Source organism: Podarcis liolepis (assembly GCF_965112155.1).
Source record: "Podarcis liolepis genome assembly, chromosome: 11".
NCBI lineage: Eukaryota > Metazoa > Chordata > Lepidosauria > Squamata > Lacertidae > Podarcis > Podarcis liolepis.
Window position 1 is genome coordinate 7,686,531 of NC_139565.1, and position 121,896 is coordinate 7,808,426.

The 121,896-nt window shown below is 42.5% G+C and overlaps 2 protein-coding genes and 3 long non-coding RNA genes across 13 annotated transcripts; 3 read left to right on the forward strand and 2 right to left on the reverse strand.

The window, feature by feature from the left end:
- Positions 1-1,155: 1,155 nt before the first annotated feature.
- LOC310688539 lies at positions 1,156-6,750 on the forward strand. The gene is made up of 2 exons (XR_014517020.1): positions 1,156-4,729; positions 4,974-6,750. It is a non-coding gene; the product is annotated as an uncharacterized lncRNA (long non-coding RNA).
- Positions 6,751-9,555: 2,805 nt separating this feature from the next.
- Positions 9,556-47,691, reverse strand: AUH (AU RNA binding methylglutaconyl-CoA hydratase). Of its 3 annotated transcripts, XR_014516951.1 has the most exons (11): positions 47,346-47,652; positions 44,031-44,098; positions 43,861-43,948; positions 40,577-40,663; positions 29,930-30,022; positions 28,010-28,066; positions 20,261-20,448; positions 19,710-19,860; positions 17,074-17,124; positions 14,483-14,530; positions 9,556-13,014 (listed from the first exon to the last, which is right to left on the reverse strand). XR_014516951.1 is itself a non-coding variant. In XM_083465023.1 (10 exons), exons 1-10 carry the CDS (start codon positions 47,617-47,619, stop codon positions 12,937-12,939), a joined length of 1,032 nt encoding a protein of 343 aa, XP_083321149.1. In that variant the 5' UTR covers positions 47,620-47,691; the 3' UTR covers positions 9,556-12,936. The 3 variants fall into 3 exon arrangements, 2 of the variants coding, with proteins under 2 accessions (XP_083321149.1, XP_083321150.1); XM_083465023.1 differs by lacking the exon at positions 19,710-19,860 and having other exon boundaries at positions 47,346-47,691; XM_083465024.1 differs by lacking the exons at positions 19,710-19,860; positions 40,577-40,663 and having other exon boundaries at positions 47,346-47,643.
- Positions 47,692-47,726: 35 nt separating this feature from the next.
- Positions 47,727-89,174, forward strand: LOC310688499. Of its 4 annotated transcripts, XR_014516963.1 has the most exons (4): positions 47,727-47,863; positions 51,626-51,900; positions 59,420-59,499; positions 87,647-89,174. It is a non-coding gene; the product is annotated as an uncharacterized lncRNA (long non-coding RNA). The 4 variants fall into 4 exon arrangements; XR_014516964.1 differs by lacking the exon at positions 59,420-59,499 and having other exon boundaries at positions 47,730-47,863; XR_014516965.1 differs by lacking the exon at positions 51,626-51,900 and having other exon boundaries at positions 47,731-47,863; positions 59,340-59,499.
- NFIL3 (nuclear factor, interleukin 3 regulated) lies at positions 78,146-101,770 on the reverse strand. Of its 2 annotated transcripts, none has more exons than XM_083464959.1 (2): positions 101,210-101,770; positions 78,146-80,039 (listed from the first exon to the last, which is right to left on the reverse strand). In XM_083464959.1, the coding sequence occupies exon 2, from the start codon at positions 79,838-79,840 to the stop codon at positions 78,452-78,454; it is 1,389 nt and encodes a 462-aa protein (XP_083321085.1). In that variant the 5' UTR covers positions 79,841-80,039; positions 101,210-101,770; the 3' UTR covers positions 78,146-78,451. The 2 variants fall into 2 exon arrangements, with proteins under 2 accessions (XP_083321085.1, XP_083321086.1); XM_083464960.1 differs by lacking the exon at positions 101,210-101,770 and adding an exon at positions 100,522-100,680.
- Positions 101,142-111,974, forward strand: LOC310688505. 3 transcript variants are annotated; one of them, XR_014516978.1, is made up of 3 exons: positions 101,142-101,599; positions 103,501-103,598; positions 110,991-111,974. It is a non-coding gene; the product is annotated as an uncharacterized lncRNA (long non-coding RNA). The 3 variants fall into 3 exon arrangements; XR_014516980.1 differs by lacking the exon at positions 110,991-111,974 and adding an exon at positions 104,358-105,742 and having other exon boundaries at positions 101,534-101,599; XR_014516979.1 differs by lacking the exon at positions 103,501-103,598 and having other exon boundaries at positions 101,469-101,599.
- Positions 111,975-121,896: the final 9,922 nt, after the last annotated feature.

Consider the following 121,896-nt stretch of genomic DNA (forward strand, 5'->3'; position numbering starts at 1 on the left):
ACATTTAAAACACTTGATGTGCAATTTTCTTCACTAATCTCCCCTAACTACTGGCTGAATAGCTGTGGGAGGATGTTTAGAACCAGGGTAGGGGGGGCTCACTGACTGCAGGAACGGATGAGCCCCTATTTTGATGGGAGACTTTGAGGAGTTGGTACAATCAGACATGCAGTATAGAGCAGCATGCATTAAATCCACCCTCGTGTTTCTATTGCAGCCCCTCTGCACCATTCCTAGCCTAGGTCTAGCTGGAATTTGCCACATCTTTGATCCATGTAACCCAATATTCTGTACACTGACTGGCAGCAGCTGTCCAGGTTTTCTGGCAGAAGTCTCTTCCATCTTTACCCAGAAATACCAAGAATTGAAGTTGGGACTTTCTGCATGTGAAGCAGATGCTCTGCCACTCAGCTACTGCTTCACCCAATGGCAGTTCAACTGTACAATAATGAAGTATTAAATTGTGTTCTTATCTATGCATGTAATAAAACGTAAGAATGTCATCAAGCTGCAGTTAGTTTGGCCATAGACAGGTGGCACTGTGAGCTACAGCATGATGATGTGGTGGAAGGATAGCCCAGGCTTTGTTGGTTCCTCCATTTGCCTGCCCCTGTGCCCGGGATCCAGATAATTAGGTCAGATGGAAATGCTAGCCAACTTTCTCCTCGTTGGTCAGCTTTCTTTGTCACGAGTTATAATGAAGCATTGACCTGGAAGCATGAGCAGCACAGGAAGAAGTGATGGCCAACCAGCTGACCTGATAATCTGCCACCAGTACCACTTAAGGAGGCAAGTCAGCCCACATAAAATGGCAAAGGGGGCACATCCTTTGAGAGAGAGGTCGGCAACCTAAGGCCCATGGGCCAGAAGCAGCCCATGAGCTGCCCCCAAACTGAACCACACTGCACACTGTGCTAAACCGGTGCAGCGCAGCAACTCTCTTCCGCAGCTCCAGAAATCACTTCTGCACATGCCCAGATGCCAGAAATCGCATCTGCGCATGTCCGTGGCACCGAAAATTGCTTCTGTGCAGGCACGATTTTTGGTGTCTGGGATTTTCAGTGTCGTGCTGCGTCAGTCTGGCTCACGGAGGATCTCCATGGGAGTGATCCAGCCCATGCTCGGTAAGCCTTGCCGGCCCCTGCCTTAATATAACACATCCATTTAGGTACCTAATAGATAATCCACTGAATTTGTCATCAAACACTCTGAGAACTGTTCAATGCTTTTACCAAAACAGGCTGTAAAGGATTTTCAAAGGTCTACAATTTACTTTGCTTAGGCTTTCATAGCCGCATGCCTGAAAATCTGTTGCATCCATCTTCAAGATGTCGGTTTCAGGCCATTCAGACTTTGAAGTCTAATTCCTGTTGCTGCTCCTCGACATTAACCAGAGTGCTGACCTCATCAAGATGACAGAGAGCCTTTACAAGACAGATGGCAATTTGTTGACGCTTAACACTTAAAAATGGACTCCATTACAAAGGCACTTTATTTAAAGAAACTATCTAAAGAAAGAAAACACAAGTACTCATAGAAAACATAAATTGCTGACAGATTTGTTTTCAACTCAAGAAAGAAATGTGCTGACAGTGGGGTTTTGCAGAGTACAGTAACTTCCAACTTTTTTTTATTCTTTTAAATAATGAGACAAAAATAGTAACGAGGGGGTGTTTCGGGTTTTGTTTTCTAATTACCATCTGCTTCTACTCATAAAATCATGCTCAGAAGAATGGACTCCATACATTGAAGAGCAATAAAAGACTGATAAGTATCTTTCCTCACCAGTAAGTCGCAACGTTGTCAACTTCTATAGGTCATCCGAAAATATCAACTGCAAGGTCATTAAGATCTGAAATCCTGTTGAGTTTTGGAGTAAAGACTGAGAGGACTGACGTTTAATGACAATGGGACTGCTGCCTACAAGGAGACGTCCTTGATATCATTAAGGTCTACATTTTCCTCCATCTCTTATTGTATGCATGCTTTAGAAGCCCTAAATGGTGTTGCTTCCTGACAGGTTAGGAACTTACTATCATTAAGGACTGAGTCTGCATCCACATACTAATTCTTAAACCCACATTTCTTCGGAAGTCCAAAAGGGAGCTCCTACTGTTGCAGCCATCAACACTGCCTTTACTACCGAAATTTACTAACGAAAGCGGCATACAGGCAAAAAAGCCTTTGGGTCAAATCTACTGGAAATGTTTCTTGTTTGATCGCTACGGAAATGGATGGGCGCTTACACACAAACTTGTAGAAGACAGCACCCACCAACTGTACCCATTTCACGGGATAACTGGAAAACTAAAACTTGGCTTTCTTTTGCTTTCTGATTTATGCTCTCTTTGTAAATGTTTCCAATCAACTGTCCACATAATTCAGATTTGCGTTTGTGCTATACAGCAAACTCCAAAACATCTCAAAGCCCCTTTTGAGGAGGCAGTGATTCTGATGCTCGCTGCACAAACAAAAATGGGGAGCCAGTGTGTTGCACTGGTTTAGTGTGCTGGGCAAGGAAGACCCAGGATTGAATACCAACTCAACCATGAAGTTATTGGCAGTGACCTTTTGTCAGTCACTGTCTCTCGGCCCAACCTACATCCCAGGGTTGTTTTCAGGGTAAAATGAGGAGGGGGCAGGGAACAGTGTTCACCGCCTTGAGCTCCTCAGATGAAAGGTGGGATGTAACTAAACCATCAGTAGTCCATTTATCTCTTGATGGCTCTCAACTGCAAGTGGAATAATCTCTGAAGAAACGCATTGCACTTGACTTGAGAGAATGAAATGGGAGAGCCTATAAGCTTTGTGAAAGAACACTGAAAGGAACTTGGAGAACAGACATGACATGAAAGTTCTGAAAGCCTATGGAAAAATCTCAAATGCAAAATCCACTTCTTCTTTTTAACAATTATCATACAACAGGGGTGTTATTTCAATATGGATTCAATGGACAGAAAGAGAATTGTTGGATTATTGCAACAACACTGTGAACGTAAGAGACCTGCTGCATCGGGCTAAATATCCATTATATTAGAAGCACCCTCTTCCAATAACGCCCAGCCAGAAGCCCAGTAGTGATGTATGGAAGTGAGAGCTGGACCATCAAGAAGGCTGATCGCCGAAGGATTCATGCTTTTGAATTATGGTGCTGGAGGAGACTCTTGAGAGCCCCATGGACTGCAAAATCAAACCTATCCATTCTTAAGGAAATCAGCCCTGAGTGCTCACTGGAAGGATACATCCTGAAGCTGAGACTCCAATACTTTGGCCACCTCATGAGTAGAGAAGACTCCCTGGAGAAGACCCTGATGCTGGGAAAGATGGAGGGCACAAGGAGAAGGGGATGACAGAGGACAAGATGGTTGGATAGTGTTCTCAAAGCTACCAGCATTAGTTTGACCAAACTGCGGGAGGCAGTGGAAGACAGAAGTGCCTGGCATGCTCTGGTCCATGGGGTCACGAAGAGTCGGACACGACTAAACGACTAAACAACAACAACAGAAGCCCATAAGCGGTACCTGAGTGCAACACTACTCTCTTTGCTTGTGGTTCCCAACAGCCGGTAACTCAGTGTTGAGATTATGTAAAAGTTAAAAGTCTCCAGAGTCACATCCTGCGAGCCGACAACCGCAAAACCACAAAGGAATGAGCACACAAACTGCTCCTTCTCTCCTCTCCTTTTGTCCTGAAGACAAAATGTAATGAACCGGTTGCTAAAGAAACCTGATCAAATTGTGACACGCTGTTTTGAAACCCTGAGCGGAGTTCATCTGAAACCTCAACATAGCCAGTGGCCTCTTATCTGCATACTATTCCAGGAAGAAAGGCATGACATTTCGTCATCGCAGCTGAAAGCCTAGCTGGCTCCGCACGTAGATTCAAGGCAAATAAGGAGCACTGATACGATTGCGGTAACAGAATCTCCTTCCTTTCCACTCGCTGCCGTTACTACACTGGAATGGAGGAAAAGACATTGCTCAAGTTCCCGAGAACACACTCCAAGTCAATGTTTAGCTTTTTATTTGCTTTTGGCTGAGCTTATCCTGCAGAATGGAACACATGAGGTAATATGGTAACATTCCTAAACCGCCTCTTCCAGCAGAATATGGAGGTCAGATCCTGCAGCTCTTACTCAAGTCGTTTACCTTTTCACAAACGGCTGCACTAATTCCAATGGACAACCCACATGACTATGTATTACTCATTCTAGTGAGAGTTGCTGCAGCAGACCATTTTCCAGACCAGACAAACACAGGGCTGGAAAGTGTATAGAACAACCTCTTTTAGGTTAAAAGCAGTACTGTATGCTGAAGAGACGTGAAGGATGCCCATCGAATTGGGTGATCAGCTAAGAAGCATGTAGCTTCCTCCTCTGCTAATAGATTGTGCTAACCAACACAATCTAGATACAGTATTTTCCCAAGATTCAAACACTGTTATCTTCTATTTCCATGTTGCTATTATATGAAATTTGAAGCTACTTGCTCTGCAGTATAAAAATATTTTACATGAGACTTCAGTAGTGGTGCCAGAAGTATTTCTACTTCACAGAATCAAAGAGTTGGAAGGGACCCCAAGGCTCATTTAGTCCAACCGACTCTCAACACACGGTCCCCCATTCAAGTTGAAACCATACCAGAACCTGCTTAGCTTTGCAAATGCGCTGGCAATTTTATTGCTGCACCATTCAGGAACTGTACTCATATCAGAACCTGCAGAAAGTACAGTGGTACCTCGGGTTACATATGCTTCAGGTTACATACGCTTCAGGTTACAGAACAGCTAACCCAGAAATAGTACCTCAGGTTAAGAACTTTGCTTCAGGATGAGAACAGAAATCGTGCTCCGGTGGCACGGCGGCAGAAGGAGGCCCCATTAGCTAAAGTGGTGTTTCAGGTTAAGAACAGTTTCAGATTAAGAATGGACCTCCGGAACAAATTAAGTACATAATTAGAGGTACCACTGTATAGAAGCTTTTCTAATGGTATAGAAACTTTTCCGAAATCTGATTTTACACTATGGCATGTAAAGGGGGGGGGGGAGATTGTTCATTCCAACACAATTCTTTAGCAAATGTCAGCTGGTTTCTGGCAAAAGTTCAGCAAACTTACCATTTCCAATCAGGAATTATTTATTTAATGAATTAATCTTGCTCAGCTTATGATTGAGAACAACCAAATTGCTCTTTTTAAAAATCAGATACTTTTGAGCATGCAGGGTCTGTTCTTCAGTGTATTCAAAAGTTTTTGCTTTTCTTTCACATTATCAAGGGCCAGATCTAGTAACAAACACACAGCCTTTGACCACTTTTGACCAATGCTTGTACGTACTTGTCCCAATCTAAAAAGTGATTATTGACACTGAATATATATGAGCCACTTTTACTTCTAAGTTTGGCAGTAGAACAATAAAAATCTGACTTGTTGGAGAAAATTGATAACATTTGCAGAACCAATGAAATGCTGTTTTCAACATTATTTTTTTAAAGCATGTGTGTCACTTTGACCCCTAAAAATAAATCATCTTTGCTCTTTCCTGAAATGGGTTACCCTATTTTCACCTCTAAAGCTGAAAACAGTTTTTAATCACGTACACTACCAAGTGAAAAGTGTTTGGCTATTCCTGAAACATGAGTCTGAAGTTGTCTGAGCCTTCCATATTTATGTGAGTTATGTCACAAAGTTAATCATTTCCAGGATACAAACGTTCAAGCTAATGAAAAACTTCTTGTGCAAGCAGTTGTTAATCAGGAGCATAATATTGCATAATGCTTTCTAAAACGTGTTATGTGATCAGAGTACATGGCTGCATAATATATATATAAAAGTCTGTTGACCTTTCCCAAGACAGAACTGGAAACATGTGATGCGCTGCTCTTGCCAACTGTTGCTTATTGACAGTAATTAAGCTTGATGATATGAAGGAGAAACTTGTCTTCTTTTCAAGTCTTACAAAGGAGCTTTGAAGTTTTTACTTTCTGCCATAGTAAACATAAAACCGTGGCCAAGTTGGCTTGGCTGTATTGCTGTTGTCCATTAGGAATGTCTCCCATTAAAGCTGGAATCAAATATGCAGTTCAAGTGGTTCCTGGCATTTGTGTGAGAGAAAACACATGCATTTTTACAAGAGCGCTCGATGAGCCAAACGAGTATAAAGGTCAGAGGAACAAATGCCGCCAAAGGAATGCATGGGACATCAAATCTCAGCACATAACAATGGCATCTGAAGGTCTTGAGCAATAACGTGCGCGAGAAGCTCTTACTTAATCTCCTACCAGTATTACCGAAAAGAACATTTGCGAAACCTTTCAGACAAGCATGCTATAATTATAAGAAATATAAAGGCTCCCCCCCCCCCTTGCAGAAGACAATTCTGCACAAACACCTGAGGAGACATGGCCCAATTAGAAAGCAAAGAAAGCAATGTGTTTTTCCCCCCAAAACGTCAGTGAACAATCTCAAAACCAACACAGCAGTAGTTCGGCAGTTCTCAAACTCCCCCTTCTCCGCCGCACCACAGACCACTTGAAAATTGCTAAGGGTCTTCGCAGACCACTTAATGATTTTTCTGGCTGTTTTAACCACTGGAATGCACTGGGCTAGATGTCGTAAGATTTTAATTGTATTTTAATTGGTTATTTTATGTCTTATACATTGTATCTGATTGTGTCATAGTTTGAATTCCATAGAATTCGAGTTGTAATACAACAAGACACAAAAGAACAAAAGGAATAAAAAATGCAATTTTAAATCAATGTGAATACTCTTTAACTACAAATTCACAGACATGCCGTGGGCTACCTGCATAAAGCTAAGAAATATGCAGAAATCTGAATCATTGATTGATATACCTTTACGGCCTGTGACTATTGCCACAAGACTGTACCAGTTTGTTTTTATGAAGAGTTGAAATCAGGGGCACGGTCACCTAAACGCGTCCCATTGGAATGGATAGACACACACACTTATGATTAGACTGCAAACTGTATACATCAAGTACAGTGGTACCTCGCAAGACGAACGCCTCGCAAGACGGAAAACCCGCTAGACGAAAGGGTTTTCCGTTTTGGAGGCGCTTCGCAAGACGAATTTCCCTATGGGCTTGCTTCGCAAGACGACAGCCCATAGGGAAATATCCGGGACAGCGGGGAAGCGCAGCGCGTCTTCCCCTCTGTCCTCGGACCTCCTCCGAAGCTGGGCGGTGGGGCGGGAACGCCTCCTCCCGCCGCCGCCGGGCTTCGGAACGCTGCTCCGAAGCCGGGCGGCGGGGAGGGAACACCTGCCCCCGCCGCCGGGCTTCGGAACGCTGCTCCGAAGCCGGGCGGCGGGGCGGGAACACCTGCCCCCGCCGCCCGGCTTCGGAACGATGCTCCGAAGCCGGGCGGCGGGGACGGAACACCTGCCCCCGCCGCCCGGCTTCGGAACGATGCTCCGAAGCCGGGTGGCGGGGAGGGAACACCTTCTGAAGGCGGGCGGGGGCGAAAGTCTTTGTCCCCCCTGCCTGCCTTCCCAGGGGCTTTTAAATCGCCCCGGACAGCGGAGAAGTCCTCCGCTGTCCCGGGGCGATTTTAAAATGCCGCCCGCCAGCATTTTAAGATTGCCCGGACAGCGGAGAAGTCCTCCGCTGTCCCGGGTTTTTTTAAAATGCTGGGGGTGGGAAGAAAAGCCCTTGTCCCCCCCCCCCAGCCTTCAGAAGAGGTCCGGGGACAGACTGTCCCCGGACCTGGTCTGAAGGCGGTTTCCCTAGGAACGCATTAATTGATTTTCAATGCATTCCTATGGGAAACCGTGCATCGCAAGACGAAAAACTCGCAAGACGAAGAGACTTGCGGAACGAATTAATTTCGTCTTGCGAGGCACCACTGTATACACACACATATACCAGAATGCTAAGGCAGACTCAGCCCAATGAGCCTCCAAGCCAATATTAGTAAGTTAAAGTGTTTGGTCACAGAAAAGAGCAGAGATATACTGGGTGTAATGGAAACTTGGTGGAATGGAGACAACCAGTGGGACATTGTTCTCTCTGGACACAAACTCTAAAGGAAGGGCATATTAAGAGGTGGTGTTACTCTGTACATCAAAGAGAACATATAACTGAGGAGGTGATACTGGGCATGAGTAATTTACTACGGAGGAACTACTGTGGTCTCCTTGACCAAAAGGCTCAAGGTGATCTTGGAATGAGGAATCAATTAAATTGCAGCATCTCACAGCAATTCTGCAAAATATATACCAGGTACAATATTGGCCCCCAATATAAGCCACACCCACAAATTAGCTGCACCTTCAAAAGTCAAGGGGGGAACAGAAAAAAGGACAATACCTGAATATAAGCCACTCCCTTAAAATTGGGTTACAGGCTGCGGTTGGTAGAACTGTAACTCCAAGCCAATTTAAGCCTTTGATCTTGCAAGCCCACAAAAGTTACCGTACAACCGCCAAAACTGCAAATCGCTATTTAATTGCTACAATTCTGCAGGCACTCACACCCATAAATGGCAAATGAACAGTCTCGCACTCGCAAATCAGCAAGAAAACATTTTTTGTTCCGTTTTACCGTATGTCTGTTTCAGCAGGGATATCGTAAAAGCCACTTTTTGTAAGGTCATGAATTTAAGCCACACTTTTAACTTTTCACGGTTGGAATTTGGAAACAAAAGTGCGGCCCCCCCCCACATCTTCTTTTTGTCCTGTCTGGTGTGTTTGTGTGTCTGTTATCAAGTGTGAGTTTGTGATGTGTTGGGGTGAAGTATTATACACAGTCAAACCTCGGTTGTCGAACGTAATCCATTCTGGAAGACTTGTTTGGCTTCCGAAACGTTTGACAACCGAGGCGCAGCTTCTGATTGGTGGCAAAAGCTTCTTGCACTCAAGCGGAAGCCGTGTCGGACGTTCGGGTTCCATAAAGACATTAGAAAACCGGAGCATTTACTTCTGGGTTTTCAGCGTTCGGGAGCAGAAATGTACGATAACGGAGGTGTTTGGGACCCAAAGTTTGACTGTAATGATCTGAGAACATGTGAATATGTGCATTAAAGGGAATGGTTACAGGACTGTGACTTCATGTTGTAACTTGAAGAAACTTATAAACAGCAAAAAAGAAGAGTTAGTGGTTAACAACCCATGTGCAGCTTCTACTTGAGACTATTTATTTCAAAGGAGGATTTTAGAATGCACTATAAAATTATGTATTACAGGAATATTCACTTTGGACATGCCTGCTTTAAGGAGATGGCTTCAACTCAAAGAATCAGCTATAGGAGCACAACTCAAAGAATCAGCTATAGGAGTGGAATTGCCACTCTCCCCCACCCCATTTAACCTCCACCTCTGAAATTGTCTCAAGATCAGTGTCTGCAAATGTGCGAGAAGAGAATCAGTACCAAGTGCATTCTATTCATAGAACAGGATCACTGGATCTGAAGTACCATTTACAAACATGATTTTCATGCCAATAGGCTAATCACACCTATTACTCACGGTGAATGAGATACCAACATAAAGGGAGATATACACAAGTTATTACTGTCTGATGTGCAGAGCCAAAAAATGAGAAGACAGAAATAAAATTTAATAAATACAATGACCTGGAAACACTGAAATCCAGTAGGTGAATAAGAAAGCAGGTAACGTGTTCTTATGATGAGAAGCACGTCCTCCAATTTTAGAGTTTTATGAAAAAGGTTGCTAGAAATGCTACAAATAAAACAATATGAATGTGATTTGATAGAATTTCATTCCCTTTAATATAATATGAATTTTCTGTGTGGTTTTTCCTCTGAAATTAGTTTCAGTAAGTACTACAATCTTTTTATACTCAGCAATAATCAGAATTAACAAAGGCAACAAGCAAATACAAAGAAAGGACAGGAGGTAGTTAAATACCGGAAAAAGGTAATTTCCCCTGAGAAAAATAAATGTAATGGACAAATAATTTCCTTATATTAAAATCAATAATAATTAAAAACACAAGTGTTCTGACAATGCCCAAAAGTTTCACTTTATCTAGTCAATATTTTGACATCCTACCAGTAATCTTGATGAAATAAGCAGAGACATTCCACACAGAATTTATATTATTTCTGCATCAATTAGACAGGCTCAGTCCCACTTAAGTGAATGGACTTAAGTGTGCATAACTGAGTGCAGGATCATATTAAATTACAACTTGCACATTAAGAATAGCATTTCAAAAATTTTAGAGACAAAACAAAATAAGGAGCTTTGTTTAACTGTCAGGAATTGCTCCAGTTTTTACTTTAAAAACTATAACACATGAAATGATCTTCCTAGCAGATTCATCAGCCAGCAAAATGATAAACCCACTGCACCATATATAATCAATGTTCATATAGCTATATAGTTGAAGGTTAATTTTAATGAGCTCTTGCATTTCATATTGATCAGCTTTTACCACCATACAGCTAAAATGTAACCACATGCATGCCGTGTTACTTTAACAGCAGACAATGCCACATGATAAGTTTCTTTGAAATACTTGAAATAAGTCATATTAATAAATTAAATCTTATCCTAGAACGTAAGAATTACACAACGGGGGCAGTAGTAGTCTCACTCCAAAGGCTTAGCATTCAACTTTGGGTATTGGCCAAACAGTTTTAAACCAACGCTTGGAGGCAGTGGTTTAACTGATCTGGTTAAAAAGGATAAAACTGAATCCAGAGAAAGGTCTCTTTACTAGTGTTCTGAATAAGATTAGCAGCATAAAGTGCCCATGGGTTCTATTTCCCTCCTTGGGAAGCAGGTGTTACTCAGGAGCAGCTTTTATCGCCTTTATCTGCCTACGAAGGCTACACCCCTTCCTGTAGAGAGGGATTTTGACGCACCAATCTGTGCTTTCATAACCTTTAGAGCAGTCTACTGTAATGCACTTTATGCGTGGCTTGGATTGTCTTGTATGTTCATCTAGCACAAAACGCCACTAATGGCTCCTGTTGGATACAGGGTGGCAGGAACACAATTCATCCTATTCTACAGCAACTGCACTGGCTGTTAGCTTCCTGGCTGAATTCAAGCAGTGAGTTATTCCCCTTGAAATCCTCAATGCCCTGGGATGCATATTCTTTGAATACAAATTCTCCCCATGTTAACCCAGTTCCTATATACGGTCTCTAAGTCAGACCCTGCTCTAAATATGCGCCCCCCCCCATGCTCCCAAGATTAGGGAACAACTCATCTGAAGTGATATAGTTCTTACAGCTTTTCAGAGAGGACACAAAATTGACCTGCTCCAAAGAGATGTTGAGGAGGCATTTCTAGTTCTGTGCCTGCTGCTACTGAGTAACTTTTAAAAAGGATGTCATTAGCTGAGACTTTTTATTAGCAGCAGCAGCAGCAGAAGCATTGTTTACGAAGTGAGATACAAACAGTCCACGCTGAACCTGAAGTTCTAAATATATTTGAACTTAGGCATCTTCCTATTTAGGGTGCTAGGTGTTACATTATTATAAGACGGTCTTTAGCAGGTTTCTAATATATATTTGTAGATAAATGTTTCACCACCAGTTACTTTCAGATGCGGAGCCACTTTGGAAATAGCAGAGATCAAATATGGCAGCCCTTTCGTATTTGGACTTTTCCATGTCATGTGTGAGAATGCATATAGCGATGTTTCTGTGGGTTTTGATGACAAGGAATACATTTGTAAACATTAAATAGGGTTTAATGATATACATTTTTAAAGGAAACGTTTTGAATGAATATGCCATTCCTGTCCAATTCTCATATTTACCTAATAGTACGGGTCCTGATTATCTCAGGAAATGGGCCAACCTTCCCACCAGTTATCGGACATGAATAAGTTTAAAGATTAATGATTTGCAATGGGTCTATTCTGAGTAGGACTTAGTTGAACAGAAGCCCAAATGTAGAAATGATTTCTACAATGCTGCAAAAGAACTGCTTTTCACAATTTTCATTTCCCCCTTAGCTTATTTCATGTACAACATCAATTGAAATGTGCTTCCACATGACACTTAGCTATGGCCTTAAGCAAACCTTCTGGTGACAACTTTAGAGTAGACATGTTTACTATCAAGCTATAATGGTGGTTATGATTTTTGTGTTTGTATAAGACAGTCCTTACAAATATTTTAACATTATTCTATGAGGCTCTTTATTCTACATTGACAATACTCATGCATGTGCACTACTAGCCAAAAAGTAGCTCCAAGGTCCATTTGGCATCAGGTGTGAAAATACCACAATTCATGACCTATGTCGTGTTGCACTCAAATAGCTCTGAGAGGAAATCTAAGTTCAGTCTATTTTATTATTAAAATTGGATTAAAGCTGAACTTTAGCACAATGGCATTAATATAGCAAATCACCCTTTTACAACTATGCAACACCACAAAAAAGTTTCCAAATGGATTTCATATACCAACAGACTATATGAACAGCTGACCACCCAGTTGCTTTGCCTCATCAATTCAGCTAACTCTAATTTATACATTCAAGTAGAGAACAAGCATGGTATTTTTAGTCTAAAGAAAGTTTCATTTAGAAACTTTATGCAGTCCATTTCACATGTTTGGGTGTGCAGAATTTTATTTTTTTGTTTCAACGGCAGAAGACTTGTACATCTGATGTTCTCTTAAGCTTTGTCTGTATTAGGCATTCAATATATTTATCTGATAAGGAATGCAATTCAAATATATGGAATAAAGTGCTGTATAACTCAATGACCTCAAAAATACACACAGAAGTTTTGAGAAATTGTTAAGGGTAAATATGCATCTGAATACATTATAGATCAAAGTATGGGTGGTTAACATTTACTTTCCTGGTTGTGATATTCCAGGTTCTGAAGCAAAAAAACAACAAAACAACACAGCTGAAAAGTCTTTCCTGTAGTATGTGTATTTCATTTGTTTTTCTAAAGGCGTATGTTCTGTTGGTGTTGTTTTTTCTATTCTCCCTTGTAGCGAGGGGGTCTTTTTTCTTTAAAAGCAAGAAGACCTTCAATTCTGTCTTTTGTTGGAATAGTCTGCAATGAACAAAAATCATTCTCAGTGCCCACATTTAAAGTTAAGTCTCATTTTCACACACCTTCACCCTCTAGAGCTGTCAAGTTCAATTCATAATATGCATTCAGAAAGCTAAGGAAACCTGCAGCTGTTATAAATCAATCACAATTCTCTGTAGTCACTCTTTTGTTGATTTAAACCAGTGGAAGGGCTAGCACATTGAGAGCAGTTCCCAATATGCTCTTTCTACACTAAGATTATCTTGATGAAGGAACATGCAAACACTTATTTTGCCATAAGCGTGAAGGCTGAGAAATGGCTTCCTAAATCTGGTACCTGCTGCAAAGTTAAGAACTTTCATGACTGTGAAATTTTCCAGACTTGACAACAGAATGAGTTTACCTAAAAGAAGCTGATTTTGGCTCAACCCAGTAGAAGCAAAAGTTAGCCTCATTACTGAGCTCAGTTTAGGGGTAAATCTGCATGCATGGTAAAGGTGACAATGCCAGACTGCTATGGAATGAAAGAAGAACTCTGGCCAAGAAACTCCAGCTCATGACTGAAGCAAGCCTGAATATATATTCTAGGGGTGCGCTCTGGCCAAAAAAATTCAGATCTGTACCTGTCACTTTAGAATGCAGCCTAAGTCACTCTGTGCTCAGTCTATATTCCCAGTCGCTCTGTGCTCTGTCTGATTCAAGTCATATTTTACATATGAAGCACCTTCTTCATTGAGATAAAAGTTCTGTTTCCCACCATGGAGAGCAAAAAACAACTATGACATTTCCCCCTTCTGACAGATGTGGGTGGAATTTGCAGGCACTCCAGAATAGATTAAACCTGCCAAATGCATCAAATTTCATGGTGTGAGAGTAGGGCTCTTGTGCCTTTGACCAGAAAGAAATTCAACTATTTTAATCTTATTCTAGTACAGAATGTTTCACCTACATACACCCTGTCAGACAGCTTGTTACTTGTCTGTGACTCTTGTTTTATTTTTGGCCTCCACCCCACCTGCAAGAAAGAAGAAAAACCATGCAAATTTGGTGGATGCAGCAGAGGTCCAATCTAATTTCTAGGCCCAGAAAATCCTGGTGACCATGCTAGTTGGGGAAGTAGGGTGTCCAGCAACACTTGAGGTGCACCATGTTGCCCAACCCAGCTTTAGTAACTTATGGGAATATTTACCATTCATTTTAACAGGGAGACACTAAGTGTGTGATTCATCCATTCAGCATAATGCATAAACAATGTATCTATTATTCTCACAAAAATATTGAATGCTTGACGGGTATTTCCAGATCTGAATTAACAAACATTAGCACTATCAATGGTAAAAGTAAACTTTATATTAGGCCTAAGATAATGAAAATGCAAGTCACTGACTACTTACATTTAGAAATGGAGAAATACTTACAATCTTTGACACAGGTGGATTTTTTTTTCATTCTGGGGTTTTGTTTTTTTACACAAATTTGAGGTACATACCTGAGCATAACAAGCTTCCTCAATTGCTAAACCGGTTAGCAGGTCCACCTATGAAACCGATACATGAAATGTAGTAAAAAGATTTTTACACCATAATCACTGCTGGTGACATTAAAAAAAAACAAATTCTCAGAAAAAAGTAACAAAAGTAATTATCTTGAGAAACATTTCTGCAGTATCTTAGGTCCAAATTTCATGTTTACATACGAGTTTGCACATACCAGGCTTTGGCATATTTGATCATCATTGCAGGGTGATATTTTCCTTCAGCATTTTACTATGTTGAAATTGCACAAGTGGGTATGGAAAATTGGCTAATTTGAGTGGAAGCTAAACATTTGATCCTGTGTTCTGGTTATTTTTATGATCCTACATTATGTCTACTACATCCAATTTGGAGGTAAAATTGGTAAATTCAGTATTATTTTACAAAAACAGAAACTGTATTAGAAAAGCCCAGTGCCTGTCCAAGTCATGGCAAGAGCGCATGGAATCTCAGGCACCCACACAGGGTCTGTGTCCCTTTGGAGAATGGAAGACACAACAGAGACAGTCGCGCTTTAAGAAATACGGCTTTATCCACATATTTACACCTTCAGTCTGCATGGAGGGGGTCCAGATCTTACATGGACCAAAACATTGCAGGCAGTCCTTCCTTCTCCCTCGCCAAGATGGATCTTCCCCTTCTTCCCAATAGCCCCTTGCCCTCTGCCAGAGCAGTTAGCCTGATAACCTTTCAAATCTCCAGTCTCTGGTCACACCCTGTCTTGTAAAGGACTCACAATGGTTCTCTTAACAGCCCTAGTCTGACTAGGCTACCCAGGAATTCCTTTGCAGCTTATATTTTCTCTTCATATTACAAATAGTTCCAAATCCTAGCATTTATTAATTTTAGAATTTAGGGGGACACCCCCCCCCCCGTTCTATAAATAAGGTTACCAGGTGTCCCCGTTTCCCAGGGACAGTCCCCTGATTTACAGCTTTCTTAGCATTCACATGTACGTAACAATAAATGTCTACGTATTCATTGAAAGAAATCTGGTAACCTTAAAGGTAAAGGGACCCCTGACCATTAGGTCCAGTCGTGGCCGACTCTGGGGTTGCGGTGCTCATCTTGCTTTATTGGCCGAGGGAGCCGGCGTACAACTTCCAGGTCATGTGGCCAGCATGACTAAGCTGCTTCTGGTGAACCAGAGCAGTGCACGGAAACGCCGTTTACCTTCCCGCCGGAGCAGTACCTATTTATCTACTTGCACTTTGACGTGCTTTCAAACTACTAGGCTGGCAGGAGCAGGGACCGAGTAACGGGAGCTCACCCTGTTGCGGGGATTTGAACCGCCGACCTTCTGATTGGCAAGTCCTAGGCTCTGTGGTTTAACCCACAGTGCCACCCGCGTCCCTCTGGTAACCTTACTATAACAATATAATGAAAACCTGAGCCCAGCAGTCCAGTGTTTATGAACAGGTACCGCACAAAGGTAAGTGAAAGACAGTGAAATGTAATGCAGCAAGAAGCAGTCTCCATTTAGACCCAGGGATATTTAAAAAACAGTTTAGGAAATCAATTTGTGGGTTTTGGTTTCAAGAAAATCTTACAAATAACTGTGCTGAGCACATAAAAGTGTGTTTATGCACCGCAACATGATATCCCAAAAGACTTTGGAATAGAGTTCTTTTCATAGGTACCTTTATTTTAGATTTCTTGGTTCGTTTTACATATCATACATCCCTGCATATTTTACTATAACCATTCAAAATCAGTTTTCCACTTTTACAGCCATCAAAAATTATTTACTCTGTTGAATTTATCTTAGTGCTGCCAGCGTTTTCAGCTGTATAGTTATTTTCCATGTATTCAATAAATGTTTCCCAGTCTTCTTTAAATGTATGTCTTGCTCTCTTATTCTATATGTTAAGTCTGCAAGTTGTGCATATTCTGTCAACTTAAGTTGCCTATCCTCTTATTTGGGACCTCGCTCACTTTCCATTTGGGGGCTAACAAATGAGCCACAGTTGTTGCATACATAAATAACCTTTTCTGACACCCAGGAACTTCAGTCTGGGTTATCCCCAACAAAAAGGACTCTGGTTAAAACTGAAGGCTGAAGATAGCTGCATGTCAAAATTTGCTGCCAATCCCCAGGGTATGTGTGTGCAGGTCAGAATTAAAGTTGCTGCGAAGGTGGGCAGCGAGGAAGTGCCAAAACCTTCCATTCCAATGGACGTCAGAGACAATAAGCAACGCCCGCCAAAGAAAAATGATGGGAGAAGCAGTTTCAAAGGAAATGTTTGGCATACTTCCCTACCACTAATGCACTTGAAACAATTTCCCCACATCTGCTTTAACCAACATCAGATTGGGCTTCTGTCACATCTACTTTACCCAGTAATATAACTATAAGATTCCAGAGTTTGCTTTTTTCCTCTTTCATTCTGTGTCATGTCTATATTGCAAGCATGAGATCAGAGAACATCTTGCTTTTTATTTATCTGGAAGCTGTTCTGGAAGCCTTTTTTTTGCTGAAGAGCTGGGTAATATAAATGTTTTAAATAACGAAACTGAGATAGCAGGCACAAACATGTTCTCTTACCTCCATTCCTTGATTGATGGCCAGTTTTGCAACTCTCATTGCTACTGGTCCCTAAAATTAAAAATATATTCAATTTAAGTTTTCCACACACAAAGGAGGATTTGTAATAAAAGAAAAATAGCTTAATGGCTCACTTTAGCATTCTCAGAATCTGACAGTAGTATTGATTACTGTGAGAAGAGCCAGATTTTCACTACTCTGCTAGACGTTTGGGAAAACCCCAAAGAACACAAGCACATTTTGGGGTAAGTGTTTGGGACCTCATAATTTTGGCATCCTGAGCTCAACAGTTCTACGTACTGGTTGTGTCTGCTGTTCAAGGAAGTGCTTTTTTATATCTCATGCCAGAGGCACTGTATGAGGAAAATGAAACTAAATCCAAATATGATTTTCTGCCTGAAGGATAGTTTACACAAGCTCTTGAAAACATAAGAGCTGTAAGAACTGCTATCAAATATACCAATTTAACATTGCACAAACTCTTCCAATAGTGTTTCCACAACCATTATAACATATATAGCTTAACACTCCTTCAGTAGTATTTGAAAACTTGTCTAGAGGTTGGCAATGGGATGGGACTGCACTCTCTTTGAAAAATCAAGTTCAGTGGTACTTTTGTTCTCGAATTTAATCCGTTCCGGGAGTCCATTCGACTCCCTAAACGGTTCAAAAACCAAGGCGTGGCTTCTGATTGGCTGCAGGAGCTTCCTGCACTCAATCGGAAGCTTCAGAAGTCGCATCGGATGTTCGGCTTCTGAAAAACGTTCGCAAACCGGAACACTCAGTTCTGGATTTGTGGTGTTCCGGAGCCAATTTGTTCGAGAGCCAAGCCATTCGACTACCAAGGTACCACTGTACTCAGCTTCAGAGTTCTTCTGGACTCAGCACCATTGGTGGATGCTGGTGACTGCAAATGCCTTTTACTAGCTTGGGATATGACTCTAACTAGAAAAGGGGGAGGACTTTGCCTCAAATACTCATGCCCAGCTTACCTACAAACATGACTACTGTATTGAGCTTTATGTGGGGCTACCTTTAAATACACTTCCTTTGGTATGGAATGCAGCCAGCTGAAGGCTTTTCAAGGCAAAGTGTTTGGTTCATTGGTTACCTGTTCACTTTTGAGTCCAATTTTATGTATTGGCATTGTTGGTCAAATACCTGACTGGCACCTGATAACTTACCTGTCACCATTGCAAATTAGATCAGCAGGCACAAGAGACAGGACCTTTTGTATGGTGGCCCAGTATCTGTGTGATTCCTCCCAGAAGCTTTATGTTTGGCTCCTTCCCTATTTAAATGGACTCTGAAGGCTTTTCAATTTTGACATGTGTTTAGATAGGGCAGGAAGGTAAGTTGCTGCTGTTAAAGTGTTTAATTGGTTTAATCTGGATTGTTAAACTGGACTAGTGTGTATTTTATGCTGCTAGTTAAGCTCAAACACATACTGTTTTGTATTTGAATTGTTTTCATCATACAGCTTGTGAGTTCTGAGGCTATTTACTCTGAAAAGTGGCATAAATATCCTGAAATTTAAAAAAAGAAAGTGAAAGTTTATTTAGTTTTAAAACTAAACACTCTACCAGCTCATAAATTACAAGTGTATTAATCATTTCTGTTATCTTGTAACTATCTTTCTTATTCTGGTTACATTTAGTGCATAACATTCTATGAATCTCAAACGTCATTCTCACATAATTTCCCCCAATGTGTTCTTTACATACATGATCTGAGCTACTCTTTGATCAAGTGGGCATGTTCCATGCCGTAACCTCCTATTTTCAGTTACTTTCAGCATTCATAATACCTTAGCATGGTGCACTGCATGCCTTTTTAGATTGCACAAGTTTGCCGCGATAGCAAAGTTTCATTAAACACTATCAGACAGGAAGGAGCATAAAGCAAGCCACAGATTTGGAAAGTACTTCCTACAACCAGCATTAGCTGGACTCAAGTGTAACTGCTTGTCTCAGTGGGACAAAAGCTGTTAGATGGACTCATTACAGATCCAGGTTATTCTACAAATGCTTTTGAGTACACTGGTTGATTGATACAGTTGGACAAATACAGCAAACAATGGCTTGGTTTGCACATCATGGTAAGCCAAACTATGGTCTATCACAACACACAAACTTACAGGCTCCCAGGGAGAAGCTTACAGCCACTTTTGCTCGTCCAATTTTTACTTCCATGACATGCTGAGTGGTTTGGTTTAGCATGCTGTTTTTAACCTCAGCTTGTGGTTAAGCTCTCTCCTTGATAACCACAAGCTATAGATCAAAACAGGTTATGACCGTATTGGACAAACAGAAGAAACTGGAAAATGTCGGTATACTATCAAATGAACCCTTTACTTTGCTTTCAGCATTGGCAAAGCATTACTAAGGTGACGTAAAGAGCAACTACCATTATTTGAATTGTGAATGGGGTGTATCTGGTGGAAAACAACTGGTAGATATAGCAAAATTGATAATGCAGATGAATCCTTAAATGTGCTCTCTTGAGTCATGTGAATTATACTAGAATTTTCAACCACAATGCCATTCTGTACAGCAAGACCAGAAAGTAGCGAAATAGACAATTCATTATAAATATGTATAAAATACATTTTTTAAAGAATATGTAAAGCTACATACCTAAACACATTTACATGCATGCAAATCCCATCAGTTAATGGAATTTGCTTGTGTTTAGAATTTGAGCCTCCAATTACAAAGTGCCTGTTCAATACTTTTTGTTCATGCAGAGAATCTGTAGATTTTAGTTTGGAAAACTGAATAGGAAATTCTAGAGACAAAGAAATAACAAAAAATTGCCATAGTGAGAATTCTACTGACAGCCTCATAGAAACAAACATGGCTAGGCATGGATAACATGCATGGAAGGTTTAAACATAACAGTAATCTTTAAAATTTAGCCTTAAACTTTGTAAGAGTTACAACAAACAAAAATACATATGGATTTAAAACACAGGTATAATAATGGCAGAAGGAGGAAATGCTTAAGAAAGTTCTCAAGTAGTACCATGAGGAACTGATAAATCTGGGTTTCTATTTGTTTAATAATTATGGTATTTAATTATAGTTTGTAGCAATCACGTTTTTAGCTTTCCCCCAGTTCTTTTCTCCACTCCACTTCAATGAAAAGTAATTGCTCATTTAAACAACTCTCTCAATTTGGATTGTACCTGAGGTAAAAATTCTTTTGCCAGAGCTAACGCCTTTCTATAAGCAGCATCTCCTGCGTCATTCTGTTCCACGGCGTGACCGACTAATCCTATTGATTTTGCTTCTTCACCATCAACTACACGTGCAGAAAAGATAAGTTCTTTTGCCAAAGATACTCCAATTGTGCGTGGTAGCCTTTGTGTCCCTCCTGTGGTTTAGGAAAAGCAAGAGAGGAAGTGCAAACGTTGATTCTGCAGTAATTTAGCTTAACCAAGCATTGCCACTAACAAACATTTATACCCCACATCGGCCACTATAAGGGTTATCAGAATGGCGTACAATAATTAAAAGGAACCCAGCTACGCATTACACTTAACTGGCCAAACTTCATCTGTCCACTTAAACCAGCCAACAGGTACCTGCTCTCAGATTTCCAAAAATACTTAAAATATACAAAAATCTGTGAAACAGGCGCAGCTTGCAGTCTAGACTATTGTTACCTATACAGGAACAAGAAGCTGAAAATCATGTTGTTCTGTCAAAATGGTAAATGAGCCTTTATATTACTGGAAACAAAATATATTTGCAATGGAAGGAGGCCTCCCTAGAACGGTATGCATAATTCTTGAAATTTCCAAGGGGAGGAATTTTAAGTACAGAAATCATTGGTGATGTTGCAGGTCATTTGAACCTGGTTCAAAAGCAAACTTCACAGGTTCAGAAGACCTGCCTCATGGCCTGAGTACACACAGGATATGCTTGATCTCTTCAAGGATTCTGTCTATGCTCTCAGTCTGAACAAACGAAGAAGTATCCAACAAAATGGGCAAGATGCCTCTATGACACCAACCAAAAGCAAATCAGCATTCGAAGAGAAGCTCAAGCCAATGGAATCTTTAGCCACAAAATCGCCTAGCCTCATTCTTGAATCTCCCTATATGTGTGGAATGGCAATGCCCAGCTCTTCTATCAGGTCACAACTACCCAGCAACCAACATCCTAGCACAGATTTTTTTTTAAAGAAAGCAAACAAAATACAAAGACACTGATGTGGTACCAGAATAAATACCTATGGATTAATCCACCTATTCACTTTTAATACATTAAGCAGCTCTCTCATCAATAATTAAGAGAAACACAGAAGCTGGTATTTGGCCCAACAGATATAGGTGCAAATTCTAGTTATTATTAAGCAACAGGCCAGTAAGCCTTCTAAAGAGTCATATCAGCTTCAATCAAGCACAATCTGATAGTGTATCTGCTGCAGGATCTGCAGTGATAATGTACAAAAAGTGTGTACTTCCTGCCAACCGCAATCAGAAAAAGGAAGTTACACCCAGTATATAAAGTAACTACTTAGAATAGACAATCCATCAAGATATTGCAGATGAGTACTGTTAATTTTTTAATAGTGCGACATTACTGAATGGAATAGGAAGGCTATATTTCTTTAAAACAATGCTACTTTATTTTTAAACCTAAAAGTGCAAGTTTCCAATTGTGGCAAACATTTCGATTGCCCCAGCATGACAATTACGTTTCCACTAATTCTTAATCCACTAAATAGTCAATTAGGATAAGTCAGTATGGAAATAAAAGAAGCAGTGGACATTCAAATCCTCTGCACCATTGCCATTTAGAGGTTGGGGGATTATTACTGTTTAGCTCCATCTCAAGAAACAATGGAGGTGGAGAATAATCTTTTAACTGTAACTGACTCAGCAATTAGTCAAATATTTACTCCAACATCCCTCAACATTCTCACCATTTTAAACGTCTTTCCTTCCTCCCAGAACAGCGCAGGTTGGGGAAACAGGACCCAAAAACCCCATAATATTCACTTGTGGCTTGGAAACTGGCACCAAGCAGGCTGCAAACTCCTCTCTTCCTTTAATTCCTTTTTTTCCTGCAGAGCAGAAAGCACTTTTGCAGACTAGGACAGTCCCACATTCTTCCAGTTCCTGTAGCACCTCCATGGCAGTTCTCAGTTGGGAGTTCTGATGGACGCACTCCCAGCCCAGATTGTGGCAAATCCTTTAGTAAGGTTTGCAATCTTGCAGTCACTGTAGAGTTCGTACTGACACTGGAAAGTCCTAGAGTAGGCAGATTACAGATTTTTAGGGCAGGGTGGCTAACATGTGTCCCTCCAGCTGTTGCTGAACAACAATCCTATCACTCCTGAGTATTGGCCATGCTGGCTGCGGCGACAAGTGTTGTAATTCAGCAACAAATGGAAAGCCACTGGTTAACCACTCCCCAGCCACTCTGGTCTAAGGGAAGCCTTACGCTTTTGTGTATGTAGGAAGATACTGGCATCTGGGCACTCAACTCTTTCACAAGTCTGGGCTCCACCATGCTAATTTTCACCAAATACGTATATGAACAGTTTTTAAGCACCTCAAATTATTCTCCATGAAAATAAACCTAAATCTAACCCTGACCAGAAGTTAAGGCACATTAAGGAGAAAAGCACAGTAGGGCATACAACTAAAGACAGCTATTCAAAAATAAATCAAAAGTTAAAGCAGTACAGTGGTACCTCGGGTTACATATGCTTCAGGTTACAGACTCCACCAACCCAGAAATAGGGCTTCAGGTTAAGAACTTTGCTTCAAGATGAGAACAGAAATCGTGCTCCGGCGGCGCGGCAGCAGCAGGAGACCCCATTAGCTAAAGTGGTGCTTTAGGTTAAGAACAGTTTCAGGTTAAGTACGGACCTCTGGAACGAATTAAGTACTTAACCTGAGGTACCATTGTACAGGTTATAATTCAAGTAAAGAGTACAACTAAGAAATTCGTAGCTACGGAATAAACAACATATTGTATTTCTTCTACTCACAGTACCAGTATGTCATAGTTGCGATGCCCCCTAGCCTCAGCACCCAAAGCAGCGGAACCAGTATTGCTGCTCTAAATCCACCTCTGATACGTACCATGCTATTTAATACAATGAGTGGTGAGAAACTCAAGGCAATTCCACAAGGTAGGTTGTGTTTAATACAGGATTTTGTTCAATACAGTGGTGCCTCGCAAGACGAAATTAATCCGTTCCGCGAGTCTCTTCGTCTTGCGGTTTTTTCGTCTTGCGAAGCACGGCTATTAGCGGCTTAGCGGCTATTAACGGCTTAGCGGCTTTAAGAAAAAGGAAACAAACTCGCAAGAACTCGCAAGACGTTTTGTCTTGCAAAGCAAGCCCATAGGGAAATTCGTCTTGCGGAACGACTCAAAAAATGGAAAACTCTTTCGTCTTGCGCGTTTTTCGTCTTGCGAGGCATTCGTCTTGCGAGGTACCACTGTACAGTATTGTGTAATTTATGGCTTTCCAACCACTCTTAATACTGCATCTATACGTTTAAAAAAGCACCAAGAACACTTTCCCAAGATAAATATAGTGAGAGCATAAATCTTATGCACCACTAACAATAATTTTGCTCTAATCAAGCAGCTAGCTGCTTTTTATAAGCTGCCATAAGAATGATTCTTTCATAAGACTCAAATACCCTATGTAGAGTATACAAAGATGGAATATAATCAGCTAACAAGACGACTATTTCCAGACATGTAGCAATGATGGACTGCAATTAGTAACAGGCCAATGGTTAAATTATTTCTAGGGCACTTGGTGTTATGTTCATGAAATAAGAAGTGGCCTTGCTGCCAGTGCATCATTATTTCTATGACTGTGTGTTTTGACCACCAAATAAATCTCATAGTTTGGACCAGCGCCCCAAACCAGTGACCTACTTTCAATGGGGTGGGAAAAGAACGGAAAATCGTCCTATGAAAGTAGATTAGCTGAAAGTCTTCATGTAGCAGAATACTAGCATCCTGTAAGCAGCTGTTGAACCCCCCCCACACACACACACTCCCATTCAAAAGCAGGACTGGCGCATGCCCACTGCTGAAACAGCCATCCAGGGGCAGCAAGTGGCAGCACTGCTGGGTCAGATCCATGAGGGGCCTTTGAAGTTCCTGGGGGCACCAGGCTTGACTGACTAAAGCACACAGATCCCAAGGGGAGTGCTTACTTGCACACACACAAGCTTTCTATTCTGATTTTTCACTTAAAAAAAGCTATTTTATACTATTTTCACATTCCAATACATAGCCTCAAAAATCAATGATTCAAATTTTTACTTTTAGGGACAATAACATGTTTAAAATATTTTTCTATAATCCAATTTTGGAGTCAAACTAAACCCATTTTTTTAAAAAAAGCACAAAAATTGCTTTACTTTATTAAACTGAGAAAAAGTTTTAGAAAAATAATAATTAAGTCCACTGTTCTCAAGACGTCTGTGGGAATAGCATGGTGAATAATATGAACACAGGCATCTGTCCATAATGACAGATCTGCAAACATTAAGGAATAACATGTCATTTAAGAGATGCTGCTGATATAATTCAACCAGAAACAAGTCCGACTAGCTGGTCTTACTTTACTCAAGAAGTTAACATTTACTAGTATACAGATAAGCACACAGCAGTTTGAAAAATGTTTCACTTTACTTTTTACACACAAATGTGTACAAATAAACCCTTATTCAGAGGTCGGGGTTAATCTAACAAAAGCTTCATAATCAGGATGTCACAAATATTACCTTGGCTTGCCAGCAAGCCTCCAAATGTGGTTTCCACCAATTGCTTCCCATCACCCCCACCCCCGCCATCATCTGCCATGTCCATAGGCTTGGGTGGGGTTGGGGCTTGCTTTCATTTGGGAGGTAGAAAAGACTATAAATAGGAACAAATCATTATGTTTCTTACTCCCCCCCCCAAATCTCAGCAAATGCACATTAAGCGCCTGCCTTTCTCCCAAATCCTCCTGCTTGCACAGAGGCTAAATTCTTTCACATTTGGTTTAAGAGTAGTACATGAAGACTTCTGCTGTATCTTACCTACTCTAACCACAGTGCAAGCAAGAGTTTGGAAAAGGAAATACAGTGGTACCCCGCAAGACGAACGCCTCGCAAGACGGAAAACCCGCTAGACGAAAGGGTTTTCCGTTTTGGAGGCGCTTCGCAAAACAAATTTCCCTATGGGCTTGCTTTGCAAGACGACAGCCCATAGGGAAATCTCGGGGACAGCGGGGAAGCGCAGCGCGTCTTCCCCACTGTCCTCGGACCTCCTCCAAAGCCTGGCGGCGGGGCGGGGACACCTCCTCCCGCCGCCGCCGGGCTTTGGAAGGCTCCTCCGAAGCCGGGCGGCGGGGAGGGAACACCTTCTGAAGGCGGGCGGGGGGCGAAAATCTTTGCTCCCCCCTGCCTGCCTGTCCCGGAGGGCTTTTGAAGGCAGGGGGGGGAGCAAAGACTTTCGCCCCTGACCTCTTCTGAAGGCTGGCGGGGGGCAAAAGTCTTTGTCCCCCCTGCCTGCCTTCCCAGGGGCTTTTAAATCGCCCCGGACAGCGGAGAAGTCCTCCGCTGTCCCGGGGCGATTTTAAAATGCCGCCCGCCAGCATTTTAAGATCGCCCGGACAGCGGAGAAGTCCTCCGCTGTCCCGGGGTTTTTTAAAATGCTGGGGGTGGGAAGAAAAGCCCTTGTCCCCCCCCCCCCAGCCTTCAGAAGAGGTCCGGGGACAGACTGTCCCCGGACCTGGTCTGAAGGCGGTTTCCCTAGGAACGCATTAATTGATTTTCAATGCATTCCTATGGGAAACCGTGCATCGCAAGACGAAAAACTCGCAAGACGAAGAGACTTGCGGAACGAATTAATTTCGTCTTGCGAGGCACCACTGTACCGTATTTTTCGCTCTATAAGACGCACCAGACCACAAGACGCACCTAGTTTTTGGAGGAGGAAAACAAGAAAAAAAATATTCTGAATCTCAAAAGCCAGAACAGCAAGAGGGATTGCTGCGCAGTGAAAGCAGCAATCCCTCTTGCTGTTCTGGCTTCTGGGATAGCTGTGCAGCCTGCATTTGCTCCATAAGACGCACACACGTTTCCCCTTACTTTTCAGGAGGGAAAAAGTGAGTCTTATAGAGCAAAAAATACGGTATATACTGCCAGGTGTCCTTCTTGCCAGAAGGCCAGAGGCATTTACAGATTAACAGTCTCTCACTTACAAAGTACAACTCATATCTAAAAGCTTTTCTAGATAGTGTATTTAAAATATTTATATACCACTTTTCTATAAATATATATATACAAAGTGGTTTACAACTTCAGCGTATATTGACCCTAGTTCACACATACCAAGTGACAGATCAAAATACTATGCATTAGATTAGGCTTTGAAAACCAAGATTTTAATATTGTTCTCCAATATTCATATTGTGTCTCTGATGCATCATCTCTAGAAATATTTATCAAGCGAATTAAAAAGAGATTCATTTGAATTAAGTCTTATTTTAACTACTTCTTTAAAAAAAGGATGTACAAACCACAGTTCTCTGTAATTTACAGAAGCAGAACTAATCCACCTGTTTCTATTAAAAATGTGCATACTTAGTTTAATTACTTGGAAACCAGGGTGGCTGTTCAAACATCTGCTTTCTACACTATTAACAATTTCCCTGGAGGCTATTTATTTAAAAAGAAACATAAAATAATTATTACCTAATATTTTAAATTCAAACAAAACCAAATATTCAGCAGACTGGCAAAGCTGAGAAACAACATTTTATTGCAAAAATAAGCCCTTATATAAATCTCAGATTCTGATGCCTGAATCTACAGTTAGTTGGATCTTGCACAGAAATATGCAAACTTCAATTTGATAATACAGATTTTTGTTATTATCTGAAAATGAAAAATTAAGATCTCAAACTCTTCATCGGTCAGGTTGATAAATGTAAAATGCTACACACTTCAGTTGTAGTAGGGAGAAGAGAAATGTTTCCAAATTTTTCTACATACATATATATATATACACACACACACACACACAACAGAAGCACGCTCTCTCTCTCTCTCTCTTACATTTAGCCAATAAAACTAAACAGGATTATAACTGACTTAATGCTTCTTCAAACTGTAGTAAGATGACAATAGTCAGTGATTCTATAAAGCAGCTGGTACCACACCTTTAATATTGACAACAACTAGCCACCAGTAATGGACATCTATGCAGCCAAAGGGAATAATAATCAGAAAAACACAGAACCCTGATAAGTGCTTACATGCCCAGGATTCCACTGATCATCTCTCTCTAGTGAATTTCCATTCTTCACTTCAAAAACTAGTTCTCCTTCCCCCTAAAACTGATTTAAATATAAAGAATTTTCATCTACAACATCTTATGGGAGCAGGTGGCGCTGTGGTCTAAACCCCTGAGCCTCTGGGGCTTGCTAATTGGAAGGTTGGCGGTTCGAATCCAAGCAACAGGGATGTTAAAAAAATGTGTGATGAAAACTTAACCTATCCTGGGGCCGAACAGCACGTCCTAAGCATCACTCTCTGGAAATGACCATCTGAGTAGGACCCGGACCACCACAAAGCAGTGCCACCCAGCCCTAACTCAGGCAGCTGCTCCAGAAATATACCCTGGTTGTATCAAAAGCTGCTGAGAGGCAGAGGGAAATTAACAGGGACACATATTCCCTGTCTTTCTCCTAACATAGGTCATCCTATGAGGCGACCAGTTAGTTTCTGTGTAAAATATAAGCTGATTCTAAAACCTTGCTTAAACACCCCAGAGATAGTTTCGATGTGTTTCAAAGGATATTAAAAGAAATACATTTTAATTTTTAAAAGGTTTAATTTACCAACAAAACCAAAGACACATCTAACAACCGAAGCTTATTATATTACTATGAGAAGATTTCATACCTGCACCAGGAATAATAGCTAACTTCGTTTCAACAAGACCCATTTTTGCAGAAGTAGCTTAAAACAAACAAACAAATAAACAGACCAATGTTAGTTCTTATAAAATTTGCATGTGGCTTTAGAAAAAAGAAGCCTATATGAAATAAGCGGTTGATGCACTGAATCTGCTTTTTTTAAAAAAAAGTATTTAAAGAAGCATTTGTATATTTTTATGTATAAAAAATTACAGCGAAGGCACCTGCCTGATATCAATAGGCAGGAACTTCCTAATATGCATACATTACACCACGCTGAATAAATATGCTTGTAAGTTGGAACCGTCATGTGAAATACACCTTTTCTTTTCTTTTTAAACATCAGTGATGTTTCTGTGTGAAAGATGGAGGGCTGCAGAACCAACAGACAGGGTGTATTTTGTTCATTAGTCCAGGCTTCTTCAATACAATAACACAGAAAGAGTGCAATCCCATATATACGTACAACTACTCAGGATTGTTTGGACTAGAGGACAATATGTATAGCGAGCTAGAAGGCAGATCTGCTTGACAAGTGAACCAAGTGAAACACATATGACATGGGCAGGATGCAGAAGACTAGCTAACAGGACAGTAATAATCTCCATCATAAGAGAGAAGCATGGTTATGTATTTTGTATCCCATTCAGGATCTGTTAAGAGAAGAGTGTTTGCCATAATCTTTTGGCAGCCAGTGTGACATGTTAAAAGTAGGTTAACTTTAAATCCCCACCCAGCTGTAATGATGACTAGGTAGCCTTGAGCAACACATTGCTTCTCAACCTAATCTACTTTCACATTATAGTTGTGAGAAGCGGAGGGGAAGAAATCTCTTTAATAAATAAAAGTGTGTGTGAATAAAATGGGACAATCCCACTTATTTTGTGCTCCTTGAAGGAAGAGTCCAGGGATCCAGATGTGATTCTGGCAATTCTATTATTCTTGAATAGTATAAAGGGGCAGGATCAGTGATTATATTTTAAAAAGTCAAGGGATACGCCTTAATGATTATATTTGTAGTCTTCCCTAATCTGCAAGTTTAGAGCAGTTTATAGAACTGTCTAAGAACCAAGTATCTCTAATTGTTATTAAAGGACTTACAATCAGCTAATTATAAAAGGAAACAAAAGAAGGCAAAATAATGAAAGGAGTACAGGTAACTCACAACTTACACTTATTTAACATATGCACTTGCAGTTTTATGTGCGTTGCCAAAAAAGTATATATATTTTAATGATGAAAAAATGGTATGCCAGGGGGATGAATAAAGGGACCATTTTAAGCTGGTGAAGCAGGAACAGCTGGCAATGTTGGTGCTGTTTTCAGTGTTCTTTCTCCTCTCAAGAATTACAGGGAAACACTAAGAGCACTTTCAGCTTAATCTTGTGAATGCCTACTCAGAAACAAGCCCCAAGTAGTTCAATGGAACTTATTCCATGTACAGGACTGCAGTCTCATTGAATTTCCCCCAACAACTAAGTAATACGTGGCAATTCAGGTAGACAACTGCCTGGGAAAGGCTTTCCAGCCAGCATCTTATGCTGAAATGCTATAAACTCTTATATGGGAATTAGTCCAATTCAGTGGGACTTATTCCCATATAGACATATACAGGATTGCATCATTAAGCCTGCCCCCTTATCCTCTAACTAGCTTGTTACCTACAGTGCCAAAGTTACCAACCACAGTGAGCTTATCTACTCCAGATGCTCTCCAAAGAGTAAGAACCTAATCAAAGTGCAACCTTTACCAAAGCGAGAGAAAAACACTAAGCTTAAGAACTGTGTCATCTTAATGTTCAAAATTACATAAAATTCAGTATTGAAAAAACAAGCTCTCCTTGGTAACAATTAAACAAACCTCCTACAATATTGAGTGTTTACTGTAAAAAAAGAGAAAGCCTTACCTGCCACTCTTATGTCACAGGCTAAAGCTAATTCTAGGCCGCCACCTAATGCAATGCCATCTATTGCAGCAATAGTTGGTACTGGAAGGTTAGCTGAAAGGTAAAACAACAATTAACAAAACAAAGATATGGAATTATTTGCATAATGCACTTCATTCATCCCCCAAGGCAATTTTTTTGTAACACAAAGTTGATTCAGTGAAAAAATGTTTCTGTAGGCAAATTATGCAGCCTGTTTTTTCTATACAGTATCTCAATTGTAATCTAAACTCTGACCACAAAGACATTCAGAATGCTAACAGCAACGCAACACTGAATGGTAGGATGATTTCAGACTTCAAGGTAAGTGAACGTGCAGTATTCAGTTGACTCTGCTTTTCACCATAATAAGCAACAGCTGCAACTACAGAAGGATGATCAGTTTGTTTCCAGTCTGTGTCAGTTTCGCACATGTTCATTCATAAGTTCATCGCATCCCATTTCAGCATCAAACTGCCTTTGTTTAAAAACTACACAAAATTTGCATTATTTCATGATACACATCTTGATACTTTTTAAAGAAAAGAACTGTATCATAAAGTTTGGAGATATGTAAAAACCAAAGGAAAAAAATGTTCCAATCTGCCATATATCCAGGAAGAGTAAATCATGTCACCTCACTTCAAAATCCAGAACAAATAAAATCCTTGAGCATTCCTATGAAACAGTTGCTGGATCTGTTAATACACTGGTGAGGATGTAACTGAGAAGTTGCCTACTTGTAACATAGGAGAGGCTACATAGCCAAATCCCAAGGTTTGCAAAAATAGTTTGTTAATAATGGTCTCTTAATAATCGAAGCCAGCTGTGATGGGATGATGAGCTGCTTGTGCGTAAAATGCAAGTCCCTCAGAGTTTGATCAGGTTTTCAAACCTCTGCCTGTGACGGAGCCCCTCCGGCATGGCTGCGTCAATCGCTAGTAGAATCCGAAAGTGGTTGTTTTCGGAAACGTTTCCAACATAAGAGCTCTTTCACGGAAACACGTCTTCTGGACTCTCTGCGTGACAGTTTCCGGCGAGGAGTGGGTGTCCCTATAGGAGGTCCTGAAACCTCTCCACTGTTTTCGCTGGAAACGTCTCTGAGCCATCCCTCCGACTCACTTTCCCTGGAAGTTCCTGCTCGCCCCCTACTGGTTCCCTCTTCAGCTGCTACGTCTCTTTCAACCTCAGGGAGCCTTTGCACCTCCTGTCCTTCCGATGGCAGTTCCCTGACATCCACCTCCCCTCCAGGGCCCCCTTCACCCCCTCCCGTCTCCTCCCCTCCGGGCTGGGAGGAAGTAAAACCCCTGAAAGAACCTTCATCATCGTCCGAAGTTTCGAACACTTCCCTCCACCTGCTACTGTCCCTCGTCTCTCGATACTCCTCGTCATCGGAGTCTATTCCCTCTTCCAAATCCGACTCCGCGAATCCTTCCATTTCCTGTTCCTCGTCGGTGGTGCCAAAGTACTCCCTCCTAAACCTTTCTACCGGCTGTGGTTTCCTAGGGAATCTTCGGTGGAACGTTTCTGTTAAAACCTCGTCATTGACCTCCCCTGCAGTCACCCAGGTGTTTTCCGACTCCGGTTCCCCTTCCCACGCCACCAAATACTCTACCTGATTTCCCTTCCACCTGGAATAGAGAATTTCCGCTACATGGTTGCTGCGTTCCCTTTCTTCCAAGGCTGGCCCCCTGGCGTGCTCCCCTGCACGCCCCCCCCTGTATGGTGACAGTAACGACCTGTGGAACACTGGGTGCAATTTCATGTGGTTGGGTAACCGGAGTTTGAAAGCCACTGGGTTGACCTGCTGAATGACCTCGAAGGGTCCCAATCTTTTGGGCCTCAATTTCTTACAGCCCCCTTTGAACGGCAACCCTTGGGTTGACAGCCACACCTGATCGCCCACCCTTATGGTTTCACCTTCCCTCCTGTTCTTGTCTGCCTGCTTCTTATATTGTGCCTTGGCCCTTTCTAAGTTGAGCTGGAGCTGCTGATGGATCGCTTCCATCTCTTCTACAAAATGCTCGGCCGCTGGGACGCTCCATCTCTCCCCTCCCTCCCCTGGAAAAGCCCTGGGGTGACACCCGTAATTAGCCAAAAAGGGGCTCATCCCTGTGGACACATTCTCCGCATTATTGTAGGCAAATTCTGCCAGCGCCAACTTTTCGGCCCAATCGTTCTCTCTGTCATTGACATAACACCTCAGATATTGTTGGAGTATGCCATTTGCTCTTTCCGCCTGCCCGTTGGTTTCTGGGTGCCGGGCAGTCGAAAAATTGACTTCCACATGCAGCAAGCTCATGAGCTTCCTCCAGAACCTGGAAGTAAATTGTTTGCCGCGGTCTGAGATCACCCTCAAGGGGGCGCCGTGCAACCTAAAGATGTGTTCTACAAACAACTTCGCTGTTTCTTCCGCTGTGACTGCATGTGAGCATGCCACAAAGTGGCACATCTTAGTTAACAGGTCTACTACTACCATGATGGCTGTTTTCCCCTTGGATTTCGGCAGATCCGTCATAAAATCTATTGATACCGCTTCCCAAGGCCGTTCTGGTGTGGGTAATGGTTCTAATAACCCTGCCGGTGCCCTTCTTTCCCCTTTGGCTCGCTGACATTGGTCACACCCTCTTACATACTCCTTTACATCTTCCCTCACCTTGGGCCACCAAAATTCCCGGGTCACCAACCACATGGTCTTGTGTTGCCCAAAATGTCCCGCCGTGGGGCTATCGTGCAACTGCTTGAGTATTCTTCCCCTCAATTCACCTTCGGGTATATACAGTGCCCCTTTGTAATACAATGCCCCATTTCTTTCCTCAAAACCTCCGGGGCTCTCGCCCTCCCCCCTGAGACCTCTGAGCTTATCCTGGGCATATTCATCATTTTCCGTTTCCTGTACCAGTTCACGTTGCCCCACCATCACCGCCCCACACACCCAGCGGTCCTCAGGGATGACATGTCTCTCTTCGATTGCCCCCTCCCCCTCCAAATACTCTGGTTTGCGTGAGAGGGCATCCGCCCTGACGTTTTCTGGGCCTGGCACATAACAAATTTCAAAGTGGAATTTGGAAAATTCCTGGGCCCATCTGACTTGTCGTTGGTTGAGTACTCGAGCTGTTCTCCAATACTCTAAATTCTTGTGGTCGGTGCACACTTGCACCTTGTGTTGTGCCCCAATCAATAAATGTCTCCACCTCCGGAACGCTTCGTGGATGGCGAGTAGTTCCCTGTCATACACCGTGTAGTTCCTCTCGGATTTATTCAGCTTCCTCGAGAAGAAGGCACAAGGTCTCCACTCCAACGTACTCCTCCCGGGTTGAAGAAGTACTGCTCCGATAGCCCGGTCGGACGCATCGGTTTCCACTCTCATGGGTTTTCGTAAGTCCACATGCAGAAGTTGTTCTTCCGAGGCGAAAGCCCTTTTTAGTTCTTCAAATGCTCGCTCCGCCTCCGCCGTCCAAACAAATTTCTTCTTGCTGCTGAGGCAGTCGGTGATGGGCGCCGTCAAATGTGCAAAGTTCTTGATGAACTTCCTATAAAAGTTCCCAAACCCCAGGAATCTTTGCACATCCTTCTTGGTCTTCGGTGTCTTCCATTCCAGTACCGCTTGGACCTTGCCTGGGTCCATGGCCAATCCCTTGTCTGACAAGCGGTACCCCAGGAATTCCACCTCCTTGGTATGAAACTGGCACTTCTCCAGTTTCACCCACAGCTGGTTGGCTTGCAGCTTGCCCAACACTTCTCGAACGTCCTTCACGTGCTGCTCCTCATCCTCCGAATACACCAACACGTCGTCTAAAAAGGCCACACAATTCTTGTAGAGCAAAGGTCCCAGGACGTGGTTCATAAAAGCTTGAAAGCACGCCGAGCCTGCTTGTAGACCGAAGGGCATAACGAGGTATTCAAAGGCCCCCAAAGGGGTGAACATGGTGGTCTTCCATTCATCCCCCTTCCTTATGCGTATCAGATTGTACGCCCCCCGCAGGTCCAGCTTTGTAAAAATTTTCCCCTTCCTCACCCGGGTCAAAAGGTCATCAATTCGGGGCATCGGAAAAGCCAGGGGTTCCGACACGGCATTGAGGGCCCTAAAGTCCACAACCAATCTCGGCTTATCGGTGTTTTTTTTGTCCACAAAAAACACTGGGCTGCCCCCCACCGCTCGTGACTCTCTGATGAAACCTCGCTTCAGGTTCTTGTCAATGAACTCCCTCAACTCCTGCATCTCCCTGTCAGACATGGCGTACAGCTTGCCCACTGGGAGTTGAGCCCCAGGGAGTAGGTTGATTTGACAGTCAAAGGGTCTATGCGGCGGCAGCTTGTCTGCTTCCCTTTCGCTGAATACGTTGCTCAGATCTGCGTATTGTGGGGGCACTTTCCCTTTATCCATTACTTCCATCCCGGCTAGGGTGACGCCAGCTCCTCCCGGAACCTTCCCCTGCTTGCAGTGTTCTAGGCAATACGCTGACCCAAATGAGACCACCCTCTGATGCCAGCCCACTAGCGGGTCATGTAGCGCCAGCCAGCTCATCCCCAAAATGATGGGCGCTCCTCCCAAGGTGGCCACATTAAATGCTATTGGTTCAGTGTGCCTTGCCACCCTCATTATCATTGGGACAGTCTGTTGGCTAACTTCTCCTCCCAACAGCTCTCTGCCGTCAATCGTGGTCACCTGTAAGGGGTTACTTAAAGGGATGGTCTGTATCTGGTGCTCAGCTGCAAACTCCTTACTCATAAAATTACAGGAGCTGCCTGAATCCAAAAGCGCCTTGACCTGTAGTGGGTGTCCATTTTGCAGCTCTAGTGACACTTCTATCACTAAAGCAGGTCTGGGTGGTTCTGGCGTGGGCACTTTCACTGCTCTTTGGCCTGGCTGCTGTGCCCCAACGGTGGCAGCCAGGCGTTGGCTTTTACTTGCTCCTTGCTTTCTTCCTCCCTCTCCCCAACAGCTCCTGCCATCCCTTGCCATTCCTTTCTTTGTGGGCAGACTCTGGCAAAGTGCCCTGGCTGTTGGCAGAGATAACATTTCTTGGCGCTCTTTCCCTCCTTCTTCCGCCCTTCACTGGGATTTGAAACTGCGCGCGCCCGCGCTGTTCCAACTTCCATCGGCTCCGCCGGCGGGAAAGGTGGCTCTGGAATGTCTGGAATGCGCAGTTCCCTCCAACGTTCTCCTTTCCCTTCCCGCCTTTCCAAAGCCCTCGCTTCCTGGCGCGCTCCTATGGCCAGCGCTGATTTGGTCAGCTGATCCATAGACTCGGCCCTTGGCCCCCGGGACAATTCATCTTTAACGGCCGAAGAAAGCCCCTCTTCGAAAAGCATCTGGATGGGTTCCGCCGATAGGTCCCACCCCAATTTGTGAATCAACATAGTAAACTCAGTCCAGTACTCACGGACAGATCGACTCCCCTGTTTGCAAGCCATTAACTGCCTTCGCACCACTCCCTGCTCAATGTCGCTGGAAAACATCAGGTCCATGGCACGAAAAAACTTCCTCGTGTCCTTTAGGATCTCATTATTCACTGCCATCAGGGGTCGAACCCAATCCTTCGCCCCCCCTTCGAGATGGCCAATTACAAAAGCCACTCGCGATTCCTCGTCGGGGAAGTCATCATACTGCAGGTTGAGAGCGTATTGCATCTCAGTTCTAAAGGCATGATAGTTTCTGGGATCCCCCCCGAATTTCTGCACCAATCCTGGCACCTTTCTGGCGATCGAGGTGGTTTTCTCCTTTCCCTTTTCTGCATCCTGAGCCCTCCTCTCCTCAAGCCTCGCCGTTTGCATGGCAAGCTGGATCTCCAACGCCCTGTACCTTTCTTCCAGGCTTGGACCTCCTCCAGCTGCTCCTGCTCCTCCGGTTCCGGCTGGGTCGCTCATGATGCCGCTGCTTGCACAAGCTGGCTTTCAGGGACTTTCGGATTGCTGTGATGGGATGATGAGCTGCTTGTGCGTAAAATGCAAGTCCCTCAGAGTTTGATCAGGTTTTCAAACCTCTGCCTGTGACGGAGCCCCTCCGGCATGGCTGCGTCAATCGCTAGTAGAATCCGAAAGTGGTTGTTTTCGGAAACGTTTCCAACATAAGAGCTCTTTCACGGAAACACGTCTTCTGGACTCTCTGCGTGACAGTTTCCGGCGAGGAGTGGGTGTCCCTATAGGAGGTCCTGAAACCTCTCCACTGTTTTCGCTGGAAACGTCTCTGAGCCATCCCTCCGACTCACTTTCCCTGGAAGTTCCTGCTCGCCCCCTACTGGTTCCCTCTTCAGCTGCTACGTCTCTTTCAACCTCAGGGAGCCTTTGCACCTCCTGTCCTTCCGATGGCAGTTCCCTGACACCAGCTACTATTGATTTTATATTGTTACTGGAAAAACCATGACTTTGAGCTGAAAAGAATAACTTCCTTTGCGATTTAATTTCACAAAAACTTGGCTTTGCTCCTTTAGGTGGGGAAGATGACAAAACTTAGCTTGTTCAGTAAACTTACAATACATAATAATTTATTTTAAAAAGATAAATGAAATTTTATTTTAAATTAGAAGCAGCAGTAAATCAAAGTCGTGTCTGGAAAACAGCCCAATGTTCCATAACAGATTTCAATCTGTTAAGTATTTTACAGTGTTACTCCTCATTGATAGAAATATTTCACAAAAAGTAGTATATTCGCAATCCAATACTACTAACCTTATTTTTTAAGTTAGACACACACACACACACACACACACACACACACACAGACTATTAACAAAGGAATGTTTCTACAGTCACAGCTAGCTGCCTTTACACCTTCAACCACATCCTGTGTATCAGCAGGAGAGGTTAAAACTGAGCCAAATAATCAGGAAATTGAAATCTCAAACTGACACTATAGCAAATTTTGCCCTCTGGTTGGGCACAATCATTTAGAGCAGTGATGTCCAAACTTGGCCCTCCAGCTGTTTTGGGACTACAACTCCCATCATCCCTTCATGCGAGCGGCAGAGGTGGTGGCGGAGGGACCAGCGGCCCAAAAGGAGCCCTTTCGGGCTGCTCCTTCCTCCTCCACCTTTGCTGCTGTCGGTGGCAGTGGAACAAGCAGCCCAAAAACAGCCCTTTTGGGCTGCTTGTTCTTCCTCCGCTGCTGCTGCTGCCACCACCAGGTTTGTGGTGTGGTGAACTGGCTTATACTCAAGTCAATAGCTTTTTCCAGTTTTTTGTGCTAAAATTAGGTGCCTTGGTTTATATTCGGGTTAGCTTACACTCGTGTATATATGGTAATCTCCAGTATGTCCTTCTGTGTCCTTCCTATAGAGTTTATATCAAGAGATAAGTGTGTCCCACAGGTTTTCTCTATTTCACCAGTTTTCCATTAAACCCACTACATTAATGCCATTCTCTAAGACCAAGCATTTGCCTTGGCAGCTTCTAGAATTTTGATCTGTGCTGCTTTGGCCCGCTTGAATTGCTGTCCTGTGTCCCTGCACTTACAATGCCTAGTTCTCCACCATCCCCATTTATTTTTCATCATTTTTAACATCCCTAATATTTTAAGGTGTCAATAATTTTCCTTTAAAACCCACATCAAAGTTGATCATGGGTGCTGTTTTGACTTATTTATACTAACTGCGGGACTGATCTGAAGAATTATTTTTCCAGAGGTTCAAATAAGCAATGTTTCCTCACTGTATTTTGTAAACAGAATGATCTATTAATGTTCCGTTTTACCAAGTACTTTTAACATTAAGTGCAGACCTGCATCAGTAATGGAAATCTCACTGCAGAAAATGAAAGTGGACAATTAGTCTTGGTGTTCCTGTGCGGCAAAGAACGCATCTCTAATTTTAGAGTAAAAAGCAATACCAAAAATAGCAGGCTTTGATGTTTTCCCCCAGTCTCAGTGTCCAGGATCTATAGTTTCCAGCTTAGTACAAAATGCTTATTTTTATAGCAAAGTGATGTTTAGCAAAACACCAGTACTTTAACAAGAAATAAAATCAGTAGCAATGCAGGGAAAACACAACACAGCAAACAATTGTAAGATATTGATTGTTGGAAAATGCTTGGATCTTATGTATTCAAAGGCTGCATTCTGACAATCATATATTGACTTAACAAGCCTAGGTATGAATTAGCCTTCTTGCTATACACACAGCCCATTCTCCTTTCACACAAGTGAGTAGAACAAGCCAAGATGTTTTCTGGAGTTTTCCATTTTGTCTGAATTAGAAAACAATGTTAACAGCTTCAGATCAAGAATAGTAAATGATAGCTTGAAGTTGGCTTAATGTTCTGGTTTGTTCCAAAACAGGAAAGTATAGTTTATTGCTTGCTTGCTCCTCTATCAAGCAAAGAAGTTTACAGCCAAAAGCCTCGCTCCTATCTCCAGTTATTAAGCAGACATGGTTATCCAAACTCACCCAGTAACTTCCATCATTTATGAACAGTAGAATAGTGAATGCAGACTCAATTTTTTTAAAAAAGACATACGAAATCTAACAGCTTACTTTTAATAGCAATTAAACAACAAATACACAATCTAGAGAAGTGATGCATGGACAAGAATCAACTCTGTTGGAGAAAATACATCGTAAAAAGACAACATCTTACTGCAACATTTGAAGTATCTTTCCAACAGGAGTGGTATAATTTAGAGTACTAGTGACTAACAATTCTTCATCAAAACCCAAGCTTGTTAGTATACTTTTTAGTACAGTTTAAGGCATAAAGTATTATTATTATTAATTATTATTATTATTATTAAAATTTATATACCACCCTATAGCTGCAGTTCTCAGGGATGTTCACAATATAAAATTACAATATAAAAAGACAAAATACATAATCAAAAATAAACAGAAACTGCAAAAGAACCCCCCCAAAATACATAAAAACTATTTTTAAAAAAATAATAATTAAAAAACACAATTAAAAAGCAGTTTAAAAGAATGTATACTGTTACCAAGGTTTTCTGGTTTGCTGTCATTTTAAATACACTCCTTAACACCTCATCTTTTAAGCCTTGCTTTGTAAGCAACTGCAAAGCAAGTACTTATGCAGCAGAACAGAGGAAGTGAACAGTGAACTAGCTATCAAACAGGAGGTGAATTTACCTTTGTTACCTATGGGGCTGTAAGAACTCCAGAAATATGCTAATATATCTACACACAGTCAGCATAAGTATACGCTTTTGTATGGTCACAGAATAGTCCTGGTGAGAATACTGACAAGAAAGTATTGTCTCTTCAAGTAAGATAATCGCCAGTCAGTAGAATTAGTAAAGCTTTGTGACTACATCCAGAGTTTGCACACGAAACCCTGAAAGAAAGCCTAGGATGCTGACCCAGGATCTCTCTTCAGTTTTAAAAATGGAACCTGCCTATACTTTTCTACTATGACCTAATTATCTTTTGGTGGGAAACTCAAGAGTATCACAGATTATATTCTATTCCTTTGTCTCAGTCAGCCTTCCTTTTCTACCTACTCTATTTCATTCCCTTGTTTGTCCTCTGTATCTGTTATTTTCTCTGGTTTAGTTAGAAACCTAAAGGCAAGACATGGCCTTGTGTTTCCCTTTCAAGCCACATCTCCTTTTCAGCATTTAGAAATTAAACTGTAGTTTTGCAGGACACAACTTGCCTGTATAGCTCTCATCTGAATGTCTACTGACTTTGCATATGTGCCTCCTAATTCTCAATTGCTGTTACTTCAGGTGAAGTACCAAATTACATTATAAACTGGATCCTTTGTTTATTCTCTTAACCTTCTGTCCTACACCTCCCTGTGGCCCAAACACAGAATCATTTACATTTCGAATTTGCCCCTTAGCATCTAGCTCTCCCTCATCTAATGCCAGATTCTTAGCACTTTCCTTTCTCCTTATATGACAACAGTAGTTTTTCCTCTGTGTTTATATGCCTTCTTTCTTTTCTGCCTAACTAAACTTATAAGCTGTTCTTTCAGGCACCATCTTGTGTGTGGCTCTCGTCTGTATTTGTACTCACTTTGAATGTACTCACTGCTACATGCATATAGAGCAACCTCCCTATTACACACTGTAACTCTGGGTGCAAGATCTGAGGAAAAGCACTTCTAGAGGTGACATATGCATACGTACATGCAAGTGTGTGCGTGTGATTGGGCACATGTTAACAACACAACCTGTGAATGTGGGCATTCTATTTAGCATCTTACCCCAAAGAGCTAGAAGTCTTATTTCAGAAAAATACCTTATTACAGAAGTGCAAGAGATTCTGGAGCAATGGTTTCCCCAATACTGGACAATATTAGAACTTATCCAGATAGTGATGCATTCTCAATTGCTATTATTTCAAGAAGGTGAAATATTGAATTAGTTTTATACATTTCTTAATGTTTTAGAACTGTACACTCATAAAATAGGATTTAAAAGAAAAAAAGGTAGCATTTAATAATACATTAGTGGTGGTTTTATTAAGGTATACACTTTGAAGGAGTTTTGGGAGTCTGGGTTATTCCTAAAAGGAAAGACATCAAAGCTTTATGCATAAACCATTAACTCTCATATTATGATTTCATAATATCTGGACAGAGCATTTCATATAGCATAAAACCTTCAAACCCTGAGACTCGAAACAAACGATTAATAATATACTGTTATCTATGATCAATGAGATTTTCACTTACCCATTTCATTAATAGTTGCCCTTGCTTTTGAGACAAAAGAGCTTACTTCACTAGAGTGCATTTTGGCTCTTTCTTTAAGGTCAGCACCTGCAAAGGACATTGTCTGGTTACAGGCATATTCAGGTTTTATAGCAGCTCAAAGAAACCATAAATGGCATCATTTATACTTTCAGGAAAAGCAACTTGAGCATTTGCAGGAAAACCTACGTGTATGATTAGCTCCTGACAAGATCAGGGGGTCTTGACTCACCTCTTTATCAAACAGTGCATATTATGCATGAAAATATTTATATAAATAATTTACTGAGAACTTAACATACTTTAGGCACAGAGAGATAAAAGAAAGGAACTGATCTGACACACAAAGGCCTGGTACAGGCATAATAACCCCAATCCCCAAAACATGGCTAGGATTTTGAAAACACCTTGAGGTCTCCTTCTGCCAATCACACAACTCTCACAAGTCAAGTCACTCCTTCCTACGCTTTTGGGAGGTGATCATAATGCAGTGTGGCACCTGAACTAACACTAACCCAGATTAGCATCAAACCAATGAAGTTTGCAAGCAAGGAGATCGGGAAAGCTGTCAATGCTGGATCAAGAAAAAGAGATGCACTCCTGATCATTTAGAGAAGGCCTAAACAAAACTATCTACATGTAACACAATGACAAGGGATGCAAAACAATACCACACTGGCACTCAGCAAGTACAGTGGTGCCTCGCAAGACGAAAATAATCCGTTCCGCGAGTCTCTTCGTCTAGCGGTTTTTTCGTCTTGCGAAGCAACCCTATTCGCGGCTTAGCGGCTATTAAAGGCTTAGCGGCTAATAGGCTATTAGTGGCTTAGCGGCTTAGAAAAGGGGGGGGGGAGCGGGGAAAAATCGGAACACTCGCAAGACATTTTTGTCTTGCGAAGCAAGCCCATAGGAAAATTCGTCTTGCGAAGCAGCTCAAAAAAGGAAAACCCTTTCGTCTAGCGGGTTTTCCGTCTTGCGAGGCATTCGTCTTGCTGGGCACCACTGTACAACAATTAGAAGGTAATGCCATACACCCCTTAACTCAATTGCCATAACTCTTTTGTGAAGGCAGTTGTCAGGAGGAAGTATGGTGAGCTAAAACAGAGCGGGGTAATCTTGGCTCTGCAGTGGCTATCAAACTCCCAACTCTCTACAGCCAAAATGTTAAATCTCAGGATGGCCGGAGTCATAGTCTAACATCAGGAAAACCATAAAATCTCAACCCTGGACTAAAAGATTCCTTTTGGTTTCTATAAGGGTGAGTCATGGGCTGCCGCAGGGTGTCATGGAGAGAAGAATGAGTCATCAAAAAATAAACCAAGATTAGTACCAGGTGGATGGAACTCTTCATGTAGATACCACATAACCCTGAAAAACAACCTCTGACCACAGGGTTCCAAGCATTATGATATTGAGAGGGGTACATTTGCGGGCAACATATTTTTTTAATCTAAAATATAAATGGTAAAGAATAAGGCCATCCTAAAGTATAAATGAGATATGTGTCAAAGTTACAAAATTTATCCAAGCAACAAAACAGACTTTGTTTCAAATTTCATTTTTAAAAGTTTTCCCTCAGGAAGAGCACTCCCTAACAGCTGTTACAAGCTTCTGTACTTACAATTAGAAAAGGCTTACTGAAATGAACACCAGCTACTGAAGTATTTTTACCTAGTCTAAAAACAAACCACTTGTCCGCATAATGGGAAAAAACATTATGCTTTGTAGACCAAATGCACGTGTACGCATAATTAAGTGTGACTCAAATGTTTCATATAATCATCCCACTCACAGTACTGAAATAGCTAATACATATATTAAAAACCAAAGATGGCAAAAAATCTAATGATGCTTTTCTTCTGCCAAGAGAACATAAAAAGCATGTTTAACAAGTGAAAAATAAAAATAAAATGAAAGGCATGTGTCAGAACTTGAAAAAGTGGCTTTTATCATTTTTCAATAATACATCATATCTACATCAGGAACTTGCAGCAGGCAACATTTTTTAAAACAAATTTTAAAATTAAAATAAGCTAGCTATTTGTACCGTAGCAAACCATATGCCCCTTTCACCAAAGCAACAAAACTCAATCCATTTCTTATCTTACCAATCATCATTACTTCAGTGCTGGCTAATTAGCCTTCAACTAATTAGCTCAAATTAGCCCCCCTCCTATGACCTAAAACTGAGTATACAATGTAATGAAAGGCTTTTAATCAGATGAAAATGAAATTAAATAGAGTCTTAATACCTGATAGTCACTTATCTCCTCCCCACCTCAGTGCTACATGATTTTGTCCAATAGCCCTACAGCTATTAAATGATCTGGTGAGGTGTTGACTTTCTGTCCATTTTCAAACTTATTCAGCAACACCACAGCAAACAGATGCCCTTCACCTCCAGTAGATAACAAATGTCCCCAGATGAGCACCTGCACCCGTCTGACACAAAGTGCACTCTGCAAAATGAACCAACAACACAGCCACCATAGCACTGCCATTTATCAACAACCCACTTGGACACATGGCTTTATCCAAGCCTTCCAGCTTCAAAGAGCTACTAGTATACAATGTCATAGCAGCAACACAGAATACATATCTGAACACAGACTCTCAGCACACTTTCATAATGGCACAATGAACATGGTATTTATAAAGTAATAAAAGTATGCAATCATGTGTTCAGTTCACAATACTTTTCATATGAAACGTGCAACAGATTTATCAGTATAAACAACTATGAAAATTCTCTCCTATACAGTAACTGGCTAAACTGAAAATAGCACGAGATAGTGTTCAAGAGCATGCATGCATTCTGGTTTTGAATGCTTGATGTCAGGTACTGTGATGAATTTTCTGTATTTATCAATGCTATTGATCTTTAATAACTGTAAATTTTGACCATAAATAATACTCAATGGGAGCAAACTTGAAAATGTAGTTTATTTAGTATTAATCAATAGAGAAACTGATCAACTTAGCTTAGAATCATTGCAGACCAAATAATATGTGCTCTCAACACACTGCCAAACATACTCGACTATACAACAAACATATAGAAACATCCCCATCAAAAAAAATTCTAAGACCTTCTGTGTCACTGAAAATTATAGCACTTTATTTCTCTAAGGAGTACAGCAGATGTTATATAATTAAATAAAAATCCAAAAAGGCTGAATTTGCTAAAATAAATTTTGGAGTCTCAGTCATTTCTACTGATTTTGATTATGTATTTCCAAATGGATAATAAAATTAAACTTGCATACCAGCACAAAACACCCCAGGAACTTCACTTCGGAATATAACCGTCCGTACTTTTTTGTCACTTTTCAAAGCTTCCATAACTTTTGACATCTATAGAGAAAAGGTGTGCAAATTATCAACACTTATTTTCAACACTTCATGTTCATAGAAGACTAAATATTCATCCACTTACCATTTTTACAAGGTTTTTATTAAGTGCATTTTTTGCATGTGCTCTGTTTAGTCCAAGTACTACAATTCCTATATACAGGAAGAAAAAAATAACTGAAATCAGTAGTGCGCATAAGGTTTATCCCACATTTTTAAAAATGTACCTATGTTATCTACTAACAAAAAGCCAGCCTATTTAGTGTGAATAACTGTTATTTAGCATGAAACATTATTATCTCTCTAGTTGATCTATGTTAGTAATTGCTAGAATTAAAACAGATCCACTAAAACCCATTGATTTTATAGAGTCTACTATGAGTATGATTTTGGAAATTAGTGCACTAAAATATTTGAAAACACTCTTCTTAAACACCAACAATAGGGGTTTTTTTGAAAATTAGTTAACTACTAATTCTTTATCACTACAACAAAGCTACTGTGTACACTAACAACAGAGTTGATAATGTTAAGTCAACAGAAAGCAACAGGCACTGACCATATGGCAATACATTTGTCCATGTTATTTTTAAATGCAGAAACATTTCAAATAACCTGCCTAACCAAAAAGAATTACTGTTTTTAAGACACAGTAACATCCGGCAAATTTAAGGGGCAGTTTAAGGAGAGATTATAAATTTGGGCAGTAACAGAAAGAGCTCCTGGGTAGGAGTGGTTGGGTGATTACAGTGAGACTGCAAGCTGAAGTACGCTTACTAGAGAGTAAGTCTCATTGAACTCAGTGAACTTCTAATTAAACATGTTTAGGATCACACTGTTAATAGATAAGATTCAAGAGTTTTCCTTTTCCTCCCCTCCTCTCATGCATTTCTTTGGGCTTTCTAGATAAAAAAAACTATGGTTATATTAAACACATATTAGCCAAGCTACTGGGCTATGAATCTAAAAATGCATAAAAAACTATTCATCCATATAAAATTTCAGTATGTGAAGTTTTAGTTACAGAAGAATGTAATAAGCACTATTTCACTAACCCTAGGGGTTTTCCTAGGGACAAAGTCTACAAACTCCATCACTGCATTTTATGTGGTGGGTTTGCTGGGGTCACATAGATTTACTCCTATATATGCATTGTGTACTTGAGTCCTTTTATTCCATATGAATACAGAAGAACACTGTCCCAAACAACAGGATCAAAACTCCCCCACATTTCTGAATCAAACAACTATTCAACCAATACTGTGCCTACAATGTATGTTTTCCTCTAAGTAGCTAATACCACTGGACACAGCATGCATTAGAATTTAAACTCTCCTCTACATTATGTACTTTGGTTCCAATCCTCCCACCTACTTTTAGCAGAAGAAAAATGCATCAGGAATGGTCAAGCCTCTAAGAAGAAAGTCAAAAGGTATAGGAATGTTTAATCATGCCTTGAGTTCAGAATCCTCAACTGCCTCAGTCACTGCAGCAGTAAAAGTACTGAAGTGGCAGAAGACAGTACAATCAGGCTGTGGCACGTTCAAAGAACATCATTAGGAAATTGTGATTCTCACTAACTTTAATTTCCTTCCAGTTGTCCAAGGTGCTCAAGCCAGAACACATAATTGTGCATCCTCTTGACAACCCTGCGAGGTAGATTAGGCTGGGAGATACTGATTGGCTCAAAGCCACCGAGTGAACTTCAAGTGCAGTTAGGGAGGGAGCTGACTCCAATCTTTCAAATCCTCATTCAACAATCCATCCCATATTGGCTTGGAGAAGTGATAGCAGTTCCTCACCCTTTATTACGAGTTGTCCCACAAGTGGCCAGATTATGCTTTCAGATTTTAATACAGTATTGAATTGAAAATTTGAAGCACAAGCCTACTGATATTTACTCAGAATTAAATCCCATTGAGTTCAAGCTGCTTACTCCCAAGGTGTGCACCATATTACAGCTTTAATGTGCAAAATACAGAACTACTGTATTCTACAGAATTAGGTAAAAGGTAAAGGTAAAGGACCCCTGGATGGTTAAGTCCAGTCAAAGGCAACTATGGGGTTCCGGCACTCATCTCGCTTTCAGGCTGAGGGAACTGACGTTTGTCCACAGCTTTCCGGGCCATGTGGCCAGCATGACAAAACTGCTTCTGGCGCAATGGGACACCGTGATGCAAACCCGAGCGCATGGAAACGCCATTAACGTTCCCACTGCAGTAGTGCCTATTAATCTAAATGCACTCGTGTGCTTTCGAACTGCTAGGTTGACAGGACTGCCTAAAACAGTGTTTCCCAAACCTGGGTCTCCAGCTGTTTTTTTTGGACTACAATTCCCATCATCCCTGATCCTGATAATTAGGGATAGTTATATTCCAAAACAGCTGGAGACCCAGGTTTGGGAAACAGTGGTCTAGATCAGGCTTCCTCAACCTCGGCCCTCCAGATGTTTTTAGCCTACAACTCCCATGATCCCTAGCTAGCAGGACCAGTGGTCAGGGATGATGGGAACTGTAGTCTCAAAACATCTGGAGGGCTAAGGAAGCCTTGTCTAGATCTAGCAGCAGTGCAAATGAGAATCTAATGCTATCGCTGTGGGTTAAACCACAGAGCCTAGGACTTGCCAATCAGAAGGTTGGCAGTTCGAATCCCCGCAACAGGGTGAGCTCCCGTTGCTCAGTCCCTGCTCCTGCCAACCTAGCAGTTTGAAAGCACGTCTGAGTGCAAGTAGATAAATAGGTACCGCTGTAGCGGGAAGGTAAACGGTGTTTCTGCGCGCTGCTCTGGTTTGCCAGAAGCGGCTTATTCATGCTGGCCACATGACCCGGAAGCTGTACACCGGCTCCCTCGGCCAATAAAGTGAGATGAGCACCACAACCCCAGAGTCGGTCACGACTGGACCTAAGTCAGGGGTCCCTTCACCTTTACCTAATAGTGACTCCCAAAAGGTGCAATTAGCATCCTGAACTTCTATCCTGCCCTGGGCTCGTGTCTATGTGTGCGTGGGAACTAGATAACCAAGTGAAAATAAAATGAAATGAAATGAAACAAGCCCCTTCGAACACAACGACAGAACTCAGCATCCACTGGAACTCATTTGGGGGAATTGAGCTGCGCATGAGCAGTGGAGATGAACAAACACGCACGTCGCTGCCCCCGTCCTCCCCCCCCCCCCATTTAAAGGGCCAGCCGCCCCACGTCATCATCTCTAATTTGACAAGCCGGTTGGCGCGTCAGGAGGAATTTCCGCAGCGTGCGAACGGGCAGAGCTCAACGGAGCCCGAGGGAAAAAGAAGCGCCTCTGCGTTACGTTCACACACGCTTTCTTCCTTCCCTGGGCGTCAGAATTCCTTGACACGTGCCGACGAGGATCCAGCCCCTCCCCCCCCGTCATAGTCACCTTTGTGCTCGTCGTCCAAGTAGCGCACCCGCAGCTCCTCCTCGCCGCCCGCTTTCGCCTCAGAACTGTAGCCTCTCGCGGCCGAGGGCGGCAAGGCCGTGAATCCCCTCAGAGGCCGCGAGAGAGAGCAAGAAGAAGACGGCGAGGAGGAGGAAGCGGACGACGACGAGGAGAAGGAAGACGAAGCGGCGGTCGCCACCGCGGCCAGACCCGCTCGGCGACGCTGCAGGAGGCTGAGCGTCGCCGCCGCCGCCGCCGCCACAGTCGCCGCCATGTTGCCTTGTTTACAAGCGCGCGCCGGGCAGAGGCGGCGGCGGCGGCCTCTCCGGCCTTCCCATTGGTAGCGCGCTCGCCACGTGGCCTCCTCGCGGCGGCACGTGATTCCTCCCCCCTCCCCACCCGAGCGCGCGAAGTCGGAGCGTTCCGTCGTCGGTGCTCCGTTAACCGTCGTCTCCTCAGTGCTTCCCGCCAAGAAACGGCGACCTCAAGTTAGCCAGGGCTTAGGGGGCCTTCCTCAGGTAGCTTAATCGCGGGGTTGTTTGTTCGTTTTTATCCACCTCAGCCGACGCGGTGCGGTTTTGGTAGGACTCGCCCAAAGTCCTCCAAAGAAAAGCCCCCTTCCATGGTCACTTATTGGGGGATGGGGCGGGAATGGGGCCGCGGAAGGTGAGCCTCTGTTCCTGTCAGGATAGCTGCTGACTCCACATCCTTCCCCCAAACTGGAAGCGTAGGAACGAAGGTCCCATCGGCTCCAGTAACAACAACAATAATAATAATAACACCGCCGCCACCACCAATAATAATAATTTTATTATTTGTATGCTGCCCATCTGACTGGGTTTCTCCAGCAATAATAATAATAATAGGAGCCAAGGTCCCATCAGCTCTAACAACAACAATTTTATTACAGTGGTACTTCGGGTTAAGTACTTAATTCGTTCCGGAGGTCCATTCTGCTGCCGCGCCGCCGGAGCATGATTTCTGTTCTCATCCTGAAGCAAAGTTCTTAACCCAAGGTACTATTTCTGGGTTAGCAGAGTCTGTAACCTGAAGCGTATGTAACCTGAAGCGTATGTAACTCGAGGTACCACTGTACTTGTATGCTGCCCATCTGACTAGGTTACTAGGTTACCCCAGTCGTCACAACAACAACAACAATTTTATTACTTATATGCTGACTCCACATCCTTCCCCAAAACTAGAAGTGTAGGAGCCAAGGTCCCATCGGCTCGAATTATTATTATTATTAATAATAATAATTACTTGTATGCTGCCCATATGACTGGGTTGCCCCAGCCACTCTGGTGCGGCTCAACATAATATTTAAAAAAATAGGTCAGGGGGCCAGTCCCTGCAAAGTTGATGGGCATTACCATTCAAACGGTGTGTGCACACTGCATCATGGGGTTGATTGTGTGGGGCTGGGCTTACTTGCCCCCCCCCCATTTTATTCAAGTTGGCACCCCGACTGGAAGATATTCTTCCTAATCTCGGGCATAAAGAAGGAGGGCTTTGGGCATTCCTCAGGTAGCTTAATCAGTCATGGTTTTGTTTGTTTTCCCCACATCAACTGACGCAATACAGTTTTTGTATGACTCGCCCAAACTCCCCTTTTCCAGAAAAAAAACCCCTTCCGTGGTCAGTTAAGAAAAAATAAATACCGTATTTTTCGCACCATAGGACGCACTTTTCCTCCTCCAAAAATGAAGGGGAAATGTGTGTGCGTCCTATGGTGCGAATGCAGGCTTTCACTGAAGCCTGGACAGTGAGAGGGGCCGGTGCACACCGACCCCTCACGCTCTCCAGGCTTCGCACACCTCTCCGCAAGCAGCGGGAGCGCTCCCGCTGCTTGCGGAGACTTGCCTGCATGTTGAAGCCTGCACGCGCTGAGATCAGCGCGTCCAGGCTTCGCGGACCTCTCCGCAAGCAGCGGGAGCGCTCCCGCTGCTTGCGGAGAGCTGCCTGTTTGGGGGCTGGGGTCGGGGGATGCTCGAGCTTCCCCCGCCCCAGCCCCGCGCCTGGGAGGGAAATAATTTTTTCCCCTTTATTTCCCCCCCAAAAAACTGGGTGCACCCTATGTTCCGGTGCGCCCTATTGGGGATGTTGGAGGTGAGCCTCTCTTCCTGTCAGGATAGCTGCTGACTCCACATCCGTCCCCAAGCGTAGGAGCCAAGCTCCCATCGGTAATAATAATAATAATAATGATGATGATGTTATTACTTGTATGCTGCCCATCTGACTGGGTTGCCCCAGCCACTCTGGGCAGCTCCCAACAGAATATTAAAAAAATAGGTCAGGGGGCTGGTCCCCGCAAAGTTGATGCGCATTCAAATGGTGTATGCATGCTGCATCATATGATTGATTGTGTGGGGCTGGGCTTACCTGCCCCCCATACTTTATTCAAATTGGCACCCTGACTGGAAGATATTCTTCCTAATTTCATGCATAAAGAAGGAGGGCTTTGGGGCCTTCATCAGGTACCTTAATCAGTGGGGTTTGTTCAAGTCAGCAGGGTTTCTCAAACTGTGGTTCCTCTTCAGCTGTTTTGGGACTACAACTCCCCATCATCCCTGTCTAGCAGGGCCAGTAGTCAGGGATGATGGGAATTGTAGTCCTAAAGCAGCAAGTTTAGGAAACCCTAATGTACTACCATTTTGGCATGACTTGCCCAAACTTTCCCTTTTTGAAAAAACCCCTTCCATGGTAAAAAAAGAAGAAGAAAAAAGAGGGTGTGAGAGGTGAGCAGTAAAAGGTTTGGCCTCTTCCTGTCAGGATAGCACAGACTGACTCCATAACCTTCCCCCCAAACTGGAAAATATTCTTCCTAATCTCAGGCACAAGAAGGAGACTGATTATGATTTGTTTGGTCTGATGTATAGTTTGGTCTGCCCCCTCTTTTCTTCCCAACCCTATACTGCATATAACACCAATGTCTCACAACAAATGTAACTGAAGAACCTGAAGGGACAATGCATGTGCTTTTGAAAACAAGGAGGAAGTATTACTTTTTAAAAGAAGAAAAGGAGTGTGTGGCAGCCCCCAGTATTTAAAGAGCCCCCACCCCTATTACATCACTAGAACTAGAACATACAGTGGTACCTCGGCTTAAGTACTTAATTCGTTCTGGAGGTCCGTTCTTAACCTGAAACTGTTCTTAACCTGAAGCACCACTTTAGCTAATGGGGCCTCCCGCTGCCACCGCGCCGCAGGAGCCCAATTTCTGTTCTCATCCTGAAGCAAAGTTTTAGCCCGAGGTAATATTTCTGGGTTACCGGAGTCTGTAACCTGAAGCGTATGTAACCTGAAGCGTATGTAACCCGAGGTACCACTGTAAACCTATGAAACTAGAAAAGAGCAAAAATATCAATGTTTGGTCCAAATCTGCACCCTCCCTAAAGGAGACTGTATGGATGATTCACTAAATGATTGTAGGATGTGTACCTGAGCTTTTGGCCTCAAATTCTCTTTATCTTATATACTGCTTTATTACAAAAATGATGACTAGACTACTGATCCTAAACTGGATAGTTAGTTGCCCAACCACCCCTCCAGAACCCACTTCTCTCAACTGCCTCACATTCAAACTCCCTTTCAAATCCGCATCCAATCATCACTCACCACCAGAATTCTACACTCTCTTTCTCCCCCTCCCTCCTTAACATTCCCATAATAATTCTGATACTATTAGCTTAATAACCCTATTACATTCAATATTTTATACATGTTACTCCGTATAACCATACTGTTAGAAGCACTTGAGCTTCCCACTCTTGTTTCCTAGGAAATGGGGGTGAGCAAACTGCAGGTTCTCCATCCTTGTTTTAAAAACCAGATGTCTTCCCCCAAATGATCCTGGGAATTGTAGTTTGTTAGGGGTTCTGGGGATTGTAGGTCTATGAGAAGGAAGCCACAATGGCACGAATCATTTCGGGGGAAGTCGTGCTTTAAAGGTGCATTGGATGCTCTTTAGAACATAGCATCATAGAATTGTAGAATTGGAAGGTACCCCAAGGGTCATCTAGTCCAACCCCCTGCAATGAAGGAATCTCAACTAGATGACCCATGGCCAATGGTCATCCAAGTACTTCTTAAAAACCTCTAAGGAAGGAGAGTCACTGCTTCAGGCCCTAAGGCCCTCTGGAGCTGGAGAAAACAAGCTTGCTCCATGTGACAGCCCTTAGGCGTTAGTTATTGAAAGGGCTGCATGGTGTGGATCTCATATCAGTGTTATGTGAGTGTAAGCAACACATTTCTCTCTCCCCTTTCTCCACACTATGCAGAATTGCAATGGTAACCAGAAGGCTGGAGTTTGGAGCTCAACCAGGGCTGACTGTGGGCAGGATCCTTGCTTAGCCAGGGCTTTGAGTAGATGGCCCTTGGGATCCCTTCCAACTCTGCCATGCTATGATATCAACCAGCTAAAGGAACAAAAAGATGCTTCTGAAACATTTGGAAATCATAGGAACACTCTCCTCGCCAGTGGCTTCTAGCCAGAGCTTGCATCTTCCTTAGGAGAGAGGCAGTCCAGAACAAGGGGGAAAGGCTCAGAGTTCAGGTAGGTGGAAATGCCAATTGAGTGCCCTATACTATAGGAATGCTTCCTTCCTGTGTCTGCCACCGTCATGCGCCAGACTGGTGCTAGCATGGCTGGCCAGGTGCCTGCTGGTTCATCCATTTTCTTTGCAGGGAGGGAGCCTTTCCCCAGCATATACTTTGTTCTGGCAAATCCCTGGAAAGATGTGATAACGCTCAGGTACTGGGGCAGAGGGAAGGAAAGGGTCCTTGTGAAACACATTTGGGGAGTGTGTGGTTTCCAGCAAGTGCTTTTCAGAAGCATTGTTCTCTCCAACAGGGAAGGCTGAGCATAGCCATCACGGCTAGTTGCCTTTGATAGGTCTCTATGCAGTTGTCTAGCCCTCTTTGAAAGCCATCCCATCCAAGATGCTCTTGTGGTGCATCTGATTCTCCTATGCTTCCTTGCTCCTGCAAAGAGATGACTGTTGTGAGGTCCTTTGGTTGACATCTATCTGGGCTGGAAAATATTAAAGAATCAGAGGACTAGAGAGCTTCCCTTGAAGCACAACTGATCAAAGGCAGACAGATCTGTTAGCATCTTGATAAAGATGCTCAAATGTCTAAGGATGCTATCATACCCCACAAGCGTCTCAGAAAAGCTCCCAAGCTAATGGAGAAGAGAGCAGTTAAGTGGTCAGTGGGGCTCCAGGTTGCTCTTTCTGGATCCCACCACAGCCCTTCCAAGTTGCCAAAGAAATCAATGTCACAACAGTTTTTTCCTTGCACCTCCTCCCCATGATCCCTTCTCAGACATGCTGTGCCTGAACCAGCAGATCCCACCAAATCAAGTAATCGAGGACCCAGTCAGAAAAGGAGTGTGCACAGTCATACCAGAAATAAGCAAAATAACTAAACAGGTATGAGAAGTCACCCCAGAACTGGCCCTACTGAACACGTTCCAAGATAACAATGCCAATTCACACTAGAAAGAGCTCATAACCCACCGACAGCATACAATTGAATCTTCCTAACTTAACCCGACAACCCCCCTCAAACAAATACCACTGCAGCCAGCCAGAGATGATCAACCACACCCTAGGGCACCCCAACCTCTCTCCCCACCAAGGAAACATAACAAGCGAATACTGTAGAAAGAGAACTTCCCCAAGTGATTCTGACAGAAAAACCCCAAGCATACACTAAATAAAAGAAATTGAACTTTGCCACCCCAGTCCCTCTCTCCTGTCCCGTCCCCCCCCCCCCGCCGCCCTCTGAGCAGAGGACTGAGCCATGCATTGCAAAAATGTTGTTCTGTGTTTTGCTGTGTTGTGGCTCCAGTGAAACAATCGTTTCTTTTCTGTTGGTTGGACTGCTTTGTTCCTTGACAGAAAAAAGGTGGTTGGGATAAAAATAGTTTTTTGTTGTTTTTTGAAGGGAGAAAAACTGCATGAAACTAGATGCAAATGCTCCTCACATTTTAAAATTTTTGGGTGTGGGTTTAGCTCTTTTGGCAATGGATGTGTAGGTGTAAACAATGTATGAATTCAAAAAGTTATATCATGTATGAAGTCAGTCTTGTCTGGAAATCATACATGGGTCCTCTTGCATAGAAGCACTTTCCCTGACCATAGATGTGCAGAGGATAATTGATGTTTTTAGCAAGGCAACAATGACACTGTGCACATGTGTAATGGCACCCTTTCCTATGTAAGAAACAAAGTTGTGAATTTCCATGGGGCTGCCTACTACTTCAGCTTTATTTGCACTTTTCTTTGGTGTTGGAAAATGTTTAATTGCAGCTAAGCATGTGCAGTTTAAAATATCCATTGTTCATAATGTTACAGTATGACAGTATGCAAGTAAATTAATCCATAATGTATATAATTTACAGCACAATCCTATACACATCTTCTCAGAAGTAAGTCCTATTGGGCTCAATGCAGTTTACTCCCGAGTAAGTGGGATTACAGCTGTAACATATAAAGTATTCATACAACCAATTAATAAAACATATTTTTGTGTATACTGAATATTCTTGATAATACTGTACACACTGTGAATAATACATTTCTTTGTCAGAGAATAATCCCCCAGAAAAGCCTGCTGTATGTTGCTGTTTTTAGTGTCACATTGCAGTTTTCAAAATGCCCAGCAACTCCTCCTGTTGCACTGGCATTTCAAGTATGAGTCAGAAGATTTGGATGAAAGCAGAGTTTTCCATATACAGAACTCCTTCATTGTTCACTGTGGTTTATTTCATCCCACTCATTTAAAAGCCAGTATGGGGGGGGTCATTTTGTTGTAAATATTTTCTGAAGTCATAGAAATTAATTTTAAAACATTATTGAAACTGCCTGCATCTGATGAAAGAGGGTATTTATTACCCAGCAAGGAGACATTGAGTAGCTGTTAAGTCACAGGGCTACAGTCACGGGGAATGTTTTGCTGGTGAATTATATAGCTGTCATGCATCTACCAAAGGAAAGAGCCTGGTTTGTTGGCATCCATCTGTCTTGGGACACTCATATTCCAACTTCCGTTTACCTTTTTTACCACTCACTCTCTGTGTTAAGTTGAGATAGGAATTTATAAATATATTGGGTACTGAGCATTTGAACTCCTGCACAGCTGAGTGTCCTCAATTTGTGGATTAGGTGCTTATTGGAAGAGGAGGAATTTGGATTTGTTAGGCCCTTGGAATGTTTGGGGGCAAGCCAGACCTATACAAGAGGGCCAGGGTCTACCTGAACTTAGAATAAAAAAGGTGGCAGGAACACCTTATAACATGATTACAAAGGGAACATTGACAAGAGCTGAGGAATGTCTGGTTTGGAACATAACTTCCACAGAAGAAGGTGGAAAAGTTTTATGTTCATTCGGTTGGGAGACGGGTGAAATTTGGTATTGAGAATGTTGGGGCATGTGATAGCAATTGACAGTTAAAACACATGTGCCAAAGATATGTATAAGGTGTTTGTTCTCACTACAAACCTCTGTGCCAAGATAAGCAAGGTTTCTACAGCCCTGCATTATCCAGGGGATTAACCATGTTAGTCTGTTGCAACCAAAATTACAAAGCTTGGTTTTGAGGTGCTCTAAAGACGTAACAAATTATTACAGCATAAACCTTTGCGAATTTCAGTCCACTAATCAAATGCAAATGATAAAGTGGGCTGTAGTCCATGGAAGTTTGGGGGCTTTCTGTGTGCTACCTCTTGTAGAGATCCCAACAGTGGGATTTTTGCTCACTCACACATTCAGTGGACAGAATAGGGAGTCCCATACTGGCAGAGCAACAAGGGCACTGGGAGCCAATGGAGGTCCAGCACTACTGAGTGTTGGGACGCTTCCAGCCAATCCCAAAAAACCCTCAGCCCAGTGCAAAGGAGGTTTGGACCGCAGCCTAAAGAATGAAGCCATATCAAATAAACACAACAAACATAATCAGCTACATAATAATGACCCGCAGACTCAAGAATTTGTCATGTATTAGATCTGTTTTCCCTACAGCAAAAGGTTGTGATGCACAGGCTGTGGGGGTTTTTTATGTATCCCAGTGAAACATGCTACTAAGAGAGACATTTTGATGTGTTCAGTGAGGCATAGAATGAAGCACTAGTGCAGGTGGTACTAGTGATGATAAACAGTTGCACCAGAATCAAGAAAGACCAGGAGATTCCTATGAGAGGGGGACCTCACTTGTAATGGACTTTGGGAACAACAGAAGATGAGGAAGATGAGTGAGTGTGACCTGTTTTTCATAAGTGCAGCCCCTTCTCATTCCACCCACTGGTGCTTGGGGCCAGAGGCACTGTAATTCTGCCTTTCAATAAACACATGTTATGTTAATAGACATTGAAGAGTGAAAATGTGTAATAGCTAGAAATGCTTACCCTCTGAGTCATTGTGGTAGCTATTCAGATGGAGCCACTCATGCATATCTCACAATGTGTAAATTTGGTGCCTTTGTGAAACTGGTTTCTGGGTTCTTTTTTTCTTATTATCAGTGGACTCCAGGAGCTGTCTCTTGACTAGCAATGCTTATTAAAGTTCTCAGTATCATACCACCTACCTGGAGCTTTTATGTATTTGAATGTATTCATTTTTGTTTGCCAAGAAAGTATGAAATAACGCTGCAGTTTGCTTCTTTGTTGTGTTCAGTTATATTTTGTTACCCTGGGACTGACTTTCCCAATCCTGTTTTCAAGCTTTTTCAATGTCTTCTCCGGTTTTCTTTGTTTAAACAAGCCTATGACAGAAACATATTCCCTAATTGTTATCAATCATTCATAAACAAGCAGCACACATGGCATTCCCCCTTTGGCACTCTGCCTCTTTAGTGTATTTCAAAGGCATCTGTTTCCGCAAATTGTCTATTCCCTTTGTTTAGTGCAGCACTGAGTTTCTAAGACTAAATAACCCCATATGTTGATTGGAACATTTTCTTTTTCCTTTAAAGGTTTCTGCCTTTTAAAACTCTTCATCCCAAAAGCACAATTTTGGTAATAATTTCCTATCACTTTTATTCCCAGCTTACGGGTAAATGAAATGGATTTAAGTGTGTTAGTATCTTGGACCCAAGCACACTGCTTAGAAGCAAATTGCTTTGATTTAAATAGGATTGAAGTGTACACTGAGGACCACTCCTAGTATTAGGTAAATACTAGGCAGTCCCCTTAGGTGGCACATGCTGTGGGGTAGCATTCTCCTTTATTGGCGTTCCCTAAACTTACCTGCTGCCCTCATGTTGTGAAGGATACTATTCTATTTCTGGTGTTGAAGTAAAAATCAGTTGCCAGCCTACTTGGCTTCTGTTTGTGGAATTGTAGTATCTTTGGTTGTGTTGAATGCTGTAATTCTAGTTGCGCAACAGAGATCCACTTATGCAGTAGAACTCCACCCTTCTATTCTCTGCCCTACATCTTCCTGAACACCCTCATAATCGGCTCCAGAGGATTGATTGGAGGACCTCCTTCCAGAGCAGGTTTTGGGGCATGAGTGGAGCTCTGTGTATGCTGCTTGGATACAACACATAGTCTGTTGCCTCAGGTAGTAAAACATTGGCCAGGTCCTGTGTACCCTATATTGTGTTTGAGAATTCTTCTAAGAGAGATGATTGAATCAGTATGGATAATGGGTAGCAATGGGACTTGAGGCTGAAGGGCAGGTAATAAATAGCAACAACAATGAGAGCCAGAGGATGGGTAAGTGGGAAGATAGGAAGGAGCTGTTTTCATCAAATTGATATAACAATTCCCTTTTGACTAATATGAGCACAAGCAACACATCTTGCCACATAGGTTCTTTCAGAGTGTTAGCTCCTTGTGGAGGAAGAAAGAACCTCAGACAACACAGAAGACATGACTGCCCTGGTAGCTGAATTGAGAGAGGAGAATTCTGTCCTTTTATATCTCAGTCTTATAATAATATTATGAGATAATCAATTACAATTTATAAATATTGTTTGTTGGAAATAACTTTTTATAGGAATCAAATCAACCAAGGATTTTTCTGGTGTGTTAAACTGCAGCATGGCATAATTACATTTCTATTCTCCTGCTTTCTTTACATTGATTCAACAAGAGTAAGCAATTACTGAGTTCACAATGAGTGAATGGATTCTACTAGATGCCATGAACTTTAAGGTAATATTTACCAAATTGTTAAAGGGTTACTTTTTTCAACTGAAAACCAATTTTGGAGCTATTATTTGAGAACATACTATATTTTGCAGAAATGATTCTTAAGTGCAATGTAGTGGTATAATAATGGAAATGTATTTGCATTTTTATCATGTCATATAATGTTTGTATTTCCAAAGCTATAATAAGTATTAAGGGACATGCCACATTAGGGGTTATTTTGTCATTTTGCATGAAAAACATTGGTAGACTTACAAAACCTTGCAGAAAATTTCAGAATCACTCAAACAAAGATTTATAATTTGGCATAATATTTGGACTTTGATTATTTTATAATTTGGAGTGTTTTTAATGTGGCTTTTATTGGATTCTTAAATTGGAAAACTTTATAAATATTATTTTTTTAAAAAAGAGACCCACAATTTCAATATACACGTGAGAGAGACAGCATATGCCTGTTCAATCCCCTATACATCTGGAGTAAGTCTTAGCTTGGTTACTCCTTGATTGGAGTTTCCTTGATTGGACTTGGTTTTCCCTCCTTGAAAAGTGTATGAGCCAAAGGAGGAAGTTGTATGAGGAACACTTCCCACTTCCTGTTTCAGTTTTTTATACTCTTCAGCTTTATTTACTCTTCAAAGCTCAGATCAGCACCTGAGCTGCCAATCCTTTTCTCACTTCCCCTTTCAGCTCTATGTGCTATTCAAGGCTCAGATTGGCACTTCAGTAGCTGAAGAGAAAGAACAGCTAGTGAGTGGTAGTGAATCTGGGAAACCAGGAGATGGGGAAAGAAGACAGTGACTGGGTGAGGCAAAGAGGGGGTTAGGAGGGAGGGGGTGTTAGTAAGAGAGGGCACACGCATACACACAGATCAAATCCAATGAAATTGCATATTTTTATGGGTTCCCTCCTCCAAACCACCATCAAATCACTAGTCACATCTGTTTCTATTCCCTGAACCTTTAATCGCCAGTGCTTTGTGCTATCAGGTGCCATGCAAATGTCATAAATAAATCATTGAAATCTAAAGCTGTAATGAGAGATGTGGGATGTAAGATTGAGGGATTACAGTGGCCCAAATTAATTTATTCCCCCCCTAATTTATTTATTTATAAGGTGCACTTTTTAAAAAATAATAATAATAGTAAAGTGGTATATAACATATCAGAATAAAATCAGCAAATCAATTTCCCCAAACTCATCATTTAAAACATTAATACAGTGGTACCTTGGGTTAAGAACTTAATTCGTTCTGGAGGTCCATTCTTAACCTGAGGTACCACTTTAGCTAATGGGGCCTGCCACTGCGCCACTGTCGCACAATTTCTGTTCTCATCCTGAAGCAAAGTTCTTAACCCGAGGTACTATTTCTGGGTTAGCGGAGTCTGTAACCTGAAGCATCTGTAACCCAAGGTACCACTGTACTAATTGTATGATTACTTGAGGACACAGTAGAGGCATTTGAAGTAAGACTTTTTTGCTACCCTTATTGCCATATTGTAGGTGGGATTATGTGCTCTAACCAGGGCTCGGTTGGCCTCAGATCAAGGTTTATGCCACTGGTGCGCTCTCTCTCTCTCTCTCTCTCTCTCTCTCTCTCTCTCTCTCTCTCTCTCTCTGTCAATCAGTCCATCAATCAACTTATATACCACCCTATACCCAGAGGTCTCAGGGCAGTTTACAGAACAAAATCAGAATATAAAACCACAAAATATATAATCAAATTAAAAACAACAATCCAATAAAGCCCCCCCCCCAAAAAAACAACAACCCACATTTGAAAAGGGCATAGGCTCTAGCCGTCAAACATCCTGTTTTGTTACATGCAACTTCCTAGAATACCAGTATGCACTGCAGATTCCACAACACCAGAGCGGGTGCTCAGAAGCGATCATGCCACATCTCCCCATTCTACAGCAGGACGAGAAACTTGACAGGATCACCTGTTCTATCCACTGGAAAATCTCTTAAGAGCATTCAGGAATCCATCAGGATCTGTAAGTCTCCAACAGCAAATAATCTTAATAAACTCCACCCTTACAGAGGAGGATAGCTGTTGTGAGCTGAAACTTCACTGGGAAATTTACCTCTACCCTGCTTTTAAAAGGGGATATACCATTGCCCCACACATTCTTGCAATTGCGCCCATGGATTTAATACTTGGGGGCTGAAATTGCTGGTTTAGTGTACTTCCAATAAAAGATTGTGGGGTATACCCATTTAAACTCTGGTGCTTATGGGAAGTCTAGTGGCAGTATCCTATTTTCCCCCTGCAACTGATATTCATATTGCCTCTGATGCTGGGGAATATACAGGCAGTATCACTAGCAGCCATTGTCCTCCATGAATTGGTCTTTGTAAGAGCCCTTTTAAAACATTGATTCTTAGTGTTAGCATCATAGACAACTTGGAAGTAAATATTTACTTTTCACATAGCATCTGTTCCTGTGTCTCTATATACAGCTTGGATCCATAGTCCTTTGTCTGGAAGGTACAACTGGCAAGTTTGCAGCTAGCTGGGAGAAGGAAATTGTATCTGCTTTGGGAGAAATTAGATCCTGTGTTTTGTTGGTTCTGGCAGCAGTTGGCAAGTTAGATTTACACCACCAAACACCTTATTAAAGTTAATGAAGACTGTGAGCAATAAGAGTAGATTAATTGGTTTTCATATGAATTTTGTTGTAAACTTTCAGTGTGGCATATTATCCATGCACAGTGTTTATGCACCATTTTTGAGCAATTTCACTGTAATTTCCCCTTAAATGAAATCTGCAAAAGTGGTTAGACTCTGTACGATATGAACTATCCAACAATAGATAGTACGGGTAATGCATAAAAAAACATCCTGTGTATTTTTCTGGTCTAGAGAAAATGAGTCATAGGCATAATTGGTTGAGCAGGTCAGTATCAGCTACTGAACTGAACATTTTAAACGTGGCTTTAGAGTTATTTGCTCAGAGGATATTTTGGTAAATCCTGCTGTTCCTATGAATTAGCTTATTTATTCAGAAGAATTGAGTGTACCATACCCTGCTTTGCATATATTTCATTTAGGAATAGGGCCATTGCTGTTCAATATCCTATTTGATTCTGTTCCACTTTTCAGCCAGGAAACCTGCTTAGAAATAAAAATTGCCCCAATATGTGGAGTTGTCTGTGGCAGTCCTTTCTGATCTTTGACTGTCGATGTCAAACATTTCCAGGCTCTTATCTCCACTGGCAGTGGGAAGAGGGAGCTGCAGGTGTTATTCAGGGGCCAAGACCCTTGTATGAACAGTTACTGGGTATGAATTACAGCTCCTAATGTTTCAGTTGTAGGCACTTTTTCATTATTAACCTTTCTGTTTTGCCTGATGGAGAGTTCTGTCTCGAAAGCTTGCGTAACCCTACACAAGACAAAAGATACCTGAATTATTTTGTGTCTATACTTTGTAGATAATAATTTGCAATGCACGACAGAGGGAGGATGTGCTTCGTCCGCTGAAGCAACTGTGTTGGGCTAAAGACAGTGCTGGACCTGAAGTTGAGCAAACCTGAGTGCATCCAAATGTGTATACTTTGAGTGGTGAAGCCCCTGTGCGAATGCACTCAAAAAGTGCAATTTTCTCTCCAGGATCAAGAAGAACAGTTCTGTGTGATTAGGGCAGAAACCAGCTGTGTACTGTGTACTGTGCTAGGACGGGGTGGAGAGCCTTTTTCAGTCCGAAGACTGAATTCCCTTCTGGGGGTCACATGCCAGTGGTGGATGTGGCCAGAAGCAAAATTGGGTGGAGCAATGAATGTAAATTTTAGCTTTAGTAGCTAAAATTTTAGCTTTAATTTTAGTAGGCTGCTTTCTACATGCATTCACACAACCACTTCTCTGTCTTCCCACCAGGCAAGTGAGAGGCATTATCAGAGTTCACAGGCACATTTTAACCAGGCGAAGCATAGCCAAGAGGGGTTTGGTCTAGGGAGTATCCTGAGGGCCTGGCAGAGCCAGAAAGGTTTGGAGGGCCAGATTCTCCTCTCCAGAGCACTTGCAATGTACTGTACCGCGTTGTTGTTACTTCACTCTTCTGCCAAAGACCTTGGGATAGCACATGAGAAAAGGCCAGTGTCAAAATATAAGACTATGATATAATATGCAGTTGAAAACGTTGACATTAGGACCCATGGAGGGGATGGGGGGAAGTCTCGAGATTCAGAGAAATCTCTCTATATGGATATGTATTTGGTTTTGTTATAAATTTATATTTGTAAAATCAAATAAAAATGATAAAAGGCCAGCATGTTGGCACCACCAGGCAACTGCCAAGGCCGCACGCAGAAACAGAGGAGCCGTTGCAAACCCAGAAGACTCTTGGTCATAATTTCTTCTCCTCCCTGCTCTCTCTGTTCACCTTCCATTTGGAAGCACTGACAAGAATAAGTAGTAATAGTAAATAATAAATATTATTATTATTATTATTATTATTATTATTATTATTATTATTATTATTATTATTTAATTAATCTCCTTCCCTTCTGTCCCCAAAACAAGTTGATACAATGTGCCCTAAGGCCACCTTTGTGACCAAATCTTTATATTCCAGACTGGTCTCCACACATCTGGGTGTGTTTTTAAATAGAATTTATTTTGGAAAAATAAATAGAATTTATTTAAAAACCCAAAACAAATTAGGAACCAGAAAAACATCACTTTCAATAAACTTGTAAGCAGCATTTCAATAAATAAAAGGCAGAGCATCTGCCTCTAGCACTTAGGGAGGGGAGGTCAAGCCTGGTGACTTTAAAGCATTAGAGTCACTATCTAGCAAAAGCATTGAGAAGACAGAGTAACTCTGTTTATTCCACATCCGTTTTAAAAATATGGCAAGCCCACTTCTTTTTTTTTTTTAAGGATAGCTATATGCACTCTTGGGTTCAACCCCTGCTCAGCCATGAAGCTTACTGGGCATCTTAGTGTTTTTTGATCTAACCTGCCTCACAGGGTTGCTGTGAAACTAATATGGTATGATTCCCCATATGCTGACTTGAATACTTTGGTATAATTGTGGTGCTTACTGCTGTTGGCACTCCAATAGGCTTTGAACATGGAAAGGCTCCATCCAAGTTAACAGTCATGTTAGCTTCCGTCAGAACAGGATGAAACATGATAAGATGACTTTATATTTAAATCTAAGCCTGAAATCCTGAAACCATTTGCTCAAAGAAATACCATTGAGATCATTTAATTGTGTATTTGTCACAGTGCAACTGCTGGTGACTTAAGTCTTGTGGGCTTGTGGTTAGGTTAGCTGAATACTGGAGAAAATGTGTGCCTGCCCTCTTCCCCTAAACATTCCAATACTGTTAAAGAAGATGAGACTTAATTAGTTTTGTCCTCAAATTTCTATGATTCATACTGTGGAATTTCAACTATTTGTCTGAGACAGAATTCTTCTGAAAATAATGAGCTCAGAAAATTGCAAATGGTTTTTAGAAACAAGCATCTCAGTTTGCAGCTTGAGAAATTCACACATTATTAAGAAGCTGACTTGGTTGATCTTTTGGAAAAAAACCTTTTGTGATGCAGTTTGGCTTTCCACATCATAAATCACCTTTAAAGTACATTTATAAGCTCAGTTCTGTTTTATCTTCACATTTGAAAGACATCAAGCACCAAATCTCTCCTAAAGTTACCTGCATATCATATACAGAGAAACTAAGAAGAGCAGTGAATGTTTTCTAATGTGCAATGCAATAGAAATATTACCATACTTTTCCATGTATAATCATGGAACTTTGAAGTGTCAGGCATAGCCCTACTGGCTTTAGCCCAAACGTAGCAGAGTTTTCCTGCACAGCGAGGAAGCTAGTTGCGGCGGTAATGACTAGTCAGCTAGACTCAGAATAACTATTTACAGGATTTATTAAAAGGAAAAATAAAACCAGCAGAGTTTCTGCATATAAAACAAAGCAAAATAAATCCTCTCTTTCTCTCTCAAAACCATACACAGCACTTCTAACTCCTAACACACCTCACATCAAAACTGTGCTAGCAATCCTAGATAACAGAGTTGAGTGCTGCTCGTTAACCAATCAGAGTGAGTAGTTTCTAGGTCAAGCAGACCTGGGCTTTCTGCCAAGAGTAAATTGACACCAGCTTGAGTTAATTGGTGAAGCTAGAATCTGCAAGTTTCCCACGAGAACCAATTAACAGAAACTGAACACCCCCTCACAGATTCTGCTGAACAATTAACACCAAATACACCTATATAGGAGATTATTTTTCCAGCAAACCTAAACCCTTGCACATTCGCTTGTTCTTTATCTTTGCCAATGGTTTAGTTAACACATCTGCTACATTTTCTTCACTTGATACATAAGTACAGGTGATTACATTGTCTTGTACACAGCAACGTACATTTTGGTATTTTACAGAGATATGTTTGGAACGCGATTTGAAACCCTCTGTTTTACTTAAGGTTATACAAGCCTGATTATCAATGTAAACTTGTACTGGTTCTCCACAATTTACATTTAAATCTGCTAACAAATGCTTGAAATAAATCACCTCGTTGCACAATTCACTCAATGCGGCGTACTCTGATTCCGTTGATGACACACTTACAACGTCTTGCTTGCGTGACCGCCAGCTGATTAAAGCTCCACCGACCATTATGACTAGTCCTGTGACAGATTTTCTATCTGGCAAATTTCCCCAGTCACTATCACAGTAGCAACTCAACATTTCGTCCTCTGAAGAATTTAATTGTAACATATAGCCAATTGTCTGTTTGAGATATCTCAGAACTTGTTTTACCCCTTTCCAGGCATTTAGTGTGGGTTTTGAGACCAATCTACTTAATATGCCTACTGCATAGCTAATATCAGGTCTGGACCACTGTGCTAGATACAATAAACTTCCAATTACAGAGTGATATACATCAGGATGTTCAAATTCAGGACTCTCATCTATGTGAAGTGTTTTTATGAAACCTGGATCCATAGGCACCGCTGCCCCTTTGCAATCCTGCATCCTGTATGTAGTCAGTAGCTGTTTAACTTTGTTCTGCTGACTAATTAGGCAGCTGCCATCTTGGGCCCAGCACACTTCCAACCCTAGATATGTCCTAACCGGGCCTAAGTCTTTTGTACACCCACCTGCAGCCTACAATCTTTGCCCCCTCAGGCGCTGCCACTGGTGTAAAAACCTTATGCTCATTCAGAGAGGACATCTCTTCCTCCATTGCCTGTTTCCAGAGCTCCCTCCTCTTTTGGTAACTTTAACACTTCCTGAAAACTCTTGGGTTCTGCAATTACACTAAACACATTTGCAGTATCTGGAGAAAAACGCACCGGAGGCACTCCTTTGTTTTGTCTTTTAGATCTTCTGGGAGAAAATTTTTCTTCTGACCCACTTTCCTCCTCAGAACTACGACCTCTCTTTTGTTGCTTAGCAACTGGTCTCTGGCTAACTCCACTTTCTTGAGAGCTCTTATCTGAACTTTCCTCCCCCTCAGACTCTGATTCTCTGTGTCTACCTTCAGAGTCATGAAGCTCCTGGGAAGGTTCAAACCAAACCTCAGTATTGGCATGTAGTCTCTCCCAGCCACTATGTTCACAAAAACTGGCATTCCTGGAGATCACAATGCCATTTGTCCCTTCAGCAAAGCGGAAACCTTTTCCCAGCTCCTGGTAACCCACAAACACTAACTGTTTGGTCTTAGGATCTCCCTTCTTCCTCATTTGTTTCGGAATTAATACCCAGGCTTTTGATCCAAACACATGCAAATGGTCAATTTTGGGTTTTTTCTGAAACAATTTAAAGTACGGGGTTGTACCTATTGTTTGATGAAAGAGCCTATTTTGGAGATAACACGCGGTGAGCATGCTCTCCCCCCAATAAGACATGGGTAAATCAGCATCATCAAGCATGGCAAACATCATATCTTGTAAAGATCTGTTTTTTCGCTCTGCAACACCATTCTCCTCTGGGGAAAAAACGTTCGTTTTTCTATGCCCAATGCCACGCTTTTGTAACCAATCTCTAAAGGCATTTGACATAAATTCGCCACCTCTGTCCGTCTGAATCCTTTTGAGTTTAACAGACAGAAATCTTTCCACAGATGCCACCCAGCCTTTAAACTTAGTGAACACGTCACCCTTATTCTTCATGGGAAAAACCCAAGAATAACGCGTGGCGTCATCCACAATTGTTAGTGAAAAACGCGATCCACCCCTGCTTACAGCAAATGGACCAATTACATCCATGTGAACCAGCTGTAGCGGTGACTCACTAACTCTGTCACTTCTGGGGTAAGAGACTCTGTGGGTTTTAACCTTTTTACAAACATTACAATCAAGGTACTTGTTACAACTCTTTAAATTACCCCCATCAGCCAATTCAGACATTTTTAGTACACTTTTCCAGCAGGCATGCCCCATTTTCCTATGCAATGAGTGCACACAGTTGTCATGTATAGCTTTGTTATTCACTGCAGGCTGAGATTTACTGACTACTGCTGCAACTTGAGATCCTGCTTTAAGCCAAAACAAGCCTCCCTCTGACTTAGCAGTGCCTAAAATCTCACCAGCCTTCTTAATAATGCAACTGTCTCCTTCAAAATGCACTTTAAACCCAGCTTTTAGCAAACAATCTACAGACATCAGATTGCTCCTTAATGAAGGCACACAAAGTACATTTTGCAGGCATTCACGAAGACAAGGAACAAAAACTGCACCCCCCGAAATCACTTCGGAAGTACTTCCGTCTGCTAGAGCCACCTGGCTGCGCTGTGCTGAGTTCTTGGAAACAAACAATTCATCTGAATTTACGATGTGGCGAGACGCTCCAGAATCGACCACCCAGACCGCTTGTTTCTCATCAGCAATCTTGACCTCGCCGGTCACCAGCTGAGCCGACTGTTTTCGTTTGAAGAATTTCTTTTTACGCTGCTGCTGCTGCTGATCTCGTCTCTGCTCCTGCACCGGCAACTGAGACTTGACCAACTCCGGACATTGTCGTTTTAGATGCGCTGAAGACCCACATCGGAAACAACGCCTAACAGCAAACGCTGACTCCTCACCAGTACGCTGCTTTTGCTTCACCTCTGGCACGGCATGAGAACTCCTTCCAAACCGCCCACCTGTAGAAGCCTCTGCAGCCACCGACCTTTCTTGCCTCTTCTGCCATTCTTCAATCAAACGCCCAGTAACGTAACTGACTGATAAATCACGCTCCTGTATGCCTTCTAGAGACAAAACTAAATTATCCCAGCTTTCCGGGAGAGAACTCAAAATAATAGCCACCTTCTCCTGCTGGTCTAACGCACAGTCTCTTTCCTGTAGCGCAGAAAACTTTAACTGTAAACTGTGTAGGTGTTCCTGCATTGTAACCCCAGGCTGTAACATTGCCTTGTACAATGCCTTGCGAATGAACAGCTTGGAAACCGCTGTCTCACGCACATGGAGTTCTTTAAGTGCTTGCCACACACCTCTAGCTGTCTTGATTCCCCTCACATACGGCAACTGGGAATCTTCCAGCCCCAAGACAATTGTGGCCCTTGCTCTTTGGTCTTTATCGAGGTCTTCATCATCAGGCTTCGTAGGAAACTTACTCACCACTTGCCAGAGACGATCCCTCTGCAGCACTGCCTGCATGCGTTCTGACCACAGCAAGTAATTGGAGTCATTCAGACGCTCAAAAGCCATCTGAACTGGTTGTGAGGCCATCTTGAGAGCGATGTCCCTGGAACCCGGAACCAGCTACTCACGACCACCGAGAGAGAAAACAGGAACCACAGCACCCAGCACTCACACGCTGCAGCTGTTGTCCTTGTATCCGCTGCGTCACCAGCTCACCACGGTCAGGAACCAGCCAGAGTCCAACTGCTGCACCAACAGGAACAACAACTTCTGGAACTACTGGAACCAACGCCGTTGATGCTGACACCACCGCAACTCAGGCTGGCAGCACAATGCCCATAACCTCATGGAACTTTGAAGTGTCAGGCATAGCCCTACTGGCTTTAGCCCAAACGTAGCAGAGTTTTCCTGCACAGCGAGGAAGCTAGTTGCGGCGGTAATGACTAGTCAGCTAGACTCAGAATAACTATTTACAGGATTTATTAAAAGGAAAAATAAAACCAGCAGAGTTTCTGCATATAAAACAAAGCAAAATAAATCCTCTCTTTCTCTCTCAAAACCATACACAGCACTTCTAACTCCTAACACACCTCACATCAAAACTGTGCTAGCAATCCTAGATAACAGAGTTGAGTGCTGCTCGTTAACCAATCAGAGTGAGTAGTTTCTAGGTCAAGCAGACCTGGGCTTTCTGCCAAGAGTAAATTGACACCAGCTTGAGTTAATTGGTGAAGCTAGAATCTGCAAGTTTCCCACGAGAACCAATTAACAGAAACTGAACATATAAGACATGGGGTTTTTTACTCTAAAATTATGTTCAAAAACTTGCCTAGTCTTATACAATGATAGTGGACGGGTCGTCTTATACAATGGGGTGGACGGGTGATTGGCTGTAGCTGCAAGCAGGAGCTTTCAGCGACGATTGGTGACTGCTAGAAGGGCTGCTTTGGATTGGCTGCTGCTTCTCTAATTGGGTTGGTGATTGGCTTCTGCAGCAAACACTGCTGTTGATTGGCTGTCGCTGCCACAATTGGTGGCTGCTGTTTTAGAAACGTGCGCAATTGCCAGTGGACAGCTTTTCTCAGTTGGGTAAGAATTTTTTTGCTGGGGAAGGGTCTGTATGCGATTGGCTGTCGCTGTGGCAAGTGGGCAATTGTCTGCTATCAGCGTCTATGCTGCATGTGAGCGATTTTTGGCAATCCCCCCCCCCAAAGCTGTAAAACTCTGGCCAGTCCTTTCAAAAAAGCTCAACAACTCTGAGCCATCTCTCCCCCCCCCACCGCCATTTTCTTAAATTTGAGTCCCCCAAAACAGGGGGCATCTTATAGTTGGGGGAGTCTTATAGACGGAAAAGTATAGTAATTGATTCCAGAAAATGTGTTATCAAAGACAGAGGGTGGGAGTATGAACAACCATAGCATGGGTACAGATTTTGCTTGTAGCACCAAAGCTGTGGGGTGAGTGGGTATTCTGTTGCTTGTAATGAGTCCTAGTTCTTTGGAAATAGCAAAGGACCTCAAGCAAAAACACTGGCAAGCATTTAAAGGCTCAAGCCAAAGGATTCCAGATACCAGCTCAATGCATTTGGATGCATTTCCTGTTTCACGCTGCAGAATGGTACAGACATCATATATGCTCTGAAACCTTTCTTAGTTAATTTTCACATACCAGAAGACACGTCTAAAGTTCATTGCTAAACATTTCTTGCACGGGAAGGTTCCTGGCTCTCCGAAGGAAGCAGTGGTTTGCCTTTGATTAAAGAAACCATCATTTGATCCAGATGATTAAAATTGAGGTTTGAAGTCATCTGGTCTCTCAAGTTGATCATTCTTTGGCAAAGTGGTCTTCCACCATGGCTCACCGCAATAATAGCATTCCTACTTAATAGTACTGATGCAATTGGAATTCAACACATTCTTGCTGTTTCTTCAATTGTGTCAATGCTCTGTCTAAAAAGACAAGCTGGTTGATTCATGTTTAACTAAGGCTGAGGTTTCTCTCTCAGCCTAACCTACCTTTCACAGGGTTGTTGGGAGGATCAACTCAGTAGTATCACCAGAAAAAAATATTAGGCTAAACAAAGGGAAGCAAGCAAGCTTTGTTTCACGTGTTTCGTTTGTAAAAGAGAAAAGCATCCAAATGGTCTATTCTCTACTGCCAATTTTCTCTTAAGTAAATCCTATTGATGGTGATAGAATTAACTTTCAAGTAAAGTAAGCATGCTAAGGATTGCATCTTGATTTTAATTTCTAGTTTATCTTCTTCTTTGGCGATCACTCATATCTGAGTAAGATTATCTTCTATAAACATGTTTTAACAATGAGTCCGTAAGTGACTGTGGAGCCCAATTCTGGATCCACATGTTCTTTCACAGTGGGGACATTGGTTTCCGGGCAGGAGTTGATCACGGTGTGGATTTGCCAAGCATTCGTACCTCTTAGCACGTTTCTCCCTTGCGTCCTGAGTTCGAACTTCTTCAAAGTCCATGACACCTTTGGTAAAGGCTGTTCTGCAACTGGAGCGCTTGCAGGCCAGTTCTTCCCAGTTGTCAGTGTTTATACTGCCTTTTAAAAAATTTGCCATGAGACAGTCTTTAAACCTCTTTTGTTGACCACCAGCATTATGCTTTCCATTTTAAAGTTGGGAATAGAGTAGTTGCTTTGGAAGATGATAATCAGGCACCCGCACAACATGATAAGTCCAATAAAGTTGATGTTGAAGAATCATTGCTTCAATACTGGTGATCTTTGCTTCTTCCAGTACACTGGTATTAGTTTGCCTGTCTTCCCAAGTGATGTGTAAACAAGCATTTTGGTTTCCCTGCAAATGTCCCAGTCCTCATGTCTGTGTGAAACTTTTTTTTTTTTACTTTTAGAAAACATAGGGCTCTGTGCAGTGGGGGTTGGGCTACTTTCTAGGGGGCTATTGGGTCCCCCTTGGTGCCACTTATAAAAATGGGAGTTGTCATGTACAGTCCCCTGAATTTGAAAGCAAGATAAGAATGATGCAAATAAATAAAAATGTAAACTTTCTTAGTTAACATCTTGTTAATCTAACCTGCCTAAAACCTTACTGACTAGCAACTTTTGTCAAGTGGTACATGATTCCCCCCCTCCTTTAGTACTTCTAACAGATCTTCGAAAAATGTTGCCATTTGAAGATATGGAATATAGTAATAAAGTGCAATAAGTTTTGCCATTTAATAAGGAATAGAAACATACTTTGATTGTCCCTCAATATAGAATTAATAAAATAAAGGAAGATACAATTTATTTTGAATAATACTACAATCCCATCTGCAGGCTTCCGTTTCTGGTGAATAATGATATTATTACATATATATAAAACATGTAATAAGTGTTGGAAATGTAAAGAAAAAGAAGGAACATTTTATCATATGTGGTGGGATTGTAAGAAGGTGAAGGGCTTCTGGGAAATGATATATAATGAGGTGAAAAAGATGTTGAAATATACGTTTGTTAAGAAACGAGAGGCTTTTCTTCTAGGAATAGTAGGAAATGAAATAAATAGAATGGACTGTAAACTTTTCCAATATGCAGTAACAGCAGCGAGAATATTATTGGCCCAAAAATGGAAACAGGAACAACTGCCGATGCTCGAAGAATGGAGAATGAAACTGTTGGAGTATGCTGAACTGGACAAACTAACAGGAAAGATCAGATATATACGAGATCAAAAGTTCATTGAAGACTGGGGAAAATTTTCAGACTATCTGAAATGTGTATGTGATGAGCAAATAACGCTAGTGGGATTTCAAGAAGTTCTGTAAATGATAGAGGACTATTGTATTGATAAAAACTAAGTGAGTGAAGGTTTATAAAATGCAATATAAAATTAGGAAATGCGTATTTTAAAATTTGAATAATGGATGATTGTCAGAGAGGTTGAAGGAAGTCTAAAAGAGAAAATATGTGATAAATTTAGATTGGATACTATAAATGTATGTTGGAAAATTTAATAAAAAAATTTTAAAAAAAGAATAATGATATTATTAAAAAGAAAAGCTGAAACAAAATTAAACTTTTCAAAAGCCTAGGGTTTGTTTATGTCAAATGAGTATTTGTTAAGGGACCTGATTTTATTCACTAGAAAGGAAATTGCCACACATGAGATTTATTTGTCTCAAATCTAGCTTTCAGTCTCTTAAGGGGAACATCTGTGAAACATACGGGATAAGACTTGCTAAAAGATTGTGGGAACATGGACGTATGCTTCCTGTTGCAGAAAATTATTTATTGATTTAAATGCTTGTGCAACAGTTGGCAGGTGATCAAAAAATGTTACAACCTGATGTGTTGACAGCATTTGAAACACAAAGTCCATCTTCCACTGACATCTGCCATACAGACCAAAGGCTCCCCTCTCCCCCCAGTGCCTCCTCCTCCTCCTCCTACCTTGCGGTGTTGCATGTGTTTGTGGTTTCAGTTTGACAGGATCTATTCCAAATACTACACAGAATTCAGCAGTTTGCAATGGAAGCGTTTTGTGGGAATAAAAATAGCCATCTCTGGCCACTTTCCCTTGTGTAGTTTTTTCCCATGCCTTTCTGTTTACTTAACTTTCAACCCAATGTTGCAGTTAATCAGCTATGCTGAGAGAAATCCTTCTGATTTCATTACATTTTTGTTGCCATTTACCCCCCCCCCCCAGCTTAATGTTAGTTCCCATAACCTTTAAGTGCCAGAATTAGTCAAACATCAGAACAGAAGAATTCCCAGTGCACTAGTGGAAGTTAGGGAAATGTGCTCAGCTAAGGCTTAAAACAAACAACGGGATGATTTCAACAGCCAGTGTAATTTATTTTTTTTCTGGGACAGGGTGGGTGCTGGTAGAAATAACAGCTGGTGGACTTACAGAAGTACACTTTAAGATTTATATACTAGCTCAAACCACTATAAAACATACTGGGTCAAATTCTTAAAACTACATATAGACCAACACTGTGTATGTGTTCTTGTGTGAGATTTATATATAAATATATTTCCCCTTAGAGCAGCTCATCAGTTCTCAGGGGAACTGCATTTTCATTTGCATTCCCAGCATTCTCAACGTTCTTGCTACATCTGCATTTGTAATTTTGCCATTTTGCACGTTGAGCAAGAAAAAAATGGCTTGGATCACTTTTCATGATATAAATAAACCGGCAACCGAGTAGACCATAACATATCCAAGAAAAACATTTCCTCTTCCAACCTGTCCTCTTCCTTGCATGCCATGTGCTATTCTTCCCTTCTCCACCGCAAGTCATTGCCTGCCCACTCCTTAGTCACAAACATTTAACAACAGTTCCCACTTTGTCTTATTTCTCCCCCCTCCACCTTTTCTCTGTTAGTTGTCAGTTCATGCTTCAATATTAAACTTCCTGCTAAGATGCATCCATTCTTCAAACCCAGCCTTTCCCAGCTAAGTGCTCTAAAGATGTTTGTGGATTACTACCACCATTCCTGAGCACTGGACATGCTGGCTGAGGCTAGTGGGAATTGTAGTACAAAACATCAGAAAGATACTAGATTGGGGGAGGTTGCTTAAATCCATTACTTTGGTGTGTTTCAATTAAGGTATTTAATTAAGTTGAATTTAATTAAGTTTTATTGATAAGGTATGACAAGACTCCCTGTGCTTTCTTTTGAAGAACAGATTCTTTAACAGCCCAGTTTTTCCAGTTGCAGGTCCAAAATGCAGAAATATTTCTAAAAATCATCAGTGTTCAATGCAGGAGGTTTATATATTTGTATACTTTGTAGAGAGCAAAACATTTAAAGTGATAAAGAATAGCAGTGTGCAATATACATGGCACTAAATATGAATAAATCAAAGTCAGAAAGCATATGATGGGGAAAGTCTACCATTATAACAGACCTTCCAACTGTCCCTATTTTCCAGGGACAGTCTTGGATTTACAGAAGCCATCCCAGTTTCTGATTTGATCCCAGAATGTCCCACTTTTCCTTAGGACATCCCTATTTTCATCAGAAAAATGTTGGAGGGTATGGAGTTATCTGACGCCCGAGGCATCTGAAGGCACCCCCATCTGAAGACCCCCAAGCAATCTGAAGGCAGTCTTAAATGTTTATTTTTTTAAATGTTTTTATATGTTGGAAGCCACCCAGAGTGACTGGGCGGGGTATAAATAGTAATATAGTAGTAGTAGTAATAATAATAATATTTATACCCTGCCTATCTGACTGGGCGAGGTATTATTGAATAGGATGTCCCTATTTTCACCAGAGAAATGTTGGAGGGTATGTTATAACAATAATCTAGCTTAGTAGCTAGAACACTGCATCAAGTGTGATTAGCTTGATGCCTGTTCCCTCTTTCAAGCTGCGGAGAAATTACCTGAGGGCCAAGTAAGACCAACCATTGGTCCATCTATCTCAGACCCATCAACACTGATTGATACCATTTTTTTCAGGGTTCCATTTTCGGGTCAGGTTCTTTCCCTGCTCAACTTGGGAATACCAGAAATTGAATCTGAGACCTTCTGCGTGCAGCTTGTGCTCTACAGCTGAGCTATGGTTCGTCCCATAAATACCACTGGAAATTCAATTATTTTATCTGCATGTCGTTAAGTTTATACCGTCACAAGGCAGATTAAGTACACCATATAATAAAACGAGTGTTGAACATTTTGACACAAAGCTTCTGAGAATCCGTGGGTGGTTTGCCAGAAGATATGAGTAATGTATTTTGTAAAAGTTATAAGCTTAATGCCCTTTCATCATGTAATTCCTAGTGAGCTAATTTGCAACCAGGTGTAGCCTGCTTCTGGCATTGCTTCCACAGTACTTGGTTAGATTTTTGCAGTCTTTTCCAGGTGCCTTATCATCCGTAATAGATTTGTTCTTCTGCATTGAGAGGAGGATGTGCAGTATAGTATAATCCTCTGTATGTTTACTCAGAAGTAAATTCCACTGTCTTCAGGGGGGCTTCCTTCCCACTAAATGTGTTCAGGATTGAAGCCTTAATATGCTAGTAGCTTTTTGCCTCTAAGGATTCTAGAATGATACAGTGGTGCCTCGCAAGACCAAAAGAATCCGTTCTGTGATTCTCTTCATCTGGCGGTTTTTTCATCTTGCGAAGCAAGCTCATTGAAGGATTAGCGCTATTAGCGACTTTTAGCGGCTTATCTGCTGATCGGATCAGCTGATAAGCGGCTTAGAAAAAGGGGGGAGGGGAAAAAACCCAGCAGGAACTCGCAAGACATTGTCGTCTTGCGAAGCAAGCCCATAGGAAATTCGTTTTGCGAAGTACCTCCAAAACGGAAAACTCTTTTGTCTAGCGAGTTTTCCGTCTTGCGAGGCATTCGTCTTGTGGGGCACCACTGTATTCTAAATTCAATTCTTTACTGTATCTTCTTGTGACACACACAGCTTGTAAGAGAGATCCTCATGGTCATTAAGTCCAAACCTTCACACACAATTCCTTCCCAATCTATGGTAATTCCTTTATTTTTTATGTTATTCCTGTGCTGGAAAAGAGTTGAGTTCCCCTGTTCTCTTGCAATCATAGAGCCATTGATTTCAGAATTCTACACTGAATAAGGATTTCAGCACTTGGCCATGTATCAGTTCACCCTTGGACATGATGTTCTGTACCAGAACTTTCATGCTAGTTCACTTTTGCAATGAAAATTGTTTTCTCGTAATCATGTGGTTACCCAGCTCGTGTTGTGCAATGAGCTGTAAGAAGTATTTTTAAGACAATATGGTGGTAATAAAAGCCATATTTTAAACTTAGGGCTCCACTAATTTTACTGGCATTCATCTGGTAGTACTTCTTTTCTTTTTATTTTTTCCCCATTTCCAAATGCATTTTCATACATTACTATGAATAAGCTAAAGGAAACTCTGAAATTTTGAAACCATTTCAACGAAGAAAACATGGCTTACCTCAAAGTGTAAGTGATACACAAGTACCTAATCAAAATGTGGCTTTTGTCAATTCAGATACACAGGAACCTCCCCCCCCCCTCAATACTTGCCAACATAACCCCTGTGTTAAGTGGGGGGACAGTGTTATAGGCACCAGGATTTTTAAGAATCCAGGTATCCTGAGAATCTCATAATGCTCAGCAATCCTGACGGCCACCATTGTTGCTGCAGAAACTAATGAAGGCCAGAGCAGCAGTCTTTTCCACCAGAAATGTACCTAGTATGTTAAAGGGCAAGGAGCTAAACTAACTGAACTGAAACTGAAATTTAGAAAGGTTTGGGTTTGCCTTGTGATTAACCTAGAAATTCCAAACTAAAACTCTGTAAACTCACTTCTAAACTCTGGGTTCATCACTTACTGTTTTCTATTATGTTTTCAAGTTGGGCTTGTGGTCTTTTGAATCATCGTACCATATTTACATATACGTAGATGCGTGCTTCTCTGTTCCGCTGAATTTCCTGTTTGACTATTGTACCTTTGAGGACTGGGGGGTGAGTGCATGAACTGACTCCACTGAAATGCATTGCATATGAAGTGATATGTGGAAATATCAAAAGCTCTGTACGTGGCAGTACAATGTGAAATAGCCCTTGGTGCTAACTTTGATGGGATGTTAACAAATAAAAATGGGAGGGTCCATTCACGTTTGGTTTTCGAAAGACACTGAAATAGGCAGGTAATGATGAGACAGAATGGTATTAATAGATTTTTTTAAAGGGGGCCAGTGTGGCGTAATCGTTAGAGTGTTGCACTCGGACCTTATAGTTGCTTGCGCCTAATGGGAGCCCAGCATCCTCAGGAAAACCATAGCTTCCCCACCCCTAAGATAAAAGGAGATCCAAAACTTTCAGCAACCACTACTAACACATTCAGGACTTAGTTTATGAAACCCTGGAACTTATAAACCCTAGAAAGTGCAGTTCAAGGGATATCCGATGCACAGGTTATTAGTAGGGATTTATCGTATAAGTCACTATGTGGATATTAACCTGATCACATGAAAAAGCTATAGTCAGTCACCACAGATCGTGCCTATTTTTACATAACAGATGAAACCAAGGGGAAAGATGGCAGGTTTCTTATAGATTTGTTTTCCATTATCATAATGTCAGGTGAATTCGAAAATCCTTTTTGTTACAATAGGACATGTCAACGTTCTCTTAAGATGAAAGTGTACTTGAGGACCAGGGGAGAATCTACAGTATATTATTTAAGAAACAGAAAATCATCTAGGGAAAGGAAAAGATGGGTTCGGAAGACTGCAGTGGCTCTTAAAAGCCAGACTATCCCTGACTATTAAACAAAGCCACTAGAACATGAATTCTAATAAGCTCTGAAGAATGTGGCCCACGATACTGCAATTCATTTTGATGTCAAGTTCCTGTTGAAACAGGTTTGCAACAGACTGTATGACAAAGACCACAAGTCATTTTTGAGTGAATTAAATCCCTTGGTTGTAGAAAACAAACCTTTCTTACAACAAAATGGATTACTAGTATCTATATTTGGTAAGTGAAACAAAAATATTAACTGAGTTTTATTGGAGGCAGGAATAGATGTCTAAATGCAAAAGTGGGGTTAAAATACATACAAAGAGCAACATTATACTATATAGATAAGATGTCTTCTATAATCAAAGTGTTTTAATAAGCCACTAACAGCTACTGGAGACTGCAAAAAAAAATGTTCTTTGCAAAAAATATATATATCTAATACAAGAAATACCCAATTGATAACTGTGCTTGGCAGGTGAGGGCCTCCTACAGATAATATCTTACCAGGAGATCTTTTCCACACAGTGAAGGAATTGCGTCTTTAGTTTTGTGATACCCACCGGTTTGAATCCCCACAACGGGGTGAGCTCCCATTGTTCGGTCCCTGCTCCTGCCAACCTAGCAGTTTGAAAGCACATCAAAGTGCAAGTAGATAAATAGGTACCGCTCCAGCGGGAAGGTCAACGGCATTGTCTACGGCCATACTACCCTGAACACGCCCGATCTCGTCTGATCTCGGAAGCTAAGCAGGGTCAGGCCTGGTTAGTACTTGGATGGGAGACCGCCTGGGAATACCGGGTGCCGTAGGCTTCCTGCTTGGCAGGGGGTTGGACTCGATGGCCCTTGTGGTCTATTCCAACTCTATGATTCTATGATTCTATGAAATTCCCTGCCATCTCTGTTGTTGTTTTGGTGCCTACTCAAGACCTACCTCTTTCAACAAGCCTTTTAAGTTGAGATTTTTCCAAGTCCTCATCTGTATTGCAATTGTTTCTAAGATGTTTTCATTGTTTGCTGTTTGCTATGCCAGGCTTCTTTGGAATGGTGGGATACAAATTTAATAAAACACAAATAAAAATAAAACAAGTAAACCTATGATGACTAAGATATTTGCCTGCTAAAGGCTTCAGGTTTCAGCTTCTCATTTTCCTGGACTACAAGAGCATCTCTAAACTTCTTAGGTTGGAGAACATAGTTTGTTTCTTGTCGCACCGATTCTGTCAGACAGTTTTAGCACAATTCTGTTGCTGCTGACCGAGGTATATTGGCCTCGGCCCAGTATACCTGAAGGAGCGTCTCCACCCCCATCGTTCAGCCCAGACACTGAGGTCCAGCTCCGAGGGCCTTCTGGCAGTTCCTTCACTGCGAGAAGTGAAGTTACAGGGATCCAAGCAGAGGGCCTTCTTCGTGGTTGTGCCCACCTTGTGGAACACCTTCCCATCAGATGTCAAGGAAATAAACAACTATCTGACTTTTAGAAGAGATCTGAAGGCAGCCCTGTTTAGGGAAGTTTTTAATGTTTGATATTTTTTCGTGTTGTTAATATTCTGTTGGAAGCCATCCAGTCCCTATAGGAAAACCAGTATTATTCCACTGTCTCCCCATATCTGTGTGTCAGAAATGGCATTTAATTTTCAAAGACTTCCCAAGCAGCATAGGGGAGGATAGGGCTTTGCCACGGGCAGGGTGGGAGGGAAACACTCCTCTCTTATAACTAATACATACATCAAGACACCTATAACTAAGATAATGGAGATGGTTCTCAGGACATGTTAATGGAAATGGACCGACGACATACCAGTTCTGTGCTTGTCACCAATTGTTTATTGGAACTGGCAACTTTCACACTTTATAGTAACAGAACGACAGAAAAATAATGTTCACTATATACAGCCTTTGCACAGGCTACTTAACTATACACAAGGCATAGTGATCATGACAATTAGTCTTTATAGTCATCTGTGCACGAAAAGACACCATCAGACATCATGTGAACATTACAGTGAAATGACATCACAAGTCCAGTGAAAATTCAGCATAATACAAAACATATCAATCTACTGCAAATGACATCCTTTAAAACAATAAGCATTTATTCAGTAGTCATTTAGCCAGAGTCTGAAGCAGAGATGTGTTGTGTAGTTATAAGTCTTTTAAGTGAAGCAACCTCTGCGGACAGATTTGCTATGCCCTGCTTCAAATACAAGTTCTCTGTCTCGGACACTTTGTAGGAATTGTCTTTAATGTCAGCTGCTCCCGTTTTGCAGCCACTCTGATTTTTTTCAGTTAATTCCTTTTGATGGTGCCAGTGCTCTGGTTTCAGAGACCAGTCTTGAATATTAGTCACTTGGACAGAGAAAGGAGTGTGAGAAGTATGTACCAAATTTTGCACATTGTGCTTTTCGAGTTCAAAATGCCTTTTAGATGACATATCAATTGGTGATGTTAGTTTCTGGGTAGCATCATAGTCATTATCCAATGATTCCACTTTGATCTGCATGGCCTTAGCCTTAATTCTAAGCTTATGAGGCAGTGCAGAAGAGCTCACCTCTGGGACTTTAACTGTGGCATGATTGCTTTTAAGTTCAACAGGAGAGTGGATTGGGCCTTTAGGTACCTGCTGCTCATCTTCTCCATCTGATGACTTTCCAACAACACCGTCATCAGCCTCTGAAGTTCTTGGAGAATTACTAGAGGATCTGTTAACTTGCAACAGTGGAGGGGAATGTGAGTAGCCACTAAAGTTGCTCCCCATGAAATTTGGGTACATGGATGTTGTATAGGAGCCTCTTTCATCTCGTGAATCCCTTGCATAGTTTTCCAGTTCCATTGGCTCCTGCTTTATGAGCTGGAACTTATTTTCAGGATTTTTGCAATTATTTTGTATAGGGCTCACTTGAGCATGATCTACTGATGACACTTCAGACACATCGGATAAAGAGCTTTGTGGCGAGTGCTTAATGACAGATATACAACTGCTGCCCACCATTGGTGGTTCATGCTCATCAATGAAAGAGTTAATACTTGATTTGGCATTCTGATACTCCTGAAAATAAACAGCTGTTGAATTGCTGAGCTTCTGAACCTCTTGGGCATATGCAGAAGAGCTAATTAAACCAAACTTTAGCTTCAGTGAAAGTAACTCAGCTTTTAAAGTGGCATTTTCTTCTCCCAGTGCAATTAGTTTGTTCTCCAATACAAGGTCGTTTAGCCGCCGCTTTTCACGAGACCTTTTGGCAGCTTCATTATTTTTCCGCCGTTTTTCCCAATACATGGCATCTTTCTTTTCATCAGGAATGAATTCCCGCTTTCTCCGGCATGCTGAAGACTTGTTTTTTGCAATGCCTCCTTCACTGAGTAGCATTTCATCGCCAGTAGCTAGGTCATCAGATACATCTCCTAATGTAGAACTAAGTGCCATAATTTTGTCCACATTGCTACTTGTATCAGCGGGTGCCTGTTCTGTTTTAATGGACTGCATTTTTCTCAGCTGCATCAGAAGCAATTTTTAGTAGGTGTGCAAATAGTAACAGGATAAATTAATCTTCTAGGACTTCTTGAACCGTAACAACTGGATAAATACAGTAATTTTAAATCCATAAGCATTCTCCCATTTGTTCCATCATCTCAAGCATCATGTCGTCTTGGTAAAAATTGCTTCTGGGTAGGTTCAGCCTACAATCTTCGGAAAACACCTGTGGCATACAAAAGAATAATAATAATGATTAGTTTCTTGATTTTACAGTCTTTAAAATGTATGTGTGAATATTATTCAAAGTATCTTTTAGTTATTCATTCAGGAAAGAAAGCTCAAGTCATAAATCACTGAATGGCTTTACCATATTGGGCATATCTTAATAAACAGATAAACAGGTATATAGTACTTGCATACCTTAAAAGAATTAAGATAATGTTAATGGGAAATTATATAAGCTCTAACCACATTCACTTGTAGTGACTTATTACTATTAATTAATTATACATTTAATATCTTGTCTTTCTTCCTCTCCTTCCTTGGGGGTTTTTAAGCAGAGGTTGGGTGGCCATCTGTCATGGATGCTTTAGCTGGGATTCCTGCATTACAGGGGTGGACTAGATGACTCTTGGGTCCCTTCCAACTCTAAGATTCTATGATTCCACCTTGGTATACTTTCCCAGGCTATCTCCCACCCAGGCATTGATCAGACCTAGACCAACTTAGCTTCAGCAAGTAGATTTTTTTACTGCTGTGGAAAACACCTCATGCCATACCACAAACTGGAATGTGTAACTATGACTCACTTGAATTTAATCTGTATTGTTTACTCTTTCTCATTTTCCATCCAAAAGAATAGCGACATACGGATTACTGATACATAGGTCAGTATAGCCTAGCTATATTTTCCTTGCCTGACTTTCATATCACCTTTGGGCCAGAGGAGTGGTGGGATGGGACAGATTTTCACTCAGAAGCAGCTATAATTAACTCATAGAAGCCAGCTCTTTGTGCAATCTATGGGCCTAACAACATGTAACATCAATGACATGGTTAGCTATCATATTTTGGGTTGCTTAAAAATTAAAAACTCACAAGGTGTGGAGCAGCAATTGTTATCTGCAGCACCACAGTGCACGGGAAGGCAAGAGGAGGAAGGAATAGCTAAGACCACAGTAGCACCTCCAACCGTTGAGCATATAATTAATAGGCGAGACGTAAGGAAGACAAGGGACACAGGTGGCGCTGTGGGTTAAACCACAGAGCCTAGGACTTGCCGATCAGAAGGTCGGCGGTTCGAATCCCCGCAACGGGGTGAGCTCCTGTTGCCCGGTCCCTGCTCCTGCCAACCTAGCAGTTCAAAAGCATGTCAAAGTGCAAGTAGATAAATAGGTATCGCTCCGATGGGAAGGTAAACGGCGTTTCCATGCGCTGCTCTGGTTCGCCAGAAGCGGCTTAGTCATGCTGGCCACATGACCCGGAAGCTGTACGCCGGCTCCCTCGGCCAATAAAACAAGATGAGCGCCGCAACCCCAGAGTCAGTCACGACTGGACCTAATGGTCAGGGGGTCCCTTTACCTTTACCTTTACAGAAGACAGCATACTAATAATCACTATGAATTCCAGAAAATCCTTTCTGTTTTGCAGATTTTAGTAAGTCACTTTCCCTGCTATGCTCCCCTACTGTAATTCGTATGATTCTGAAATTACTTCACTTTTCACTGGAAAACTTTAAATGGATTGCTGGTGACTGATTCTGCCCCGTATGGGTCTGTAACATCAATACACATCAAAGTTCCTAACAAGTGAGCAAGAGTGCATAGCTGGGCTAGCAGGAGTCACTTTGCTTGTCATCATTTCCATGAATACAGTCATCGTGGTCCCCTGCCAAGAGTCAGAAAGAAGGCTTTGCTTTTTATAAGTTTCAGCTGTTAATTCTGCAGTCTGCATAACAAAGGGTATGATCTTCTCCTGTGCGGGTGTTGTACCTGAGTGTGGAAGGCATGGGCATAGCCAAGGGGGGCTGGGGGGCAGCTGCCCCCCCCAAATAACCAATCGAAATAAATGCAAATCTGAGGTTCTGCCCTCCCTAACAAAAGCCTGCCCCCCAACAAAATTTGTGGCTACGTCCCATGGTGGAAGGTACAACAGAGTTCAGATTTCTCCACCTTCACCATAAGCATACACAGCCATTTGCTGTGTGGTAAGAGCTGTGGGCATATGTTTTGCAGATTCATTCTCTGGTGGGGCTGGAAAAAACTCCTGTCTAATCTCTGGAGAGGCACTGCCAGTCAGAGTAGAGTCTACTCAGCTATATGCATTAATGCTCTGACTTGGTATAAAAGCAGTTTCCAGTGTTTCTAGAAAACCTTTTTGTGCCTCCAATATCCTTGTTGAGCCAGTTTCCTTCATTCAGTCAACTCCACATTACTTGGCAAAGTCCTTTTAATATGTAATGCTATCCCATTTCTGTATGGAATTGCATTCTACTCTGATGTTTTCCATTGAACAATGAACTAATATTGGGTTTGATCCCACAGTCTCTCTCCTAGAGTGGAAGATGAGCTCTTTTCATTTGTAGAGGGAATCAAAATCTAGCAGAGGCTCTCTGCTGGAAGAAGGAGAGAGAGTTGATTCCCTCCCTGGGACCCAAGGAAAAGCTCCCAGGGTGATGGAATCCCACAATCCTCCGGGGCAGTTTTACAGGGGTCTGCATTGGGATGGATCAACAGAAATACCTCTCTGCTCCCTTTCTCCAGCATGAGTGGAACTCCAGTGATCACACTCGTTACAAAGGTATTAAATACAAAGGATGGAGGAAGGAAGAAGGAAAAAGGCTAAAAACTGCACAAGTAAGACTTCTGTCCTAGGTATTTTACACAAGTTCAGGGAATCTAAAATATTAAATAAGTCAGTATGCTAGATGGAGTACTATTTTCTGTTCCTTTTTTTATTTGTCCAAATTTATGTTCCGCTCTCCTAAATAAATGCTATTTTTGTTAGTTCTTTCTTTTGTGGTCAGTGTACAAGAGCTGCTTTGAAACTTTGGTTGCTTTGAAAGATTGTACTGGTGACAGAGGAAAGTTAAATATCAGTTTGGAAAGCCGTGTACATTTTTTAAAAGTATGCAGAGAACTATATCAAGTTTGATGCCCGCATGAAACCTAATTTACCAGGTCTCATTCACAAGCTAAAAGTGTGCTTCATATTAATTTATCAAATTAATTCATATCAGAATGGCTGGTGTCAGTTATGCAGAGCAGGCTCAAGTGAAGCTTTTTTACCAGATGGTGGTGGTGGTGATAAACCATTGATTTTATTTTATTTTTAAGCCTGCTTCCTTGATCTGAAAACACTGCTGTAGCAATTTACAGCTACAGTAACTTAAGAGATCTTTCTAAAGATAGGCATTATAAATTATTTACATAGTACTTTTATAGCTAAGACATGCAACATCAGCAAAAAAATTCCTAGGAAGACATCTCCCAATTTGTCCACCAACATCATTTTAAAAAGGAAAAACATTAAATCTTGTTGGTATTGCAAGGATGTTATAATGGCAGTGCAACTGCTAAGTCAGAGCAAATATTTCAAAATGAATTGTCAAAGTCTGAAGTGGCTTGAAGTCCTTTTTTAATGCATCCCTATATAAACTATGTAATAATTATTCTCATTTTCAAATTAAATTCTGAGGTAGGTTCTGCAATATATCAAAGACCACTCATGAGTTTGTGGTCAACCTTAGATTTGAAGCCTAGGTTCTCAAATCCACATCCAAAACACTATTAAAGGGGACCACCCTTTTCTGGTATTGTAACCACATAATACTTCTATATTTGGTAACTTTAAAAGCTCCTATTTCAATGTTTCTATTCTCAGTTTCACCAGATGGAGCAACATTCGAGGCATAAATAATCTCATCTGCAATTCATACCAAAGGGAAATGAATGCAATGTATTAACTCAGGTTGGCTCACTCAATAAATGACAAGACTGTTAAGTAATTAGTGAAACAATATTCGTCTAACAACAACGTTTGACATTGTGTCCAAATGACAAAAGTTATTCTAACGCAGGTTTTTCCATACCTAAAAATCTACTCAAAATGGGAATAAATATATAAACTATTAGTCAAGGAAAACAGTCTAAGGATGCAACAGAATATGAAGCAGGCCAAAGTAGTCTCTCCCCTTCCTGCAGGGTGTTTTTGCCATTGGTGCACTACAGCTCTGCACTAAACCACTGGGTCTCTTAGGCTTGCCGATTGGAAGGTCACCGGTTCGAATCCTCGTGACAGAGTGAACTCCCGTTGCTCTGTCCCACCTCCTGCCAACCTAGCAGTTCAGAAATAAATAGGTACCAGTGTGGCGGAAGGTAAACAGCATTTCCATGCACTCTGGCTTATGTCACGGTGTCTCGTTGTGCCAGAAGTGGTTTACATCATGCTGGCCACATGACCCGGAAAGCTGTCTGTGGACAAACGCCGGCTCCCTCGGCCTGAAAGCGAGATGAGCGTCGCAAGCCCATAGTCACCTTTGATTGGACTTGACTGTCCAGGGGTCCTTTACCTTTTTACCTTTACAGCTGTACCAAATGCATTGACATGCCAATCCCTCTAATTGAAGGCCCTTCCACAGTACATATTACAGGATCCAACAGCTTGGCACTACCTTAGGACTCTGGCATGCAACTGTTTGCAAGGAACAGGAGCAACTCTGCTCATAGAGGTATGGGAATGGCAGACTCTTGAGTTACTTAAAGTGAAATGTTACTTAAAGTGAAATTCTCCCCAGCGCCAGCCTCCAAACCAGGTCGAGGAACAGCGGGATGGCGGCGCTGCGCCTCCCCGCAGTCCCCCGAGCTTGTGGGGCTGACCGATGTCTGCCCGAAGCGCGGGGCGCTCTGCTTCAGTGCACCCCGCACTCTGTGCAGCAGGCTGCTATCTGCAGCGTAGGGAGCCCTGCGGGAACTCCCGCGGGCTCCCCAGGCTTGCTGATAGCTTCCTGAAGCCTGGAGAGCGAGAGGGGTCGGTGCACACCGACCCCTCTCACTCTCCAAGCTTCAGCGGAAGCCTGTATTCGCCCCATAGGACGCACACACATTTCCCCTTCATTTTTGGAGGGGGAAAAGTGCGTCCTATAGGGCGAAAAATACGGTACTCTAACTGCCATGGCATCCAGCATAATGTCCCCTTGAAGCCCCAAGGATGTGGGGGTCCAGCTAGCATGTCCGTTGAGGTTATTAGACTGAAGCAATGTGTGGAATATCTAGTAATTATAAGGGGAACTCAAGCATTATCATTATGGTGATACAGAAACCAATGGTCCACACTGTTTTGTAGATTTAGGCTTTACATTGCATTCTTTATTTCAAAGAGAGGGGTTTTCTTTTGTTCCCCTGGACCTTCACCCAAAAATAATTGAAAGAAAGGTGAGGTGCGATTTCCTTCCTCAATGAGAAAAGTATTCTTGAGGCTAACACGGTTTAAATTTCTGATAACAAAACTAATATTTACACTAGCCACAGAGCTTAAGTGGTTTTGTTTCTCACACAATGCCTTTTAAAAGGGTCCCTATTCTATATGACATGCTAATGGTAAATCCACCAAACACAGGCAAAGCTACAATAGCCTTATCAATAGCTCCCTTGAACAGTTTGTTAAGCCAGCATTTATCCAAATGGAAAAGACAAAGCCTTATTTGTTAGTCACGCTATGTGTGTGAGTCAAAATTTCATCTGACAATAGGATCAAAATGCTTTTAATAAAAACAAGCTAATTTTACTTTGGCTATTTCTTATAATTTCTCTGGAAAGTATTAGTATGTACGGTCATGACTCCTACTGTATTTCAAATTCAGCCCTTTCCCCCAATGATTAATCTTGCAACTATTTTATCACTCACTCCCTCAAAAAAAAAGGCGGGGGGGGGGGGGAGTCTAAAACCAACTTTGAATGCTGCCTTACATTAGTCACTCTTGAAATTTCAGGTGCTTTTATAAACACTTTGAAAGTTGTTTTGTAGCATGTTGTGTGCCAATGAAACAATACACAGCACTGTCTGCTTCATTATACAATTGTAACCACAGATTTATACTACTAATGTCTATTTTTTTAATATGGCAATGGCCTGATTGTGACTCGATAAGTATTTGAGTAGGGGCCTGGTTCGATCTCAGGAGGGGGATGCCAAAGAGCTGTAAAAGGATTGGCCTTTGGGAACCAACTATGCTCTCTTTTGCAACAATATAGTTGCAGCTTATCAACATCCCAGCTTTGAATATGTCAAAACCTCTCTTGTCCTCCCTGCTTCCACCACAAGCACAATTAGACTGTAATCCTATACTCGCTTATCTTAAAATAAGCCTCATTGAACCCAGTGGGGCTTACCTCTGAGTATAGGATTGCTATTATGTATTATTTTCACTTGAATCGGTTGTGGGAAGGATCAGATTATTATTATTATATAACACTTGGAGTAAAAGAAAATAGAAGTGACTTCCCAAGACCAACGCTGATAAATACCCAAGCAGTAAGAAAGTTTCTAATGGATTCTATTGACGGAGCTGACCTTGCAGTCTTTACTAATTCCTGCACAACACACAAAATTTTCACTTCTAAAGAGCAAAACAGAGATCTGGTTCTAAGCATGTGAACAGTTTCAATTAACATCAAAGGAGCTAACAAAGTTGTTTTAGTTGGCTATTCTTCAGTTCCAAGCTCCACACTTTATAGGGCAGAAGTCACACCATTTTAGAGACTCTAAAATGAGTTGGTACAGTTGGTAGAGCATGGAGACTCTTAATCTCAGGGTTGTAGGTTTGAGCGCCACACTGGGCAAAAAGATTTCTGTATGGCAGGAAGTAGGACTTGGTGAACCTCGTAGTCCCTTCCAACTCTTCGATTCTATTCTATCCCTTTAAACTGAGCTGATGACTTAGCTGCACTACTTTTGGGAAACATTTTTTATTGCTCTTCAGCCTTCTAACATCAGGTGTTAACATTTTCTCAAGAATAAGTGCCTTGTAAAGTGCTGTTTATATTTCAAGTCAGAGTTACAACCATTATCATGACAGTACCTCAGGACCCATTTTAAATCAACAAAATTAAATTTCCATTGTTCCTGTGTTCAAGACAATTACAGTCGTACCTTGGAAGTCAAACAGCTTAGTTCCCGAACGTTTTGGCTCCCGAACATTGCAAACCTGGAAGTCACTGTTCCGGTTTGCAAACTGTAATTGGAACCTGAATGTCCAATGGGGCTTCCGCAGCTTCCAATTGGCTGCAGGAGCTTCCTGCAGCTAATCAGAAGCCGTGCCTTGGTTTTCGAAAGTTTTGAAGTCGAAAGGATTCCATTTGGCTTCCAAAGTACGACTGTATTATCTCAGCTGGCTGAACTGAGAGTGTTATCACCTATTTTGACTATTCACACTGAACACAAATTCAGGTTTGCAGAACATCTCAGCCTCAGTTGCCCATCTGTAAAATAGAACTAAAGTTGCCATCACAGGGCTATTAGGATGAGGGACTCAATAAGACGGCTTAATAAGTAGACTTATAAGCTTTTTCATTCTTACCGACTCCATCATTCTAATAACCCTGTAGATGAGCTATTCTAAAAAAAAAAAAAAAGGCTATTAAGGCAGCCCTGTTCAGGGAAGTTTTTCATGTGTGACGTTTTAGTGTATTTTTGGTCTCTGTGGAAGCCACCCAGAATGGCTGGGAAAACCCAGCCAGATGAGCGGGGTACAAATAATAAATTATATTATTATTATTATTATTACTATGCAAGTGATAACATTATCATTAATATGATTTCTACACTTTTCAGAAAAAGGAGAAACACCGCCATTCCTATTTTTCAGATAAACAGAGAGAAAAAGCTGAGTACACTGCTTTAGAAGTGAGATTGCAAGCCGAGCAAAGAAATGTGGATAAGAGAATTATCATGCCTAATATGGAAGTGGGGACAAAAGCTGGAACAGAGATACAACCAGCTATTAACAAGATAAACTCTATGTAACCAAAAGACTACTTGCTAGGGAAGCCTGGTGCAACAGGTCTGTAACTTTAAGTTAAATTGTACAGAATTTAGACTTTGAAGTGGCCACATTGGAAATGCAATGTTTTATGTTACATCGCAGAGTTTCATTTTGTTATTGGAAGGCATACAAATGCAGCCATCATTTTATGATTGAGGGCTAAGCCACACTTCCATTTGCCCGTGCTTTCTAGGCAGATTGAGGTTTGTATAAATTCAGCAGTAAACAGCGGGTTTTCCCAGAGAAAGAGACAGGAGAAAATAAAAACCATTGGAGCCATCCCTAGTAAGCATGGGACAAATGGAAGTTTGGGTGAGCCCGGAGTCCCTGATTTTATAAGGTCCTTTGCTGCTGAGGTTACACCACTCTCACGTCAAAAGGTGTCAGAAGTGTTCAGAGGTTATAGGGTCAGCATATAATTAAATTGTAGGTCAGTAACACACATATGCAAGAGATTTCTTCTCCATACAAGCTATGAAAATAAAAGAGGAAAACCTTAGAAGAAAATGTCATCTACTTAATATGCGTTAGAAAATCACATTCACAAAAGAATTCTCAAGCATATGAGCTACATGCAGTGCTGCAATATTTCTGTTTCTCCCAGAGGAAAAACTGGAAAGTGATGTAAAACTGGAAAGTGATGTAACTGAATGAGTAGTACAGTTATTGTTTGTTCTGATAATTACAAATTAATTAATAACAAATATACTTTCCAAAGATAAATCACACAAATTATCACAATTTTCAGATCAGGATTGACTTAAAAGGCAGTTTTCACATCACTTACATTATATTGTTTCAAAGAATGCAATGGAACAACTGTTGTGTAATTTTCTCTCTCTCTCTCTCTCTCTCTCTCTCACACACACACACACACACACAGAGAGAGAGAGAGAGAGAGAGAGAGAATTGAATTTTTCTCATTTTATTTCCCTATGGTTATTTGGCATTTTTTCACTCATAAAATAGTTTGGGTTCTTTCTAATGAAAGTTCCTCTTTGTTGTTTTTTCTCCTTGAGAGCAGGTGAAAGGATAATGGAATTTTAAAGCTGATCCTCAAATAAAGTTTCTATTCTATTTAAAACAAATGGCTCACTTCTGGCTTAGCTTTGTATATTTCCATCTGCTCAAAAGGCTATCCTTAGCACAATGCCTCAGCTACTGATCTCATAGTTCCAGTTGATTTCTATGGTGTTTGTGTGGAAGCAGAACCTGGTGGATTAATTAGTGTACTCTCAGATGACCGCATTGAGGTCACTGATGCCACTGATTTAATACAAATTTAATAAATAATAAAAGAACGATAAGACTTGCAAATCTAAGGACCTGTCTTTTTGCTTTAACACATTTACATCCCTTCTAAATAGCACTACTGTGTACCATATGTTTAATTTAAGTAGGCCAAGAAACTCTATTGACTTCAACAAGTCATACAAAACTACATCAAGAATTGCAGCTCTCAGAATTTCATTTGGGTAACTTAAAATGCAAATATATGCTGGGCAATTCCACAGCTTTCCAGTTAATCCATTGGGCTAATCCATAGAAAGTTAAAAATACAAATGGTGGATCAGATTGATTCATTGTTGACTGCAAGTGAAATCTACGTGATAAGGAGTTAAGACAGGAGCAATCAGACTTACTGATCACAAATTCTACTGTCCAAAGGCCAACTCTATAGCTTGTTGTGAGATGGGACCACTTGATTGTCATGTAACTAAAAATCTCACATAACACCGCTCTTTACAAATTCGCAGACTTATTTTGTGCTAATAGTCACTCATTTCCATCAATGGATATAACTGGCGCTGTACAGTGGTACCTCGGGTTACATACACTTCAGGTTACATACGCTTCAGGTTACAGACTCCACTAACCAAGAAAATTACTTCGGGTTAAGAACTTTGCTTCAGGATGAGAACAGAAATTGTGCTCTGGCAGCATGGCGGCAGCAGGAGGCCCCATTAGCTAAAGTGGTGCTTCAGGTTAAGAACAGTTTCAGGTTAAGAATGGACCTCTGGAACGAATTAAGTACTTAACCCGAGGTACCACTGTATTTCATAATATAATCCTCTCCCAAGTCAGGGGTTGTCAAAAGGACCATTTCCCAGAGCAAAGGTCTCTTACATAATACGCTAAACATTAATTCAGTGCTAATTTGGGCAAAGAACAATGAAAGTACAGTTTGGGCAGTCCAACTTCTCATGCCAAGTGGGCCACAAGAGTACTTTGACACCGAACCCATGGGCCGCACACTGCCTTGTGCAGGGGGTTGGGGAGCGAAACAGGGTCCTAGAGCCCTGCCATCTCCTCCCCAAAGCTGAGGAAACACTAGCTTGGCTTTGGGAAGAAGACAGGAGGCCCCCAAAGTCAAACACCTTCCTTACCCAGCTTTGGGAAGGCAGAATAAGGGCTGCAGGGGGGGGGGTGCCAAAGGCTGCCCAATTGATTGATTGTTCATTCATTCATTCATTCATTGAACTTATATACTGCCCTATACCTGGAGGTCTCAGGGCAGTTCACAGAAAAGAGCACAATATATAAAATCAGAATAAAAACAATAACCCAATAACACCCCCCCTAAAAAAAGAGCTGCATTTTAAAAGGGTATAGGATGTTGATCGGGACAACCAAAGGCCTGGTTAAAATTTTTACCTGGCACCTAAAGGTGTGTAATGAAGGCACCAGGCGAACTTCCCTGGGGAGAACATTCCACAGACAGGGAGCCACCGCAGAGAAGGCCCCATCCTCGTGTTGCCACCCTCCAGACCTCTCGAGGAGGAAGCACATGAAGGAGGGCCTCAGAAGACTATTATTGCAAATTTTCTAAATAAAAATAAAATGTAATTTCTATTGCTTCTTACTTAGAATCATAGAATCATAGAGTTGGATGGGACCCTAAGGATCTTCCAGTCCAAACCCATTAGAAAGCAGGAATATGCAGCTGTCCTATACAGTGGTACCTCAGGTTACATACGCTTCAGGTTACAGACTCCGCTAACCCAGAAATAGTACCTTGGGTTAAGAACTTTGCTTCAGGATGGGAACAGGAATCGTGCTCCGGCGGCAGCAGGAGGCCCCATTAGCTAAAGTGGTGCTTCAGGTTAAGAACTGTTTCAGGTTAAGAACGGACCTCCGGAACGAATTAAGTACTTAATCCGAGGTACCACTGTATGAGTATCAAACCTGCAACCTTGGTGTTATCCACACCATAGCTTTCGGCTACCAGTGTTGATTAAAGTAGCAAGTTTTTCGCTTGATAAATTTGTGACGTTCAAACTAAAAGTATTAATGGTTTAAAATCATTTGAAGCTTCACCTGAAGACCCATGGGGTTTCTCTCACACAAAAGTCTGTGCACCTGATAGCAAGGTCATCAAGAAGAATCTGTAAGCTGATGAGTCAGATCTGTTGCTTAATGTTTTTTTATGCAACAGCCCTCAACAAAACATTTCATTGTTCAGGTTATTGCATCACTGTGATGTTATAATAACCGTAGATTAGGAAAAAAATAATTGCAACAAGGCAGCCATCTGGGGAAAAAGAACGTCATTACATAAATGAAGTTTGCACAACCTTTAGCAAAGGGAGCCCAGTTTAGAATAAGCGAAAGATAAAAGCGCAGCAGTGATTGATTTCCTGCAGAGATTACGCATGCATGGCTAACACTGTTTTCCTTCACCGGGGAAGATAAACTGCAAGAATCCTGAGTAAGCTCACATTGTTTATGGGAGCCTGTGAGATTTTTAACAGCTCTCCAACCGTTGCCTTAAAACACACACACACGTAACCAAGATCTTAAAACATACTAATTCTAGAAAACTGGACAGTATGAAGACTAGTTAGCAATCCCTGAAATAATAGGTGGAAATTAAAAATAGAAAGAAACCTGTTACCGTATTTTTCGCCCCATAGGACGCACTTTTTCCCCTCCAAAAATGAAGGGGAAATGTGTGTGCGTCCTATGGGGCGAATGCAGGCTTTCGCTGAAGCCTGGAGAGCGAGAGGCATCGGTGCGCACCGACCCCTCTCACTCTCCAGGCTTCAGGAAGCTATCCGCAAGCCTTGCAGCCCCGGCGAGTGTCCGCAAGCCTTGCGCGCCCGGCAGGTCCCGCCGAGTGCGCGAGGCTTGGGGCGGCAGCCTGTCACCCGAAGCACGGGGAGCCCTCCGGAGGGTGCCCCGTGCTTCGGGCAGGTGTGCTCAAGGCTTGGGGCGGCAGCGGGTGGGGGGAATAATTTTTTTTATTCATTTCCCCCCCAAAAAACGAGGTGCGTCCTATGGGCCGGTGTGCCCTATAGGACGGAAAATACGGTAATACATTGGTGTAATACATGCTGGCACGCTGTGGATATTAATATATCATTAATCTAGACCCTCTTTTCCTTCACTTTCCCTGATATTCCATGTATTTTGGGGTTGGGGGCATACAAGAATGCATAAAATTGCACACAGTGGGAAAGTAACACCAGTCTCAAGCTCCAGGGTAGTTCTGAAGCCAAAGAACCTGCCCATGTCACCTTGGGCAACTTTGGACCCAAGTTACTTTGAATTTAGAGGCAAGCTGAATGTCTCTGAAGCATAGCCTGATAATAATAATAATAATAATAATAATAATAATAATAATAATAATAATAATAATATTTATACCCCGCCCCCCCCCCAGCCAAGGCCAGGCTCAGGGCGGCTAACAAGCAATAATAAGAACAAGTTGAATAATTACAACTTAAAACAAAATTAAAATACAACATTAAAATATTGAAACATTAAAATGCCTCATTAAAATGCCTCATCTCAGGAGGAGAAGGAAAGGAAAAAAGAGAGGGAGGGAGGGAATCAAATTGGCTCCAAGCCAAAGGCCAGGCGGAACAACTCTGTCTTACAGGCCCTGCGGAAAGAAATCAGATCCTGCAGGGCCCTGGTCTCATGAGGCAGAGCGTTCCACCAGGCCAGAGCCAGTGTTGAAAAGGCCCTGGCTCTGGTTGAGGCTAATCTAGCTTCCTTAGGGCCCGGGACCTCTAGGGTGTTGCTATTCATGGACCTTGTGCTTGGTCCAAAGCAAATGCACAGCCTTAGTAACTGGTAGCATAAAGGATCAGTATCATTCCTGAGAGCCAGCATTGGCCAATTGATTTCAGGCCCATATTTCCACACCCCCCCCCATCTGAATCATGCTCCGAGGGTAGCCTTGGGCAAATCATTATTTCTCAGCCTCAGTTTCAGACACGATCAAAATTTGATGTTTGTGGCAATAAAATGAGGTGAAACCTTACATAACGAGAACTCTGCATGATTTGAATAAATTTCCTCGCAATACTATTTAAATCTTGGAGCCAAAGTCTATAAACCCTATTCAGGATTACATACACACATGCAAAGTGCTGGCCAGTTGTTGTTTTAGTACATACGGAAAGGGCACCAATTAAAGTTCTGGTTAATATTGATCAATAAACCTGTGTGTGCTGCTGGGCTCAGAATAAAGATTTCCAGGGATGCCTAGACCTAGAGCATCTCGTATGCCTGAAGAAAGTTCCTTAGTTAATCTGTAGCTAATCTCTGAGGCTTCTGTATAAAAAGTCAAGGGTGTATTTAACAAACAATCCTGAAGCTTGTTTGTGATCCATTTTGTCCTGAATAAATAATTACAGGAGGAAAATTAAAGTTAAAATGTAACTGAAATTGTTTCAAAAACATTGACACAATTACAGCTACAGTGAATGAGAATACTCAGCAAATCCTCAAAACGTATGTGGTGCACACCACATATTATTAAATCAAGTACATAAATTATGACATGGCTTGAGGAAAATTCAATAGTCAAGTAAATCAGTAGTTATCAGAATATATAGCATCGGAGCTAGTATTAAGCAAATTTAATCTGCTTTAAGACTTTATCTGCCATTTCCTTGAATTGTTTTCTTATTTGCTGTTTACCAGCCTAATACAGTATAAGGAAGTGTGGTATACAAGTGTGTTAAATAAATAAATTAGCAAGGGCACAAGTTGTTTTAATTCATTTAATTTGTTTTTTGTAAGTCACTTGGGAGTTTCATTTGGGGGTAGGGAGGGACTAACAAATATAACAACCAAATAAATCCACTGAGTATTTGAATGTTCTCAGCATATGTATCACTCAAAAAAAATTAAAAATCAGTCTACTCTGATTTCATAACACTCATACCTCGTGTTGCGTTCCGCTCTTGTTACGGACTTTCAGCTTAAGAACGCAGCAAACCCGGAAGTGTTTACTTCCGGGTTTGCCACATGCGCAAAAGCGATTGTGCTTCGTGCAGAAGCGCTCGATCACGCCACGCACATGCGCAGAAGAGGTGCTCTAGTTGTGGACTTTTCGGGGTGCGAACTGCACTCTGAAACGGATTAAGTCCGCAACTAGAGGTACCACTGTATTTCCAGCAACTGATGGAAACAATTAAAACCTGCAACTTGAAAACAATTGAAATCTAAGAATTTTTGACCTAAGTAAATTTTGATTTGTCCTTCTGCTGCATTCATACACTATGGCATGCTGGCAAATTTTGGGAGTATGAACAATACAATTCATGTTTACTCAGAAATGAATGCTATTGAGTTCAATGGGGTTTACCGCCTTGCAGGACATCTTCAGGAGAAGAAAAGGCTAAGAAGTAAAAACCCACACAAATCTGGAGTGGAGTTCCTAAGACAGTTGGAGAGTGTCTTGTATGCCTCCTTCCAGCAGCTCCTGCAGCCAAGCTGATGTCAAATATATTGCTTTGCTTTCCTTTGGACCACAACGGTGAGGCCAAGAAGGTCTTCTCATCCAGACAGCCCAGGACCTCTATACACACTGCCCAGACTTGCATGGGAGGCAGTAGTTACAAGTTATCAGTCTCTGCAGCCACAGCATGCACTGTGATTCTCCATAGGTCTGACCTCACCTTCTGCCCTGGAGGCACATTCCATTGTCTCTCAAGACAGATGTATGCCAACAACAACAGCTAGGTGAAATGACTACAGGATTGTAGCTTGCTTATTCCACTGACCTAGCACTCTGGAGCCATTTAATCAATTATATGATGCACTAAGTATTGTGTTATTTAATCTTACCACAGCACTGCATGCGTAAATGTAAATATGTTGGGTGAGGACGTTTTAGAAGCCTATTGCCCATCATGGTTCTCTGCCTACACATGTATTATCTTTCAAGAGATGCACATGAGGCAACCCACATTTTTTCTTTTAAAAAAATGCTTTGTCTACTAAGGAAGTTTGGTAATAAGGAAACACAGTTATATGGCTCTGCGTTTATGTTCATTGCGTGCTCCGAACTCACCTGAGTACACGTTTATGAATGTCTGGTCAAAGGGAATCTAGCCAGGCCTACAGTGAATTTGCCATTGGGTTATTTTGCTACCTTGTGATGAATTTCCAAAGGGGAAATCTATCAATCTTTTGTTTTAATCTATGATTCCAATATCTATAAACTAACTGAATTTTTTAAAATATATATTCTCAAAAGTTACCCTTAGCCAGCTGGGTTGTGACCATTAGGAAAAGGTATGAAATCATGGCAATGTAAGGGACTAAAATTTAAGGCTCCTGAAGAGTAGGTAATTCTGGGTGGTGAGGTGCAGCATCTTCCTCTAAGCATGCAAATAGCTTTAGAGTACAGTGGTACCTCGGGTTACATACACTTCAGGTTACATACGCTTCAGGTTACACACTCCACTAACCCAGAAATAGTGCTTCAGGTTAAGAACTTTGCTTCAGGATAAGAACAGAAATTGGGCTCCTGCGGCGTGGTGGCAGCGGGAGGCCCCATTAGCTAAAGTGGTGCTTCAGGTTAAGAACAGTTTCAGGTTAAGAACGGACCTCCAGAACGAATTAAGTACTTAACCCGAGTTACCATTGTACATCTATACTATGAGTAATCCTTGCTACAATGGGTACAAAAGCTGAGTGTTGGGGCAGGAATGAGCAATGAACAAAAGCGTTAACAGTGGCAAGGCAGGAAGTGAGTGGCATCACCAAGATCCTCTGTTATCTCACAGACCATTGTGGAGGCTTCTATAGGGATGAGATGGTTGTGTGTATCTATTCCATGGCAATGCAGAGCTGGGAGAAAAGTCGTGATGCACCTTCTCCAGACTAATGGTGACTCCAGCCAAATTGATCGTGGTACACAGGATTATTATCCTTGGCCTTGAGACCACCGTCCAAGCATGCTGTTGCTTCAATCCTTAGGTTTTCCAACTCTTTGATTAGTATGCCTGTATGTTACACGTGTTTCTCAACTTCTGAAATGTCCCACTGACAGATTACATCAAGCTCTCTATGTGCAGAAATACGGGTACCCATTTTAAAAATAACATGAAAATGTGGCCATAGTCATGCGACATAGTCATCTTTTCTCTCTCGTCGCTCTAAAAGGTTGGAAAAATTAGCCCTAAAGGTTTAGCGAAAAATACATGCTTTTAAATAGCAACACATTAACATTTGTTTCAATGTCATTATTTGGGTGCCTGACTCAGAACTACAGCCTTCAGATTGGCACCAATACAATGAAGTCAGCACTGAAGCTGCCTACTCAGTTTCAGCAAGCTTTGGATCAGCCCAGAGACATAATGGCAAAGCATTTGAAGTCAAGACTTCCTAAACTTCTTTGCAAGGTTGTCAGCACTGCCAGATTTCTGTGCAATGAGGGGGGTGGGTGTTAAACTGCCAGGAATTCTTACAACAAAAACGGCGCATCGGACGATAGAAGGGGGAAATAACCCAAACATTTCTAATCCTTATAATGGGTGAAAATACAGACTTAAAATGATAGGTAAAGTAAATATATATATATAAGTGCAATGCTGCTGGAGTTTTTCTTAACTATATACACTTGTGTGGTAATAGCTACAAAGGTTAATAACACCTGTAACACAACACCTGAGGTCATCCATCACGGCTTGGCTGTATAACATTTACCACTGGAATTATTCTCTGATCATAAGATGCTCCTCATTCTAAGTCATACCATCTATACTGGCTGGAAGCGTCTCTCCAGATTATCAGACAAGCGGCTCTCCACAGATGCCCTGCCACTGTATTGCAGCCCTTCATTTCTTCCTTCCACCAGTAGAATACAGTTGTTTTGAAATCATGGAAATGCTTTGACTTGGGCAACACACATAACTAAACTAACTGCTGCCATACTTAGTCCCCAGTCCTTTAGGGCCTAACCCCCAGGATTTGCCTGGTCCTCGGCACACTAAGGCTGTGTATACGCTAAACATTAAAGTTGAAGCACATTGCTTCTCTCAAAGGATTCTGGGCACTGTAGTTCACCCCTTACCAGGTTACAATTCCTGGCAACTCTTAAACTACAGTGTATGGCTGGGCAATGTATCGATGCATCGTCCAAAATCTGTTTGGAGTCCACATTGTGGTAACAGCTTCATAATATTTGGCATGGAGATATCTTGTGAATAGCAATGTGTGTGTGTGTGTGTGCGCGCTATGTAAAAAAATGCAATGTGAGAAAAAGCGTGAAGCCGGTCTTCGCTTCTCTGATTCCTGCCACCCCTGTTGCTCTGTGCAAAATAACAGTTGCAACACAATGTTAAAGGTAAGTAAAAATGTATCCGTTTTAGACTCCTAAGTAGTAGCAGTTGCCCAGACATTGCCCCATTCACCACTACAAAGTTCCATCCTTTGTTGAGACATCATGATATATCGGTACATCCAATAAACAGCTGGTGATAAATCACGATGTTGAAAACTGGACATTGCTCAGCCCTACTACAGTGTCCAACATGCTTTGAGAGAAAGTGTGCGTTTTAAAGGTGAAGTATGCAGACAACCTTCATGACCTGGGAGTAAGTTCTACTCAACACAAGTACCATGCATAGGGCAGGAATTACCTCTGAGTAAAAATGCACTAAAGTGTGCCGGCAAAGCTTGTTTTCCTGGCAGCAGTTAGCAATAATTACTTTATAGCTACTGTAAAAAAACAAAACCCAGCAGCACTCTTGAATATGCAGGGAAATTACCAAACTAATAACACCATTGGCAACAGTAGTTAAATCCTATTCTTTCTGGAAATGCCACCTGCAGTATCCCCTCCCCTCCTCACTTTTTTTTTGAGGGGGGGGGGTAAGAATCTGCCAATGGATATGAGCCTCATCACACATCCCTATTGTTTTAACAAGTAATTATTCCACCTCCAGTAAGCACCCCTTACAGGAATTAATGCTGCCCCCATAACAATGACCTGGTTAAGAAGTCTGAATTGTGGGAAATCTCCGAGGAAAGCTTGGGCCAAGGAAAGGGGAAGGGGGGCTGGGTTTTTTTGTGTTTTTACTTAGAAGCCACTGTGCTATAGGGGAGCTAACACAGGCATCCTTTATACACACGATGAGGTGTTTGGGACTTTTCCACAGAGTTTACATGAAAGGTAATGAGCGCGCGCGCAAACGCCCATACGCTTTTGCGCAAGAGCAAAAAATCTGGAGAGAAAACTCGCCAGCTAATTGCGCCCAAGGAGGGGCGGCATTCCGGGCTGCCCAAGGAGGCGCAAAAGCGGACGGGGTCGCCGTCAAACACGCGCGCGCCCAACCTTCGCTCTGTTTCGGGAGGAAACGTGAGAGCTGCCAGCTCCGTTGCCAAGTCTGGAGGGGCGGAGAGAAAGCGGGGCCCGGGAGGGTGGAGAAGCCAGAGCGAGGAGCTCTCGGGCCCGCCCCCCGTCGTTGCAACAGCGAGTACACACACTACGTGACTGGAGCCGCATCCCTCCCCGGGGCCAGCTTGTTCTGCTCGCGCTCCCTGTCCGTGCAAAACGACCGCTCTCCTGCCTTATTTACTCCTCTCGCCGACTCCGCTCCAGCCCGCCCGTCTCCTCCTCTTGTGCGCCCTCTCTCCCCGCCTCACTCCCCGGAGCTCTGCCTCGCCTTCTCTCCACCCCCACCCCCCCTTCGCAGAACAAAGGAATGCAAAGCGCGGCGGCAGCGCCATCCAGGCCCCTTCCAACGCGCGCTCCGGCCCCAGTCATAACAACCAACGCCTAAGGCGGCTCGGGCGGCAGGCGGGCAGGCAGCGCAAGCTCCCTCGTTGCCCGACGCCCCCGGCCTCGGAGAAGAGCCGGGCTTTCCGGCGTCCAGAAGGAGTTCTTCCCCTCCCGTCTCTGCACCTCTTAGCTGTCCTCTGAACGCACAAACGCACCCGAATTACGCGCCGGTTACTTCTAAGGGGTCGCAGTGGGACCCTTGTTAATCTGGGCAAGAGCTCTGACTCGAATGCAGAAAGACCTCGGTCTCTCTCTCTCTCTCTCTCATTAAAAGAGCCACTAGCAGAAAATCAACAATTGTCGAGCCCGATTTTGCGCTCCTCGCCACCCCCACCCCCGCGCAAACCTTGGATTTCTGAACCTCCTTATATTTTTAGAGTGATTCAGCATCAGGATTTCTCTCCCCCTCCCCCCCTTTTTTTTTTTGAAAAAGCAAGACCCCACCCCCACCCCGGCGCAGACGGGTTTAATAGTTGCAAAACGACAGGATTGCGAGAGTGGCATAGATTTCGATCGCACGCTGGGATTCTGGCCATCTGAAATGTGCTACTGACCTAAATCGGGCTGAGCATTGTTGTTGGATGTGTGTTTTGCAACGTTACGCCGACCGTCACATATGTTGAAATAAAGACTCCGCACCCCGCGCGCGCCCTCCCCCTCCGCCTTTCGTCCCCCGCGCCAGCCCGACTTTGTCGTTCTTGGTTGCAAATTGCAGGGGCTACGACGAGATCAGAGGCACCTCTCACTTTTTCCCGAAATGCGTAACAAGCTTGTGTATATATAAGCTTATGTATGTATGTATATATATCTCTATGGAGGAGGGTGAATCATGCACGAAAGCCAACACCTACCAAGCCACTTGATGTGTGAGCGAAATGCCTTCCTAAAAATACCAGCCTTATCAAAACGTCTCCCAAGGCGTGGAGTTGAAAACGCCAGCAAATGTCCTTGAACGTCTATTTGCACAGCTCTGGAGAAAAGACCAGAAATAGCCCACGGAGCCACAATTGCTCAAATGTGATAGGGCTAAATATAGACGTGCACAATTTTCGTTTTAAGGGACGTGGCACACATTCAACAAGCCGAGCTGCCTTTCTCCAACTTACGCAGCAGCGATCTACTTTCCGACAGGGGAGGGAGATGCAAGAGGGATGACTTTGGAAATCGTGGTTTTATTTTAAGGCCGAGATTGCTCTAGTTTCTTTGTGGCGAGATTTATCAAAGCGCGTAATTAGCTGCCTAACCTGGCCGCCAGCGAACGCCGTGGTTGCATAATGCAACATTTCCAGGAACGATCAGGAAACGCGGTGCCTGAAAACCAGCTGCCAAGAGGGAGCAAAAGGCACGGGCCAATATAAACCGAATTCTCTCCCCCCCCCACACACATACACATAACATACATCAGAACAGCCCCGAATCAGGCGATTGTTACGTGTATACCTTTCTCTAGCAGCTTAAAAGAACGCAGCGTAGGGAATAAACAAGGAATCTCACGCGCAGCACCAGTTCATCATGGGGCTTTTTTTTTATTCTAAAAAATGAGACCTTCCCTAAGAGATCCAGAAATAGATGAGATGTGTAAATGGGGACCGTATTCCCTAACGCTGCACCAAAATTACCAAAGCATTGCACGCTCACCTCCTCTCTGAAGCGCTCGCCAATAACTCGCCGTGGACCGATTATGCAATGCGCGGAGATGAAATAACAAGCCCCGCCAGCCCCTCGGGCGCTTCAGATGCTCCCCAGGGGAAAACGGGCGCGTTTCAAAGAACTCTTCTTCCAAGGCGCATGCCACTATTAACAAGGCATTTTCCTAATCCTTTGCTGCCCGTCAACGATTCCTTCAGCCAACCCTCCCATCCATGCCCTTGCTAACCATCCATCTCCCCACCCCCACCAATCCCTGCTCATACAAGGAGGAATGGTGGCAAGATCTCTGAGCTTCAAGATCTCTGAGCTTTCCTCCTGCTCCCCAGCCCCGATTTCCCTCCACCCCGGAGGAGGCATCTTATTATGTAAGAGCAGCGCCGAGCTCTGAGCCAGCCGAGCCGGGGAAGCTGCTCCGAGCGGGGCTGCAATCAAAGCGGCCGCCTTCAGGCGGCGAGTCCCGGCGCCGACGTGCCAGAGGGCGAGAAAAGTTACTGCTAGGTAGACGGGCGCATGGAGAGGGTCGAATTTCTCCGACGAACCCGTGTCTAGAGAAGGGTAAGCGCACACCAGGACAGAGTGAGTCTTGTCGGGAAAGGACCGAGGGAAGGTGGGCGGGGTGGGGGGGGAGAAGGACCCCCTTCAGACGAGCAATTTCCCCGACGGAAGCTTCCTGTACCTGGGCAAGCTGCTCGGGCCGAGAGGGGCCGAGCGCGCGCCTCGCTCGCCGGAGATCCCGTCGGCATCTGCTTCCCGTCGGAGCCGGTCGCTTTGGAGAGGGGCCGAGAGGCGAGCAGGTCCTCGACTACAACCAGGCAGCGAGAGCAGGGGCCAGGCAGGCAGAGAGAGAGAGAGAGAAAGACCCTCGCAGCAGGAGCAGCCCGAAGAGGTCCTTCCCGTCGCGCGCCAGGAGGAGAATGTGCGCTCGGGAGAGAGTGGAGAAGCCGGGCGCAGCCGAGGAACGCGCCTTCTGCCGACGACGCAGCCGACGCCGCTGGAGAGAGATCTGTGTTAGTAGGTCAATACTGTACGCTCCTCACAACGCACACTCCTCATGCCAGCTTGGGCGGTGAGTGGCGGCTGCCGGGCTCCAATCGGAGCTCTCCGCTTTCCCGGGAACGGCCAATGGATGCGCCCGGAGTGGGGGGGAAGGGACAAGGGCAGGGCCAGACTCGAAGTGAACCCCCTTCCCTGCTCCGCCCTTTCTTCCTCTCCTCGGACGCTTCCCCTCCCTCGATGTGTTTGTGTGTGCGTTACAGTGGATGTGCGCGCTGCTGGGTATTGCATAACTAGGCGAAACTGGGGGGTGGGGTGGGGGTGAGAGAGAGGAGGAGGAGGGAGAAAGGAGAAAGCTGCTGGCATTTACGTAATGGCCCAATGGAGAGCCGGAGAGGCCGGAGTGAAGGTGGAGACTCGGCCTCCTGCTTGTCGCTGGGCTCCCAGGCTGGCGCTGCAACGCGCTGGGCAGGGTTGTGGGTCGCATTGCAGGACGCCGGTGGGTCGGAGCCACCCACCCCGATTGCAACATAAAAGGAAAGCCCCGGCAGCTGCTGCGCTCCTTGAACGTCCGCGCGAGGGAGTCGCTGAACTCGCTGCCAACGCGCGCGCGCGCAGAAATATGTGATCGCCAAGTATTTCCGTCTATTTCAGAAAATCGACAAGTGTTTCAGCCGCGAGATGTTGGGAACGGAATTGCGAAAAGCTGCGGCGGAGGGAAGGGAAAGAGATGCCCATCTGTGTGTATGGGGGGGGGGGGAGAATTATGCTTTGCGTTTTCAGAGGTCAAGGAGGAAATAGTAAATAGGCAGGAATAGATGTTGGCTTGCAAAACAAGGCAGCTCTCAGGGCTGGTAATACACACAGTTGCCATCTAAAGGGGCATTTTCTGTAGAACTGTTCAGTCCAGAGTCTAAAATTCCACCATCGTGTAAAATGGGTGGGTGTTGGATAGGGGCATGTAACAAGGGATATCTCTTTGATACTGGTTCTGCTTCCCATCGTGTGAAAGAAAAATGTTAGCTCCAGAAGCAATCGACCAAAACGAGAGCAAATGGAGCTTTTGTTTTATATTCTGATCCTTCTGTTTAACATCTAAACTAAGTTTAAAAAGGAACCCAAATGTCACTACCTAGAATATTGGAGCATGTGTCTGTAAACACAAGAGAGAAATTATATTGCAAGTGAGAAAATATATTGCGCAAGATGCTGCAATGCATGGTTTATCATTATCAATGCATATTTGCCACCAAGGCAGGGCAGATGGGTAATCTGCCAGTGAATTAGGTTTACCTTTGGTTACCAAAGAAGCCTACTGAAGATAGACTGCTTGGTGTGTTTCCTGCTGTTATGTCAGCTGGCACTTTATGCTACAGGCGAAAAAGCCTATAATGTATGCATGAGAGTAGACCTAGTGTCTTTATTCAGTGAACTACAAGGATGAAGGATTCTGCTAATTTAAGTTCCACTGACCTAATTTCTCGCAACACAGCCATTACATGTGCAGAATGAAAACATTAACACATCACTGAGCTAGGAAATCAATGCATAGTGTTAATTTTGTGATAGGATCCTTTTTTTTCTCCCTTAAAAAAAATGGGCAGATGAAACCCCAATCTGCTATGGTTGTACAGTGAATCATTCACTAAAGTGCAAAAAGATAGTCTACAAAACAAGATGGTGTCATCTGGGCCTGCATTTCTGTTAACTTTCCATTTTGAAAAATGTCATAAAGCAAGAAACACCCCATACTTGGAGCCTTGCTTGCATGAGCAATGCAAGATTCCTCCGCCCAGTCTTGGGGCTTCCCCACTCCCACTGGGGCATGGCTTGCAGAAGTTCAATACAACCCCAGAACATTAAGGAAAGCATGGCAGTTGGAGTTGAAGGGTTGCTTGTGGACCCACAAATATTGTGCATGAAGTTAACTGCAAATCTATTTTGAGTGATGCTTTTGTACATCTTTGTGTTTAGAGAATGACTCATGAAGGCACTAACTTCCATCATGGGATCTGGCATGTGAATCACTCCCATGAATTACTAAGAATTGTGTAGACGAGGGATTGGAACCGGTATGTGAAGCTTCAGCATTCTCAGTTACTAGTGCAAATCAATCCCAAATGATGTTTAGTATTTAATTACCGTATGTTGGACGCATAGGTTTAGCTGACACCAGTCAGGCCATTCAACCTCTTAAACAGCATTGCACTGGGGAAAAGTCATTATTTGAAGCAAGGGGTTTCGTTTCTTTTCTGTAGTTTAGCATAAAGCAGCCTTGCCACTAATGCCTTATAAAAAAGCATGGTTAGACCAGCTCATTAGGACTAACTGATGGTGACTCTGCATGGCAGGGGAAGCATGCCATCTTCTTCCTCTCTCCCAGCCTAATGTTCCTCCCACCAGCTGCTATGACACGGGTGGCACTGTGGTCTAAACCACCAAGCCTCTTGGGCTTGCTGCTCAGAAGGTCAGCGGTTCGAATCCCCACGACGGAGTGAGCTCCTGTTTCTCTGTCCCAGCTCCTGCCAACCTAGCAGTTCGAAAGCATGCCAGTGCAAGTAGATAAAGAGGTACCACCGTGGCAGGAAGGTAAATGGCATTTCCGTGTGCTCAGGCTTCCATCACAGTGTTCTGTTGTGCCAGAAGTGGTTTAGTCATGCCACACACATGACCCAGAAAGCTGTCTGTGGACAAACGCCAGCTCCCTTGGCCTGAAAGTGAGATGAATGCCATAACCCCATCATCACCTTTGACTGGACTTAACCATCCGGGGTCCTTTAACTTTAGCTATGAAAATGGTGGCTGCAGATCTACAGTTCCTTTTGCTGCAGCCAACATTTGCCCCTAGAACCATCACCTCCAGGACTAGTCAGAAGGCTGCAAAAGCATCCCTTGACTGACTTTCAACAGGAGCACGTTATTTGGCAGTAAAATAAATAAATAATCTGATGTCCCTGTGGTGCCTGCCGGACCTTAAATTTAGTTCTGCTAAAGAAGGATAGAAAAGATGCAGCCTAACAGAAACCAGCAAAACTGCGTGAAAGGATGTTGTAATCAAACTAATGGAAATCATACTGAAGCTTCATACAAATGTAGCATTGTATATATCATGTAGCATTTACTTTCGAGTCTCTTCATGAAAACGATATGCTGAGCTGATACCAATATTTATAACTAGAGAACATCATGGATTTATGTCACATATGTATTGTGTCTCAAATATTTAGTGTATTAGTAGGATGCGGCTGGCGCTGTGGGTAAAACCTCAGTGCCTAGGACTTGCCGATCGTCAGGTCGGCGGTTCGAAACCCCGCGGCGGGCTGCGCTCCCGTTGCTCGGTCCCAGCTCCTGCCAACCTAGCAGTTCAAAAGCACCCCCGGGTGCAAGTAGATAAATAGGGACCGCTTACTAGCGGGAAGGTAAACGGCGTTTCCGTGTGCTGTGCTGGCTCGCCAGATGCAGCTTGTCACGCTGGCCACGTGACCCGGAAGTGTCTTCGGACAGCGCTGGCCCCTGGCCTCTTAAGTGAGATGGGTGCACAACCCTAGAGTTGGACACGACTGGCCCGTACGGGCAGGGGTACCTTTACCTTTACCTTTAGTAGTAGTAGTAGTATTTATTGAATTCATATACTGCCCTATACCTTGGGATCTCAGGACTGTTCACAGAATAAAATCAAGATATAAAACCACAAAATACATAATAAAAATAAAACAACAACCCAATAGCCCCCCCCCCAAGAAACACATTTTAAAAGGGCATGTCAATCAGATCAGCCAATGGCCTGGTTAAAAAGGAACATTTTTGCCTGACGCCTAAAGGTGTATCATGAAGGCACCAGGTGAACTTCCCTCGGGAGAGCATTCCACAGATGGGGAGGCACTGCAGAGAAGGCCCTGTTCTCGTGTTGCCACCCTGTGGACCTCTTGAGGAGGAGGCACATGAAAGAGGGTCTCTGACGATGGTCTCGGCGTCCGGGTAGGTTCATATGGAAAGAGGCAGTCCTTGAGGAATTGCGGCCCTGAGCCGTTTAAGGCTTTATAGGTCAAAACCAGCACTTTGAATTGGGCCCAGAAACTAATTGGTAGGCAGTGCAGTCGGACCAGCATCTGTGCAATATGCTGTCTTGCACCAGTGAGCAACCTGGCAGCTGAATTCTGCACTAGCTGAAGTTTCCAAACCATCTTTAGAGGCAGCTGTACGTATAGCGCATTACAGTAATCTAACCTTGAGGTTACCAAACCATAGACAACAGTAGTTAGGCTATCCCTGTCCAGTAGTTAGGCTATCCTTTGGCCACCAGCCAAAGCTGATGGAAGGCACTCTGGGCCACTGAGGCCACCTGAGCCTCGAGTGACAGCAAAGGATCCAGGAGTACCCCCAAGCTACAAACCTGCTCCTTCAGAGGAAGTGTAACCCCACCAAGAGCAAGCGACCTCCCAGCCATCTGGTCTAGGGAACCACCCACTAACAGTGTCTCTGTCTTATCTGGATTGAGCTTCAGTTTGTAGGCTCTCATCCAGTCCATTACCGAGGCAAGACACTGGTATTAAAATGACTGAAGGTAACCAACTTTCTCAGGAAATCCCCTAACAAAAATGATTCCTAGTATTACGGAATAAGAAGACGTACGGCTCAAAATAGCATTCATTGCATACAGCCAACTGGAAATTGACCTAGTCTAACAGTTGTTAATAAGATTAAACATAGCATCAGTCCACATCTGGGACACTGCTAAAGCCAAATGGGTACTGTTTGTACTCTTAATGTATATTTACTAGTAGCAAGCCGAAATAAATTGATGGTTACATTGTAACTGAACCCAGTGTACATGAGGCAATACTTGTTTACTGGTCGGCTGAGTGTGAAGAAACATCAAACATTGCACAATAACTGCACAGAATGAAAAAGGAAACCCTGTATCTATTGATATGCGCTCTCCGCTTCCCCAAGCGTGAGAAATTTCCTTTTGGATAAGAAAGCACAAGGGACATATGGTGGATTTGTGATACCTACAAAATATACATATAAAAGAGCATCCAGACTGAGGGGACTAAGTTGCAAAGTAGCAACAGCACCCCAACACACAAAGTGCTGGTTAATATTGGCCATCACCAATTTAAACAGTTCAAGCTTTAGTTGATGAATCTGCTGATTCAAGTTTGCAGTTTAGTTTTTTTCTCTGGCAAAGGCAGAAACTAAAAAGAGTAAAGAGGCATTATTCAGTGAGTAGAAATTTGGTGTTCAGCCCTCCTTTAACCAAACTCCTATTTTACCTCAGCCTCTGGACACCTGCTGAATTCACGTGTGCTGAATTTTTCAATTTTCAAATTCCAAAAATGGTGGGTGCTAAAAAGTTGTTGTATCATGACTTGGGAATTCAAAATATATTTTAGTCAAATTGGCATAAATCGGTATAATTTAGTGTTGCTTGATAAGTAAAATGTGCATAGAAATCATTAAAAATGATTGCAAAGTTCTTGCACTTATATATTAATATATTTATTTATTTATTATTATAATAATTATTTAGCATTACCTGACATTTTCAGAAGGTAAAGTTAAAATTCTTTGGTTTTCCAAAAGCAGTTTATGTGCTTCTTCCCCAAACATTGACTTACCAAGCTAAATACTGTCCAATCACAAATATAATAGCAGATTTGAATTCCTCACACCCAGATACATATTTTTTTTAAGACCCCTTATGGGAGAAATTTGCAAAAAAACAACAAAAAAACAAACAAACCACCCCCTAAATGTGGTGGGCAATGCTGATATTGAGTCACCAGAGGGTCAATAGTTTTTAACATTTAACGTGGCAGTGGCGAATTGTGTCTGGTTATTAAAATTGTATGTTTGCTTTTCATTGGTCCTCCCTGAATTTACAAACCTTTAAACCTCACAAATCATTTAGCCATGTAATTCTCCGGGAATTACAAACTCAAGACGAACAAAGGTTTGCAGCGCTGAACTGCAGTAATTAAGTGCTTTTGAATTTGCACCTAAATGTTTGGCTTTCTTTCACCCTTGACCACTGGAGTAAGGAAAGCAATTTGTCTAATGACGCTAGATGTGTGGAATAATTTTTAAAGAGCAAACTCATTTAATAACATTTGTTTATAAGCCAGCTATGGTGGGGAAAGCAAAGAGATTGGCTTTTAAACTGCAATAGTGGTCAGATAATCATTTGCTGGAAGCAGAGGCAGTTTTAGGGTAGCATGACTGGTTCAGCTGCACTTGGCCGTGGTGCCACAGGGGGCGACACAAGCACAATGTCAAATTTTAGCACCACACAGAACACAGCTGAAATTTGAGAGCCCAAAACCCACCACTGCTGAAAGCTATGGATGCCATTCAGCAGGAAGTCCCCCTGCAATAACACTCAGGAAATCATCCCAGGATATTCTAAATTAAGTTTACCAGGCGTCCCCGTTTCCCAGGGACAGTCCCCAGATTTACAAATCAGTCCCCTGACAAAATCCTATCATTCCTACTGAAGTTGAAAAGTGCCCCCAGATTCATTGAAAAAATCTGGTAACCTTTTTCTAAATTTTATACCCTCTTGAATTATATACCCAGTACATGGAACCTTACAAAAGGACAATAAGAATGGACTCTCCATGCCCTTACCACAGCAAAAAGACTGATACCGATGAACTGAAAAAATAAAAATGCGTTTCCCTTCTGCGATTGGATTGAAGACTTATACAAACTCTCAACATAGGAACAACTTGCATATAAACGCAGACTTGCCGTGGACAAATTCAATGATATTTGGAATCCATTCTTACAAACACTGTAATAGATTAAGATCTGATGAAGTACAATAACAACTTGTATACAGTTTTGGGTTTTTCCCTTCCCTCCTTTATTTTCCCTTCTACACGTGTGCTGTTTCCTCTCTCTCTCTCTCTCTTTCTCTCTCTCTCCCTCTCCCTCTCCCTCGCCCTCTCTTATTTACGTCTCACCAGGGACTCGGGTGGCGCTGTGGGTTAAACCACAGAGCCTAGGACTTGCTGATCAGAAGGTCGGCGGTTCGAATCCCCGTGACGGGGTGAGCTCCCATTGCTCAGTCCCTGCTCCTGCCCACCTAGCAGTTCGGAAGCAGTTCGAAAGTAGATAAATAGGTACCGCTCCGGCGGGAAGGTAAACGGCGTTTCCGTGCACTGCTCTGGTTCACCAGAAGCGGCTTAGTCATGCTGGCCACATGATCTGGAAGCTGTACGCCGGCTCCCTTGGCCAATAAAGCGAGATGAGCGCCACAACCCCAGAGTCGGCCATGACTGGACCTAATGGTCAGGGTTCCCTTTACCTTTACCTTTATGTTTAGTGCACATATAATTATGTTGTTTGTTTTTTGCTCAACACACAACGAAAAAGGACAAAGTAAACCATAGAGAAAGTACCATCAGTCACGCCATACATAAAGAATTAATATAAATTTCATAATCCTTAAACTGTAATGGTCTCTTCTTTTTAAATCCAACTTCCCATCTACTCCATAATTCAAATTACCATTATTTACTGCCAATACATGTTGTTACTGTCATCTCAAATAACTTCAAAATATGTTAAATCACATAACTGATGAACAATATTGCTGGAATTATTCAAAAGCCGCTACGGATTTTAAGTCAGTATTATTAATTTTCAAATATATTTTAAATACTTCCCATTTTGAAACGAATTCTTTCCTTGGTTTGTTCTTTAGTTTTTTGGATAGGCTATCTAATTCGGCATAATCAATCATTTTTTGGATCCACTTAATTATGTACTTTTTGAACTTTCAATAAAGATGTCTGGGGTTTTTTTTTTCCTTTAAAGAAATCATCCCTGGACACTTCCAAGCACTAGTGATTGAGGACACCATCCCAGATTCCCCAGATTTGACTTTCACAGCATTACCCATGATTATTAACAAGCCAGATTGACTTTGTATTCCTGGAGCTTGGATGTTAATGAGTAGCTTACCCCAACCCTATTAACATGTTCATTTGAATGTGCCTACAGGAGGCTGGCAGCATTGCATCCACTTGTGTCTGTTGCTGCTTTGTGCGCACTTTTGGCCAAAGTTGGGAAAGGGTCTCCGTATGTTCAAATTGTGCCTGCACAGACTGCAATCGTGTCATCAGGAACCCTGCAAAGATTCCCCGATGGTGCAGATGAAGGCGACATATGTACGGTTTGGGCATATGAAATCTCTTTCGCACCTTCCACTAAATGTGCACCTGGGCCAGGGCCAGCAAAAGCAATCTGATCCCCAGACTTAAATTCAGATGAATGTGTCAAGAGTAATCTGGAACTCGTAACAAATGTGATAGAATTGTCAAGCTGGCTAAGAAGCTCTGGTGCCAAACCAAACTGATTTCCACAGGGATGAAACCAGGATGTTTCTGTGCCTTGGTCTTGCATTGTATGTTCCTAAGAATTTTTGGCATGGAAATCTTACATTGGCATTGATAAATTAACTATATGGCATGTCCAACAGGTATATTGTGATCTACCGATAAATCACTGGACGTCCGTGGCAGATCACTGGTAGATCACTGGCTCCTCCCAAAAAAGCTAAACAACCTTGACCTGAACCCCTAAAAACAGGGCTTTCATTCCTAAAAAAACAACTCAACAATTTTCACCAGAACCCCCCCCCATGGGGTAGATCACTGCTAGCTTGTAAATATGTGAGTAGATCGTAGTCTCTTGGGAGATGGCCACCTAATGCAAGCTTTGCATTGTCTCCAATTTATTTTGAAACATTTCTCTCTTTCTTTAGCAAGAGAGTAGCCTTAGGTTGCAGGGGGACGCGGGTGGCGCTGTGGGTAAAAGCCTCAGCGCCTAGGGCTTGCCGATCGAAAGGTCGGCGGTTCGAATCCCTGCGGTGGGGTGAGCTCCCGTCGTTCGGTCCCAGCTCCTGCCCACCTAGCAGTTCGAAAGCACCCCTGGGTGCAAGTAGATAAATAGGGACCGCTTACCAGCGGGAAGGTAAACAGCGTTCCGTGTGCTGCGCTGGCTCACCAGACGCCGCTTAGTCACGCTGGCCACGTGACCCGGAAGTGTCTCCGGACAGCGCTGGCCCCCGGCCTCTTAAGTGAGATGGGCGCACAACCCTAGAGTCTGTCAAGACTGGCCCGTACAGGCAGGGGTACCTTTACCTTTACCTAGCCTTAGGTTGCATCAACACCATACCTTTAAAGTACGGTACGTGGCTTTCTCCAAAGAATCACGAGAACTGTTGTTTACTCCTCACAAGGCTATAATTCCTAGCACCCTTAACCAGTGGCATAGCGTGGGGTTCACAGGGGCAGTTCCCTGGGTGCAAAATTGTTAGGGGTGCTAAAATTAGACACCCGGTGCCGCCTCTGTGCGCTTCCATCGCTGGGCTCTGTTAAAAACGGCTTCTCCATGCAAACCAGGAAGTAACCTCTCCAGACAACAGAATGACTCTTCTTTTCTTATCTTTGCAGCTGCAATCTCCTGGGTGACCCAGATGCCATTTGGCAGTTGAATGTGCATGAATACTCCATCCATTTCTCCCCCTTCCCTCCATGTCTGCACGGCCCTGGACACTGGCAACCCATGCTACACCACTATCTATAGTTCCCTGTCTTCATAGGGGGATGTCATGTGTTTTGAATGTATGGTGTTTCCACAGCCTTATTCAGACAACATATCCATGATTATGGATTGTGGAAGAGCAGGCTCATGCAAGGTGCTGACATACACACAAACAAGCACACTGATATTTATACATCCATTAGAAACTGTATGCTGGTACCTAACACTGAGTAAATTGGCAAAAATGTATAAATCAAAATCAAATAACTGTTGGAAATGTAAAGAGAAAGAAGGTTCTTTTTATCATATGTGGTGGTCTTGTTAAAGCTTACTGGGAAATGATATATAATGAATTGAAAAGGGTGTTTGAAATAATGTTTGAAAATAAAACCCAGAAGCCTTCGTTTTGGGAATTATAGGGACAGAACTATGCAAACTGCATAGAAATTTATTCATGTATGCAACTACAGCAACAAGAATGTTACTTGCCCAAAAATGGAAAGAAGAAGTCCCAGCAAAAGAAGAATGGATACAAAAACTTATGGAAATCAAGGTAACAAACTTTTTAAAAAGGAATAGAAATGGTTTATTGATATTTACAAATAAACTGTAAACAGATAAGAACATTGGCAGGATTATTGTAATAACCTGTAGTTTTATAAGAGTATATATTTAAAGTAGATGAATAAATGAGCAAAATTAAGTTAATTTGGAATATGCAGAAAATATAAGAAATAAATTTAAGGAACGACAGAAAGAGGGGGAAGAAAGTCGAGTTTTGATATGTCAAAATGATTGTAAAATTATTGAAATGTATAAAACTGAAAATTATAAAGGAAGGAAAAGAAAGAAAGAAAGAAAGAAAGAAAGAAAGAAAGAAAGAAAGAAAGAAACTAATCTGTGCTCACAGCTTTGGACAAACCTGCCATCACTCTTCTTATCCCTGCACCCCATCCCTGCATTCATTTCCACAGAAACATTATTTGTATTGGGGTAGCATAAAATGAGTCATCCTGATTCACTTTGAAGTAACACTATGTATATGACATACTTTCATAGGACTTCATGCTTGATGTACCTAAGAAGTAGAGCTCAGTTTGAGTCAGAGCTCTCTATTACTTATAAACATAGAATTGTAGACATGGAAGGAACCACAAGGGTCACCGAGTTGAACGTCCTGAAATGCAGGAAACATTTGCCCAATGTGGGGGCAACCCTGAGATTAATAATCTCCTGCTCTACCAACTGAGCTATCTCAGTAGTTTGCTTTCAGGTGTCAATGTTTCGGAAGTCAGACTGAAAAATGAACATGAGATTGAATTGGAGCTTGTTCATTGAATACCCACCGTCACCTATCTGATCAGGGATGAAAGATTGGGGAGAAATTATGCTGGATCAGGGCATAACTTCACAGCAGGTTTGATACCCCAGGTGTTTGGGAAATGAAGCACCACACTACTGCTTCCACTGCTCTTTTTATGTAATGCCAGTGGTGTGCTTTGAACAGTGGAATGGCACAATCCTTGCCCAATGAGCAATATAAGACAGGGATGTGGGTGATCTAAACCCCTGAGCCGCTTGGGCTTGCCGATCGGAAGGTCGGAGGTTCGAATCCATGCAATGGGGTGAGCTCCCATGGCTCTGTCCCAGCTCCTGCCAACCTAGCAGTTTGAAAGCACAGCAGCGTGAGTAGATAAATAAGTACCTCTGCAGCAGGAAGGGAAAACTGTGTTTCTGTGCCCTCTGGTTTCTGTCACGGTGTCCCGTTGCGTCAGAAGCTACTGTTAGGACCATCATGAGACATCCGCCAGCTTCCAACCACAGATACCAGCAGTCTTCAAGCTAGCAAACTTGCCTTATTATCGCTCCATAGCATCCCACTGCCAGAGGATTGCCTCCTTCCATTCACCAGTTTGCCTCCTCCAAGTGGAAGAAACCTGGGCAGTGCTGAATGTCACATCCATTGCCAGGTGTGTCCTGCTGGAAATAGAAAAGGGCTTTCCCCTTGGCCTGCCTTTATATCCACTCAGTTGCCAAGTGCTTTGTGACATCACAAGAAACCCACAGCCAATGGCAACAGCTGGGGAGGCATCATCTTCATTGCTTTGAGCCTCACAATGGCGGGTGGACCTATCAGTGATTGTGTGATTGTTTGTTTGGGACACAGGTGGTGCTGTGGTCTAAACCACTGAGCCTCTTGGGCTTGTCCATCAGAAGGTCGACAGTTCAAAACCGGGGTGAGCTCCCATTGCTCTGTCCCAGCTCCTGCCAACCTAAGAGACTGAAAGCATGCCAGTGCAAGTACATACATAGGTACCGTGGCAGCAGGAAGGTAAACGGCATTTTCATATGCTCTGGTTTCCGTCATGGTGCCCCGTTGTGCCAGAAGTGGTTTAGTCATGCTGGCCACATGACCCAGAAAGCTGTCTGTGGACAAATGCCAGCTCCCTTGGCCTGAAAGCAAGATGAGAGCCACAATCCCATAGTTGCCTTTGACTGGACTTACCTGTCCAGGGGTCCTTTACCTTTACCTTTACCTTTACCTATAAGACAGGGATGGAGGAGGGCCCTGAAACACACTCAATTAGTGGAATAGAAGCAGGTTAGGCAGGGTTAATGTGGTCCTCGAAAGACTTTCCTAAAGGAATCCATCTGGATGGAAAGGGATTTGAGATTGCCTAGCAAAAACAAATGGGAAGGCTAATTCCAACTAAAAGTGGAAGTGGGGCTGCCATATATCCAGAAGAGATCTGACAGACTTGTTTACTTTCTTTTTTTCCTTTTGGTTTAACTGATTCATTTAATTTTGTTCAATATTTTGCTGGCAGTGTAGTGGCACTGTTCCATTTTCTTCAATCTGTGACTCAGAGGAAGTGCTGGGAATAGAGATGGAAAGAAACCAAAAAGCTATACGTTGGATAGTATTGGTTTGCGTGTGTGTGTGTTTCTCTTCATCCCCACCATTGGATTAGAGGCAGAGGTCCCTTGTTCCCTTAGCAAGGAGCTGTATTGGTGTCCCCCAACGAAAAAAATTCCTTTACCACAAGAGCCACAGTAGAAATTACTGGTGGAAATGTAAGGTAGTAAAAGAATTTTGGGAAATTATATATAATGAGTTGAAAAAAAATGTTTAAAATAACATTTTCTTTAAAAAAAACCCAAAGTCTTCCTTTTGGGAATTCTAGGTGCCGAAATCCCAAGGGAGCAGAAAAGACTATTTATGTATGAGACCACAGCTGCGTGGATGTTATTGGCCCACAGATGGAAAGAAGATAAAGTTCCTACCAGAGAAGAATGACAGATAAAGTTGATGGATTATGCCGAAATGGCAAAAATGACCGTAAGAATCAGAAATCAGGAAGACCAAAATTTTAATAAGGAATGGGGGGGGGGGATTATAATTTATCTTAAAAACCATTGTAAACAGTTAAAATCACTAGTAGGACTGGAACAACGCTTGTAGTTTAATGGTGAATTTTGGACACAATGCAGAGGTAAAAGATTTGGATTATCATAAAAGATGCAGGAGGAAATGATTCACAATAGGACCCACAAAGGGGAGGATGGAAGTCCAGGGTGAGCAATTTTCGTCAATTCGCCCTTAAAAAAAGCTCAGCAACTCTGGGCAATCTCCCCCCATTTTCTTAATTTGGAGTCCCCAAATTATACATGGGATCGTGTTATACATGGAAAAATATGGTATTTTTAAAAAGGTTCCTGAAATAATGTTTTAAGTGTCAAATTTAGAACAGGGTTCATTTTTGCACTCACTGCAGTAACTGTAATGTAATGAGATTTTTGCTGTTATTAAGCCACTGGAAAAATAAAAACCTCTCAAATAGCCTTCACCAGTCTAAGGTAAAGGTAAAGGGACCCCTGACCATTAGGTCCAGTCGTGAGCGACTCTGGGGTTGTGGCGCTCATCTCGCTTTATTGGCCAAGGGAGCCAACGTACAGCTACTGGGTCATGTGGCCAGCATGACTAAGCTGCTTCTGGCAAACCAGAGCAGCGCACAGAAATGCCGTTTACCTTCCCGCCAGAGCGGTACCTATTTATCTACTTGCACGTTGACGTGCTTTCAAACTGCTAGGTTGGCAGGAGCAGAGACCGAGCAACAGGAGCTCACCCCGTCGCGGGGATTCGAACCACTGACCTTCTGATCGGCAAGTCCTAGGCTCTGTGGTTTAACCCACAGCGCCACCCGTGCCCTCCAAATGTTTTGGACTACAATTCCCATCAGTCCCAGTCAGCATGCAGTCCATTTCCAAACCTATGGGAATCTACCCCTTCTTAGATATATGTGACCACTATTTGTCTAAAGATTTCATGTCCAAGAATGTCTCTATTCTGCTGATCAGCAAACCAGTAGATTGCTAACATCCCCACTATTTTTCCTTTGGCACCAGACACTTCAGATCACTCTGCATGGCATTGTTGTTTCTGGTATTTGCATCTAATCACCTATACATGTTGCGTTCCATTAAATACCCCCTTGGTGTGTAATTTTCCCTCTGACACTTTCGCTCCCCTTAATTTCCATGCGCTCGTTGCCAGAGGACACAACGCATTGAAGAACATCATCTCTAATGAATGAGTCATTTGGAACCAGATGTTCCTCAGGACCTATCAGGTTTCCTCCAGAGATCCACAAAATTGGGAGCATCGTTTAAATCGCCATATGGTGTCGTCATCAATAGGCTTCTGTCGGGTCCAACCTGTCTCAAGTTGGCTAACAAAAGATATCTGTGAATTCTCGAAATAGGGCCTTGGATGTCAAGCAGACTAGGTGCAGAGATCTGGATTCAAACACTCCCTGTACCAATGTAGAATCAGAGTGTCTAAAGGTGCTTACAGATAATCATTTAATATTTAATAGAAATATTAAATATGAATTTAATACAGATAATCATTTAATATTTAATACGAATGGATGTCATTAATATTGCAGTTGTTGTACAAAGGATTGCTATTTTGACTGGAGGGTAATTGAGATGAATAAGATTTTGGGATGGAGAAATAAAGTAAATCATCAAACCATCAATTCTAGCACATGGGAGAACACCTAAATTAAATTCTATAATTTGGCATTTGAATGATTGGGATTAGTAATTGTATTATAATCTGGCATTGCTAAAATGAGGCTACCATTGCATTGTTGTAATTGAAAACTAATAAAAATTATTGTAAGGGGAAAAAAGGTGCTTACAGACAAGGGCTTAATATGGTAAATGAGTTGCTCAGGTATTGCAAACAGAATAGAATCATAGAATCATAGAATCATAGAGTTGGAAGAGACCACAAGGGCCATCGAGTCCAACCCCCTGCCAAGCAGGAAACACCATCAGAGCACTCCTGACATATGGTTGTCAAGCCTCTGCTTAAAGACCTCCAAGGTAGGAGACTCCACCACACTCCTTGGCAGCAAATTCCACTGTCGAACAGCTCTTACTGTCAGGAAGTTCTTCCTAATGTTTAGGTGGAATCTTCTTTCTTGTAGTTTGGATCCATTGCTCCGTGTCCGCTTCTCTGGAGCAGCAGAAAACAACCTTTCTCCCTCCTCTATGTGACATCCTTTTATATATTTGAACATGGCTATCATATCACCCCTTAACCTCCTCTTCTCCAGGCTAAACATGCCCAGCTCCCTTAGCCGTTCCTCATAAGGCATCGTTTCCAGGCCTTTTACCATTTTGGTTGCCCTCCTCTGGACACGTTCCAGTTTGTCAGTGTCCTTCTTGAATTGTGGTGCCCAGAACTGGACACAGTACTCCAGGTGTGGTCTGACCAGAGCAGAATACAGTGGCACTATTACTTCCCTTGATCTAGATGCTATACTCCTATTGATGCAGCCCAGAATTGCATTGGCTTTTTTAGCTGCCGCGTCACACTGTTGGCTCATGTCAAGTTTGTGGTCAACCAAGACTCCTAGATCCTTTTCACATGTACTGCTCTCAAGCCAGGTGTCCCCCATCTTGTATTTGTGCCTCTCATTTTTTTTGCCCAAGTGCAATACTTTACATTTCTCCCTGTTAAAATTCATCTTGTTTGTTTTTGCCCAGTTCTCTAATCTGTCAAGGTCGTTTTGAAGTGTGATCCTGTCCTCTGGGGTGTTAGCCACCCCTCCCAGTTTGGTGTCATCTGCAAATTTGATCAGGATGCCCTTGAGTCCATCATCCAAGTCGTTGATAAAGATGTTGAATAAGACCGGGCCCAAGACAGAACCCTGTGGCACCCCACTAGTCACTCTTCTCCAGGATGAAGAGGAACCATTGATGAGCACCCTTTGGGTTCGGTCAGTCAGCCAGTTACAAATCCACTGAGTGGTAGCATAGTCAAGACCGCATTTTACCAGCTTCTTTACAACAGTTAATTTGCAATGGGTTATTCATCAGATTTTCCCTGGAAAGGTAAAATCCAGATTTTAATTTTGTTGTTGTTGGGAGACACTGGCATTGTGTGGACACTGCAAAAAAACTTGTCTGTATGAAGAGCCCACAATAAACAGCCATCTGGAAGCACCTAAACTCATAAGCCTGAGCCTTTTCATGTCCTCATCAACCTCCCAAACAAATGCAGCAATGGAAGAAAGAAATCAAGTCGGTCCTTTTTTTCCTGAGAACATCTATGACACTGGCACAGTAAGACCAGACAATCGTTTTTATATGTTGCGCATGCAGAAATTTTATTATTTATTAATTTATATTCCACTTAATACCAAATTAAGCTTCCAAGCTAATTGCACAAACATTAAAATATAACCGTCCATAATTAAAATACTCAATAAAGCAGTAAATACACAATACAAGGATTAGGGCAATTAGCGCCATAGCTCCGTTCTCGGGTGCTGGGACCAGGCCGGTTTGGTTTTTTTTTTTTGTTTTTTTAGATAAATTTTTATTAAGTTTTACACAAATATTGCCAAATAAACAATTTCCCAAATAACAGATTTTCATCTTTTGGACTTCCCTCAGCTTCTCTGACAATCACCCGTGTTTAAATTTTATCTACGCATTCCCCAAATTTAGTATCGCCTTTTAAGATACCTTTACAAACATATTTGCATTCTTGCAATATTCCTTATTTTTTCCACAAAGCTTCTTTAAAACCCACTAGCGTTGTTTGCTTATCACATACACTCTTCAAATAAGGGGACCAGGCCAGTTTTGGGGGGTTGTGGAGAAGACATTAAAAAAAATTATAATGATTGGAAATGTGATTATTTAATCTGTGTGAACTGGCAGATGTGCTTGCTTGTGAACAGATGCTGTCTGCTGCTGATAATAATCTTTTGCCTCAGAAAAAAAATATAGAGCACCCTGCTTTTCTTCCTTGAGTGCGTGTGTCCGGGTTGGCCTGTTCCTTAGTAAAAAAATAGTGAATGACATATGCGTTTTTGAACATGCACAATGTGGAACAGTGTGACATCATAATGCAGATAGTGGAAATATGAAAACAACAATAATAATGCCATAAATGGGCTCTAGGGTTTTTCAAAATTAAATTGACATTGTAACTTAAAGACCCTTGTAAACAGGTAAAATTGCTAGTAGGATTGGAATATCACTTGTAGTTTAATGGTGAAGTTTGGACACAATGGAGCTAAAAGATTTGGATTACGGATTACAGTGGTACCTCGGGTTAAGTACTTAATTCGTTCCAGAGGTCTATTCTTAATCTGAAACTGTTCTTAACCTGAAGCACCACTTTAGCTAATGGGGCCTCCCGCTGCCGCTGCGCCACCGGAGTACGATTTCTGTTCTCATCCTGAAGCAAAGTTCTTAACCTGAAGCACTATTTCTGGGTTAGCGGAGTCTGTAACTGGAAGCGTATGTAACCTGAAGCGTATGTAACCCGAGGTACCACTGTATTTTAAAAGATGCAGGAGGAAATGATTAACAATAGGACCCACAAAGGGGAGGAGGGAAGATTCCAAGTCCTTGGAATCTTGTTTTTATGTTGTATGTTGGACATGTGACTGTAGCATTTTAATCTGAAAAACCAAATAAATAAATTTAATAAAGAAAATTAAATTGACGATTGTTCCATGCCCTATTGATGCATTCCTTCTGGGGAAGAATACTAGCGTGAGTGACCTGTGAACCACTTCTGCTCTATTTGAACATAGACATTATTTATATGAGTTTAACTAAATTTGGCTACATGGGAAGATCTGGCTTTAGTTACACTGCAGTCCAGTCCACAAACCACCTAAATGTGTGTTGAACAGTAGCACACACGCGCGCGCGCGCACACACACACACACACAGTTTCTGCCAAACAAATCAGATGAACCATTGGACCGGAAGTTGGGCTGAGTTGGGATTCAAAGGAAATGGTTACCACAAACATAAGCAATTATGTGCATTTGGTCAAAGGTATTTTGGTCCATATATCAGAGACAGGGACTATACTGAGTCAGACCGATGGTCCATTTAATCCAGAACTTTCAAACAAATCTGCACATGATGGTCCAAGTATGAATCTGTGGCCTGACAATGTTGTTTTTCTCTGACAGAGAGATACTGGGCTCTTTGTCGATATTGCTGGTCTCTAGAAGTACGGGCAGATTTCCTCCAACTTTTTCACCTTAGCAGTATGGATGGAAATGTCCTCTTTACAGACAGAGAATGACATGGTTTGGTGTTATGATGTGGAATTAGTCCTATGCCATGCTGCACCTTGCGACTGCTCTAAGCAATGGAGGGGACAAGGTAGAACCCAAACATTGTTTGCAAACATGACACTAGATTTTCTAACAGCTCCCCTGCCGGCATGGACCAGTCAGTGGTGCTCTGTTTCCCACACCGAGCCAAGGTTCATGACATCTGAAGTAGAAAATTGTACAAGCTCCTCTCCTCCTCCCTGGCAGTAAGAATATAACAGTAATTCAATAACAAACATTTTGCTGGCCTTTTCATGTCACCTAAAACTTGCCATCTGAGGAGGCTATCTCACTCTGCTTAATAGTAGGGCCGGCCCCGCTCACCTAGAAAGCATAGGTCAGGCACAGGCAAATTCGGCCTGCCAGATGTTTTGGGACTACAACTCCCATGATCCATAGCTAACAGGACCAGTGGTCAGGGATGATGGGAACTGTAGTCCCAGAAACATATGGAGGGCCATGTTTGCCTATGCCTGGCATAGGTGACCTGGAGTTCCATCCAGGTAAGTTTAGCAAGTTGGTAAAGGAGGGATGAATTGTTCCACCCTTTCTCTGCCAGCCCACTTGATTTCCATGGTAGCTGCAGAGGAAATCTAATGGTTGGGAGGAGGGAATGAATCACTCCTCCATTAGTTGACTTGGTAGAAGGCGCTAGCCTCTGTTTACACCCTGGAAATGAAGCTACTGGGAGTTTAGCAGGCTGGCAATTTTTTAAAAAAAAATTTTGAGTAGGCTAACAACTTTGTGGGCTTATGTACCAGGCTGCCCTAAAATAACGCAGCTCCACCCACTCCTAGGCATTTTTCAGGATCACTGCCATGCCGCTCATATCGTGTTTGATTTGGACTTCAGATTTTAAGATACAAAACACATCGCAGGACCGAGCTATAGCTCTTCCCCAGTTGGGATACATTTTAAAAATAGAATCATAGAACTACAAGATAGCAGAGAGTCATGCCAACTACCTGCTAGAAAGCGGCACATCTCGCCCATCAATCCAGCCTGATTAAACCACTTGACCCAGATCACCGTGCACCAGAATCAGGAAGCAGAAGCAAACAACAGACATCATCTCACACCAACTGTGAACAGTGATTAGTTTGTATGTGCCATGCTGGCTGTAGCTCCACAGCTGAGTTAAACAGTTTGTACTGTCTCATTTCGACTGACGAAAGGATATAAATTGGCTTCTGACTCCTGTTGTTTTGCTTTGCTTTCCCTGCATGCAGACTCTGTGCTTCCAACCACAAGTTATCAAAAACAGAGTTCAAGATACAACCCCCCATAAAAAAAACAAATGGAATGCTCCTTTCTCTTTTTTGAGAGAGTTTATGTAATATTGGTTTTCTAAGGCTTTGCTTGAACGATGCTGACTAGTTTTTATATGTAGCCCTCCTTGACAGGAGCCAATGTTCCTGTTCCACTAACACAAGAGACTTCCGCTTGTGGAGTGAAGCAGATTTCAGGGAGGGTGTGAAGATTAGCAGCCAAATCTAAGAAATGCACATTCTTGCTAGTTAGCATGAGAAGGGGCTCAGTCCACAGAGCTGTATTGTTGACAGGCAAAAACTCAGACCATAGAAACAAAATTGGTAGAGAGGGCTCTGTGTGATGTCATTTCGCCTGGAGAGGAAGGAGCATATAGTACTTCCTGTTCTTTTCTCTTTTCTTTCGAGCAGCCGTGAGTGTTCTGTGCTTGCCCCAGCTTCAGGCACAAGCTGGTTATACTGTAAATATAATGTTACGGCTCGGTCCGATGCAGCTCAGCATTCAAGACGCAGAGACAAGCTGAAAAGCTCTCTCTTTATTCAAGAAAACAGCATACAAGCCAGCAATGTCTACAAACAGGACTGGCCCCTATAAAACAGTTGCTAAGACTGAAGGTCTTTGCATTCTACTTCCCTCTAAGTCTCCTCCCCAGCCAGATGTTTTTCAAGCAGCTTCAAACTACACCAGGGGGTGGAATCTGTGCCCATTGTTCTGTTACCATGGGTAGGCAAACTAAGGTCCAAGGGCCAGATCTGGCCCAATCGCCTTCTAAATCTGGTCCACGGATGGTCCGGGAATCAGCTGTTTTTACACGAGTAGAATGTGTGCTTTTATTTAAAATGCATCTCTGGGTTACTTGTGGGGCATAGGAATTCGTTCATAT

What these genes read in the sequence shown, in the direction of transcription:
- NFIL3 (XM_083464959.1), bottom strand. Translation starts at nt 79,840, where the DNA reads ATGCAGCTGAGAAAAATGCAGTCCATTAAAACAGAACAGGCACCCGCT.
- AUH (XM_083465023.1), bottom strand. Translation starts at nt 47,619, where the DNA reads ATGGCGGCGACTGTGGCGGCGGCGGCGGCGGCGACGCTCAGCCTCCTG. An exon ending in CTTGGACGACGAGCACAAAG is followed by an intron (nt 44,099 to 47,345) that starts GTGACTATGACG and finishes TCCTGTATATAG; the next exon opens with GAATTGTAGTACTTGGACTA. An exon ending in TCCTGGGGTGTTTTGTGCTG is followed by an intron (nt 40,664 to 43,860) that starts GTATGCAAGTTT and finishes TGTCCTTTGCAG; the next exon opens with GTGCTGACCTTAAAGAAAGA.